The 116,002-nt window shown below is 43.0% G+C and overlaps 1 protein-coding gene and 2 long non-coding RNA genes across 3 annotated transcripts; 1 reads left to right on the top strand and 2 right to left on the bottom strand.

Annotated features, from left to right (window-relative positions):
• Positions 1 to 2,996: 2,996 nt before the first annotated feature.
• LOC117527861 lies at positions 2,997 to 19,952 on the bottom strand. The gene is made up of 3 exons (XR_004565624.1): positions 19,942 to 19,952; positions 19,765 to 19,768; positions 2,997 to 3,155 (listed from the first exon to the last, which is right to left on the bottom strand). It is a non-coding gene; the product is annotated as an uncharacterized LOC117527861 (long non-coding RNA).
• LOC117527859 lies at positions 18,622 to 39,315 on the top strand. Its single transcript, XR_004565623.1, has 3 exons — positions 18,622 to 18,653; positions 26,139 to 26,150; positions 39,200 to 39,315. It is a non-coding gene; the product is annotated as an uncharacterized LOC117527859 (long non-coding RNA).
• On the bottom strand, positions 39,236 to 102,217 carry arhgdig (Rho GDP dissociation inhibitor (GDI) gamma). The gene is made up of 6 exons (XM_034190362.1): positions 101,944 to 102,217; positions 84,689 to 84,862; positions 83,101 to 83,184; positions 44,091 to 44,167; positions 42,342 to 42,405; positions 39,236 to 39,832 (listed from the first exon to the last, which is right to left on the bottom strand). The coding sequence occupies exons 1-6, from the start codon at positions 102,014 to 102,016 to the stop codon at positions 39,633 to 39,635; spliced, it is 672 nt and encodes a 223-aa protein (XP_034046253.1). The 5' UTR covers positions 102,017 to 102,217; the 3' UTR covers positions 39,236 to 39,632.
• Between the last annotated feature and the right edge of the window lie 13,785 nt (positions 102,218 to 116,002).

Below are 116,002 nucleotides of genomic sequence, written 5' to 3'. Positions count from 1 at the left end.
AAGTGCGCGTGTAGGGGGGCGTTGCACCCAAGAGAAAAAAAAGTTTGACAACCCCTATTAGTTCACAGTGTTACTGATTGATGGAGACGCGTGTGGAAATGCAGACTTAGGATCCGCAGGTTAATGTTTCACCAACACATCAGATAAGGTCGAGTCCCAGTCTGGGCAGTTTAGTCTCGGTTTGTCCCGCTGTTAACGAACTGCCATCACTCTTTAATCATTTTTGTTTTATTTATAAGTGTAAACATTCACTCTGATACAAGAAGAGTATCTCTAACCAATCAAGATTTTTTTATTTTTATTTTTCTGATTCATCAGACTACCAACTTGTGATCTTGGAGCTGATAGAGTCACTGTGTAAACAGCTGGTTAAAGTATTATTTTCTAAGTGTACATGTAATAAACATCTGTGTTTAACACTGTAAAAGTGTCTGTGTGCACACTCTTCTGTCTGATATTAACACAGACAGTTATGCTGCGAAGTGCAGCACAATGGATTAGTGGTTAGCACTGTTGCCTCACAGCAAGAAGGTCATGGGATGGATTCCCACCTGTGAACTTTCTGTGTGAAGTTTGTGGGTTCCCTACGGGTGCTCCGGTTAGGTGAATTGGAAACTCTAAATTCCCCATAGGTTTGAATGTGTTTGTTTGTCTGTATGTGGTCCTGTGACAGACTGGCATCCTGTCCAGGGTGAACTCCGCCTCACGCCCTGTGAATTGCTGGGATAGGCTCCAGCACCCCATGACCCCCTTTCACACCACGCTCAAAAACCCATTATTTTCAAAGAGCTGTGTCATAGCACAACATTCTGCTGGGAGTACGCACCGCCCCTTGACATCAAACTCACCACAGTCAAAGTTCAACTCAATCCAACTTTCACTGATGTGCACTGTGACGTAGCGTCACACATCTAATAGAAATGAGGCATCAGCCCAAAACATGGAAGACAACAGAGTGCAGAAATGTGTGTCAGAGGAAGATCAGAACTGTCCATTTATACACAGCAGTTTTCTAAAGAAAATCCTAATTATTTTTACCCGAGGTTAACATATGGCCATCAGGTATTGCAAAGACCTGGCGTCCGTCTGTCTGTGTACAGCACAAGTCCAGTTCTGTTATTGCCACAGTCTTCAAATTCACAGGGAACATTCTTGGGACACAGACTTTGGACAAGTTCAAAGATGACTAACCTTGACATATTTTAAGAGGTTAAAAAGTCACATTATGTTTGAATCTGTTCTGCTTTGTTTTTGAGTGGTGGGGGATGACAGCCAATCAGTGTAGAGCTACACTGTGATGTCAGTGGCTGATCTCTTCAAAACTGCTTTGCTTTATCTTTATATGCATGTCTCTCATATATTATGTAAAAGCTAGCAAGAAATGAACACTTCTAAAACCGACAACACCATTTTTGAAACCCAATAACACCTCTGAACTTATTTAGCGAACGTTAGCAGACTTCAACTTTATTGATCCCAAAAAAGGGCAATTACGTTTACACACCAATTACCTCAGACAAGATACAGAAATTAATCCACAATTATTACTTGTTTACCGTAATAATGGCACACATCAAAGTTAAAGACAACACATATACATTTGACATTGTTAATGTGTACTAAACTTGAAGAAGTCCGTCATCCGAATCGAGGTAAAGTGGGTGAAGGCCGCTGCAACTGGAGTCGCGTCGCCACTAGCTTGGGGGGAACGGGGACCTGCCGCAGCTTAAAAACTGCGCAGCCCCCGGAGGGGGGAGAGGTGGCATGAGCCGTGGCCGGGAAGGGTCCTTGAGGCTAGATAAGCCTGGAGTGTTGTGGTTGAGCCTGGAGTGTTGTGGTTGAACACTTTTAACAGTTCCACTTGAACAACCAAATCCCAATTACGAATTAAGAATATTCAGCATGGTGACATGACAGGCTGATAGCTTGCTGCAAAACTCTGTTTTGTTTGTGTGTAAATATATTCTCTTTGTCAAAAAGTATGTAAAAGCTCGCAAGAAATAAAACCAAAAATGCTGTTTTTGAAACCTAATAACACCTTTGAACTTATTTTGCATACGTTAGCATGGAGACGTCACAGGCTGGTAGCTAGCTGCAAAACTCTGTTTTGTTTGTGTGTAAATATATTCTCTTTGTCATATATATGTAAAAGCTAGCGAGAAATAAACACTTCTAAAAACCAAAAATGCCATTTTTGGAACCTAATAACACCTCTGAACTTATTTTTTGAACGTTAGCATGGTGACGTCACAGGCTGGTAGCTAGCTGCAAAACTCTGTTTCGTTTGTATGTAAATATATCCTCTTTGTCATATATTATGCAAAAGATAGCGAGACATAAACACTTCTAAAACTGAAAACGTTCTTTTTGTAACGTGATAACATATTTTGCAGCATTGGCGTGCACGCTAACTTCTACTAACTCAAAGCTAACTTCCTATGGAGGTAAATTTGCACAGAGAGTGATCTACAAATATTACTTGATTTGCATAACTTCCGCTTTTGTCAAAAGCTCAAACACACAAAAAGCCTCCTGCAGATGCTGTTAAAACGGAAATATTGTTTTTGATTGACTGATTAATAGAGGGGCTTTATTGAACATGTACAAATTGTATGTAAGACAGCAGGATCTTAATAATTAATTAAACAACTGCCAATTATAAAGAACACAAGGCTCATACGGCTGAGGGTATTTTAGCACTGCGTTAATTTTTTGTATTTTTTTTTAACATTCATTTCTTATTACTGTACATTTTGAGGCTCTAAAACGTTTCTTACATTAGAGCACTTGTAATTAAAATAGTTTGAAGAATAGTTTGAAGTAAAAAATAAAGATTCTTTATTATAACCATTGTTGCTTCAGATGAGATGATTGCTTGATTAACATGATAATGAATTACACAAATAAAATAGTATGAAAAGTAATATGTACATTTTAAGTCTGGTAGATTCATTCATTCATATCTGCAACCAGGAAAAAAGACACTGTAAATAAATAGAAATATTTATTATAAACACAACAGAAAATGATGTAACAATGGCTGCAGTGTGTCTGTTATTTAGGATTTCTCAGTGTGACATAAAACTCATTTATGAAATTGTTTTTTAATTTAGTAATTTCAACATTTAATTGCGACCTCATTGACTATGTGTGAGCTGGAACCTCAGGACATTTAACCAGATGAAGGTCTCCTCTGCAGTTTCAACCTCTTGGCGGAGGTTTTGTAGACACTTTCCTCACTTTTTGATGAGCAGAGATGTTCTCTTCTTCCTTTTGAGCTTCAGGTTTTGGTGTTCAGCTCCATCACTGGAAGTTCTGAAGTGCATCTGTATTCACAAGGCTCTCTGCACAGCAAATGTTGAAATGTTCCTGATGTGGGACAAGTGAAGAAATACATTTCTTAAAATATAAAGAAACACGAAACAGTGCTGTGCTATTTTCTTTACGGTCTGATACCTAGATAGTTAAAAAAAAAAATTAAAATAGGACCCTCGTATGCACTCAAATCATTTTGGATCCTCCCTTACCAAAAAGTAGTATATGCAAGTATGTTTCAAGTATACTTCTAGTTTACTTTTTATATACTTATAGGTACTATTTTTTGGTAAGGGCTGTTTTGCCACCATTGGAATATGTAAATTGCAGTCAGATGGTCCTCAGATTGCACATGGATCGCCATCGGATAGGTGTCCCATCACAACGGCGCCCAGAGGGTTTTGAACATGTGCATCACACTTGGGGTCACCGGCCGATTTTGACCAACTGTGTGGACTTCCGCAGATGGCTGTCAAAACGTTTTGGAACTGTCATACAACACTTTTCAGATGTGCGCCGATTTGTCATTCTGATGCCATTCTGCGTGATTCTGGCTGTGTGTGACGGGGGTATAAGAGTTAAGTAGTGCACTAAAGTCACATTTTATTTTCAGATTACTTACACACCTGAGATAAATTTGCAGAAGCTCTGTTGCTCAAACTGGGTGTGTGTATATATTCAAAAGTGAAAAATTTCGGATAGAGTGTGTCTGCTCGATTAAACAGGCTGCTGTTTCTCTCTCTAACCAGGTCTGTGGGTCTCTGGCCGAGCTGGCCACTTCAGCTCTGCCTGACCGCTTTAGCTCCGCCCGGTTTCACTCCAAACAGTTGCTGAAAAAAGCGCCTTCCTGTGTTTATGACTTGCAAACTGAAGGACCTTTCACACCACGCGTGCCACATGATCATTCTGCCACATTCACTGTTTTGCTGTGGACATTTATCTCTAAGAATTTTAGTTCATGTCAGTTTTTTTTTATCAAAAAAGTCCAACACAGTACATGAAAATTAATATATCAGCGAGGCCCCCCAAAAATTGACTAATTTTTGGAGTTGGGAAACTTTTATCAATTGGATGGAATGATGGATGGATGAATGCTTCTTATTTCCGAGTGTGATTAATTATGCTCCAAAACAATCCCAGACATGCCCAGTAGGTGACAGGCAAGCATATGAGCGATGATTTTGCATTGCTCTGCTGCATCAAAGTTAACCAAAGTTAATCAGTTTTTCCTTATTATATGTCTTCTTAATTGGGAGACATACAAAAGGAGAGCATTTACCATTTTTGAGTAATCGTGTTAAACTGATGAAATAGGTTCATTTATTGAATGTCTTATTTGCTTCCTATATTTTGCAGGGTGCATGTCTAGGTGTCTGCCAAAGCCTAGAACTGTTTCCAGAGCCACACCAAACCAACTCACTATGATGCTGCACGTGTGTGTGTGTGTGTGTGTGTGTGTGTGTGTGTGTGTGTGTGTGTGTGTGTGTGTGTGTGTGTGTGTGTGTGTGTGTGTGTGTGTGTGTGTGTGTGTGTGTGCGTGCGTGCGTGTATGTGTACAAGATAACAACAGCTAGATGGATTTCCTTAAAACTTGGTGAAAATATTACTTGGATAGTTATCTAGAGGTGATTAGAGTTTGGAGAAGTTTGGTCAAAGGTAAAGGACAACACTGTTTGAAAAAACAACTTTTTTTTTTTTTGGAAATCTCAACACCCAAGACGTCTAGACAGATTACCTAAAACATGTTTTGAGCAGCAAACATATTTGTGATTGACTGGCCTGAATGACTTCACAATGAAGTTAAACAGAAGTCATATAATGAAGTCACACATAGTCAAAGACACCGTTAAGGAGATATGTATATTTACTTGTATATTTATATCATGGTGTGTAGCAAGTTCAGGGTAAACATCAGCCCTCTGGTGCCTTTCATTATATTTCCATTAATATCATCAGCACCAGGAGTGGGGGTGGTGGCCAAGTGGTTAATGCGCTTGGTTTCAGTTCGGAAGGTTCTGGGTTCAAATCCCACCCCTGCCACATTTCTCCATGTAATGTGGAGTTGCGTCAGGAAGGGCATCCGGCGTAAAACCTGTGCCAAATCAACATGCAGATCCACCTTGGATTTGCTGTGGTGACCCCAAGTGCAAACAAGGGAGCAGCCGAAGGGACTTACTTTATCATCAGCACCAGGAGTAGTTGTAGCGGTAGTAGTGGCTGCAGTAGTGGTGTACTGTTCCCTGCATGGCGGCTGCGTCACTCCCCGATATATCTTGTTTATGTAGCCTGGTAGATCAGTTATGGAGGTGACAACAGGGGAAGTGCATCACTGCCAGGAACATGTGTGTCAGATCAGGAATCGTCCAAAGACAACATTTTGTACCTGTGGCTCAACAAGTTGCTAAACACGCTGCCTAACATCGAGCACGTTCATAAACCAAAAACAACTGATGAGAATGTCTCAAAGACAACTCGTTTTCTGTTCCTGACAAGTCCAGAATCACTGAAGTATACAGGAACTGGTGTTAATGGTTTCTAATAAGAACACTACTCTGTGCAAAGTGTCATAACCACAGCTTTCTGGTTTCTCTTCGTATGTCCAGCTCCACAATGTGAGGAATTTCTTTTGGCTTCTGTCTTGGTCACAGCTGCTACAACAGATCCAGTCTGGATACACATGTTAATGTAGAACAAGTTTACACGGGATGCCTTTTTAAATGCAACTCCACATTACTTGGAGAATAGGCATGAGTGGTCTTAAATCAGGAATCTTCTCCACCACACTGCCTCATCCAGATCCAGAATGTAAGTGTTTCCATTCCCAGCCAATCCCAACCATTTTCACCATTTTTAATGTTCAAACTGATAGACTTTTTTGTTTTTGTGCAAATATTTGCTCATTTTGAAATGGATGCCTGCAACACATTTCAAAAAAGCTGGGATGGGGCAACAAAAGATTGGGAAAGTTGATGAATGCTCACTGAACATCTAATTGAAAACAGGTGAGTGTCATGATTGGGTATAAAAGGAGCATCCCCAAAAGGCTTAGCCATTCACAAGCAAAGATGGGGCGAGGATCACCACTTTGTAAACAACTGTGTGAAAAAATAGCCCAACAGTTCAAGAACAATGTTTTTCAACGTTCAATTGCAAGAAATTCAGGGATTCCATCATCTACAGTCCATAATATAATCGGAAGATTCAGAGAATCTGGGGAACTTTCTACACCCAAGTGGCAAGCCCGAAAACCAATAATGAATGCCCGTGACCTTCGATCCTTCAGGCAGCACTGCATTAAAAACTGACTTCATTGTGTAAAGGATCCTACCACATGGGCTCAGGAACACTTCAGAAAACCAGTGTCAGTTAACACAGTTTGTCGCTACATCTACAAGTGCAAGTTAAAACTCTACCATGCAAAGCTGTCCCTACATCTACAAGTGCAAGCTAAAACTCTACCATGCAAAGCAAAATCCACACATGAACAACATCCAGAAATGCCACCACCTTCTCTGGGCCTGAGCTCATTTGAAATTTACAGACGCAAAGTCGAAAAGTGTGCTGTGGTCTTATGAGTCCACATTTCAAATGGTTTTTGGAAATCATGTACATTGTGTCCTCTGGACAAAAGAAGAAAAACACCATCCAGATTGTTACCAGCTTTGCGCTGGTAACAATCATAACCAAGCATCTGTGATGGTATGGGGGTGTGTTAGTGCTCATGGCATGGACAACTTACATATCTGTGATGGCACCATCAATGCTGAAGGGTACATCCAGGTTTTGGAGCAACAAATGCTGCCATCCAAGCAACGTCTTTTTCAGGGATGTACCTGCTTATTTCAGCAAGACAATGCCAAGCCACATTCTACACGTGTTACAACAACGTGGCTTCATAGTAAAAGAGTGCAGGTACTAGACTGGCCTGCCTGCAGTCCAGACCTGTCGCCCATTGAAAATGTGTGGCGCATTATGAAGCACAAAATATGACAACAGAGACCCCGGACTGTTGAAGAACTGAAGTCATATATTGAGCAAGAATGGGAAAGAATTCCATCTACAAAGCTTCAACAATTAGTGTCCTCAGTTCCGAAACGTTTACTGAGTGTTGTTAGAAGGAAAGGTGATGCAACACAGTGGTAAACATACCACTGTAACAACTTTTTTGAAACGTGTTGCAGGCATCCATTTCAAAATGAACACTCTGAGTCCAGAGAGGACCCAGAGTGCTTGAAAAGGAAGTTCCGTGAAATATCAAATCAAATCAAAAATCAAATCAATTTTATTTATATAGCGCCAAATCACAACAAACAGTCGCCCCAAGGCGCTTTATATTGTAAGGCAAAAGCCATACAATAATTACTTCTATACAACCCTCAACACAATAAAACCGTGGAGAGACACAAATTCCACTCACAAAACCAGAAGCAAGGTGAGACAATAGAATTTTTCATCAGTGACTTGACGATTAAGGCAAAGAATTGTCATTTTGGAGACATGACACATGAACTGGTTTGTGACAGGATAGTGTGTGGGACCAGTAATGACAGTATAAGGAAGGGTCTGCTACGAGACAGTGACTTAACCTTAGCTAAAGCTGTATCAACTTGCCGAATATATGAGATGACTGAGGAAAACACAAAGGCCCTAGCCAAACATCAGACCACTGCCACTACTGTTGATGCAGTACAACCAGGCTCTTATCAGGATTATAACAAGACAATACACAGACCCCAAGCAAGTAAACACACCGCAAGACTATTTTGAGTTGCGGCAAATGTGCAAATCCACCCCACATGGTCAAGCTCATGAATTGAATACACGTGTAATGAGAAACCAATACAGGCAACCGGTGCACCAGTTAGAGATAGAAGAGCCAGAATACAGTGCAGCTGATGACACTTTCTATGCGGACGGCGTGGAGTTAATTGATGTGTGTGTGGACATTGTCAATCCTCGGGCGGAGGAACGAGATGAAGGATTTGTTACATTGCTAGTACACAACAAACCAGTTGAGATGAAAGTAGACACAGGAGCAAAATGCAATGTCATATCAAAAGACACCTTCAAACAACTCTCAAAGGGACAAAGAGTGAAATGCAGCAAAACCACCAACCTAGTGGCCTACAGAGGCAGCAGAATACAGACTGCTGGGTTAGTCATGCTGCCTTGTTGTCTCGATGGACAGCAACACATGCTTTCTTTTTTTTGGTGGAGGGTGTTGTGGTACCGCTGCTGGGATTTTGTGCATGTATGCACCTGGGACTTGTCACATTGAGCCCACACGTTCACCAGATCAGCACAGAAACCAATATTGACTTCACCAAAAACACCTTTGACCAGTATAAAGATGTGTTCAGTAACGAACTTGGAGAACTCCACGTATTCCATGACCCTACATCCAGCTGCACAGCTTGTTGTCTGCCCGGCACACTGCATGCCCTTGGCGATGCAAGCATGAGTCAAAGCACAGCTTGATAGTATGACACACAAAGGCGTCATAACCACGGTGTCAGAGCCTACAGACTGGGTTTCGACCCTCAGCACGGTCATTGAACATGGTTGGCCTGACAAAGAGCACCAGCTTCCCCTCCCTATCCGTCCTTTCTTCCAGTGTAGAGACGAGCTGGCAGCGGAGGGTGGCATTGTTGTTAAGGGTCACAGAGCTGTCATTCCCCACTCCCTGCAGCTAGAATACATCGATATCCTGCACAGAGGTCACCCAGGCTTGGAGTCGACTAAGTGCAGGGCAATGATGACAGTGTTTTGGGCTACAATGAACAAAGTTGGCAACCCTGGACAGACTCTTCACCCAAAGTGATCACATGGATTAATGGGATTATTAACCATCAGATGACAAGGTAAAACCTCTTAAATCATTCTAAAGTCAGTTTTAAGCAGGAAGGAGGCTGTTTTAAGCAGAAATGAGGCCAGAAATGGTGATGCTTTGAAATTAGGGACGTGCAGTGAACGCATCAGCTAGCAGAAATAACAACCTCTTAACACTTCCTATAGCTTCCAATGAGAGTATGGATTCTGGTTGAAGGTATTTTGGACCATTCTTCTATATAAAACATCTCAGGTTTGTTGGTTTCTGAGCATGGACAACACGCTTAACACCACAGATTTTCCATAATATTCAGGTCTGGGGACTGAGATGGCCATTCCAGAATGTTGTACTTGTTCCTTTGCATGAATGCCATTTTGAGCAGTGAGGGTCGTTGTTTTGTTGAAAGATCCAGCCCCGGCGCAACTTCAACTTTGCCACTGATTCTTGAATATTGTTCTCAAGAATCTGCTGATATTGACTGGAATCCATGAGACCCTCAACTTTAACAAGATTCCCAGTACCTGCACTGGCCATACAGCCACACAGCATGATGGTACCACCTCCAAATTTTACTGTAGGTAGCAAGCATTTTTCTTGGAATGCTGTGTTCTTTTTCAGCCATACATACTGCCCCTTGTTATGTCCAAATAACTCAATTTTAGTTTCATCAGTCCACAGCACCTTATTCCAAAATGAAGCTGACTTGTCTAAATGTGCTTTAGCATACTTCAAGTGACTCTGTTTGTGGCGTGTATGCAGAAAAGGCTTCCTCTGTATTACAGCATCATACAGCATCTCTTTGTCCAAAGTGTGCTGTATAGTTGAACAATGCACAGAGACACTGTCTGCAGCAAGATCATGTTGTAGGTTTTTGGAGCAGGTCTGTGGGTTGACTATGACTGTTCTCACCATCCTTTGCTTCAGCTTATCTGAGATATTTCTTGGCCTGCCACTTTGGGCCTTAACTAGTACTGTGACTGTGGTCTTCCATTTCCTCACTATTCTCCTCACAGTGGAAACTGACAGCTGAAATCTCTGAGATAGCTTTTTGTATCCTTCCCCTAAATCAGGATTTGAACAATTTTTCTTTTCAGGTCATTGGAGAGTTGTTTAGAGGCTCCTATGTTGCCACTCATTAGAAGAGATGCAAAGAGGGGAAACATTTACAAATGGCAACCTTAAATACTCTTTCTCATGATTGGATTCACCTGTGTAAGGAGGTCAAGGGTCAATGAGCTTACCAAACCAATTTTATGTTCCAATAATTAGTGCTAAATACAGTGGGGCCAAAAAGTATTTAGTCAGTCCCTGATTGTGCAAGTTCTCCTACTTAGAAAGATGAGAGAGTAATTTTCATCATAGGTACACTTCAACAAAATGAGTGAGAAAAAAGGCTGGATGATGTGGTGAGACTAAACCAGGAAGTACAAGAGATTAGTAAGGAAGAAGTGAGGGCTGCTATGAAGAGGATGAAGAGTGGAAAGGCAGTTGGTCCAGATGACATTCCAATGGAGGCATGGAAATGTCTAGGAGAGATGGGAGAGATGGCAGTAGAGTTTCTAACCAAATTGTTTAATAAAATCTTGGAAAGTCAGAGGATGCCTGAGGAGTGGAGACGAAGTGTGCTGGTTCCTATTTTCAAGAACAAGGGTGATGTGCAGAGCTGCAGTAACTACAGAGGCATAAAGTTGATCAGCCACAGCATGAAGTTATGGGAAAGAGTAGTAGAAGTTAGGCTTAGAAAAGAGGTGAAGAACTGTGAGCAGCAATATGGTTTCATGCTGAGAAAGAGCACTACAGATGCAATGTTTGCTCTGAGAATACTGCTGGAGAAGTACAGAAAAGGCCAGAAATAGTTACATTGTGTGTTTGTGGACTTAGAAAAAGCTTATGACAGTGTGCCAAGAGAAGAGTTGTGGCATTGTATGAGGAAGTCTGGAGTGGCAGAGAAGTACGTTAGGGTAGTGCAGGACATGTATAAGAATAGTGTAACAGCAGTGAGATGCGCAGTCAGAATGACAGACTCATTCAAGGTGGAGGTGGGATTACACCAAGGATCAGCTCTGAGTCCTTTCTTGTTTGCAGTGGTGATGGACAGGTTGACGGATGAGATCAGACAGGAGTCCCCATGGACTATGATGTTTGTAGATGACATTGTGATCTGTAGTGAGAGTAGAGAGCAAGTTGAGTCTAGTCTGGAGAGATGGAGATATGCTTTGGAGAGAAGGGGAATGAAAGTCAGTAGAAGCAAGACTGAGTACATGTGTGTGAGTGGGAGGGCAGTTACAAGGAGTAGAAGTGGTGAAAGTAGATGAGTTTAAATATTTGGGGTCAGCTGTTCAAAGTAATGGAGAGTGTAGTGAAGAGGTGAAGAAGAGAGTGCAGGCAGGGTGGAGTGGGTGGAGAAAGGTGGCAGGAGTGATTTGTGACCGAAGAATATCAGCAAGAGTGATGGGGAAAGTTTACAAGACAGTAGTGAGACCAGCTATATTGTACGGCTTAGAGACGGTGGCACTAACAAAAAGACAGGAGGCAGAGCTGGAGGTGGCAGAGCTGAAGATGTTGAGATTCTCTTTGGGAGTGACAAGAATGGACAAGATGTCGCGGCTCGTCTTTAGTCTTCTCAGGATGTCGTCTTTTAGATAACACAAACTAATTGCAAGTGATATGCTAGAAAATGACACAACACTTTAGAATAATTCATCCTTAAGCAAGATAAAATGCACAGAGTTTTTAAGTTTATTTAAGCCTTCGACACAAAGCTTAGACAAACTGAGTCCTCTAGAGAGACTGAATATGACAACCGCGCTCGTCTATTTATTGGAGACCCGCGGGCATCGCTCCTCCTTCGACTTTTTTATTTATTTCATTCCCAAGACATGGTTTTCTATTGGAAGCGTCCTCTAGTGAACCCTAAGCAGGTGTTAGGCCATTATTTCAATGTGACAAACGCTCCCATTAAAACATGAAGGATTTACAACTGATTTTTTTAAAAGACCTTCAGCCACAGGTGCAGCTGGCCTGAGGCCCCCTCCGCACGTGGCCTCAGCCACACGTGCAGCTGGCCTGAGGCCCCTGCACGCGGCCTGCGGGAAAGCACCTAAAAGGCCTTGGAAAGCCCCTGACAGACTAAATGACTAATAGAGCCCTTTTTTTGGGTTGAACACCTGCTAGTTCAACCAGAGGACATACAGTTCGGATCAGGACACTTGATAGTTCATCACAGTTCAAATATGGACCTAAAAATTCTTCTACAGTCCCTCCTCTGGGACTCGAAAGAGTCCCATTACATCAACTATACTCTTGGGTTGTTTACTGACAAGACATCCTCATTTGTGCATTGCAATAAAAAAGAAAAACACAGCACTCGACTTACTGATAACTCTGGTGCGGATATGAATATCAGTGATACTTCACACGGTAAATATATTGCAGTGCAGGTGAACCTACATACTAAGGCACAAGGTGAGCAATTAGCTGGATTATATCAACACAAGGTGACATTCAAACATTGAGTTTTAGTGTAATTCAAGGCACTTAAAATGGCCACATAAAACAAGTTACAGCAACCTCTTAATCATGGCAAAGTAAAGGCTTTACATTGACATCAGTGCAACCAATCATCTTCTGGCATCTATTGTCTCACTCGACCAGAGGCTCCAACCCATTATACTTGGTTCTACATATTATTTTGTTAAAGAGTCACACATGTATTACTTAAATGCATCAAATAACGCCTACGTTACCACTATTTAGTCGACCAATCAAGAAACTATTCTAAGGTTAGTGCAGCTATGTCTAGTTAAATGATAAACACAATAAATGGTTTCCCTTCATGTCCGTCCTTAAGTCATTTGCCTTAGTCAGTCATATAATGGTTTTCATTATAGGCCATTTCTCAACATTCTCCACTTTGTTTTTCTTCTTTTTCAGCTTGTTTTCTAATGCCCTTTTTGGCTAGACGCCAAATTTAGGCGATGCATGTCTCTTGAGGCATGCTATAATTTAAGAAAAAAGGGGTCCCTATGGTGCATCTTTACTACTAAATCTACAAACACGCCGTGTAAGGGTCCCCTTTTTATAACTTTGCAATGTGATATCTATGTGTATGCATTTAGCTTTATCTGTGTTACGCAGATGATGGTAAGGACAGACATTTACCCAACCTTCGTTACTAACATATATCCTTCTTTGTTTTTATTTACACTCAGATTTCTGAAACCAGTCCGCAATTCAAACTCAAGAACCAAGATCATAGTCCGTGTTCAGTGCCATTACGTCAGTCCGCGCTCCTCAGCATTTACTCAGCATCTGAAGTTTTGGGAGAAGTTGGGGAACATGGGGAGGTTGGCCTTTCAGGGGTAGTGGGGGAAGGATCAGGAATTCTGGCTTTCAGACAGTCGTGCAGTTCTCTGATGGATCTTTCCAGCTCCTTGTGCTGCTTGGCCAGGTTGTACAGGGCCCCCAGAGAATTCTTGCCCACATTCAGGGTGGTGGTGGCCAGCCCTAGCTGTTCCCTTTCCATATGCTCCATCATGCAGGCTAGCATGTCCATACTAGACTGAAGACCACACAGTTGAGTATGGAGGCCCTCCTGAGCACAAGAGATGTTGGCATTGTCACGGTGTATCCTGAACAGGTATGCAGCTGTCTGACTTAGTTGTGGCATGATTTCCTCAAATAGCTCATGGGGAATGTGATTTGTGAGGGGCAGGAGCTGCTCCAAGGTTTTTGGAACAGACTCTTGTGGAAGACGAAGCTCTCGAACCAAGATTTCCATGTCCTGTGGGGTGACCATGACCAGATTAAGGTTGTGCAGTCCAGGGGACAGGAAGTACAAGGGGGAAGGCATTTCGTGTGGGGGGAGTATTGTTGATGTCGCACAGGCAAGTGGGTGGGACACTCTGGGCATTTAGCAGCCTGTACAAAGCTCCCCTCTGTCCTGGTGGGTGAGTTCGGCTAAGGTCTACCCCTGCTGATCCTCCTCCAGAGGTACTGGGCTGATCAGAATATCTCTCCTGCCTTGGGGGTGGAAAGCTGGGGACAGGGCCTAGCAGTGAATTGGGTCTAGGATGCACTCGGGCGGTTGCTGCATATGGCCGACCTTGGCTGCCTCCCCTGGAGGGTATCGTTGCCACTGGCACATGTGACTGTCTCCATGGCATCTACGGAAGGGGTGTGTTCCTGAGTCCAAAGGGTCCTTCAGGTGATGGTGGAGTCCTTGGGCCGACTCTTGCTGCAGGCAGATTCTGTGAAGCCGTCATCGCCTGGTGCTGGAACGATGAAGATCCTTCTGTTGCCAACTGGTTTAGCTGCTGGATGGATGGCGGCTGTGGCGACCAATCATGTCTCGACCATCCCTCCTGTATATCCTCTTCTCCAAACAGTTCTGAGAGTCCAATCAGACTTGATAGAGGCAGATCAGGCATAGGTCCCTGATCAGGGGAGTCTGGTCTCTCAGCCATACTCCTGTGTCCTAGTAATATACATATACGTTCATTATTACAGCTCCATGTCATTCTTTCAGATATTGTCTATCCTATCCCTCATTTTTGTGGGTGCATGTGTGTGAATGTAAATGTGCGTGCATGTCTTCTTCCTCGTCTACAATATCACCAAGCACGGTCCGTCCCAGTCCTCCCTATCTGGGGTGTACGCCACAATATTAGGGAGCTGGGGGCTGTCGGGGAGGATAATTGGTATTTCATCCATTTCCATATATTCTGGTTCTCTGTCTGTTTCGTTTGTGCTTTCTTCTAGGGCTCGGATGGCTAACAGTGGGAGCTGTCCTACTGTGGATGAAATCAATTTATTGACCAGAAATTTTATCTAGGGAATACCACAACATATTACCAGCAGTCTTTCCATGATATCCACCCTCTCCTTAGAGTCCCAAACAGTGAAAACAGTGGGCCAATATTCATTCCATTCCCTACAATGTATCCAGAATCGTCAGTTTCATTTCTCCCTCCTATGGAGTTACTTAACAGTTCCTGTTGCATCTCTTCAAGTGTGATTAAGAGCTCTGTCAAATTTCAGTCTTCCCCTGTACGCATGGGAATAGCTGTGCAACATTCGGTGGCTTTGATCATAATACAAACTCCTTGTTCATCAGCCATCATCATCTCGATAGCTAATCTATTTTGCATTGTCATTAGCGAGGTGGCGTGCAGTTGTTCGGTTAAGGCTCCTACTGCTGCCAATGTCCAGTTCAGGTATCTTTGCTGATTATACCACAAGTAATTAATCCACTGCACCTCCTGGAACCTAGAACGGATTTTTGGAGTAACCCCGAACAGAGCCAATGCCCATCCCCATTTATCCGCATCTTCATCTGCTTTAACTCTGCTACTGTCTATGGCTTCTAACTGTCGGGGTATCCCTTCTGGTATCCCGTTTCTTACTGTGATGTTGTAGTCTGTTTTAAACGTCATTATTCCTCTTTTCTTACGAAGTTTCTGTGGCATGGGTTGTATTGAATTCGGCATTTCAATTACTGTTATTGCTCCTGTGAGCATCACAGGAGCACAAAGGCCCTTCCAATTAGGGGACAGCGATGACAGGAGTTTCCTTCTTTGTCCGCATATCCAAAAGATGTCAGCTAAGGGTACCGTTCCCTTAGCTAAATTTGGAGTAGATACCCATGAAGCATGGGTGAGATTCAGTCCAATTACAGACCCCCCTGTGGCCGGTACTATTTGTTCACACTGTATGCCTGCTGCTGGCAGGGTGTGACAGACGGTAATGTTCCATGCTGTTTTGGCCGGTTTGTATTCTTGCTGCTTTTGCATACACTGTATGTGGTGTTTTGGCTGGGTCGTCCCTACCTGCCAATCGCTTATGTATTGTGCTACTAAGCCTTTAGCTATACAGAATGGGTGTATCATCCCTTTCTCTATTTTAATCATAGGTGGAACGGTTCCTTCTGTACTTAGGGGCACTGGACAAAGTTTACTGTCGGCAGCATATTTTTCATCACCTACTGCCATTTTCATAACACATTGTGTATAGCATTCTGCTTGGTCTGAATTATGTTGGGGGCTCCTATAACAGTTGTTGATATCAGGTAGGGGTTTAGCCTGAGGTATCACACCTTTCCGGTGACAGGCTATGCAAGGCTTTTCACTGATCTGCCTAGCCGAAAATTTCAACCATTGGTAAAATAAATTGGTCTTCAACCCTTGTGTGCGGGCTAGGTCTGTACTGGGATCCCATCTCCCTAAGTGACTGCTTGTTTCTAGGCTTCTAATTGTCCTCTTTTTCCTTGGTTTGATTTTTACCCATTTTGTGGCTTCATGTACTGTAACAGTTACGTCTTGCTTGGTTTCCCTGCATCCTCTTTTATCACAAATTACCTCTATGTTGAGTGTTCCCTCCTCTTCACATTTGATGCTAATGGCTTCGCCTAATATGTAATCCCCCAGCTTTCCCTGTATTCCTATGTTCTTGTAGGCTTTTGATTTAATGTATACCAAATTATATGTTTTTCCTGTGTTTAGAATGCCTTGTTTAGCTGCTATTGCGGCCATGGCCACGGCACAGTCCGTTGTATGTTTTGGATGTCTATTTTCTCCCATACTGACCACCAGTAGTATTGTCAATCCCTTGACTAATTCCTTAATCATTGCTCTGATGACTGTTGAGATGTGCTACTAGATGTGCTACTAAGTGAGCCGTCACTAGATGAGCTGTCACTAGGGATGTGTGGTGTATCTGTGCTTTGTCTGGGTTGTACTTCCTGCGGTTCTTCTGTCGGTAAATCTACTGAGTTGCTGTCCGAGTCTGATGTCTCCTGTGGCCTGTCTATCTGTCGGTCTGTTGTTTCTGAGTCTGCATCTGAGTCTGTCGCTGCTCTATCTGGCAGGGATCCACTACTCTCTGAAGCTGTGCGTCGTCTTTGTTCAATCAGTCTCTGTGAGCGCCTTGGCCAGTGTTCGCCTGGCTGCAGGGAGGCGTGGCCTTCCCTCGGTGCTTCTTCTGGCTGCAGGGAGGCGTGGCCGTCCCTCGGTGCTGCTGTAGGGTCTCTGGCTTCTCCTGCTTCCCCCCTTGGCCCGGCGGCTCTGCCAAGACGAGCTTGCCGAGGCCGCAGGGGCGCTGGGCCACCAACCCTACAGCAGTGGTTTAAATGAAACCAAGTGTCCTTACCGTCTACTTTGACTGCTGTACGTGAGGCAAGAATAACTTTAAAAGGACCTTCTCGGCGGGGCCTGTCCCACTTCTTTTTGAACACCTTGACGTAAACCAGATCACCAGGCTGGATGCTCTGATTTTCGAGTGGAATCTCTGCTTCTCTGTCTTCTGTAGCACCTTTGACCTGCAAAAAGATAGTTTTGTGTATTTGGGTTAACTGTCTCAGATAATTATGCCATTCGTCTTGTAGCTGCTCCAGCGATGGTCCTTCGTAGGGTCCTCTCAGGTATGGAATAGGCATCGGCCGACCTGTAAGAGCTTCAAATGGTGTCAAATGGGTTAGTCGGTTAGTTTGTGAGCACATTGACAATAAAGCAAGCGGCAACGCATCCAGCCAGGTTAGTTTGCCATTGCTGTCTGCTATGATTTTTGCTAGTTTGTTCTTTAAAATGCCATTAGCCCGTTCCACCGCCCCATTTGATTGGGGGTGATAAACACACCCAAACTTCTGTTTGATACCCAATTGTTTGAATGTTTCTTGTGTAACCTTGGCTACAAAAGCCCTACCGTTGTCAGATGAGATAGTATCTGGAATGCCAAATCTTGGAAAGACATCTCGGCACAAGAATTTGGCTACCGTTTTATGGTCTTGATTTGCAGAGGCTACTGCCTCAATCCATCGGCTGAATCTGCATATCACTACCAAAACATATCTCATTCGTTTAACTCGATTTTCAGCTCCCATGTCTATGAAATCCATCATAAGATGTCTGAATGGCCCATCAGGGACCGGAATGTGGGCTAAAGGGGCTGTGAATGATTTCCGGACATTGTACTGTGCACATACCTCACACTCATTCAACAAACGGTCCACTGTTGCTGCCATATGTGGTGACCACCAGACAGCTTTTAGTTTGTTCATAATTTGGACTCGCGAACAATGATCAGGTCCGTGGGCCCAAATGATTGCATGTCGTAATAAATTGGTGGGTAACACAAAATGTCCATGACTACTGCGCCACAGCTTGTCCGCTGGCCCCTGACTGCGTGTCTCAATAGCACCTCGTTTAACCCACATTCGTTTTTCTTCTCCACTGGCCCTACTTTGAGCCACTATCAGTGCGTCAAGTGAAACCAGTGGGGCACAATCTTGGATGGTTAGCAGGGGAAACATATTTTCTCCTTGTGCTCCTTTGCGCGCTGCGTCATCTGCTAGATTGTTACCTTGAGCTATGATGTTATTATTCTTTTGATGACCTGCACATTTAATGATGGCTACCTCAGACGGTAATTGGAGAGCTTGTAACAGTTGGGAAATCGCTTCTCCATGAGTGACAGGGGTGCCATCTGCTCTCAGGAATCCCCTTTGTTTCCAAATGTTTGCATGTACATGACATACGCCATAAGCGTAGGCTGAGTCTGTGTAGATATTAACACGTTGATCTTTAGCTATCTGGCAAGCCATAGTTAAGGCTTTGATTTCTGCCAGTTGGGCTGAACAAGGCTGATCAATTCCTTGGGACTCCAGTAATTCAAAGGTTTCGCCATCCGTGTTTAGTTTAACAATCCCCATACCCGCATGCAATCCCGCGGCATCCCGAAAGCATGAGCCATCCACGAACAGGGTTAGATCTGCATCTATGGCGTGATTATACAAATGTTCTCTGGCTCTCAAAAATTTCTCTGTCTCTGCCACACAGTTATGTGGAGTACCATCTAACGGTGTGGTCAATTTGGTGGCGGGATTCACCGTGTGACAACGTTGTATTGTTATTTCTGGAGCGGACAACACAACTTCATATCCAGTGCGTCTAGCTTGTGTTAAGACAAAACGTTGACTGGTTAGCAGGGCATGTAACTGATGCGACGTGTACAACGTTACTGCATGTCCCATGATTATGGATGATGCTTTTTGAAATGCAAAGGCAGCTGCTGCTAGACCCTGATAGCATGGTGGCAATCCTGTTTCAATGTTGTCAAACTTTGTACTATAATAGGCCAATGGTTGTTTTCCTTCATTTGTTTCCTGCATTAGTACAGCACAAGCATATCCAGTTTTTTCAGTAACATACAAATGGAAAGGTTTCCCATAATCTGGGTTACCTAATGCGGGAGCAGATTGCATGTCTGTTTTTAGGGCCTCAAAAGCTCCCGTTGCCGCATCTGTCCAGACGAGGAGAGCTGCATTGCTTGTTTGCCCCACTGCTCTAATCATGGCATGCAAAGGTGCAGTTTTTATAGCATAATCACAAATCCACGGCCGACTGTACCCTGCCATCCCAAGGAATGAAAGCATCTGTCCCACTGTTTGGGGTTTGGGAGCCTTGATTATAGCCTCCACTTGGCTTGGGGCTATACATCGCGTGGTCCCACACAACTATCTTCCCAAGTATTCTACTTGTTGTTTGCAGAACTGCAATTTGTCCTTACTTACTTTATGACCTCCATCTGCCAATGCATGCAATACAATTAATGAATCTTTTTCACACTGTTCTTGAGTCTCTGATGCAATAAGGAGATCATCCATATATTGCACCAATGTACTGGGTATGTCAAGGTGTTGTAAATCTTCAGCCAGGACTTTGTTAAAGATGGCTGGGGACAGGTTCAGTCCCTGAGGTAGCCGTGTATACGTTAGCTGTTGTCCCAGAAATGTGAATGCAAACAAATGTTGTGAGTCTGGGTGCACGGGCACACTGAAATAGGCTGAACACAGATCGATTACTGTGTACCATTTTGCTCCAGCAGGGATGCTTGATAGTATAGTATGCGGATCAGGTACTATAGGTGCATCCATTTCTATTATTGCATTGATAGGACGCAGATCATGTACCAGCCGATACTCTTTGGTATTGTTTTTAGGGATAGGGTAGATAGGAGTATTGCATGGGCTTGCAGTTTTTATTAAAACTCCAGCTGCCATTAGTCCCTTAATTACTGGTTTTATGCCTTCAATAGCCTGAGGTTTTAATGGATACTGCCTTTGGTGAGGCAGTTTTGCTCCCGGTTTTACTTTTATTTTTACTGGTAAGGCTGTTTTTACTAGTCCTACATCCGTTTTGCTTTTGGACCACACCACTGGTGGTATTTGCTCTAACAATTTCTCTTGTTGGGCCGATAACACCATCTGTCCCTCTGGTCTAGGATTGAGCTCCACTTTTTGAGCTATAGCCTCATCATTTACTTTTAAATTAATTCGTATAAACTGCTGGTCTTTTGACAGATGTACTTGTGGACTTTCCATGTTTTGCCATTCTTCAACTTCTGAGGCTGTCTTTACCATTGGACCTAGGTCATGGGATTCGTACTTTTCTGAGACTAAAAGGGTCACATGAGGCGTGGCATTTGGCACTTGATACCATTGTTGTTCAGCTGAAGTTAGCTTGACAGAAGCTGCGGCCCCTTGGGGGCCTAAATAAATTTCTGTGGTGGTTATGTGAAACAGCCGTTGATTCATCAATACATCTGCTGATCTTTAATTTCTTTTTTCTGTATTTCTACCGCAACTGCTTCACACATCACCGGATCAAATGATCCCTCCAAAGGCCATTGCCTGCCCCCATGTGACCTTTTGTGCCACTTTCTCATACATTGGTTGGCCTTAGTGCGTTTTCCTGGATATTTTCTTAGTACTAAGTCTAGTGGGGTACTTTCCCGACCTTGACCTTGAGAGTTACCCATGTAACCCTGACAAACGCTATGTGAGGTGTTTCTATGGTGTTCTGGTAGTCCCTCAGGGGCTGTCCTGATCCAGACCAATAACTTGCTGGCTGTAACACCTGTTTTGTATTTTAAACCCTTAAAAGGATTAAATTTCCAACTGCTATGCCCGTCTTCTTTTTCTTTAACTAAATATGAAAATTTACCTGTTTCCCACCGAACCTTCCTTGGGACCACAGTCAGAGTCAACCTAGGAAACAGTTCTTCACCTGGATCGGTTGGTAGTGTTACTAAATGATTTAATGGTATGCTAAGTTCTTTATTAGGGTCAGCACAAAGCAGCTCCAGCCACGGGGTTAAACCCTGATGCCACAGACGTCTTATCAGCAGCTCCCAATTAATTAGAGGGAATTGTTCTTTCTTTTGCTTCAGATTGATTACCTTAGTAATCTGCCATAATTTCTGATTGATCTCTTGTTCGTCCTGCCAATGTTCTGCTCCTCCCCTGTCAAAATAGGTCCTTTCCAGCCAAAAATGTGTCCTGATTCCCTGGGTTTCGATGTCTCCGTCAGTCAAGTAATGTTCTGGGAGTATTATTTCATCATCACTTAAGTCTCCCATCAATGACTGTCCCAAGCATTGATCAGTCTGTCAGCTTTTTCACTATAATCTAAGCTTTATCTCTTTTGATTTATAACCAATTTTATTTATTTAATCCTCTTACAACCCTAACACTTCCTAATGTCTTTGCTCCCGACTTTCTATTTTCCTTCTAATTTTTTTAACTTTCTGCTTCTAGTCTTTTTCTGCTATATTTGTTTATTAGTTTTCTCTCTGTGAAATAATATCTACCTTCTCTGTATTTACATAGCACTCTTCTCCTGTCTTTTTCTTCACTGTCTCTGTTTCACACTTTCCTCTCTGCCTGTCATGCACCTCCCAAGTCCTCCTGTTGGGTCTAAATACCTCCCCCTCGTACTCTTTCACATTAATCTTGTATGTCAGCCAGCTTGCAAGCCCTCACAGCTTTGCTTGCACCTCCCCGCTTACTCTCCACTCTCCCACACACAATTTTCAACAGCTTTATACACAAAAATTATTAAAAACAACTTTCTATATATCTCTATCTAGACTTCTGCCACTTTTCACTCCGCTGCTTTAAACAACCTTTTTATTCACTTAACACCAATGTGTTCTGTTTAAGCATGTATCTCTTCTTCACGTTAGACAGCTTCTCCGGCGCTGTCAGCAACTTCATATATTACTTTTTTCAAGCCCTCTTTGAGCGTACAATATTTCATTTACTTCTACGCCTTACCGCGCCTCGCGTGCGTATCCTGTGCTTAATATATTATTTTTCACCAGCTCCTTTCTGAGCATACAATATTTCATTTACTTCTACGCCTTACCGCGCCTCGCGTGCGTATCCTGTGCTTACTATATTATTTTCACAAGCTCCTTTCTGAGCATACAATATTTCATTTATTTCTACGCCTTACCGCGCCTCGCGTGCATATCCTGTGCCTTTCTGCACTTTCTTCTACCTTTTTTTTTTCACTTACTGAGCTCCTCGTGAGCTTAATGTGCCTTTGCACTGAAAATATTCTCTTTTTCTTTTCTTATAAAAAAACTCATATTACTGTGTACTTAATTACTTATTCTTCTCCCACGCCCCACAAGCGTGTATCTGGTGCCTTACTGCACTATTTTCTGCTTCATTAATTCTCATGTATTCTGCACTAACTCTTCATTTATTTTTTTATTTTTTTTATAGTTTTTCTCTTTTCTTAAAAAATGACGTCCTTTATTGAGCTCTTTTACTTACTGTCAGCGGTGCCACTTTGCACTTTCCTCTTTAAATCTCTTTATCATGTACGGTATTTCTACTGCGCCCCCTCAGGCGCTTATCTTGTGCTTTCTCTGCACGTATTCTCTTGTTAAACTCTTTTTCTCACTTATTTCACTTCAGTCTCTGTTAAACTCTTTAAATAACCTTGTATTACCTTGTATCTATTTGTCAGTATACTCCCCTAAATTAACCCCTACAGCGCATGCTATCAGCCGGCACGTTAGTAACGAATTTCAACACCAATTATTCTCCAAGCATTCAGGTTAGTTCTTCACGCACTCTTTTTCCGCACCAGAGTTCATGAACATTCCTGACCTTTCACTCACATAGACATTCTTTTTCCCGGGAACACACACACCTTCTGAGCATTTTATCTACAAGGCCTGATAATTTTCAATCTTATCTTTTTTAGTCTCTTATCAATTTTCTTAGTCCAGGTTCTTTTGGGTAAGAGGCAATTCAAAAATATCACCTGTCAACCTGGGCGGAAATCCCGACTCACTCCTCCAGATCGTGCAGAAATTATAAAAGGTTTCTGCTTACCTTTTAGTCGTGATCACTGTTATTTACGGTCTGGAGGGATGAGCTGGACTGCCCCAGGCTGCCGGAATGCCCCTGGACCCTCCTGAAGCTGGCTCGCCAAGTTCTGTCACGGCTCGTCTTTAGTCTTCTCAGGATGTCGTCTTTTAGATAACACAAACTAATTGCAAGTGATATGCTAGAAAATGACACAACACTTTAGAATAATTCAGCCTTAAGCAAGATAAAATGCACAGAGTTTTTAAGTTTATTTAAGCCTTCGACACAAAGCTTAGACAAACTGAGTCCTCTAGAGAGACTGAATATGACAACCGCGCTCGTCTATTTATTGGAGACCCGCGGGCATCGCTCCTCCTTCGACTTTTTTATTTATTTCATTCCCAAGACATGGTTTTCTATTGGAAGCGTCCTCTAGTGAACCCTAAGCAGGTGTTAGGCCATTATTTCAATGTGACAAACGCTCCCATTAAAACATGAAGGATTTACAACTGATTTTTTTAAAAGACCTTCAGCCACAGGTGCAGCTGGCCTGAGGCCCCCTCCGCACGTGGCCTCAGCCACACGTGCAGCTGGCCTGAGGCCCCTGCACGCGGCCTGCGGGAAAGCACCTAAAAGGCCTTGGAAAGCCCCTGACAGACTAAATGACTAATAGAGCCCTTTTTTTGGGTTGAACACCTGCTAGTTCAACCAGAGGACATACAGTTCGGATCAGGACACTTGATAGTTCATCACAGTTCAAATATGGACCTAAAAATTCTTCTACAAAGATTAGGAATGAACATATCAGAGGGACAGCTCAGGTGGGACAGTTTGGAGACAAAGTCAGAGAGGCGAGATTGAGATGGTTTGGACATGTGCAGAGGAGGGTGTCACGTGCCCGTGGCTCAGAGGACAGTGACAAGGAGGAGACACAAACGAGAGGATTAGAAAAATAGAAGTATTTATTTACAATAGTTTAAGTCAATAAATTAAAAGGTGCAAAGATGTGCAGCTGTGCAAAAAGGCGCTCTGTTACCGGTCGGCGCAGCAAGACATCCTAGAAAGAGAGAGGGAGAGAACAAAATGAATTAGTTGGGCCCACTGAAATAAGAGACAGGGACACCGGGCCCAGGTGCCCCTGATTATGGGCCCGCCCCGCTACAAGACAGCGGGCCGTCACAGAGGGACCCAGGGTATATAGGTAAAAGGATGCTGAAGATGGAGCCACCAGGCAGGAGGAGAAGAGGGAGGCCAAAGAGGAGGTTCATGGATGTGCTGAGGGAGGACATGCAGGTGGTTGGTGTGACAGAGGAAGATACAGAGGACAGGGTGAGATGGAAATGATTGACCTGTTGTGGCGACCCCTAACGGGAACAACCGAAAGACAAAGAAGAAGAAGAAGAAGGTACACTTCAATGATGAGAGACAAAATGAGAAAAAAAAAAAATCCAGGAAATCACATTGTAGGATTTTTAAAGTTTTTTTTTTTTGTGGAAAATAAGTATTTCGTCACACACAAACAAGCAAGATTTCTGGCTCTCACAGACCTGTAACTTCTTCTTTAAGAAGCTCTTCTGTCCTCCACCTGTTGCCTGTAATTATGGTATCTGTTGGAATGTGTCATCTATATAAAAGACACCTATCCACAACCTCAAACGGTCAGACTCCAAACTCAACCATGGCCAAGACCAAAGAGCTGTCGAAGAACACCAGGAAGAAAATTGTAGATGTGCACCAGGCTGGGAAGAGTGAATCTACAATAGTCAAGCAGGTTGTTGTGAATAAATCAACTGTGGGAGCAACTGGAAGAAAATGGAAGACATACAAGACCACTGATAATTGCCCTCGATCTGGGGCTCCACGCAAGATCTCATCCCGTGGGGTCAAAATGATCATGAAAACGGTGAGCAACAATCCCAGAACTACATGGAGGGACCTGATGAATGACCTACAGAGAGCTGGGACCAAAGAAACAAAGGCTGCACACTACGCAGAGAGGGACTCAAATCCTGCAGTGCCAGGCGTGTCCCCCTGCTTAAGCCAATACATGTCCAGGCCCGTCTGAAGTTTGCCATGGAGCATATGGATGATCCAGAAGAGGACTGGGAGAATAACATGTGGTCAGATGAAACCAAAATAGAACATTTTGGTAAAAACTGAATGTTAAAGATTTTGTATATATGTTATCACTGTTAAACGTTTGTACATTTGTCTTCTTTCTCATGAGAACGGTGTTGTGCTGTTTTGCACTTCACCCTGAGAATGTATGTGTTATTCAACCTTGTTTTAGCTTTGTCTTCTTTCTCATGAGAACGGAGATGTGCTGTTTTGCACCTGTCTTAATGCAATCCTGAGAATTCAATTTTGTTTTAGCACTCTGGGGTCAATCTGAGCTGGGAATGAAGGACTGGATGTACTTATTGTTATAACATAACTTTGTTTTCGCAGCCTCTAACGACTGGGAGCAAGAGAACGTTTTGACTATTGTGATGTGGTGTTTAGTGTGAAGGAGTGTGGAAGACAGGACACTTCAGGCAGATGCAGAACAGCTGATACCTGCAACAGACGAACGAGATGTGCTGACCTGAAGTGTTCTTCCTTACAGCTGCACTTGACGTATGCGTTTATGTTATGGGAAGAAACTTGTCTTGCGTCATTACCCCCACCCTTAGGACAAGTTTCTTGTTTATGTGATGAGGGCGTCTCTTAATAAAAAGAGCGGAAAAGCAGGCCAGACTTTAGTGTAGCCTTGGTGTACAGCCTGGCCGCACTCCGCGCGTAATATTTGATTTTCTGTCTCACTGGTGTTTCTTGACTCTGTTTGTCTTGTTAAAGGTTTTAAAAAATGTTTGGAGGAGAAAATACCCAACATTGACTGGGGGCTACGTCCGGGAGCTCAACAACACCGGAGGTGTCCGGCGGAGGTCGTCAAGTCCAGACGTAAATCCTTGGCCAAGGTCTGATCGATCGATTGATCGTGTCTGCAATTGTCGACCACCGTTGGCATCGTCTGGTTGACGAGATTTTCCCGAAGAAGACAGACAGGAAGTCGAGTCAGTGAGTAAAATTTCTTTGTAAACAGTACTGAGTGAGTGGTGATCAGATCACATAAACAGTTAAATTCCGCAAGCGATGATACAGAATCGTCTGTTAATGCAAAGCAGTTAAACTCTGTAAGGAGGGTGCGGACTCCTCTGTTTATATACGCGTACCGGTAGGGGATAAAAGTGATCACATAAAACAGTTAAACTCCGTAAGCGATGATACAGAATCGTCTGTTAATGAAACACAGTTAAACTCTGTAAGGAGGGCGGACTCCTCTACGGTTGCGAGGGACGCAAGTAGTTAAATTCCGGAAGGAGGATACGGACTCCTCTGTTTTAATACGTAAAGGAAATCCCGGGTAGAAATATGTGCACTGTAAAAAGGTAGTTAAATTTGGCAGGGACGGCGGAGTCCCCTAAGGCAGGACATTAGTTAAATTTCACGGGAGGGCGAGCTCCCCTGACATAAGAATACGCGTACGATTATTAGGAGTGTTTCTATGTGTAAATAGTGTTTTGCGCAAGTGTAAATAACTGTGTGAAAGTGTAATACTTTGGACAACGTTAGTGACAACCGTGCGTGTGGAAGCAGAGGCAAGTGATTCCGCTTCCTACGGGGAGGTGAAAGGAATCAACCACACGACGGCAAATTAATTGTCACGTCCAAAGAAAGTGTGAAAACTTCAGATTTAGAACACCCTAGGTGTGCCCCCGTCTGAAGTCCAAATTATAACAAGGGATAATAAAAATGGGGGGTAAGACGTCTAAAATAAGGAAAATTTATCAACTGACGACTGGAAAGTTATGGAGGCCAAAAATCCAAAAGCAACAAAGAAATTGGAGACCTGGATAAATAAACATGACTTTGACGGACGACTGAACCTGATCAGCATACAAAAGCTGAAGACGGAGTTAGAACGGGAACATAAAGGTGATGAGAAAAAGATGCAGAAAGTAGGGGCAGATTTAGTGGCATTTTGGGAGGAGGAAGCAGAGAACAGACAGAAAGGAGCAGAGAAGCGACGATTAGAGAAAGCAAGAAAAAAGAAAGCTGTAGGTAAGGCAGAAGAAGATGTGATAATTCAGCACAGAGAGCCAGAACAGCCTCAACAATCACCGCCGGCTGGATCGTCGGTGGCAAAGAGACCTTTATCTCCTCTACCAGAGGATGACGATGTACCGCCACCACAGTATGATTTGGCAGTAAAACCTAAGGTAAAAAGAGAAAAACCAGAAAAACCACAAACACGCAGTCAAGCAAAAGTGCCTACAGCCCCTCCCATGGTGGAACATAGTGATCAGGGAGGTGCCTATCCTATGATAGAAGTACCAAATCCTCGTGCAGAAACAGCAGGACAGCTACCAACCATGCTCGTTTATCGGACATGGAATGCTGATGATATCAAAGCAGCAGTCGACATGATACCATCGCCACATGTCGATATTGAGGGATTTATGCAGGATATAGAAAACATTAGAACATCTTACCACCTTAATGGACCTGAAGTCCAACAGGTGTGGATGAAAGCATGTGGCCCTAAATGGAGTCAGGTACGCGGAGACTGGAATCCTGCAGATCAACAAGGCGTACCACTGACACATGATGATCTAGTCTTGAAAACAAGAGTGGAAGCTATGATTACACATGCAAAAGGAGTGTTAGGACCAAAGATAAATTATACTGAAATTACCAGGACAACTCAGAAAGAAGGAGAGCCATGGACAGAGTTTAGGTGCAGATTTGAGAATGTGTTTAGGGTCCATAGTGGCATATTGCCAGAAACACCTGTGTATGAACAACAATTGAAAAACGCTCTGATCCAACATTCCAATAAGGATATAAAGCTTGGATACAGAAACATTGGATTGGATTGCCTACAGGCACATTGGAAGACACACATACACACTGCTGTCATGCAGAAGAAGTCTTAAAGCAGAAAAAGACAAGAAACAGCGACAAAGGAGTGTATGTAGCACATGGAGATGACGAAATATATTACCAGCAGGGTAACTTAAGACAGCAGAAGCAGTGCAAACGCCCCAAAAAGCCATGGCAAAATAGACAAGGTGGACAGCCACAACGTCAAGGACCATGGCAACCACAACAGCAGCCCAGACAGGGAGGGCCACCACGTGGTCCCCTGATTTGTTGGAACTGTGGAAGAGAGGGACATATGTATAGAAATTGTCCGAATCCACCTACTGAGGGAGCAGCAGGAGGAATTCCACAACGGAATAATCCTCCTCAGCCACAGTATCCACAATGACTAGAATCCATAATCCATGATTCCACATCATATAGGCAGTCTGATTGCGATATGGATCTGTGTGCCTTGCTGGGAAATCCGGTACCAAAACCAGAAGTGACTTTGTTGGTAAATGGACGACCAGTGACATTCCTTTGTGATACAGGAGCATGTAGAACCACATGTAATGACAACATACCTGTCCATCAATTAAGCAACGAACTCTTTAGGGTTCGCTCTGCAAATGGACAAACATCAGACGTCCCTATCACCAAACCCATAACGTTGACAGATCCATTTGGCCTGACGTGTACTATGTCAGTGTTAAGCATGCCACAATGTCCAGTTAACCTCCTAGGACGAGACGGATTGACTGCATTGGGCTTGTCCATAATTGTGGAACAAGGGAAATTAGTTGTTGAACGCACAGGAGGCGTTAACATAATAAGAGAAGAAAGCGCTGACCCCACATTCCACTATTACTATACATTTGACATCTCAGAAGAAGATGCTGCAGGATGGGGTAAAGATGTCGTCTTGCAAGCGACAGCCCTACTAAAAAATCCTGAACAACAGATGTCACCACCTGACCTGCATGTCACAATGTGGCATAAAGATCCTCCAGGTCCGGATGGTGACTATGAAACTAAATTGAAAAATGTTTCACCTGTGAAACTGACAATGACCGATTTGATTCATGATGGCAACTCAATAGCCGTCATAACAGTAACAGGCGCCACTGAAGATGTATCAAAATTGAAATTCACAGGTATGCCATTACATATGTCACTTTGTAAGCCATATTTGACAGAATGGCAAGAATTGGGACTGACAGTCATAACAGCTTTGTCAGCCTCTGATTGGAGCAGAGTTGGACCACGAACGGAGTTCAGTCCATCAACTAAATTGTATAAAGTGCCAGTTAATGTCTCATTGGTGCTGACAGCTGGAACACACATTGATGTGTCCACTTCACAATCCTGAGTGTTTCAGTTGAGTCCTGAAGAAGATGATCTTCTCTCTTCAGTACCGTCAGGATTGTGGACAACAGGTCCTTCAGACGTAGGACTGATTAAAAATGCACAACCTGTAGTTATAAGGCCAAAAACAGAATACAGACCATGTGTAAGACAGTATCCATTGAAACCTGATGCAATTGAAGGAATCAGGCCAGTAATAGAGGATTTATTAACAGCAGGAGTAATAGTGCCATGTCCAGATTCACCATGTAACACACCCATATTTCCTGTGAAAAAGGCTCCGCCCTCAGTGGGGTGGAGAATGATTCAAGATCTGCAGGCAGTAAATGCTGCTGTGATTAAAAGAGCACCATGTGTCCCAGATCCACACACCTTGTTAAATTCGCTGAGACCAAATTCTAATAGTTTCTCAGTAATTGACATAAGTAATGCATTTTTCTCTGTGCCAGTACACCCAGATAGTCAATTCTGGTTTGCTTTTACCTTTAAAGGACAACGATATACATTCACTAGATTACCGCAGGGTTACGCAGAGAGTCCAACTATTTATTCTCAAGTCATGTCAGCATGTTTAGCCAATTTCGTTCCACCGGCAGATAGCCAACTATTAGTGTATGTTGATGACATTTTGATTGCCTCTGACACACGAGAAAACTGCATAACTGACACAGTAGCATTATTATGTTTCTTATTTGACAATGGCCACAGAGTGAGTAGAAACAAAGTTCAGTTGTGTAGGGATAAGTAAAATATTTAGGACATGAGTTATCAGCCACAGGGCGCACGATCCTGTCTGATAGGAAGGAAGCAATTTTGCACGCTCCAAAACCACAAACCAAAAAGCAGATGATGTCATTTCTTGGATTAACAAATTACTGCAGGGCATGGATTCCTTGCTATGCAGAGTTGACTAGTCCACTTTCTGATTTGATGTACAAAGATGATATTTCAATGTCAACCGTGTTGGAATGGAACAAAGATGCTGAGGAAGCCTTTGTAAAAGTAAAACAAACATTAGTGTCATCCACAGTTTTGGCACTACCAGATTATAGTAAACCATTTACTCAAACAGTTGATTGTAAGAATAAGTTCATGACTAGTGTTTTGGTTCAAGTGTATGGCTCAAAATTGAGGCCAGTTGCCTACTACTCATCTAAATTGGATGCAGTAGCAAGTGCTTTACCACCATGCGTACAGGCTGTTGTTGCGGCCTCTATGGCTGTTCAAAGTAGCAGTAATGTTGTTCTATTCCATCAGTTGACATTGAAAGTTCCACATGCAGTCTCTGCACTTTTGTTGCAGACAAACATGAGCCTTTTGTCCCCAGCAAGACATCTTTCGTGCATGTCCTTGCTATTATCACAGCCACACCTTACGATAGAGCGCTGTACAACATTGAATCCCTCCACATTGATACCTTTACCTGAGGATGGTGAGCCGCACAATTGTCTTGATGTAGCAACAGTTTGTACAAAAGCACGCCCAGACCTCCGGGACACACCCATCCCAAACAGTACAATCGTGTATGTGGATGGTTCTTCCACCAAAAATGCTTATGGACAAACACAATCTGGATATGCTGTCGTCACAAATTCAGAAGTATTAGATTCTGCTTCATTGCCATCGTCATTTTCAGCACAAGCAGCTGAATTAGTTGCTTTAACTGCAGCTTGCTATCTGTTTCAAGGTACGGCCGTATCAATTTATACAGACAGCCAGTACGCTTTCAGCACAGTGCATGTGTTTGCAAAACTGTGGGAAGAGCGTGGAATGGTGACATCATCTGGAAAGCCAGTGACTCATGCCACTCTCCTAACTGCCCTACTGCAAGCTGTGAAGTTGCCTCAACAAATTGCTATATGCAAATGTGCGGCTCACACTAAAGGCTCTGACAGTGTTTCAAAAGGAAATGATTTTGCTGACAGAGTAGCAAAAGAGGCAGCAGCAGCTTCTTCTATTTTTGTTATACAGGAAACAACTCCAGATTTGTATATAGGTCGTACACTGCTTGCTGATATGCAACAGCAGGCAACAGACAGAGAAAAACAAATGTGGATAGCTAAAGGCGCTACGTATGCAAATGACTTGTACGTATGACCACAAAAGAAACCCATATTGCCAAAAAATATGTTTAAATGGGCAGCTATTATGAGCCATGGCGTGACGCATGTCTCATCAGGGGGTATGATATCGCAATTGCAATCTATTTTTTGTCTTTATGGGTTCGATGCATATGCAAAACAGCATTGTAGAGCATGCATGATATGTGCAAAACACAACTCACAAGGCAATTTGAGACCCCAAAGAGGTAAATTTCCAACACCACAATATCCCTTTCAAGTGATTCATATGGATTATATACAGCTGAGTAAACATGAAGGGAAGGAATTTTGTTTAGTCATAATTGATGCCTTCTCAAAATGGGTAGAATTGTTCCCTACAAAACATGCAGATTCACTTACAGTGGCTAAAGCATTATGCAAAGACATCATCCCACGATTTGGAATACCAGAAACAGTCTATTCAGATAACGGAGCGCATTTTGTTAATGCAATAGTGCAATACGTAGGAGAAGCACTACAGGTTAATCTCAAAAATCATTGTGCTTATCATCCACAAAGCGCCGGATTAGTGGAAAGGATGAATGGAACAGTAAAAAACAGACTTAGAAAGACAATGGAGGAAACAGGCAGACCATGGACACATTGTGTAGATTTGGTAAAAATGTATATAAACATAACTAGTACCATGGGGTTGACACCGTATGAAACATTGTTTGGCAGAAAATATCGATTGCCATATTATGGACAAATTTGGGATGTACCTGAGGAAGCCAATTTGGCGGATTACATGAGAAAAATGTTAGAAGGACAACGAGGGAGAGTTCCAAACACTGATGATCCCATTTCTCCACAGGAGGACCCTAAAGTGGTACCTGGAGACTGGGTGTTGATAAGAAGCATCAAGAGAAAACACTGGCATTCACCTAAATGGGAAGGGCCCTATCAAGTACTACTCACAACACCCACAGCTTTGAAAATTGGGGAAAGAAGTACATGGATTCATTTAACTCACTGTAAGAAAGTCATTTCTGCAGACACAGACAAACAGTAAGAACAGTAGGACAAGACTAGTAATAGTGTGTGAGCTTGGTGTTAAGATCCAGGTTAGACACGAAAGCTAGCAGAAGACATTAAGAAGCCACTGTTCTGAACATAGGTGTGCTGTAGTGTGCAGAAATGGCGAAAGAAAAAGATAAAAAGAAAGGGGGTTTCTGGACCCCACGGACAGTCCTTGTTATGCTACTTTTCTTTTTTGAATTGGTATTATTATTAAAAGCCATGAGCACGGGACATGATAATACGGATCACATCCACAGATTGCAGAGACCAAAAAGAAGTAACAAAGACCCCAGTCCGATAATCAATGCCACAGTACATAGCTGTGATGGGAATAATGCATACCGATTTGGTGTACAGGCCTGCATTCCTAGAAATACTTCTGTGATCATCTCTGTACCATATAGTGCTCTTATCCATGGAATGCCGGATGGTGACAGAGGGACTAATTACGGAAATAGTTTCTCATGGTATATGACCAACGATCAACAAGATAGGAGATGGGAAACGTTGGTAGCCGATGAATGGAGTAGATGGACACCAAGATGGGCACAAACCGAGTGGGCTAAGTACCAGAGTCAAAGTCTCAAAATGTATCAAACAGATGATAAGCTGTCTATAGTGGTGAATACCACAGAAAAAGGAACCATATTCCCACCTGATATAGAGGGAGACTGTGGTTGTTCCTCCTTTGGGTATACAAACAAGGAAAAGATCCGTATTTCCATTTCTTCCTCTGTGAAACAGATAGAGTACAGCAACCAATATTGACCGACTTAAGTACGTCAAAGGGGGTGTCCATACAAGCAAAGGGGGTGCCCATACAAGCAAAGGGGGTGTCTGTACAAGGCACAAAAGACATGAAGGCAGATGACTGGTTCCTAGTAACTACAGGAATTAGTGGACAAAATAACAATTGGCTTTTAATGGCAGAACAAGCAGGACTAGCAGCAAAGAAGGACTGTGTTGTGTGTATGGGACCCAGACCTATATTACAGGTAATACCGGCAGCATTACCCAAAGACTGTCTACTGACTGCTATGACACAGACATACATTGCGGCAAACAACAAATGTTCTAAGTGGGACAAGATCTATCCAGTGACCAAATTGACTAAGATTAAACCTTTATTCTCAAGCAAAGTTGGGCATGCTAACCATACATGTGTACACTTGACAGGGACAAGTAAGACTTTGGGTAGCTTAAACCACACCGCCTGGTGTAAGAATGTGGTCCATAGTACTCCCACATTCAAACCTGTCGGGAGGAGTGACGTATGGTGGTGGTGTGGGGATAACAGAATCTTTGACAGACTGCCACGAAATGTGTCAGGTTATTGTGCATTAATATCATTATTGTTACCAGTTGAAGCCATACCCATGACCCCTGAAGACGTTACGACATATGCAGCCTCTCTTATTCCTGAAGATTGGCAGAAAGACGTAGCCAGACATAGAGTGAAAAGAGATTGGAAAGGAGTGGGAAATCCAACATATATTGACGCAATAGGAGTCCCCAGGGGAGTGCCTGACGAGTATAAACTGGTTAATCAAATAGCAGCTGGATTCGAATCTTCCATCTGTTGGTGGTGCTCCATTAATAAAAACGTGGACAGAATAAACTACATCCACTACAATGTACAGAAATTAGGAAATTGGACTGAGGAAGGATTTAAGGCTGTCCATTCACAGTTAGAAGCCACGTCCCTTATGGCCTTCCAGAATCGCATTGCTCTGGATATGTTGTTGGCAGAGAAAGGAGGTGTTTGTGCCATGTTCGGAGAACAATGCTGCACATTCATTCCCAACAACACAGCTGCAGACGGCAGTCTCACTCAAGCCATTGACGGGCTGAGAACGTTGAACAGGAAGATGAAAGAGCACAGTGGAGTAAACACCGAAGGCTGGGATTGGTGGCTGGAAGGGATGGGAAAATGGAGGTCTTTGATTTCTTCACTATTAGTGTCTATAGCAGTATTTGCTGCAATTCTAACATTGTGTGGATGTTGTTGTATTCCATGTCTCCGAGGCCTTGTAAATAGAATGATAACCACAGCAATAAGTCCAGGACCAGGAGGGGGTCCAGCATCATATCCACTTCTGGGGACAGATGACGACAAGGAGGACGATGGCTCTCCTGACCTGTACCCAGACCAATGGAAGTATGATGACCCAGACACCGATGATGGTGACAATGATGACATCACCTCTGGGGTGTAAGCCTATAGAGAAAACATACCATGATGAACCTCTTAGTGAAAATCTCAAAAAGAAGTGCTAAGCTGAGTGATGCCTACTGTATGTTTAACAGGCGATAAACAGGAGGGGAATGTTAAAGATTTTGTATATATGTTATCACTGTTAAACGTTTGTACATTTGTCTTCTTTCTCATGAGAACGGTGTTGTGCTGTTTTGCACTTCACCCTGAGAATGTATGTGTTATTCAACCTTGTTTTAGCTTTGTCTTCTTTCTCATGAGAACGGAGATGTGCTGTTTTGCACCTGTCTTAATGCAATCCTGAGAATTCAATTTTGTTTTAGCACTCTGGGGTCAATCTGAGCTGGGAATGAAGGACTGGATGTACTTATTGTTATAACATAACTTTGTTTTCGCAGCCTCTAACGACTGGGAGCAAGAGAACGTTTTGACTATTGTGATGTGGTGTTTAGTGTGAAGGAGTGTGGAAGACAGGACACTTCAGGCAGATGCAGAACAGCTGATACCTGCAACAGACGAACGAGATGTGCTGACCTGAAGTGTTCTTCCTTACAGCTGCACTTGACGTATGCGTTTATGTTATGGGAAGAAACTTGTCTTGCGTCATTACCCCCACCCTTAGGACAAGTTTCTTGTTTATGTGATGAGGGCGTCTCTTAATAAAAAGAGCGGAAAAGCAGGCCAGACTTTAGTGTAGCCTTGGTGTACAGCCTGGCCGCACTCCGCGCGTAATATTTGATTTTCTGTCTCACTGGTGTTTCTTGACTCTGTTTGTCTTGTTAAAGGTTTTAAAAAATGTTTGGAGGAGAAAATACCCAACACTCAACTCATCATGTTTGGAAGAAGAAGAATGCTGAGTTGCATTCGAAGAACACCATACCTACTGTGAAGTCTGGGGTGGAAAGATCATGCTTTGGGGCTATTTTTCTGAAAAGGGGACAGGATGACTGGTCCATGTTAAGGGAAGAATGAATGGGGCCATGTATCGTGAGATTTTAAGCCAAAACCTCCTTCCATCTGTGAGAGCATTGAAGATGCAACATTGCTGGGTCTTCCAGCATGACAGTGATACCAAACAAACTGCTCAGGCAATGAAGGAGTGACTCCGTAAAAATCATTTCAAGATCCTGGAGTGGCCAAGCCAGTCTCCAGACCTCAACCCCATAGAAAATTTGTTGAGGGAGTTGAAAGTCTGTGTTGCCCAGCGACAGCCCCAAAACATCACTGCTCTAGAGGAGATCCGCATGGAGGAATGGGCCAAAATACCAGCTACAGTGTGTGCAAACTGGGTGAAGACTTACAGGAAATGTTTGACCTCTGTCATTGCCAACAAAGATTATGTTACAAAGTATTGAGCTGAACTTTTGTTATTGACCAAATACTTATTTTCAACCATAATTTACAAATAAATTCTTTAAAAATCCTACAATGTGATTTCCTGGATTTTTTTTTTTTCTCTAATTTTGTCTCTCATAGTTGAAGTGTACCTATGATAAAAATTACAGACGTCTCTCATCTTTCTAAGTAGGAGAACTTGCACAGTCAGGAGCTGACTAAATACTTTTTTACCCCACTGTATATTCAAATCAATAAAATGACAAAGGTTCCCATATTTATGCGCCTGCCTAATTTTGCTTAAATAATTATTGCACACTTTATGTAAATACTAGAAACTTCATTTCTTTTCTCAAATATCAGTGTGTTCGTCTGCTATATGATATATTTAACTGAAATTTCTGATCGAGACAACCAATGATTTATAAAGGAAAATCAAGAAAATTATCAGGGGTGCCCAAACTTTTGCATACAACTGTATATGTAATATATATGGTGTAGGGGAAATGACTGAAATCGCTGAATAAAGGTTAGAAAATGATTTAATTATTGTGTCGATCTGTATTCTGTAAAATAGTGACTGTTGTCATAATAAATATTGCACCAATCATTTATATAAAGGCCATGAGACTTTGATCCATGGAGTCTATTGAAGATCAACATTTTGTGCAGTAGCAACTACAGCCTCCCAGATATTCAAAGAGTTGTATTGGCTTGCCAAGCAGTGGAGTACAAGGATGGAGCATTATGGAGCACTGTCGTGCATAAAAATCATGGCTGTCTTGAATGATGCAGATTTTATCCTGAACCACTGACTGAAGAAAGTATCTTTGAAAAACTAGCAATCGGTTTGGAAATTGCTTTTAAGTCCATCTTCACCCTGCAAAGGTCCAACTAGCTATGCTTAATAAAAGCAGCACACACCAGCACTCCTTCACCTTGCTGGCATTTGACTCAAAGTGTTGAAGTCTATTCGTCATCCAGCCACAGGCCCATCCATCTGGTCCATCAAGAGTCACTCTCATTTCATCTGTCCACAAAATGTATGAAAAATCTGTCTTCAGATATTTCTTGGCTCAATCTTTAAGTTTCAACTTGTCGTGCAGCAGGTAACAGAATATTTACAGAGGAATCGCTCAAATGGTGATACAAGCACCAAATTTGGTACAAATACTCTTTAGACACTACTCTTGAAAAAGCAGATGGGCCACTTGAATTACCAATAAGATATGGAAGTATTACACAGGGGTCAAAATTAAAAGATGCTCCAATCATACTGAAACATACACCACATTATTTGTCTGATCATAGCAATTCCATAAAGGTATAGTTTGGACTATTTATGACTAAATTCTATGGAATTATGAGGTAAAAACAGTAAATTGGTGACAAAGATAAATTTCAGTTTGTACAGGGGTCAAGAGTTAAACTTGCTCCAATTTTCGTAGTAAAAATAGTGATGCAAATTATTGGTTGAGTTAATAGGGTTTTAAAAGGGAACAGATTGCACCATGTGTTGTGCTTAGTTATCATGTTACATGACATGTGACATATGCCACAGAATCCAATGCATGTTGACCTTGGTTGACCTTTACTTTGGAGACCAAACATTCAACACAGTCAAAACTATTCCATTTATTAAAAGGGTCTTTTTAAACACAGTGCTGTTATTGTGAACATAACTATGTATCTATATATATATATATATATAGAGAGAGAGAGAGAGAGAGACGTGTGGTTGTTCTTTCAGTGAAAAGATGATAAAGTCCAACTCTTACTGGATATTTGAACAGCCTTTATTAAAAGATACAGGGTGTGTGATTAAATCTGACACCAACATTTGAAGGTTTAGCACTTTATTGTTACAGGCTGGGTTTTGTTTCCAGTAATTTGTGCCTTAAGACATCCCTGGACTATATGGAAACTACTGATATCTAGATATCAGTTTTTTTTGTTTTTTTTTTATTTTGTTCACATTAAATTTACAATAAAGTTATAAAAAAAAGGAAACGTCATACCATGCAACACCCAACAAGCCAACATTTACAGTTCATCTTACAGCACAACCAGCGTTGCCAGTTACTTAGATAAATGACTTTATTAGTCACTTTAAACAGTTAAATTTTGCAGATACTTTATACAGTTACTTCATTATCAGCTGCGGACAATTTGTAGGCAGCTGCTGAATGTAACTAATAAAGTAATGAGTAATCTACTAGTTATTATTACTAGTTACCTTATTAATTGCATTACTTATTAGTTACAAGTTGTTGGCAGCTGCTAATAAAGTAACTGCATAAACCTGCTAATGAAGTAACTGTATAAAGTAACTTTATAAAGTAACTAAAAAAGTAACTAATAAAGTAACTTTTCAAAGTAACTGGTGACACTGAGCACAACCATTTTGAATGGTATTTCAAAGACAATATCAGAAAGACTTTACACAAGCATATTTTTAAGAGAACTCAATGCATCCCTTCATGTATTGTGTAGTCTTATGAGTTGATTTTTTTTTTTAAGCTATCATTGTAAGATGATGGATTAACAGTTTGATGTAAAGTTGTACTCATAGCAGTCCTTATTTTAACAGAGAGAGAAAACAGTTAACAAAATCACATCCTAAAAGAGCTGTGGGTACAGATCAGTTCCAAGACACCACCAAGGCTATCCCCCAGGACTTGTCACAATTTGATAGACGTGGTAGTGTTGTTATCACAAACATCACAAATGTGAGAATGGGGCTTCTAGCCCCGCCCTCTAGAGCGGAAACACAATGTTTGCACGTCACCTATTCTGACAACTCCATACGAGTTCTGAGCCTAGAGTTACCTTTAGGTCCTCATCACACAACAAGTGCTGAAGCAACTTTTACAAAGAAGTCTCAAGCTAAGCAAAAACTTGTAATGGCTGATCTTGTTTAAATGTGTTCTCGTATCAGTGCTTTATAAGAGTAGTGATTTGGTGTCAATAACTGCATGTATTTTCATTACTATAATCATTTTTTCCCATGTACATATTGATGGATGAAATAATATAAACAAGAGCAGTAACAGACGTCAATGTCGTCATATATTCAAGGGGTTAATGTCAGTAAATTGATGATAAATTAGTATAATTTACACCACTGGATCATTTGGCTCTATTGTGTGTGTGGTTGGGTGCTCAGTTTTCTTGTGTTTTTGGCTATAATCTAAAGTAGTTGTTAAAAGGTTATGTGATATGAGCCCTTTAAATGATCAAAAACTGTTGTCCTTGAATTTGAGGTTTTGTAGAATCTTTCCGACACAACATCCTGTTTGGAAAAAGGCTCAAGAGGGGCAGGAATAAAAGAGGTGAAGAAAACATGTGAGAGAAGAGAAGAGAGAAGAGAAAGAAGAACCACCAGCTTCATTCATTCCAGTCCTTGGTGATATCGATATTCCACTCCCAGCACAAATGGGTATTATAGTCATCATCGATGAAGCGAGACTTGATCTGATATCTGCCCTGTGCCACCATGCCTTTTGGCGCCTCATCAAGTGGGGTTACAAACTCATGTTCCTCTTCTCGCGGGCCATAACTTCCCACCATGTACACCACCTTCTCCACTGCAAAAAGACATGAAATTAACACTGATTTCATAAACCTGAAACTAAATCTGGACAAACTTCATCACAATTCTTGGAGTTTTAGAACAAATTGTCAAATTACAAGTGAAAAAAAAATCAGCAAGTGCTTACACTGTGTAAACTGGGGTTAGTAGAATACAACATTTCCCAACAGATTTCAATTTATTTCAAAATAGAGTGATGTGATCTCTAGATTCATACTGATTGTCCCAAAGAGGCAATACTAAAGCTGATTTAGAGCATTATTATATTATACTAGCCATATTATACTCTATTATTATATGGCTGTGAAGCTATGCATGCTCTGATTGCCTGATTACCGGTTACCATGACAATCAGTCCGCAACGCGTATTTTCTTTACTAACCAGGAAGCAAAAAAAAAAAAAAAACACGATTAGAAAATCCAAGTCAGACAAAAACGTACTCCTTAAATATCTAAACGGCATCTGAAAAAACATATTGAAAGCTTACCAGCTAATGACCGGACCATCTGCTAGCAAGTTCTTCATGGACGTGAAGTGAACAGGTCTGACTAGGAGCCGTCAGCAGCTTTTATATTTGGGTGATACTGTAAGTTTGTGTGTATATATATATAAAATAGCCATATAATAAACAAATTATTACCCTCACTTGGTCGGTCTGTACGGCGATATCAGACCTCCGTGTTTTTCGCACAGACCTCGCTAACTTGCCGGTCCGTACTGGCAACACACCGGCCATTTCCCCGTACAGACATCGCCTGAGAGATATACGATATATAGAAATAGAAAAAAAATATTAATTTATTTCTTTAATTTATTTTTTCCATCTCTCCCCCGTGCGTTAGAGATAGGCATCTGTTTAAGGAAGAGAGTGGCTCATCTTTGTCAACGATCTTTGTCGAAGCTGGCAGGTGAGTAGTTTTGTCTTGTGCCAGTAATGATGATGACTTCAAAATAAAGGTTTTGAAAATTAATCCCAAAAATTTTCAGAATAAAGGATGCACATCATCGTGCCATGCGCAAGGGACATTCGAAAGCTGAGGCCAATCTGGCAAACAGTCAGAGAGATATGTGAGACACACACACACACACAGACATTTCTTGCTTTATAGATAGATGAAATGTCCAAAATGGCAGCCATTAACTATGTCATCCAATAAAATTATTTATTTATTTATGCCCTAACGAAATATAAAATATCCCAAAACCAGTTATACATGTTGTCATTTACAAGATATGCTTGGACAATACAAATATTATACTACCTTCATACAATTATTATGTGGGAAGCATCGACACAATTTCCAGACTCAACTCATTTTTACAAACCAGTCTCACGGATTGTCATGATTTAGCAGCACGAAATATACATTAATCTACTGGTTCGTCATATTGTCACGAAAAGTGCAAAATTTTCATCATGGTAGCACAGATTCTTTCTAATTCACTCCGTGATGGCTGCATGTAATTAAAAGTGCAGCGGGGGGGTATGGTTAGGGTTAGGGCAAGGAGTAGTGTTAGGTTATGGTTAAGGTTAAGGTTGGGGGTAGGAGTAGGGTTAGTAATAGTGAGTTTAAAAAACCCGTCACAAAAATTTGAATAATTTTGTGATGGGAGCATAAAAAAAAAAAAAAAACGTGAGACTGGGCTGCATTTTTATGTCCATCAGCTCTTCAGAAGGTCATACATGCTTTCATTTCTTCCAGGCTGGACTGCTGTAATGCCCCGTACACTGGAGTTAGTGAATCATCTCTTGCCTGTTTGCTGTTGGTCCAAAATGCTGCAGCCAGCGTACTGACTGGGACTCAGAGGAAGCACATTAATCTGGTGTTAGCAGCCTCGTGCTGGCTCCCTGTGCATTGTAGAATCCAATATAAGGTGGTAATGCTTGTTTTTAAAGCCTTAGAAGGCTTTGCCCCCACAAATGTTGCTGATATGCTGCAGTCATACGACATTTTAGTCACTTCTGACAGTCCTGCAGTTCTCGGCTCAAATATAAAGACCGTGCAATTTCTGTCGTTGCAGCAAGACACTGGAAAGATCTCTCATCCCTGACATCGGGGTGAATGTGAGGCATTATTTATAAAGCCCTTTGAGTGTCTGGTGCAGATGGAAAAGCGCTATATAAATGCAGTCCATTTATCATTTATTTAAATGATTTTAGACATATTCCAACCCTGGCAGCTTTTAAATCTAAGCTTAACACACACTTTTCCATTTAGCATTTGGAAACTGATCCTGGAGCTGGGATTGAAGTGTTTTAATGTAATTTATTGTTGTGTCTTACCGAGCTTAGAAACCTTGCCCAGTCAATACTCACAACGGCTCTGAATACTACCTTATCTGGTTAGCATATAGCTGGTGATCCTGTTTGCAAATGAATTGTGAATTCTCCTGAATATGTTTGTAGTAATTTATCAAGAAACATCCAGCTGTTGTCCAGTTAGTGAATTAAAACATTAGAGTGTGAGGTATAATTTTGAGACTGGGACAGCACTGACATTACCTTTGACTCCTCTCCTTGTGGTCACATGCATGTACTTCAAGCCAGCAACGATCTCTTTGTTAACCTGTACACAGTTAAAAACATGTTTAGTAGATGGGGTTGATGACTGAATGAGTTTGATGGCAGGTAGGTACGGTGCATCCAGAAAGTATTTGCAGCACTGCACTTTTTCCACATTCTTTTTATGTTACAGCCTCATTCCAAAATGGATGAAATTCATTGTTTTTCCTCAAAATTCTACACACAATACCCCATAATGACAATGTGAAAAAAGTTGTGGGTTTTTTTGGGGGGGAGGTGTCGATTTTTTTAGAATTCACGTGCATGAGTATTCACAGCCTTTGCCATGAAGCTCAAATTGGCCAGATTGGCCAGACGGAAGCCACTCCTTAGTAAAAGACACATGGCAGCCCACCTAGCGTTTGCCAAAAAGCACATGAAGGACTCTCAGACCATGAGAAACAAAATTCTCTGGTGTGATGAGACAAAGATTGAACTCTATGGTGTGAATGCCAGGTGTCATGTTTGGAGGAAATTTAGGCACCATCCCTACAGTGAAGCATGGTGGTGGCAGCATCATGCTGTGGGTATGTTTTTCAGTGGCAGGAACTGGGAGACTAGTCAGGATTGAGGGAAAGATGAATGCAGCAATGTACAGAGACATCCTGGATGAAAACCTGCTCCAGAGTGCTCTTGACCTCAGACTGGGGCAACAGTTCATCGCAGCAGGACAATCACTAGCAGCACACAGCCAAGATATCAAAGGAGTGGCTTCAGGACAACTCTGTGAATGTTCTTGAGTGGTCCAGCCAGAGCCCAGACCTGAATCTGATTGAACATCTCTAGAGAGATCTGAAAATGGCTGTGCACCGATGCTCCCCATCCAGCCTGATGGAGCTTCAAAGGTGCTACAAAGAGGAATGGGAAAAACTACCCAAAGATAGGCACACCAAGCTTTTGGCATCATATTCAAGAATCAATAAAGTATTGAGCAAAGGGTGTGAATACTTATATACATGTAATTTCTTAGGGTTTTTTTTTAAATAAATTTTCAAAAATTTCAGAACAGTTCTTTTGTATCCTTATGGGATGTTGTGAGTAGAATTTTGAGGTGAAAAATAGGCTGTAACAACAAAATGTGGAAAAAGTGAAACGCTGCAAGTACCTTCCGGTCTGCACTGTACTTTGTTTGTTCACTGCTGGGAATTATTGCTTTATGTGCGGTTTGTTCCAGCCCATTGATTCTGCTCACCTTCTCTCTGAGATGCTGTTGCCACTCAGGACACCACAAGGTTTAGTGCTGGACTCGTGGTTGAAGACTTAATTGCATATTTGAGTGTGATTGCATGTTTTAACCATTGTGGGGCAGTATCTCCAATTCTGGCAGACCAGAGCTGAGAAGCAGCCACCTGCCCACCAGAGGATTATGCAGAAGTTTAAATGTTTCACACATGACCTTGATGTTCATGCATGGTATCAGACGTGCACGGCAGCTATTACCCATGCAAATATTGTTTGCAAACACAGTTTCAATCCTCATGTCAAAGCCCAAGGTTTTAAAAATGTGATTTATAAGCAAGCCAAAAATATAAACATGAAAGCATTTAATTTTGTGAAACAGGAGATGAAGACACTGACTGAGTTCTGCATGTTGGGTCATCTTGTAATTATCTCACCTGGGGTTATTTAATGTGTACACGGCCAAAGTAAAAGTCTGCATCTATACTATAATGTGCATATGCACCTTACCTTGAAGTGTATCTTCATTCTGTACTCTGCACCTTCCTTTATGGAGAAGCTCTTTTCCTTCAGAGCCTCCCGGTCTCCTGCACAAACAAACAAACAAACACATTCATTCTGCATCTCAGCTGATGACTCACTATATGAACTCATTCTGCTCATTTATACGATACAGAGATGGACAACAAAATGCAGACAGTTTCTGCAGAAATTCCGAGTGATTAATTTTTTTCCCATTATGGTGCCATCACTCTGTAATCACATTTTTCCCATTAGAAATCCATCTGAGTCAACACATCATGAACTGTCTTGACTCACAATGCTGCTAAATATCACACAACCTACATCAGTGTATCTCTGTCTGATCCCAGACTCTCACCTCCATTGATCAGTTCCATTATTCTTCTCATGTCTCAGTATGAGCCATTCATAATAAAAAGGTGCTTTTCTCCCCACCGGATCTCCATGAACGATAAAATACCTACAGCATTATTTTAAAGCAAGTAATCTACAAAAAAGTGTTTTTCTTTTCTGAAAAACTGCTTAAAATATCCTGATTGCACATCATCTCCCATGTTTGATCTTTGCTCAGTCTGGTCAATGTTTGACATGATCATTACCTCTGCCAACAAAGTTGGAGGAGGTTGTTTTAAACCCTGTTTGTTTGTCTGTTTGTCTCTTTGTTTGTTTGCTTGTTTGTGAATCGCCTGGAGCCCACAATTTTTCATATATCATTATGAATTTTTTACTGAAGATTCATATCCTGATGAACCGATTCAATTTTCAACATCATAGGACAAAGGGCAAAGTTAGGAAAAATCTTGGAAAACTGGAAAAATCCCTTATCTTTAACATTGAACGAATTTTCAAAAATTCATAACTCTTTCAAAAAAGATCAAATTTCTTTCATTTTTGAGAGTGTAATGTAGGATGGTATCCTTTATCGACTGATAAAGTTTGATCCGGATCTCATCCAGATTAGAGATTTTGTGGCCATTTAAATTTAACATTCAAAACCCCATTTAATGTATATTTTACATTATATCTTAATTAAACGTGCCCCAATCACTCTCATATTTGAACGTGAGGTGCAGACTGGCACTCGTTATCACCTGACAAAGTTTGATTCAGATCTGATCCAGTTGTGGATTTTGTGAACATTTTACTTTAATACTGAAAAGCCCATTTAATGTACCTTTTGCATTATATCTTAAACGAAAGTGCCTCAATCACTCTCATTTGTGACAATGAGGTGCAAACTGGCAGGCTCAATGAATAGACTGTTTTATCTGCATCTGATCCGTATTGTGGATTTAGTGGATATTTGAATCTTTTTAACATTGAAAGCCCTTTTGATCTATATTTTCTATTATATTTTAGCTTATGAAAAGCCACTTCTAACAGGACTTTGACCTTTTTTCCAAAGTAAAAATTTGTAGAATTGGCAGAGGTTTGAACCAGGGGTGCCGAAAAGGGGCAAATAAGGAGAAGGATTCTAGGGGCCCAGAGAGGCCCCTAAGATAATTATAATACTGACAAAATAATATAGCGGGTGGCTCAGTAAAAATCTTTTTCATTTTTTCCATTTGATCCTTGCCAGGTCTGATCATTGTTAGATCTGGAGCAGTACAACTGCTATGTGAACCCTCAGATCAGATCTGGACTCATTAGCATGCACACGCCAAATCTGTGCATGTTTTAGAGCCCCTTCACACATAGTGCGAAGTTTGTTCGATGTCTGGTTGATTACGGCGAAACAGCATGAAACAGTTCGAAATTAGTGCACCCTGAAACATCGTGCCAACGGGCAGGCATGCACGAACCTGGTGTGAGAGTTTGTGCATGTGCCGGTGCCTTTCGAGCAGGAACAGTGAGAGGTGCAGCACATGGTGCCACTTATCTGGAAGAAATAAAAAATAAAACCAGCTGATACGTGTGGACCCACATCGTGCCGCTTATGTGGAATAATTTTTTAATAAAAAGAAAAAAACACACCACCCGCCTGATGCAAACTCACGCCGTCCAAAAACTCTGATTGCCAGTCAGAGACTTTACCACTGAGCTATTCAGCTGTTCTTTGAAAGCTGCGGGAATCTGCCTCATATCAGGAAGGACATGGAAGTATTACAAAAAAAAATTTAAATCATACACCATATAAAAACACCGCATTTATCAAGCGAGCAATACAAATCCGTTCTGTTCTTGTGTAAATGACCCATGGTCACTGACATACAGTCATGAAATGACATGAATGAGAAGCAGTTTACTCATCTCATTCATGTCCACATCTGCTGGTGTGGCTCCAGCTGGCTGTGTGCGCATGTCTTGTGCACGACGCACCGCAGGACACCGCATCATGTGGAACCGAGCTCACGTGGGTGACATGACAGTAAGATCGCCTGCTGCGTCCATCCTGATCTGATGGTCCATTTCAACCTGGGAGCAGCCTGTCCATGTGTGCACCATGCGTGTGCTTGCTTGCTGCAGCATGTCACCATATATGTTTTTATTTATGTCCACTTGATAACAGCACACAGACACACGCGCGTCACAGTGGGCAGTTGTTTGTCCATGTCTGTCCAAACACAGTACGTGGTGTCCAGCTGGACTGTCCAGATCCACAGATTTCTACAGCCACTACAGTGGGAGGACACACCTCCTGTCATCTCAGCACCACACCAAAGCCACACTCGTGTGGGACTTAGACAGATTTCTCTGCGAGTAAGAAAATGATTGTCTGCAGTCTGCTGTCGTGCCAAGAGTGGGACTGGCCACACATTTTCTAAGTGCCATGCAAGCGGTGTTAGATGTTTGTGTGTGTCACCTGGAATTTGGCCGGCACCTGCTGCGAGAGGGTGCGATGGGTTTGCACAACGCACACTTTGTCTTTCAGGCGCTTGTGTGCGCAAGTAGTTATAGCAACAAGTGTACGAGGCGTTGGAGGCAGGGACAACATTAGATGGTTTGCACATGATTCCTGCATCATGCGCACTAAATGTGCACTTCGTCTAAACTTTGTACTATGTGTGAAGAGGCCCTTAAGTTAGCTCTGGACCACAAGTGCTGTGAGGTTCTTGGTCTGAGCCACATCTCAGTTCTGGTGAGGCGTCTGTGAGTCACATCAGATTCAGGTCAAATACTAAGATAAATATGAACAATCCAGACAGATAAATCAAATTCAGATCATTTGAACTAGTAATGTGAACTCTTCCAGCTCCAGTTCCAGCTATTAACCCAGTTCACGGTTTTGACTTCGGCCTCTGTCTGCTCTCAAGTAATCAGTTTGTATTTGTTTAATTTTTGTTGTTGTTGTGCTTTGTTTTTTTTTTTTTCAATATTTTTGTGCCCTCATAAGTACATTTTTATCCAAAGAATTGCTTTGACCCAGCAGAGAGGGGGGCTATGCAAAATGCTGGCCTCCTTTACAGCAACATGTTAGCTTTCAGTGCCTTGCTCAAAGGCGCTTCAAAACAAGCAGGAAAAAGATTTCAATGACCGACCTTTTGGTAGGAGGGACAGGTGTTCCTCTGCATTTAAAACATGCCCCACCCCCCAGAATAAAATACTGACACTGGAACAAAGCTTTAATGTAAAACATCCCGTTATCCTGTGTGTCATAGTGAAAAACAAAACTGAAAAAGTCTGAGATGAAGAAGTTGCTGTGAAGCTGGTCAGTGACAGAGGAGACACAAAGCAAAACAAATGGTAAATGGACTGTTTATATAGCGCTTTTCCATCTGCATCAGACGCTCAAAGCGCTTTACAATAATGCCTCACATTCACCCTGACATCAGCATGCTGCCATACAAGGCACTCACTGCACACCGGGAGCAACTAGGGGACTGAGGACCTTGCCCAAGAGCCCTTAGTGATTTTCCAGTCAGGTTGGAATTTGAACCAAGGATCGTCCGGTCTCAAGCCCAACACTTAACCACTAGACCATCACCTCCCCTAACGTAACCTAATATAATCCAATCAAACTGCAAAGACTACAAAGACTGATTGATCATCGTCAAGATGACGCCGTATGTGGCCTGCCGTCGGCACTCGCTTCTTTTAGTGTCGTTTTTATTGTTCTTGCACTTTGTTGCATGGAATGTGTCACCGCTGCTGGTGTATGATCGCCAGACTCTTATCAGCGTTCGGGCTTCGCTGGAGAATTTCGCTGTTCCTGGCTCGGGCGGACGGCCAGGGACGCGGCTGCCCCCGCCGCCTGTCTTAGCGTCCGTACCAGACTTTCTACGCCGGCCGCTTGGCGTGTTGCCTCGGCGTCTGCGCCGCAGAGGACGCGGGAAGAGAGGAGGAGTCCGTGTTCGGCTCAGAGTGTGCCTGGCTGTTTCCTGCAAACATGCTCCATGACAATTCATAGCCGGATTCTTCACACCATATGACGGCTACGACGTGCGGCGTTCCCTGACTTTTCGCTATCCGTGGCTCCGGCCGCTTGTGCGGGGTGCCGGGTCTCCACTTCCGCGTCGCCGTCCTGTGAGGAGCTGCAGTCGTGGCTGCGTGCAGGAGAACCTGCGCCCGCTCGGTCGTGTCTCCCAGCAGACTGACTTGCGTTCAGTCCGTGTGGCGCTCGTCAACACAAGGTCACTCACAAGTAAGACTTTCATTTTGAATGACTTTTTCTCCAGTCGTGATCTGGACTTTCTCCTGTTAACAGAGACCTGGTTGAAACCAGGTGAAAATAGTACCTTTTCTGAGCTCCTCCCCCCCAGCTGCTAATTTTTCAGCTCCCCGCGAGCATCAGGTCGAGGCGGGGGTGTGGCCACGATTTTTAAAGACAGTTTTAAATGCCGATTTTTATCTTCTAATGCCTACTCCACTTTTGAACTTCAGTTGTTTGTGATGGAGTTCGACTGTCCTGTGTTCTGCGCTGTTGTTTACCGTCCACCAAAATTTAATAAGGATTTTATTCAGGAGTTTTCTGAGTTTCTGGCAGATTTTATCCCAAAATATGACAAATTTTTGGTCTGTGGTGATTTTAATATTCATATCTGTTGTCCTTCTAATCAGCTGGCTGATGATTTTAAAAGCCTCCAGAACTCTTTTGGTCTAACACAAGTGGATGGACCAACACATAATCTTGGACACACCTTGGACCTGGTTATTTCTTTTGGGCTCTCAGTTTCACTTAAGGACATAAACCCCTGGCAAAAATTATGGAATCACCGGCCTCAGAGGATGTTCATTCAGTTGTTTAATTTTGTAGAAAAAAAGCAGTTCACAGACATGACACAAAACTAAAGTCATTTCAAATGGCAACTTTCTGGCTTTAAGAAACACTATAAGAAATCAAGAAAAAAAAGATTGTGGCAGTCAGAAAAAAATATGGAATCACTCAATTCTGAGGAAAAAATTATGGAATCACCCTGTAAATTTTCATCCCCCAAATTAATACCTGCATCAGATCAGATCTGCTCATTGACATTGACCCTATGCCATGACATTGACCCTATGTGTCTTTTTGCAAGGAATGTTTTTGCAGTTTTTGCTCTATGGCAAGATGCATTATCATCTTGAAAAATGATTTCATCATCCCCAAACATCCTTTCAATTGTCCAAAATATCAACATAAACTTGTGCATTTATTGATGATGTAATGACAGCCATCTCCCCAGTGCCTTTACCTGACATGCAGCCCCATATCACCAATGACTGTGGAAATTTACATGTTCTCTTCAGGCAGTCATCTTTATAAATCTCATTGGAAAGGCACCAAACAAAAGTTCCAGCATCATCACCTTGCCCAATGCAGATTCGAGATTCATCACTGAATATGACTTTCATCCAGTCATCCACAGTCCACAATTGCTTTTCCTTAGCCCATTGTAACCTTGTTTTTTTCTGTTTAGGTGTTAATGATGACTTTCGTTTAGCTTTTCTGTATGTAAATCCCATTTCCTTTAGGTGGTTTCTTACAGTTCGGTCACAGACGTTGACTCCAGTTTCCTCCCATTCGTTCCTCATTTGTTTTGTTGTACATTTTTACATTTTTGAGACATATTGCTTTAAGTTTTCTGTCTTGACGCTTTGTCTTCCTTGGTCTACCAGTATGTTTGCCTTTAACAACCTTCCCATGTTGTTTGTATTTGGTCCAGAGTTTAGACACAGCTGACTGTGAACAACCAACATCTTTTGCAACATTGCGTGATGATTTACTCTCTTTTAAGAGTTTGATAATCCTCTCCTTTGTTTCAATTGACATCTCTTGTGTTGGAGCCATGATTCATGTCAGTCCACTTGGTGCAACAGCTCTCCAAGGTGTGTTCACTCCTTTTTAGATGCAGACTAATGAGCAGATCTGATATGATGCAGGTGTTAGTTTTGGGGATGAAAATTTACAGGGTGATTCCATAATTCTTTCCTCAGAATTGAGTGATTCCATATTTTTTTTCCTCTGCTTGGTCTAAAAAAGTAACCGTTACTGACTGCCACAATCTGTTTTTCTTGATTTCTTATAGTGTTTCTTAAAGCCAGAAAGTTGCCATTTGAAATGACTTTAGTTTTGTGTCATGTCTGTGATCTGCTTTTTTTCTACAAAATTAAACAACTGAATGAACATCCTCCGAGGCCGGTGATTCCATAATTTTTGCCAGGGGTTGTATCAGACATTGCTATCTCAGATCACTTTCCTGTTATTTTTGAATTTATTGCTCCTCCATCTGCTAGTAAGCCATTTGTTCCTGTCTCTCGCTGTGGTTTGGTCACCTCCTCGACAGCGGGGGACTTTGCTGCTGCCTTCATGGACTCTTAGTTTTATGCCATGAATGGACTGGTTTCTCCATTACTCCCAGATGACATCCTCTCTTCTTTCCACTCTACATGCACAGTAATTTTGGACTCTGTTGCACCAATGCGCTGCAAATCCAGGAAATCAAAATCCGACCCCTGGTTAAATGCCACGACCCGTGCCCTCAGGCAACGCTGCAGACAGGCGGAGAGAAAATGGAAAAAGGACAAACTACAGGTGTCTCTGGGTATTCTAAGGGACAGTCTAACTGACTATCAGAAGGCTGTGAAGGAGGCAAAAGCACAATATCTGTCTCATATTATTTCTAGCAGCTGTCATCGTCCCAGTGTGTTATTTCAGACTATAAACTCAGTTGTAAATCCACACACCTCTGTTTTGTTGGACGCTACAACCACAACCTGTGAGGAGTTTCTTCAGTTTTTTATTGATTAGGTTTCATCAGTCAGACAGAACGCTGATCAGAGCTGTAATGTTGAGTTGTCTGCTCCTCGTGCACATTCTGCTGTGCTCAAACAGTTTGAGCCCATTTCTTTTGCATCTCTCGCTGATGTTGTAAAACACATAAAATCTACAAGTTGTCCTTTAGATGTTGTTCCAGCTAATGTGCTGAAGGAGGCTTTTAATACTGTTGGGGCGGGTCTCCTAACTTTTATCAATGCTTGTCTTAGATCAGGGTCTGTTCCAGCTGCTTTTAAACATGCTGTGGTTTGACCTCTTCTTAAAAAAACCTCACCTGGACTCATCAGTTTTATCCAATTTTAGACCTGTGTCTCATCTGCCATTTCTATCTAAGGTTTTAGAAAAGGTTGTCTTTTTACAGTTACAATCATTTTTAGAAGACAATCTCATCCTTGAAAAATTCCAATCTGGGTTTAGATCGCGACACAGCACTGAGTCAGCACTTTTAAAAGTTCATAATGACATCACTTTGTCGGTGGATGCAGGGAATCCTGCTGTGCTGGTTCTGTTGGACCTCACAGCAGCCTTTGATACTGTGGATCACACAGTACTTGTTTCCCGGTTGGAACATTTTATTGGCATTCATGGTACTGCACTTAAGTGGTTTAGATCATATTTGGCTGAAAGGAGCTTTTCTGTCATGATTGGGGACCTTTCCTCATCAACTGCTCCTCTGTGCTGTGGAGTGCCACAGGGATTTTGTATGAGATGAACTCAAAGATCTAAAACTTTTTCCACATACACAATATCACCATTTCCCTCAAATATTGTTCACAAACCAGTTGAAATCTGTGATAGTGAGCACTTCTTCTTTGCTGAGATAATCCATCCCACCTCACAGGTGTGCCATATCAAGATGCTGATTAGACACCATGATTAGTGCACAGGTGTGCCTTAGACTGCCCACAATAAAAGGCCACTCTGAAAGGTGCAGTTTTGTTTTATTGGGGGGGATACCAGAGAGTATCTGGTGTGACCACCATTTGCCTCATGCAGTGCAACACATCTCCTTCGCATCATCCGTGAAGAGAACACCTCTCCAACGTGCCAAACGCCAGCGAATGTGAGCATTTGCCCACTCAAGTCGGTTATGACGACGAACTGGAGTCAGATCGAGACCCCGATGAGGACGACGAGCATGCAGATGAGCTTCCCTGAGACGGTTTCTGACAGTTTGCGCAGAAATTCTTTGGTTATGCAAACCGATTGTTTCAGCAGCTGTCCGAGTGGCTGGTCTCAGACGATCTTGGAGGTGAACATGCTGGATGTGGAGGTCCTGGACTGGTGTGGTTACACATGGTCTGCGGTTGTGAGGCTGGTTGGATGTACTGCCAAATTCTCTGAAACGACTTTGGAGACGGCTTATGGTAGAGACATGAACATTCAATACACGAGCAACAGCTCTGGTTGACATTCCTGCTGTCAGCATGCCAATTGCACGCTCCCTCAAATCTTGCGACATCTGTGGCATTGTGCTGTGTGATAAAACTGCACCTTTCAGAGTGGCCTTTTATTGTGGACAGTCTAAGGCACACCTATGCACTAATCATGGTGTCTAATCAGCATCTTGGTATGGCACACCTGTGAGGTGGGATGGATTATCTCAGCAAAGGAGAAGTGCTCACTATCACAGATTTAGACTGGTTTGTGAACAATATTTGAGGGAAATGGTGATATTGTGTATGTGGAAAAAGTTTTAGATCTTTGAGTTCATCTCATACAAAATGGGAGCAAAACCAAAAGTGTTGCGTTTATATTTTTGTTGAGTACATTCTGCCATTGGGGTCAGTTATAACCCAGCACAACCTGTCCTTTCATTATTATGCAGATGATCTGCAAATCTATCTGCCTGTGAGGACTAATGGGAGTGATGCTTTGTCATCATTATTTAATTGTATTCGTGATGTAAAGCAGTGGCTGTCCCAAAACTTACTTTACCTGAATGATGGTAAAACTGAGATCATGGTGTTTGAGCGCACTGGCATACCAAATGTGGTAACACCAAATTTTGGTGCTTTGGCTAACTATGTAAAACCAGCTGTCAAGAATTTGGGAGTGATATTTGACAGCTGTTTCAGGTTCAATCAACAGATAAATTCTGTTGTCAAAGCTAGTTTTTTCCAACTTCGCCTTTTGGCTAAAATAAAGCACTTTCTCAGTAGACGTGATCTTGAGACAGCCATTCATGCTTTCATCAACTCCAGACTTGATTATTGTAATGCACTTTATTCGGGCATTAATCAGTCGTCTCTTGCACGTCTCCAGTTGGTGCAGAATGCTGCTGCTCGTCTTTTGACAAACACTTTTAGACGTGAGCATATTACGCCCATCCTGTACTCACTCCACTGGCTTCCAGTTCGTTTTAGAATTGATTTTAAAATTTTAATGTTTGTTTTTAAAGCTATTTATGGCCTTGCACCTCCCTACTTTAAAATTTTAACTTTGCGCACCTACAGTAGGACATTAAGGGCGTCTGGCCAGCTTTACTTAGATGTTCCAAGGTCAAGATATAAACGCTGGGGTGATCATGCTTTCGCGGTAGCTGGCCCGAGACTGTGGAATGAGCTACCTCTTGAGTTACGTACTATTCCTGACCTAGCACTTTTTAAATCTAAGTTAAAGACTTATTTATTTAAACTGGCTTTTAACACTTAGTGGGGAGGTGACATGTTCTGTTATTTTTATGTTTTTTTTTTATGTGTTGTTTTAAAATTTTATTTTATATGTGTTTTATTTTTGTAAATTTGTGTTTTTAATGTTAAGCACTTTGGACACCAGTCGGTGCTGTAAAGCGCTTTATAAATAAATGTTGATTGATTGATTGATTGATTGAATCAAACAAACATGAAACATATAACAAAATAATTTAGAAGTCATGAATAAAATATGAGATACATAAAACAAAAATTGAAAACATAACTAAAATTTTTAACCATCATAGACTGTAGGCAGTCAAGAACAGAGAACAGAATTATTAAAAACCTCAACTCTGACCAAAGGTCAGGCCCTTTAGTAATTTTCCAGTGATGCTGGGATCTGAACCAAGGATCCACTGGTCTCAAGCCCAACGCTTAACCACTAGACCATCACCTCCTGTAAACAAAACACCTATTATTCCTCTTATCGTTAGCTTTCCTTGCAGCGATCAGTGCGATCAAACCAATGAGACCTGTGACATTCATGGGGGCTTGGCATTGCTGTGATGGACTCAGGATGCACAATGCATGATGGGAAAAAGACAATCTTCGCTAAGTCCCAGAAATCGCTATTTAATTGCAGTTAATGCAACAAAAGCTGAGATACTCGTGGGAGATCATGGTGCTATGATGGGTTTGAGATGCACAATGCATGATGGGAAAAAAGACAGTGGTGCAGTGGTCTTAAGCATTCAGAACCTGAGGAAACTGTTTTGGTGTAAGGAAACCTCCATTTTCACCAGTAAGTAGAAATCACTTGTGGGAGCTGGGTGCAGCTTTGTGGTGTTATTTTTGGTCATAGCATTAATGTTGCATCTGCACTGAGGATGATCCTATATGAGTGTATCATGACGGGCTTAAGACACGCAATGCATGATGGGAAAAGGACATTAGTGGAGTGGTGACCATAAAATCGAAGCATGTGTGCAGTCAAGCCGCTGACCAAAGGTGTGATAAAATATGGGAAAGACCTTTTGCATAAACAAAGGCGCACTGGTGATGCAGAATTAGAAGAGCTCATGTGTTTAAAATAAAATCTGTGTATTAAAAATGATAAGAGGGCATCTGTATTGAGCTTCTCAGTTTGCTTTAGAATACAAGAAAAAGGCTATATATAAGTTTCGGCGGGGAGATTGCTAAGCAAGCCCCCCAGCCCCCCACCTTTACCTGCAGAAAAATGCATGTAGCAACACATTTGTCTGCGGGGGAAAAAAAAAAACCAGATGTTTATCTTTAATGAGGGGCCAAAGGACAAACGTAGAGCAATCAGTGGACGGCGTACAGAATAGAACGGGTCATTATAATTTGGTGATGTGGCTGTTGTAGTTTAGATAATCCTGAATCAAACACAAAGAGCAAAAGCACAACCTCTTTAACAGATATAATACTGGCTGCATTGTGTTGTTGTGGGGTTGAATGAGTTTGCATCGACCGGGGGTACGAAAAAGCATCCTCGCCGTAACAGCACAGCAATCAGAAATGCAACCACGGCCTAATCACTTTAGGTTTCAATTTAAAGGCAGCCATCAGCGCTGAGTGCTTTCTAATGGACAGAAACAGGAGGAAGAGATGGAGTGATAGAGGAGTGAACAGTGAGACAGGGAGAAGGCTGGGAAAAAAGCACACTCACTCATCACACATGGTTGCAGGTTTGATTCCCACAGGTGTTACCCACATACAAAAATATAAGTGAGGCACATCTGAGCCTCAGTGAAAATGACATCATGCTGCTGCCACATATAAACAACGTCTCTGTTGCAGGAGTGTTACGATACACAAGTTAAGTTCTGCGATTCGATCCATATCGTGATACATAATCATATCCCTGTTTATACTAATTACACTCACTGGACACTTTATTAGGTACAATTTGCTACTATCGGGTTAGACCGCCTTTTGTCTTCAGAACTGCCTTAATTCTTTGTGGCATAGATTCAACAAGGTGTTGGAAACAGTCCTCAGAGATGTTGGTGCATATTTACATGATAGCATCACGCAGTCGCCCATTCAACCAGTCTGTACTGTACCAGATGCTCCCAAAGCAGCGTATCTACATCTGGAGTTGGTCCCCAGGCACCAGACTGTGGCTCCTCACTGCTCCTCGTGATTGGATTGTGTCTAACTGTAATTAGGATGGGTTAAATGCAGAGGACAGATTTCACTGTATGTATGCATATGTAGAATGACAATAAAGGCTCTATTCTGTGTTACGTTCTGATGTGAGACCAGTTTTGAAATGAACCCAATTGATGCAGGCAGTAACCACACAGGAAATAAAGGAAAAACAAAGGTGATTTAATCACCACTGTTGCGTTCCAGTACAACAAACAGACAAAGTCCAAATAGACAATACATAAGTATTTTTTTTTTTTTTTTTTTTTTACTTTTTTACTGTGCTCCAACGCCTAAGGAAGACCTCTAACGGTCGAAACATCGCGACGGAGCACTTTTATCTGCTAACTTTCATCAGCGTTGGCAAGCTAACTAGCTTGCTAACGCTTTCGTTTTTTTATTTATTTTTTTATTTTTTTTTTTTTTTTTCTCTTTTCGCGCTGTTGTCGTGCGTTGCCTGTGCTGCTTCATGGCCTGTTTGGTGCCTTGATTGGGGCACTCCTTCTGCTGAATCACCTTTAAATTATTTACACATTATTCACTTTGTGTGTTTTTAGGAATCCGCTAGGTTGCGTAGCTACTAGCTCTTAGCCGATTTAGCATGGCGGCTTCTCCTGTCTCTCCCGCACTTTTTTGCTCTGGGTGTGAAATGTTTAGTTATTCCTCGGCCTCCTTTAGCAGTAACGGTACTTGTAATAAGTGTAGCTTATTCGTAGCTTTGGAGGCCAGGCTGGGCGAATTGGAGACTCGGCTCCGCACCGTGGAAAATTCTACAGCTAGCCTGGCCCCTGTAGTCGGTGCGGACCAAGGTAGCTTAGCCGCCGCTAGTTCCCCCCTGGCAGATCCCGGGCAGCCGGGAAAGCAGGCTGACTGGGTGACTGTGAGGAGGAAGCGTAGCCCTAAACAGAAGCCCTGTGTACACCGTCAACCCATTCACATCTCTAACCGTTTTTCCCCACTCGACGATACACCCGCCGAGGATCAAACTCTGGTTATTGGCGACTCTGTTTTGAGAAATGTGAAGTTAGCGACACCAGCAACCATTGTCAATTGTCTTCCGGGGGCCAGAGCAGGCGACATCGAAGGACATTTGAAATTGCTGGCTAAGGCTAAGCGTAAATTTGGTAAGATTGTAATTCACGTCGGCAGTAATGACACTCGGTTACGCCAATCGGAGGTTACTAAAAGTAACATTAAATCGGTGTGTAACTTTGCAAAAACAATGTCGGACTCTGTTGTTTTCTCTGGGCCCCTCCCCAATCGGACCGGGAGTGACATGTTTAGCCGCATGTTCTCCTTGAATTGCTGGCTGTCTGAGTGGTGTCCAAAAAATGAGGTGGGCTTCATTGATAATTGGCAAAGCTTCTGGGGAAAACCTGGTCTTGTTAGGAGAGACGGCATCCATCCCACTTTAGATGGAGCAGTTCTCATTTCTAGAAATCTGGCCAATTTTCTTGGATCCTCCAAACTGTGACTGTCCAGCGTTGGGACCAGGAGGCAGAGCTGTGGTCTTATACACCTCTCTGCAGCTTCTCTCCCCCTGCCATCCCCTCATTACCCCATCCCCGTAGAGATGGTGCCTGCTCCCAGACCACCAATAACCAGCAAAAATCTATTTAAGCATAAAAATTCAAAAAGAAAAAATAATATAGCACCTTCAATTGCACCACAGACTAAAACAGTTAAATGTGGTCTATTAAACATTAGGTCTCTCTCTTCTAAGTCCCTGTTGGTAAATGATATAATAATTGATCAACGTATTGATTTATTCTGCCTAACAGAAACCTGGTTACAGCAGGATGAATATGTTAGTTTAAATGAGTCAACACCCCCGAGTCACACTAACTGTCAGAATGCTCGTAGCACGGGCCGTGGCGGAGGATTAGCAGCAATCTTCCATTCCAGCTTATTAATTAATCAAAAACCTAGACAGAGCTTTAATTCATTTGAAAGCTTGTCTCTTAGTCTTGTCCATCCAAATTGGAAGTCCCAAAAACCAGTTTTATTTGTTATTATCTATCGTCCACCTGGTCGTTACTGTGAGTTTCTCTGTGAATTTTCAGACCTTTTGTCTGACTTAGTGCTTAGCTCAGATAAGATAATTATAGTGGGCGATTTTAATATCCACACAGATGCTGAGAATGACAGCCTCAACACTGCATTTAATCTATTATTAGACTCTATCGGCTTTGCTCAAAAAGTAAATGAGTCCACCCACCACTTTAATCATATCTTAGATCTTGTTCTGACTTATGGTATGGAAATAGAAGATTTAACAGTATTCCCTGAAAACTCCCTTCTGTCTGATCATTTTTTAATAACATTTACATTTACCCTGATGGACTACCCTGCAGTGGGGAATAAGTTTCATTACACTAGAAGTCTTTCAGAAAGCGCTGTAACTAGGTTTAAGGATATGATTCCTTCTTTATGTTCTCTAATGTCATATACCAACACAGAGCAGAGTAGCTACCTAAACTCTGTAAGGGAGTTAGAGTATCTCGTCAATAGTTTTACATCCTCTTTGAAGACAACTTTGGATGCTGTAGCTCCTCTGAAAAAGAGAGCTTTAAATCAGAAGTGTCTGACTCCGTGGTATAACTCACAAACTCGTAGCTTAAAGCAGATAACCCGTAAGTTGGAGAGGAAATGGCGTCTCACTAACTTAGAAGATCTTCACTTAGCCTGGAAAAAGAGTTTGTTGCTCTATAAAAAAGCCCTCCGTAAAGCTAGGACATCTTTCTACTCATCACTAATTGAAGAAAATAAGAATAACCTCAGGTTTCTTTTCAGCACTGTAGCTAGGCTGACAAAGAGTCAGAGCTCTATTGAGCTGAGTATTCCATTAACTTTAACTAGTAATGACTTCATGACTTTCTTTGCTAACAAAATTTTGACTATTAGAGAAAAAATTATTCATAACCATCCCAAAGATGTATCGTTATCTTTGGCTGCTTTCAGTGATGCCGGTATTTGGTTAGACTCTTTCTCTCCGGTTGTTCTGTCTGAGTTATTTTCATTGGTTGCTTCGTCCAAACCATCGGCATGTTTATTGGACCCCATTCCTGCCAGGCTGCTCAAGGAAGTCCTACCATTATTTAATGCTTCAATCTTAAATATGATCAATCTATCTTTGTTAGTTGGTTATGTACCACAGGCCTTTAAGGTGGCAGTAATTAAACCATTACTTAAAAAGCCATCACTTGACCCAGCTATCTTAGCTAATTATAGGCCAATTTCCAACCTTCCTTTTCTCTCAAAGATTCTTGAGAGGGTAGTTGTAAAACAGTTAACTGATCACCTGCAGAGGAATGGTCTATTTGAAGAGTTTCAGTCAGGTTTTAGAATTCATCATAGTACAGAAACAGCATTAGTGAAGGTTACAAATGATCTTCTTATGGCTTCGGACAGTGGACTTATCTCTGTGCTTGTTCTGTTGGACCTCAGTGCTGCTTTTGATACTGTTGACCATAAAATTTTATTACAGAGATTAGAGCATGTCATAGGTATTAAAGGCACTGCGCTGCGGTGGTTTGAATCATATTTGTCTAATAGATTACAGTTTGTTTATGTAAATGGGGAATCTTCTTCACAGACTAAAGTTAATTATGGAGTTCCACAAGGTTCTGTGCTAGGACCAATTTTATTCACTTTATACATTCTTCCCTTAGGCAGTATTATTAGACGGTATTGCTTAAATTTTCATTGTTACGCAGATGATACCCAGCTTTATCTATCCATGAAGCCAGAGGATACACACCAATTAGCTAAACTGCAGGATTGTCTTACAAACATAAAGACATGGATGACCTCTAATTTCCTGCTTTTAAACTCAGATAAAACTGAAGTTATTGTACTTGGCCCCACAAATCTTAGAAGCATGGTGTCTAACCAGATCGTTACTCTGGATGGCATTTCCCTGATCTCTAGTAATACTGTGAGAAATCTTGGAGTCATTTTTGATCAGGATATGTCATTCAAAGCGCATATTAAACAAATATGTAGGACTGCCTTTTTGCATTTACGCAATATCTCTAAAATCAGAAAGGTCTTGTCTCAGAGTGATGCTGAAAAACTAATTCATGCATTTATTTCCTCTAGGCTGGACTATTGTAATTCATTATTATCAGGTTGTCCTAAAAGTTCCCTAAAAAGCCTTCAGTTGGTTCAGAATGCTGCAGCTAGAGTACTGACGGGGACTAGCAGGAGAGAGCATATCTCACCCGTGTTGGCCTCTCTTCATTGGCTTCCTGTTAATTCTAGAATAGAATTTAAAATTCTTCTTCTTACTTATAAGGTTTTGAATAATCAGGTCCCATCTTATCTTAGGGACCTCGTAGTACCATATTACCCCATTAGAGCGCTTCGCTCTCAGACTGCGGGCTTACTTGTAGTTCCTAGGGTTTGTAAGAGTAGAATGGGAGGCAGAGCCTTCAGCTTTCAGGCTCCTCTCCTGTGGAACCAGCTCCCAATTCAGATCAGGGAGACAGATACCCTCTCTACTTTTAAGATTAGGCTTAAAACTTTCCTTTTCGCTAAGGCTTATAGTTAGGGCTGGATCGGGTGACCCTGGACCATCCCTTGGTTATGCTGCTTTAGACGTAGATTGTGGGGGGGTTCCCATGATGCACTGTTTCTTTCTCTTTTTGCTCCGTATGCATCACTCTGCATTTAATCATTAGTGATCGATCTCTGCCCCCCTTCACGGCATGTCTTTTTCCTGTTTTTTTCCCTCAGCCCCAACCAGTCTCAGCAGAAGACTGCCCCTCCCTGAGCCTGGTTCTGCTGGAGGTTTCTTCCTGTTAAAAGGGAGTTTTTCCTTCCCACTGTTGCCAAGTGCTTGCTCATAGGGGGTCGTTTTGACCGTTGGGGTTTTTCATAATTATTGTATGGCCTTGCCTTACAATATGGAGCGCCTTGGGGCAACTGTTTGTTGTGATTTGGCGCTATAGAAGAAAAAAGTTGATTGATTGATTGATAAGTTAGTGTAGAAAACAAACCAAAACTGCAGGCAGTGGATGGTGGAAAACAACCAGGGAAATATTAAAGGCAAACCATACGAGGACGTCATGAGCAGCTAACAAACCGGGGATGTCAAAGTAATCTGACAGCTTAAAGCAGAACAGTGCAGTACATAAATAGTGACACAAACAAACTGATGAATGACAGGTGGTGTGATTAGGAAATGTGGAGCAGCTGTGTAGGGGAGACCGGGTGACAAAGACATGCCTACAAACACACACAGAAACTGACAAAGACAACGTGACACAAACCCCAAGGAACCCTGGGAGTGAGCAGAAAACAAACCATACCAACATACTAAAGGGAAAACAAAATAACAAAATACAAAACCAAGGAAGAAAAGACAGAAAACCTAAGTGGAACTCAAGAATGCAAAAAAGTGTAAAACATGGATATGACTAAACTAACAGTTATGGACATGGGACTGAACACGATGGCATACATAAGACATGGACAGGGGACAGGCCACAACAGTCTGCCCAATCTCCTCTGACATTAACAAGGCATTTTCATCCACACAACTGCCAGTCAGTGGATATCTTCTCTTTTCTGGATCATTCTCTGTAAACCCTAGAGATAGTTGTGTGTGAAAATTCCAGTAGATCAGCACTTTCGGAAATACTCAGACCAGCCCATCTGGCACTAACAACCATGCCACGTTCAAAGTCACTTAAATCCCCTTTCTTCCCCATTCTTGGTGCTTGGTTTGAACTTCAGCAAGTCATCTTCACCAAGTCTAGATGCCTAAATGCACTGAGTTGCTGCCATGTGATTGGTTGATTAGCTGTTTGTGTTAACAAGCAATTGAACAGGTGTACCTAATAAAGAGGCTGATGAGTGTATGTACAAAGTAATCTTTAGTGAATGTTATAACTTTAAAGAAAGACATTCTGAAGTACTCTTATGAAGTGTAATGCTTGATGTTATCAGTTTCCTATTTGTAGATTTTATGAATTATTTTTGAATCTAATGCAAGAGGTCATTACTTCTTTGATACAGGCTTCACTATACAATTATCACGATTCACTATGCATCATTACACCCATACTCTGTGGTTGTGATGAAGAATTATTTTATGCAGCGTTTTCTGCAGGTATTTTATTTAAATAAACTTAGCAGCAGACATACTGAAGCAACTCAGAGATGAAAACAATGTGCACATCAATATAATATAAAATAATCACTGAATCAGAAATTAATTATTGCATGACTTTATTAGGGGTGGAACTATACATCTCATATTGTGGGGCCTCTATCAAATCTTATCATTGTCTGAAATAAGTATCATGATACCATAAAAGGTCAACTAATGCATGGAAGAAATATGGCCTATGACAGAAGAATCATAAATAATTGAAAAAAATATATATACAAATAGGAAACAGAAAATATCAGGGATTACAATTTATATTTCTGGATAAGTTATTTTTTTCATTTCATCATTCACCACAAATTACTTTATATATAATTAGTGTCAACAGTGATGTCACAACGCAACAGGTATATCGCGATAGGTATCGAATTGCAACAGGTGTATCATGATACATATCTAATCGCAACAGGTGTATTGTGAGATGTATCAAATCACTATTGGTGTATTATGATATACAGTTGTGCTCAAATGTTTACATACCCTGGCAGAATTTTTGATATTTTTGGCCATTTTTCAGAGAATATGAATGACAACACAAAAACTTTTTTTCCCACTCATGGTTAATGGTTATGTGAAGTCATTTATTGTCAAACAACTGTGTTTACACTTTTTAAACCATAATGACAACAGGAACTACTCAAATGCCCTGATCAAAAGTTTACATACCACAGTTCTTAATACCGTGTATTGCCCCCTTTAACATCAATGACAGCTTAGAGTCTTTTGTAGCTGTTGTGGATGAGGCTCTTTATTTTCTCTGATGTTAAAGCTGTACATTTTTCTTGGCAAAAAGCCTCAAGTTCCTGAAAATTCTTGAGCTGCCTTTCATGAACTGCATGTTTGAGATCTCCCCAGAGTGGCTCAATGATACTGAGGTCAGGAGACTACGATGGCCACTCTAGACCCTTCACTTTATTCTGCTGTAGCCAATGACAGGTCAACTTGACCTTGTGTTTTGGATTGTTGCCATGTTGGAACATCCAAGCACATCCCATGTGCAGCTTCTGGGCTGATGAGTACAAATCTTCCTCTCATATACTCAACAAAAATATAAACGCAACACTTTTGGTTTTGCTCCCATTTTGTATGAGATGAACTCAAAGATCTAAAACTTTCTCCACATACACAATATCACCATTTCCCTCAAATATTGTTCACAAACCAGTCTAAATCTGTGATAGTGAGCACTTCTCCTTTGCTGAGATAATCCATCCCACCTCACAGGTGTGCCATACCAAGATGCTGATTAGACACCATGATTAGTGCACAGGTGTGCCTTAGACTGCCCACAATAAAAGGCCACTCTGAAAGGTGCAGTTTTGTTTTATTGGGGGGGATACCAGTCAGTATCTGGTGTGACCACCATTTACCTCATGCAGTGCAACACATCTCCTTCGCATAGAGTTGATCAGGTTGTCAATTGTGGCCTGTGGAATGTTGGTCCACTCCTCTTCAATGGCTGTGCGAAGTTGCTGGATATTGGTAGGAACTGGTACACGCTGTCGTATACGCCGGTCCAGAGCATCCCAAACATGCTCAATGGGTGACATGTCCGGTGAGTATGCCAGCCATGCAAGAACTGGGACATTTTCAGCTTCCAAGAATTGTGTACAGATCCTTGCAACATGGGGCCGTGCATTATCCTGCTGCAACATGAGGTGATGTTCTTGGATGTATAGCACAACAATGGGCCTCAGGATCTCGTCACGGTATCTCTGTGCATTCAAAATGCCATCAATAAAATGCACCTGTGTTCTTCGTCCATAACAGATGCCTGCCCATACCATAACCCCACCGCCACCATGGGCCACTCGATCCACAACATTGACATCAGAAAACCGCTCACCCACACGACACCACACACGCTGTCTGCCATCTGCCCTGGACAGTGTGAACCGGGATTCATCCGAGAAGAGAACACCTCTCCAATGTGCCAAATGCCAGCGAATTTGAGCATTTGCCCACTCAAGTCGGTTACGACGACGAACTGGAGTCAGGTCGAGACCCCGATGAGGACGACGAGCATGCAGATGAGCTTCCCTGAAACGGTTTCTGACAGTTTATGCAGAAATTCTTTGGTTATGCAAACCGATTGTTTCAGCAGCTGTCCGAGTGGCTGGTCTCAGATGATCTTGGAGGTGAACATGCTGGATGTGGAGGTCCTGGGCTGGTGTGGTTACACGTGGTCTGCGGTTGTGAGGCTGGTTGGATGTACTGCCAAATTCTCTGAAACGCCTTTGGAGACGGCTTATGGTAGAGAAATGAACATTCAATACACGAGCAACAGCTCTGGTTGACATTCCTGCTGTCAGCATGCCAATTGCACGCTCCCTCAAATCTTGTGACATCTGTGGCATTGTGCTGTGTGATAAAACTGCACCTTTCAGAGTGGCCTTTTATTGTGGGCAGTCTAAGGCACACCTGTGCACTAATCATGGTGTCTAATCAGCATCTTCATATGGCACACCTGTGAGGTGGGATGGATTATCTCAGCCAAGGAGAAGTGCTCACTATCACAGATTTAGACTGGTTTGTGAACAATATTTGAGGGAAATGGTGATATTGTGTATGTGGAAAAAGTTTTAGATGTTTGAGTTCATCTCATACAAAATGGGAGCAAAACCGAAAGTGTTGCGTTTATATTTTTGTTGAGTGTATTTTATGATAACATGCTGCATTCATCCTGCCATCAATTTTGAGTTTCCTGTGCCTTTGTAGCTCACACATCTCCAAAACATCAGCGATCTACCTCCATTCTTCACAGTAGGAAGGGTGTACCATTCATCACAGGCCTTGTTGACTCCTCTCCAAATGTAACATTGATGGTTGTGTTCAAATTTGGTCTCATCATTCCAAATGACTTTGTTCTCTGTGTTGTTTGGCGTATTGATACTGGATACTTTGTGGCATTTGCGTGGTAATGGCTTTCTTCTGGTGACTCGACCATGCAGCCCATTTTTTTCAAGTGCCTCCTTACTATGCATCTTGAAACAGCTATGCAACTTTTTTTTTTTAGAGAGTCCTGTATTTCAACTGAAGTTATTTGTGGATTTTTGTTTGAATCCTGAACAATTTTCCTGGCAGTTGTTGCTGAAAGTTTTGTTGGTCTACCTGACTGTGGTTTGGTTCCAACAGAATCCCTCATTTTCCACTTCTTAATTACAGTTTGAGCACTGCTGATTGGCATTCTCAGTCCCTTGGATATCTTTTTATATCCCTTTCCAGTTTCATACAGATCAATGACCTTTTCTATAACAATTCTTTTGCTTTCCCATGACTCAGAAACCAGAAACGTCAGTGCAGCACTGGATGAAAGATGCAAGGATCTGTCAGCAGCCCAGAAACTCACTGAGTTTGCACACACACAAACACACACACACATACACACACACACACACAGTGAGAGAGAGATATTACAAGAAAACAGATCACAGGTGAGGATGGTTACCTTTAGTAGCCACTCAAACTCATTTGTGTCAACTTGTGTGCATGTTATCAGGCCAAAGTCATCAGAGTGTGTAAACTTTTGATCAGGGTAATTTGGTCAGTTTCTGTTGTCATTATGATTTAAAAAGAGTAAACAGTTGTTTGACAATAAACAGCTTCCACAATCACTAACTATGAAGGAAAAATGGCAAGAAAAAAAATAAATCAAAAATTCTGCCAGGGTATGTAAACATTTGACCACACCTGTATATTGAATCACAATGTTTGTAATGTGACACACATATTGAATCATGATAGGTGTTTTGTAATATGTATTGTATTGTGAGGGGTGTGTATCATTCATGAGCCTACACTATAAGTTATATATTGTTTAATTTAATCATGTTTAATTTAATCATCCTAAAATTCCCATAATTCTGTGTTTGTTCATGTACATATTGCTGTACTATAAGTAAATGTTATCCACCATGGAAGTCCAAACTGACTTCTCTTCCCTCTATAAGACACGCCCACTGAACTAGTCCCATCGGAGCGGCCAGAGCTGATTTCATCACAAATAAAAATCACAAATAACTCACCTGTTTGTGTCCATTTCTGTTGGTTTCTCATTCATTAAATGTGTTACTTGTAATTTAACCTAATTTGGGTGGGAGCTTAACTTTCTTCAAAAAAGGGGGTTGCTTGGCCGTGGGCCCTCCAACCGGCATATATAGTATACATCAGGAGGTGATGGCAGTAGCGAACTACATCCCAATTGTGTCCCTAATGGCCCCTTCACACATAGTGCGAAGTTTGGATGGCGTTTGGATGAAAGCTGCGAAATAGTTTGAAATTAGCACGCAAAACATTGCACCGATGGGCAGGCATGCACGAACCCAGTGCAAGAGTTCAGGCACGCGGCGTGTCCATTGAGCAGCAACAGTGCCAGGTGCACCACATGGCGCCGCTTATGTGGAAGAAATAAAAAAAATTAAAATCAGCCAGTACCTGTGGGACCACATCGCGCTGCTTATGTGGAATAATTAAAGAAAAAAAAATACACCACCCGGGATGCGACGTCATGTTTTTCAAAACCTCTGATCCCCAGACAGAGACTTTACCACTGAGCTACAGAGCTGTTCTTTGAAAGCTGCAGGAAGCTGCCCCATATCAGGAAGGACATGGAAGTATTAAAAAAAAAAATTAAAATCACACACCATATAAAAACACCGCATTTATCAAGCGAGCAATACAAATATGATCTGTCTGTTCCTCTGGTGATGACCCATGGTCACAGACATACAGTCATGAAATGACATGAATGAGAAGCAGTGTGCTCTGATCATGACACATCTACTGGTCAGGTGTGTCCAGTTGGCCTCGCGCGTGTTCTGCCTGACACGCATGTCTTGTGGACGGTGCGCCACAGCATAGACACCGCATCGTGTGGAACAGAGGTCAATTGGGTGATGTGACGGTCAGATTGCCCGCTGCGTGTTCTGATCTGATGGTCCAATTCAACCTGGGGGGCTGTCAGTGTCTGCTCCATGCATGCGCTCGCTTGCTGCATCTTGTCGTTACCACGGCAATATATGTTTTTATTTATGTCCACGTTAATACAGACACACACGCCTCAAAGTGGACAGTTGTTAGTCCATGACTGTCCGAACACAGTAGGTGTTGTGTAGCTGGAATGTCCAGAATGACAGATCACCACAGCTGCTTCTGTTGGAAGCCACGCCTCTCGTGAGTGAAGCGCACACACCCACGTATCAGTGTGTGTGTTTGCAAAGTCACACTCGTGGGGAACTTAGACAAATTTCACAGCAGTACGACAGTGATTGTCTGCAGTCTGTTGTCGTGCCAAGAGTGCAACTGGCCACACATTTTCTAAGGCATTTTTTTTCTAAGGCATTCATTTTTTCAGGCGCTTGTGTTCGAAAATAGTTGTAGCAACAGGGGACGATATTACACAGTTTGCACAATGTCTCTGTGTAGGCTCTCAGTTGTCCAGGTGGTTTCCACAGTACAGAAGCTTGAATCTTCGACTGGACTGGGTTGCTTGACGTGAGGACGTTTCGCTTCAAATCGCAGACGCTTCCTCAGCTAAAATTCTTGCTCTGGTGGTCTGACTTCTGTCTTGACTCTTGTAGAGAAGAATAATCAGAAGTCACAAAAGCTGGAGTTTTAAACCTAACCAGACCCCTCCTACAGAGAGGCAGAGTGCTATAGGCTAGTGACTAAACAATAGCTCTAATTAACACCTATTGTGCTCTAGTTAGCACCCTCCTAATGACGGGGCAGCTGTCCCTCCTAATGATGGGATGGACCCTCTCCTGATGGCTCCCTTGACGACTCTGCTGATGACGTGAATGACTCATTACCATGAACAAAAGACTGAAACTGCTTTGACCCGAGTACCCCATTGTAAACAGGGGATAAAGCGTGTCTCAGACCCCCTCCCTGGTTACACAGAAACATTGCGACCAACTGTGGGCATGAGGCCCTGGCACTGGTACGTAAGCTGGAAAAGACTGCTAAAAAGATAGCTAACTTTAGAAACCACTTAAGATTTAACCTGAGATGCAAACAAAACAATGTTATTCCCAAATGCATGAAGCAAAAGGCACTAGAAGCAGGTCACACAGCAGAAAAGATCCAGCACAGTTACCTTAGGAGGATTTTGGGTCTTAGAATTAGAAGGCTTCATTTTAAAATATTAGACCTTCAAAATAATCTTGATAGTCTGCTCAAAATTTTAGAAATTTTAGTGGAGGAAGAGGCCCATAATAAGATCACAAAGTTCATAGTTAAAATTCAAATGGCTGAGCATTTAAAAAGTAAGGAGCGACAAATCAGGAAGTTTCACAACCTTTTAGTGCAGAAAAGGCGTACTTTCAGTGGGAGTATTTTTAAAGATATACCCAGACAAATTAGTGACAACAGGGAAAATTGGGTAAAGAATCGCTCCAACAGGGTTCTTACACAGACAGAAAAGGATGTGCTCGCTAAAGGACTAAATTTCTCAGTGACCCCTAAACATATACCAACAGTAGATTACATCATTGCAGTAGAGTCAGCCATTAAACATAGCAGTTTGTCAGAGTCAGAAGCTGGGGACCTCCGACTAAGAGTCACAGCAGTGCTGAACAGTGCTAAGCCTCCTCCGTCCAACATCACAGGAGAAGAACGGAAAGCTTTGTCAGCACTGCAAAAGGACCAAACATCCTTATCCTGCCAGCGGATAAAGGCAGATGCACGGTGGTCCTGAACACATCGGACTACGAGGCCAAGATCAACAACTTGCTCAGTGACTCCAATACATACAAACATCTGAAGAGAGACCCCACAAGCGGCTATAAGAAGAAAATCATTAGCTACCTTCAAAACCTGGAGAAAGAGGGACTCATCGACAGGCGGCAGACATACTACAGACTGTATCCTGGGGACGCCACTCCATGCATCTATGGACTGTCCAAAATCCACAAACAGGACATGCCACTCAGGCCTATTGTATGTAGCACAGATTCCATCACGTACAATTTGGCCAAGCACCTCAAGTGGATTTTGGCTCCTCTAGTGGGTAACTCAGACCACCATGTGGAGAACACACAAGATTTTGTGAACAAGCTCAAGGACCTGCAGCTGGAGGCAGATGAAACAATCGTGTCATTTGATGTGACTTCATTGTTCACCTGCAGCCCCACCACTGAGGCCGACTCAGCTGTGAGGCAGAGACTGCTGGAGGATGTGTCTCTACTTGAAAGGACCAAACTCACACCAGACCACATCTGCCAACTCTTGGAGATCTGTCTTAACACCACGTATCTCCGGTTTAGGGGGAATTACTACAGGCAGATTCATGGTTGTGAGATGGGGTCTCCGGTATCCCCCATTGTGGCCAATCTGTACATGGAGCGAGTGGAGAAGACAGCCTTGACGTCTTTCACTGGCATCTCTCCCAGTCACTGGTTCAGATATGTTGATGACACATGGGTTAAAATCAAGCAACAGGAAGTTGAGGACTTTACAGAACACATCAACTCGGTGGACACCAATATCAAGTTCACACGTGAGGATGCCAGAAACAACCATTTAGCCTTCTTGGACTGTGATGTTACGATTGGAGAGAACAGGCAGCTCCAGACAGGGGTTTACAGAAAACAAACTCACACTGACCAATATCTGCTCAAACCACCCCCTTGAACACAAGCTCGGGGTGATCAGGACGCTTCAACACAGAGCCTTACAGGTGCCCACAACTGCAGAGGGAAGGGCTAAAGAACAACAACTTGTCCGGAAAGCCCTCACAGTATGTGGGTACCCACGATGGTCCCTGGACAAAGTGCAGAAGTCCCAGAGAACAAAGAGACCAGATAGACAGGAGACGGAGACAAGAAGAAGAGGAGTGTCTCTCCCTTATTTAGCAGGAGTAGGGGAAAAACTACAGAGGATCTTCAGACAGCACAAAATCCCAGTTTACTTTAAACCGGTTAACACCTTGAGACAGAAATTAGTTCACCCTAAGGACAGGACCCCTGGTTACAAACAGAGCAATGTAGTGTATTCTATCAGATGTCAGGAAAACTGTAACGAACACTACATAGGTTAGACTAAGCAAACTTTACAAAAAAGGCTATACCAGCACCGCAGAGAGGGCACCAGTGGACCTCAGTCTGCAGTTCATCTCCACCTTAAAGACACTAACCACACATTTGAGGACAAGGAAGTTAAAATATTAGCCAGAGAGAAGAAATGGTTTGAGAGAGGGGTCAAAGAGGCATTCTTTGTGAAACGTTTGAAACCCAGCCTTAACCGGGGAGGGGGTCTGAGACACGCTTTATCCCCTGTTTACAATGGGGTACTCAGGTCAAAGCAGTTTCAGTCTTTTGTTCATGAATGAGTCATTCACGTCATCAGCAGAGTCGTCAAGGGAGCCATCGGGAGAGGGTCCGTCCCATCATTAGGAGGGACAGCTTCCCTGTCATTAGGAGGGTGCTAACTAGAGCACAATAGGTGCTAATTAGAGCTATTGTTTAGTCACTAGCCTATAGCTGTCTGCCTCTCTGTAGGAGGGGTCTGGTTAGGTTTAAAACTCCAGCTTTTGTGACTTCTGATTATTCTTCTCTACAAGAGTCAAGACAGAAGTCAGACCACCAGAGCAAGAATTTTAGCTGAGGAAGCTTCTGCGATTTGAAGAGAAACATCCTCGCATCAAGCAACCCAGTCCAGTCTAAGATTCAAGCTTCTCTACTATATACAGCTTGCACACGATTTCTGCATCATGCGCACTTCGTTCAAACTTCGCACTATGTATGAAGGGACCCTAACACTCACTTGCTCACTTCTAGTATGTACTAAAGCAGGGGTGGCCAAGTTCGGTCCTCGAGAGCCACATTCCTGACACTCTTAGTTGTCTCCCTGCTCCAACACACCTGAATCCAATGAAAGGCTCATTAAAAGTCTGCTAACGAGTCTTTCATTGGATTCAGGTGTGTTGGAGCAGGGAGACAACTAAGAGTGTCAGGAATGTGGCTCTCGAGGACTGAACTTGGCCACCCCTGTACTAAAGTAACAGTTGTGTAGTATGTGCTAAATGACGTTGAAGTGGATACTGAATATGCGGCTGGGCTGCAGTATCGGTCTGTACACCTGCTCCCCGTTCCCTCAGAAAGAAGGCCTGACAACCAGCAGCTGCTTTTCTTTTAAAGTGACACACACAGATATCGATATTGATATGCAAATACTTCACCTCAGACTCTGCGGAGATGGAGTGGTTGTGGTGTTTAGAGGCGAATGTAGCACTCTACCCAACTCGCCACTTTACGCCACAAACACGTCACACAATGCCACACAGTAGCCTGCAGGCACCAGAGCGTAGTGGGTGTTATGGTCATGTCCCAAACGCTCCCACACTAACATGCCATGCACACGCTTTCTGTGTGCCACGCTGGAAAGCACCAGGTTGTTTAGATACAACAAATCCATGAACAAAAAAAACCCCACAGGGACAGAGCTGATAAAACACTGACCAGGAAGCAGTGGACGATGCTCAGGTTGCACGAGATGTTAAACACCACTGAATGGCACACGCACACGCAACAGTCACATGGCATGCTCATGTCAGCAGTCGCTGGTATTGGCAGTGAGGGACAGTGAGTATAGCACACCAGTGAGTGTGCATACACACACACACACCTTTTGAGTCAGAGAAGCTTAAGACCTGGTCACGTAAATTGTAAACGGGCGGCAATTCTACTGCACTTTTCCATCTCATCCAGACACAGCAGTCACTATGCCGCCATGCACGACACTCAGCCACTAGATATTCTATTTTCCTTTGTCACTGCATTGTTTCTGTCTGTTCCTCACTTCATCCTCCTCTCTCCTTTCTGCTACACCTGCTGATTCTTTTCGTCGTCTCCATCTTATGAGCAAGACAAGAGAGTAGACACGAGCCTCGTGGGAGCGTCTGACAGTAAAATAGGTCAACGTGTGGAGCTGTCGACCTCCGCTCACATACACACAATGTGTCTGCTCCACCAGGTGAAACTCACACTTACTACAAACTGTGGGAAAATGAATGGAAATTCTGCTCTTTGATACATGGCCGTATTAGTAGAACATACTTGTGCAATGATGATGCAGCACATTTGAACTTATCTTATTCCTTACATTTAAAAACACACACACACATGGCACAGTGGCTCAGTGGTTAGCACTGTTGCCTCACAGAGTGAAGGTCGTGGGATTGTTTCCCACCTGGTCCTTGTGTGGAGTTTGCATGTTTTTGCTGTGGTTACATGGGTTCCCTCTGGGTTCTCCGGCTTCCTCCTGTTTCCAAAGACATGCAGGTTAGATGAACTGACCGTAGGTGTGTGTGTCTGTCTATATGTGGCCCTGCAATAGACTGGTGGCCTGTCTAGGATTTACCCTCCTCTCCCCCAATAACTGCTGGGATACGTTCCAGCGTATTGAAACTGAATGGGGGAAGAAAACAGCTTGTCAAATGATATGCCAGATATTTGACTTGTTGCAACAAAAATATCAATCCAACACTTTTTTTGGCTCCTATTTACCATCAGTTGTAGTAAAATCCTAAGATTTATTTCTCTCAAATTTTGTTCACAAATTTGTCAAAATTCACCTCTGCCAAGATAATCAATCCACCTGCAGGTGTCCAGATCTTGATGTCCAGATCGGGTTTTTTGCCCTCCATCTTGAGCCAAGTCATTTAATACTGAGTAACTGATGATGCCAAATCCAAATCCAATACATGTATTTTTTTTGAGCAATTGCATTTGCACAGAGCAGAATGCAAACATTGTACTGTATATGTTTGTCATTTTAACAGCTCTGCCATGTATTAAAAACACCTTCACTGCAAGCTGTTTTTAAATGTTTGTCTCTATGTACCGTATTTTCCGGACTATAAGTCGCACTTTTTTACATGTTTTGGCCTGGGGTGCGACCTATACTCCGGTGCGACTTATAAATGAAAAATATACCGGTAGGATCTCAATTAATTTACTGTAACAAAACAATTTTACGTGACAGAGTCGATCTATGTTTTAAAATGGCCACCGGAAAAGGAAATGCAATGCATCATGGGCACTGTAGTATGACGGCCATCCTATAGTTCACGCTGGTCGCGATAACCAATCAGAGAACAGAACTTTGGATGCGTATTCCTCACCTCACCCACAGCGTGTGAAGCTGACGAACTCGGTGCTTGCTGTTATTCCGGCTTGGCGAACAGAACAGCTTCAACCCTTGGATATCAATGTGAGCAGAGTGTTTAAGTTGACGCTGAGAGCTGCGTGGGAGCACCGGGTGAGCGACGGCGGAGGATTAGCGTGTGCACTTGGACGAGCTGGCGTTGATGATTGTGAAAAGCGTTTGAAGCAGACGAACATGGTGTTTATTCCAGGACGGCTAACAAGACAGCTTCAACCCTTGGATATCAGTGTGAGCAGAGTTGACGCTGAGAGCTGCATGGGAGCACTGAGCGACGGCGGAGGATTAGCGTCTCCACTTGGAAGGAGCTGGATCGACACCGCTGGGCGGTCATGAGCTGCGCAGGTAGGCGCTGCATGGTTCGGCTCGCAATGTGGTCCGCAAAATACAAACATATCCGTAGGTAAAATGCAGCTCACGAGAGGGCACTCGAGGCTTGTGTAACTGTTCCTGCGACTTCTGACTACCATAGAAAAATAAAAATTTTAACGTTACTGATAACATAACAAGACAACGGAGAAGGCCCGAAAAAATGCCACCAAAAAGAAAATCATACTCTGCAGATTACAAGTTGCGACTGGTGAAATATGCATCCGAAAACGGTAGCCGTCACAATATTATCATCTGAACTTTTCATGTTAACATACCTGTATGTCCATGGGACTTATAGTCCAGTGGACCTTATTTATGGTTTATTTTTCTTTATAATGGATAAAGTGGCTGGTGCGACTTATACTCCGGTGCGACTTATTTATGGTTTGTTTTTCTTTATAATGGATAAAGTGGCTGGTGCGACTTATACTCCGGTGCGACTTATAGTCCGGAAAATACGGTAATTATTTAAAAATGAAGTAAACATATGTTTAATGGTTCATTAGTTCCACTTAATGCGGAGTTGTAGTAGTAAAACTGGGACGTTTAGATTAATAGTGATTCGAACAGTGTTTTAGTTTTCAAAAATAAATTTATTCTCATTATTGTTACTCTTTTTGTATATTCATTTTGTGAATTGTTCTGTAATTTATGTCTGTAGCATGGCCCAAGCAGAGGGTCACCCCTTTGAGTCTGGTCTGCTTGAGGTTTCTTCCTCAGCGGGTGTTTTTCCTTACCACTGTTGCTCTGGGGGTTAGTAAAGTTAGACCTTACTTGTGTGAAGGGCCTAGAGGCAACTCTGTTGTGAAAAATTGTATGTAAAAAATATTTTAAATGTCCTCTACACTATAAAAATTTTGACCAGTGTTTACTCAAAAAATTAAGTTATACAATTTTGATTAAAAAGTATTGAATATATTAACTAAACCTAACCATAAAAATTATTTGGATTAAGTAAATAAAATAAATTATATCAACTCATATTCTAGCACAAAAGTAAGTAAAGCCCTTCAGCTGCTCCCCTGTTTGCACTGAGGATCAGCACGGCAGATCCAAGGTGGACCTGCATGTTAATTCTAGCACAATTTTTATGCCGGATGCCATTCCTGACACAACTCCATGGAGAAATGGGCAAGGGTGGGATTAAACTGAGAACCTTCCACACATTTAGTTTTTCTTCATAGGTGTTCCTGGAACTGTACCAGGCAGCATAAGTTATCTGACATTTTAACAGCCAAACATCAAAACCAGAGATATTCCAGGCCAGGAGAAGTTAACGTTCCGCATCCCTGGGACCAGTTTATTGCCTATATGTCTCCAAAATGCTCTTCAAAGCATTCTTGGGTCAAACGTTATCTGCAAGACAAACTTGGTTCATCACCAGAGCTTCCCTTGACTTTAACAGTGGGAAGGACACAACCACGTTGTGCTGCAAAGAACATATTTTATCCAAATACAAAAGTTATGTTTTCTTGTGTGTATAATTAATCAAAGGACTATTTGCATATCCCCAATCTAACCTGTGACACTTTCCTTCAGAAGGCTCTTTTATAACTTGGTGTATGTTAAATGTGATTCTTGAATTATTAATACTTTTCCATGGTGAAGTGTTTTGCTTTTAATCAATGGTTTGTTTTTAGAAGGTATTTAGAAAACTCTAATGACATTGTGGTAGTTAAAACAACCTACGAAAAAAGTGTATTGCGAACACATTATTATCGTGTTAACTCATTAATTAATTAATGCCGACAATTATTTTATTGCACGTTAATACAGTTTTTATTTTATTATTGTAAGAGTCTGTTGCTCGCAGGCTTTTATTTCGCAAAAGTGTGACTGCTGCAGTGCTCACAGGAACTGGTGTGATGAGTCCCTGACACATAAACCAACCAACATGGAGAAGGGTACCGAACTTTTACATGGCCATTTTCATTTTAAAGTGCTTCCAGACAGTGTAGTCGACAGAAGCAGAGTTATTTGTAGCCACTGCAAAGCTGCATTTTCTTATCAGCAGAGTACTTTGAGTCTTAAATATCACCTAAATGCAGCACACACAGCTGATGCCAGCAGATCTTTCAACGAAACAAACAGCGGCACGAGGTTTTGGCAGACTACGTTAGATGTAGCGGGTGTGGGAGAACAATAGATAAACAAAGGCAAGAGAGGCTTGCAAATGCTCTAGTGAAATGGATTGCTACAGACTGCAGGCCGATTAGTGTTGTGGAGGATGTAGGTCTGAGGGACATTCTGAGAATTGCAACAAATGACGGTACGTATGAATTGGACACGTATGGACATGATAAAAAGCATCCACAGATCATGTGTAAAGTGTACTGGGTGGATGACAGAAAGCACGTATGACATCGTGTAGCCATATGGTGTGCTGATGTCCCTGTTGTGAACAAAGTGGCCCATGGTATGATATAAGGTTATGGTATGGGCAGGGCATAACCTCCAAACAGCAAACACGGGTGTATTTTACTGATGACACATTGAATGCACAGAGACACTGTGATAAGATCCTGAGGCCCGTTATTGTGCCGTTCATCGGCCGCTATCATGCACCAGTTCTTGCACGGCCTGCACTGTAGTATTTTCTCTCAGAATAACCTGCACATTTTAGAGTTGGCTTTCATGCCCACCAATCCACGGCTCATCTGTGCAATGATCATGTTCTTTAATCAATATCTTCATACCTGCCATGTGGATGTAGCATCTCTGCAAAGATGAAGTGCTCACTAACATGGATTTTAACAAATTGTAGAACAAAATTTGAGAGAAATAAGACTTTTTATGTGCATAGAAGAACTCGTGTGTCTTTTTACATCAACTCGTGAAATATGGGAGCAAAAAATGAAAGTGTTGCATTTCTGTTTTTGTTGAGTTTTTTTTTTTTAAAGAACAGTTTTCTAAAACACACACATTTGACAGCTTTTCTAAAGTGCGCTCAGAGTACAGTCTATTTTTTTTCCTGCACACGGCAACATATCATTGCTTAGAGCAGTGTGCTGGTTACAGCTTATAGAGTGTATAATGAGGTCTGTAATGCATTCAGCCTCCGGTGAGAAGTCCACTTCACCTCCAGTCTGGTGCCGGCTCGGCTGTCTGGCTGTAACGTGATCCGGCACTAAGGCCCATTATTGCACTGCTGCTGCTGACAGCAGCCACTTTTCGATTCCACTGAATGCAGCATCGTCTGTTTTTCTGTGCAACACACATTCAGAACTCATTAATTCACATTTTAACCTATTCTTTATGATAATTATGATTACATCTCAGTCTCACTGGAATAAGTTAAACACATGGTTTTAAGCTGCTGGTTTTCTCTCAGTTAATATTCATTACAGTTGGCGGCTCCAGGGTGTTTTCTTTTTTAATTTGTGCTGGGGGTATGATTATTTCACACTGGAACAGCAGCAAATGGGCATTTTAAATTGAATATGTACCAGCTACACAAGTGCTCTTAATTCACTCATACAGTGCACAACAGATGGAATTTGTTTCAAAATCATCAAACGTACTTGGAGAGCACAGTGATGCCACACAAATATTTCAAAGGATCTGTTATGTGGAGAAGCTGTTACATGGACTGTTACACAGTCAAGTTCACCAACAATCAAATATTTGATCTCCACTTCCATATAATTAGCTATTTCCATATAATGTAGCCGCATGGGGCTGGAAAATTGACCCTGATTTCTGACTTTGATCAATGGCCAATCCTAACCAAAATCAAATCACTTCTTTCTGTCAAAAGGTCAACTATTACTACCACGTTTGAGCAAAATTGGATTAGTCATTCCAAAGACTAGTGCAGTGCCCGTAGGAAGTTTGGATTCCTATAGAAAATTGGGAGCTAAAAAATTAAATTTCAAAAAGACCATCACCAGATCAGTACCACAAATACCACCACCAAACCAAGTGAATTCTAAATAAAATGTTGTGAAATGCCATCACCAGAATGTAGCACTTTCAAAAGCCACCAGTTGTTATATAAATACTAAAAATCATAACCAATGGTTATACCTGTACAGTATTTAGCACAGTGCTTTAATTTTCCCTCAAAATATTTTATTTTACAAACAATATCTCATCATTTTTGAATGGTTTATCTATTAAAGAGTAAAAACTAAAGGAAATAAATTGTAAGGCCTGAAAGAAGTTTCTGTAGGAAGTATTTTAGCCATGAGGTCAAGTGAGAGGGGAAAGTGTTGGCTTTTTAAATACTTGAAAGACACTAGACTCGAGAGGATTTAGTACTGCAATAATGGACTGATGCAGCAGGTGGCAGCAGTGCAGCAGTAAGGATGCCGGCTGCCATTAAACATCACAGAAGAAGAAAGGATGCGCTTGATTTTATCCACAGGGTCATGTTGTGAGAGCAGCATGTTTCATGTCAAAATAAAGCCATAAAATATATGCATATATTTTTTTTTTTAAGTTAGCGATGTTATATGATGAAATAAACGGAACATGGAAACAAATCTGTATACAAAAGGAGACTTTGTGTCACGCAGACCAGCAGGTGTCGCTGTGCAGATGTAGTTAGTAAACCTCACTCCCAACAGCTCAAAAGGATTCTGTGGTCACAAGCCCAGTCATAACAACACAACGCAGGGTGCCGCCGCTACAATGGTGCCGTGACCCGGATGGGGTTGAGTTTAGGGGGTGTGCAGAAGTAGTTAGTAAACCTCACTCCCAACAGCTCAAAAGGATTCTCTGGTCACAAGGCCAGAGCCCTGGATTTTAGCCTTCTGGTTAGAGAGTCCGACTCCCATGCCGGAGATCATGAGTTTGCGTCACGGGGAGAGCGAATGGGCAGAGTCATAACTACACAATGCAGAGTGCAGCCGCTACATTTGCAGGACAGAGATGCCACGGAGGGTGCCATCTTGGAAGTACTAATGTTACAATGTCAAAATAAAGGTTTTGAAAATTAATGTCCAAAATTTTCATAATAAAGGATGCACATCATCGTGACACACATGCACAAGCCATATCTGAAAGCTGAGGTCAATCTGACAAACAGAGAGATATGTGATCCACACTCCCACACACAGACATTTCTAGCTTTATAGATAGATATCTTGCTATCATACATAAAGGAATACAGACATACTGACACAAAAACAGAGGTCATCCCAACAGCATGTGCCTCTGGCAGCATGACCCTTCAGACAGGACACAAATGTATATTTTAAAAAACTCAGCAAAGCCTAGAGGCAGAAGAAAATCGACACAACCAGAAAAAAACAGGCTCTGCTGTCCTTTAGGTGGCGCCATTCTCCCTCAGTTTTTGTACATGTTGGACAGTCATCTTCCATTTTTCAAGTTGTCCAGGTTCTGGATCTATTAACTATGCTGGCACATCAAAGCACATAGAATAAGGAAAACACAAAACCATCTTGCATGATGTGAGTGGTGTAAACTTCCTCAGTTGATCCCACTGCTGAGCATTAAAATATATCAAGGGTGCTATGAAACCTGGGAATGCTACAGAACAAGATTAGTGACAGAATGTGGCTTTGAACAGCAAATACCAGCAAGATTTCTATGGTTGAAACATTGGCTACTGTAACTCAGGTGTATAATGACTCACATGTCGATGAATACTGCCAAAGTGTACTGTGGAAGACACTGAATAATAAAGTGTTCTTGGTCCAATAACCAAATAAAATCAATAGGGGTTAATGTCAGAGATCCTGCTGTTTAAAATAAATAAATAACTAAAAAGTACTAAAAAAAACATAAAATCAGACTGTAATCCTAGCATGGAAAACAAGCTGTTGGCCAGTGTTGACCAACATCTTCCAGTCATGCACCAGTCGTAGTTATTAACTGCCTTAATCCCCTCACGGACAAAAGAAATAGTCTGTGGAGGGTTTACTGTTCCTGCGAGAGAGTTGGCAGTAGCCTGCCTTCTTTCCAAGGTGGACACCAGGTTCTTTAGGACTTGACTGTTATGCCATTCATAGCATCCTTGGGAGATTTTACACCTTGTGAGAATGTATTTGAAGGAAGCTGGTGTATGGCAGAGGGCACATTGTGGCTCTTCACACACTCACTGATGCAAGTTGGCAGATGATGGAAGGACATCATAAAATAGGTCTAAAAGTGAAGCTCAGTACACTGGCTTTCATGGCCCATACATCCCTCAAAATGATCTTCCTTCCTTCCACACCATGCCATCGTGTCCATTGACCCCGTTTCCTAAGGGAAACCACTTTGGCCCATTTTCTAGCCTGCTCCTAATGGCACACTTCCGCCACAACCATTCTCCTCCTTTGAAGTACTAAGGCCTTACTCAACACTGGGTGGTGAGCTGTAAGCCCAAAACCTCCTCTTTCTTGCTGTAGATATCCCACAATGTCGGCATGTTTAAGTACTGCTACTCCCTCCTCCACTACTCTGGTTGGTCTCCAATTTTGTCCATTTGCTAAGGTTAGTGTGTTATAACTCACCATCAAATCTCAGGATTCATTCAGTGACTTCTGGAGTCCCACTATGGCACACTTGAATTCCTCCATGAGACTGGTGTGGGCCAGTTTGAGGACACCATCTCTGTGGAGGCTTGTGGTGGACAGGCAAGGTGGAAGTCCAAGCCATTTCTTGATGTAGCCTGTGAATCCTCTTTCAGGATTCTCCACTGTTGAAACATGAACCTCATAGACTGAAAGGGGCTACAGTACATGATGCAAGAGCCCAAACTGGCAGCATCAGGTTTTTAATCTTCCAGGCAGCCTCTGTGTTGTCAGTTGCTTGTAGGCCAGTCCTGATCTCCTTCTGCAGCTGTTGTATTTGATCTTTGCATCTAACCTGTTTGATCTTGCATCATGCTACCTTCCAAGGATTTCAATTTCTTGGTACAGAGGCCAGTGGTGATGAGGTTCATGATGTCGTCTATGTTGGTTCTGAGTGGAGGAAGCTGCAGGGCAGAGTCAACCTGCTGTCCACTCACCACTCATTCAGATATAAACACAAGTGCACAAAAAAATGGAAACCCCCCCCCCCCCCCCCAATCCCACCCACTGTCTTCTTTCTGCCATGGCCACACCCACTACTCTTATTCTACACATCCAATGTGAGATGCCTTGCTCTGAGGCAGGAATCACCAACCCTGGTCCTGGAACTCACCACCTGCCCTGAATGTTTTCTATGTGTATCTGCTGCTTCCACAGCTGATCAGTCAAATCTGGTGTTTCTTTGCTTTTGATTGGCTGAACACACCTGCCTTAGTTAATTAGCATTGGGAAGAGAAGGCATAGTTTGAAAAAAATGCAGGGCAGGTGATCTTCAGAAGCGATCCTGGATCTCCTGGATTCCCTGACTGATAGGCAGCTTAATGTGGTCACACTGTCAGCTCAACAATAAAGTCTTCCATTGTTCTGCAGGTCTCATGCATTATTGTTCAGGTGTAAAACACAGTCAGTAGGTCTTGCATTCACCCCCCTCCCAAAAAAAACCTAGGTCCATCTTGAATTTCATTTCACTTCCTGTGGAGATGCCCACAAGATGACAGCAACAATGTAGGACGAATCAGAACAACAAGAAACTTTATTTACTTGATGACCACTGCACCATGTAATATCCAGGCATCAGAATTCCCCTTCCATCTGGGAATATCAGATTTCATGCAGCGACTGCCTTTACAAAGATTGTCACAGGAAACCTATGTCGTATTTTCCACTGCTGGTTAGAATGGGGTATTTTCATTGGTGGATCTAGTTACATATCAGCCAATCAACATAACTGTAACAGTCTATCACAACATCACCTAAGTGCAGCCATTTGTATGATGGCCAATCAAGACCACAACATTTCCAAAGTAAAGGCACCTTTACACGAATTTAATCCTAGCACTGCCGCACAATTCGTCATCTCGATGCAACCCGCTTTGTCCCACTGGATGAAGTGCTTTGTGCTGCTGGACGCCACATTATGTAAAATAATTATTTTGTAGCAGATGACGCATTTGCTCTTGGAACTTGGCTGATGAAACCATGTCTTACCGCTCCGGGAATCACAGAGGAATTATCTACAGCTGCAGCTTCTCTCGTGTGCTTCATAAGGTGGAGAACACATTTGGAATCTTCTCAAAGGTAATTATTTCTAATATTTAAATTGTAATGGATTGGTAAAATAGTTGCATTTTCATTCCTTCTTATGAGTTAGATAATGTATGTGTAAAATTATGTTTATTGTGGATGTAACATCTCGTCATAATCATTCAGATGTGCTGCACTGCGGCAATGAGACGCAATAACATGCAGTGACACAACGTGTTTTCGAATAGATTGTGCAATGTTCACGTCTAGTTCACAAAATTAATGCCTGCCAGAGATTTTGAACTTTTCAGAATTTTCTTTGTGCACGTGCACACAGCCGCGCACAGCTTATGTACAGTTTACAATGAGTTTACTCTCTGGCGCATCAGATTGCGTGCCAGTGCGGGGATCAAATTCGTGCAAGTGTCAAGGCACCTTAAGACACTAGCAAATGCAGAAAACAAAAATACCATCAACAACAAAAAAAAACCCCACTCATTCATTCATTAACAGGTAACAATTAAAAATGCCTTGCAAATTTAAAAAGTAATAATAATAATAAAATACTTGCAAACACAGAGAACACAAGCACATATAACCTGCAGCACATGCAATAACACAAAAGGAGGTTTATGTCTAGAGGGCATTTTTTGCTAATGAAATACAAAAATGTGACAATATACGTAGCTAGCTTAGGAGTAAAATCATCAAAAAAAGTAAATCAGTAAACTTTCTCAACTTTGGTGACCACAGTGCACTAAACAGCCACTCAGTTTAAGTCCTCAGGCAGAAACCTCTTGTGTTGTTAGCATTTCATTGGGTTGTGGAGCTTTGCAGTGCATCTGAGGTTTTGGATGCATTGAGTGAATTTACAGAAAACACATTAGCAAATTTAATTGTCACATGCTGCAGGTTATATTGGTATTTTCTATGTTTTCAGGCGTTTCTTAAATGTTCAAGATTTTTTTTGATTCAACTGCCTCTTGTTGAATTGATGCAGATCCGTTTTTGTCATTTGTTTGATTGTTTTGTTGTTGTTGTAGTTTTATTTATTTAGTAAGCATTTTCTGCACTTGTTTGTGTTGTGGCCTTGATTGTCCACGGCACATTTGAGATGGTGTCATCATGGTGCCTCTATAAACGTTGGTAAATTATGCCAAACTCACTATCATATCTGTGACTGACCAAGGTTTAGACAGAACTCTTAATGAAAATTGATGAATTGAAGAAGTGAGTATACCTGTCAGGTCCATGGTGATTGGTTGAGGAGCGTCATTGCAAAGGAGGGTCAGTCTGGTCACCTGGACGTTGGGCCCAAAGGAATCTGCGGGGAAACAATTAGTACAACAGAGTTTTGACTCATTCATTCATTTGTGTATTCAGTCATACATTTGCCTTTTTCTTAAATTATTTAATCAACTCTTTATGCACTGGTTCAGTAATTTGGATATTAATGCCAAAGAAAGGTAGTGCCGCATATCTAAACTCAACCTTTGTGTATTATTTTACAGCATTAAATGTAAGTGAATAGCTTTTCCCAATCAGGACCCAAAGTTCTGCATATTTACTATTTGTTCATGATCTACTCAGAGCAGATCAGCTCAGTCAGATGTGTTCAGCTAATCGATACACAGGAACACATGTGATTTGGCTCATTTTGTGCAATTAGAGCAGGAAAAATTGGAAAATGCAGACTACCTGGGGTTCCGAGCCTGATTCAGGAAGGAAGGAAGGATGGAAGGAGGAGCTCACATCCACAAACTATGGAGCACCTTCTCAGATGTGCCTCACTGGAGCACCAATGCCCAGCTCAGGGCTCAACTGAACTAAATGATGTGCTGAAGAATGTGTGGAATCTTCATCGTGGTGCTGCTACAAAGACCTAGAGAAACTGTGAGGAGCTGTGATATGTGATATTTTGTTGAGAGATATGTGATTCAGATCTAATGATGCTGTGATCTTTGCAGAATCAATTGATTCCATGATTGCAGCACTTGAGAAGCTAAGTGTGGAGGTGGACTGCAACGGATTTTGGAAAACTGTCTTGGAAGTTACCAGCTTCCATTCCTGGTTGGATTGAAGAAGAAACAAGTTCTCCAGGTTTTCAGCTTTACTCATTAATTTCATGATCCACATATCAGCCACAGACTGCTTCTTCCCAAGTGCAGGACCAACAGACTGAAAAACTCCGTTGTCCCTCAGGCCATCAGACTGTACAACTCCTCACTCAAGGGCAGGAGGAGTAACAGGAAGACAAGGGACGGGAAGGAGAGGAACAGTAGTAGCCAGTAAACCAGTAGCGAGTAGTATCTCCTGGTATTTATATTTGTGTATTTATATTTATATTTATATTTGCAAATTGTTTTTTTTTTTACTTTCACTTTTGATGCTCTGTGTGCTTCTTACCCTGTGTGCTGCTCTACAATGCTACTGGAGCCTCAATTTCCCTGAGGGAGTCTTCCAAAGGGATTAATAAAGTTCTATCTAATCTAATCTCATCTAATCTAATCTAATCAGTGCAATCGGTGGCAGCAATGCACCAATGTTGATTTGCCAATAGCATCAGGTGGAGCCGCAGGAGCACCTTCTGAAATAGCTGATGGCAGCATGGACAAATAATAAGACATGACTGTATTTTGGCTTCCTATGTCTGACTTTGTTTTACAGCCTCGTTCTGATGGTACAAATCTGATGTGGTATCAAATTACAGCGATGATAGAGTCTGGAATCTGCTGGAATAGAGATGCTGAGACAAGCAGGCGTGTGTGTGTGTGTGTGTGTGTTCTTCTATTGAACTAGTCAATATTATTGAAGCTCCATGCACACACCTGTCACCAGAGGCCACGCCCCCAATAGGGTTTGCTTGTATTTAACCAGACTTTCATCATTGTTGTCCATGTCCTGAATCTCCTGCAAAGACTTCTGGGACGGTGGTTTGTAGTTGAGATGTCTCTCATCATCTTCCTCATCAAAAGACATCGTCTCCTTGTCAGACATCAAACCTTTAAAGAAAGAAAAGAAGCAGAAGCAGCAAAAAGATGAGATACTTTAAAAAAAAAAAAAAAAGTGTTACAACTTCTCACCCAGCATCCTCAGCTATCGACATTGAAATTGAAAGAAATCATAAGCATGAGCTCATAGTTACTCATTTTAGCTTTAAAAATATTGGGGATGTTGGAAGGGAAATAATACTGAGCTATACTGTCTAAGACAACACAACAATGTGACACTGTAGGTGTAAAAAATGAAGAAGTCAATTTCACAATTTATGTCGTTTTTCTTGTCTGCACTGACACAATCACAGTGTAATTTCCACTCAGAAAAAGCTAATCTTCCACCAGTGTTCGTGAGTGATGTGTTAGAGAGCTTTATTTGCCACATCTCTTTTTCATCAATAATTTTACCTGTAAAGTTAATCTGTCACAGTACGTATCATCATTAGCCTGTATGTGTCTTTATTTTGTCTGATTAGAAAAACATTTAATTAAATATCTTATTCTAATGGATTGCCAGTGGAGTTTTACTGAAACTTTTGCAAGCAGTGATCTAATAATGGTTTGATGCTTTTTCCTTTGTCAAACAGACAGAAAGACAAACTTTATCTTTCTGGAGATGCCACAGGGAGTGAGTGGACAATTGAATTAGTGAGTAAAAGTGCCTTGACACTTGCGTGCATTTTGGCTCTGCACTCCCGCACACTTCGTCGTGACAATGCCACCCGCTGTGTTCCCAGCTGGATGCCATGCTTTGTGCCACTGGATGCTGCATATATAAAAATATTATTTCGTAGTGGATTAGTTATTTTCTCTCAGAGTTTGGCTGTTGAAAACACGTCTAATCACTTCTGGAAGCACAGAGGACCATTTCAGCAACAGCCTCTCTCTCTCTCTCTCTCTCTCCTCCCCCCCCCCCCCCCCCCCCCCTCACTTCATGAGGTGGAGAACGTATTCGGAATCATCTAAGAGGTAATTATTTGTAATATTTATATTGTAATGGCTTGGTAAAACAGTTGCATGTGCATGCCTGCATGTGAGTTTCTCCACTGTGAGATCAATAAAGTCTTATCTTATTTGATCTTATCTTATGCCTTCTTATGAGTAGCTGTAAAATTATGTTTCTGATAGATTTAACGTCTCGTTATAATCGATCAGATGAGCTGCGCTGCACCAACGCAATCACTCGCACTCACACGCAGTGTTTTTTAATTTTTTGCGCAATGTTAACGTGAAGTTCTCATAATTATTGCATTACAGAGATTTAGAACATTTGAAATTTTTCTTTCCGCACTTGCATGAAACAGTGCGCAGTTTACAATGGTATACGAGTTTGCAACAACTTTACTCTCCTGCACGGCAGATTGCGTGCAAGTGCGTAATGCAAATCCATACAAGTGTCAAGACACCTTGAGTGGGGATTCGGGGTGGTTGTGGTTAGGGTGGGGGGAAAAAATAAGATTAGGTTATGGTTAAGGTTAGGGTCGGGGGTAGGAGTAGGGTTAGGAATAGTGAGTTTAAAAAAACTACATCTTGAAAATTTGACTAATTTCGTCATAGGAGCACGAAAAAAAAACGTGAGACTGGGCTGCTGGTTCTGTTTGTGCTGTTTGTAATGAGACATCTCAGTGAGCGTCAGCTCAGAGATAATTGGACAACATGAGAACACTTGTTTGACACATTTATAAAGTAACTCAAATTCATAGATGTATATATCAAAACACACTAATGAGGAACATGATGCCCCAGTGCCAAAGTGCCAAGTTTGTCGCACCCTATAGTACATCAATTTAACAAGTAAGTTTTCTCCAGGTTTTATCTTTGGTGCACTTTTTTTACCTCCGCTAAGGAGGTTATGTTTTCAGTCGCGTCCGTTTGTTTGTTTGTTGGTTAGTTGGTTTGTTAGCAGGATTACTCAAAAAATCCTCAACGGATTTCAATGAAATTTTTACCAGGGGTGTATCTTGGCCTAACTTAGAAGTAATTAAATTTTGGTAATGATCCGGAACACGATCCGGATCCAGTAATTTTTGTAAGGATTCCTTATCATTGCAGGATAGGGCCAATTTCAACATTTTTGCATCTAACTTCATGAAGACGGGTCACAAAGGCTGAAAAAAAAATTAAATTATGACACAACAATAATTTAGCATTTGTTTCTCCGCATTGAATAAACTTGTTATTAGAAAAAAAAAAAAACTTGTTCATGCAGTTTCTCTTTATAAGTACATTTGCTGAAGATCTAAGGCTTTAACCCTCTGGGGCCGGCGCCGTTGTATACGACGGCCGAGACAAAGCTTTACTAAATTATAAATAACTTTTTAATGATATGAGATAGAAACTTAGATTTTTTTTTTTTTTTTTTTGCTGAAAAGTTAACTCTGCACACTTTCGGGCCACCGTCCACCATCTTTGTACTCCTCATAGAAGCTGTGTGATGACGTGAGCAATGTGAGTGTCCAATCGGAATTGGTTCACCGTCACATGGTTTTCCAAAATCCAATCGTAGGGCAGATTCACCTCACGTGACACATCAAACATTGTTTTTAGGAGAAAGGTGTTACTAGTTTATTATAGTTTGCTGTGTGTTTTGAATAAATGTGTGTGGAAAATTTTCCGCTTTACTTTTCCTTTCTTATTTCTGATTGTAAACCTTTATTACACTTATAAAACACAACTATAGCATATATATTTTGAAAGTACAGGTTGTCCTGAAAAAAAAGAGACACAAAACTTGATTGTGGGATGCAGGGAGAGCTGTTAACAGCAATAATAAAACATTTATGCCAGGTGAGTGAACTGTCCAAAAAATGCCCTCGGACCCCAAAGGGTTAACCACTGAATCTGAAACATGATGGTAGATGCATGAAACGACATGGAATAAGTCTCTTTGCCAAAGGGTATTCCATGTAACGTCAGTGACTCTATGGCCTTGGCGGAGGTTTGCGCTCTCCAAGTGCTTCTAGTTTTTTTTTTTTAAATACCTACGAATAAATTTCCAGCAGTCAGAATAAATTTTTTGCATACAGTTTGTAAATGTAATAACAGTGGCGGATTGAGAGGGGAGGTTGAGGGGACTGACCCACCTCTCTCGGCCCTGAAAGATCATACAAAAACAAAGGTTGATTGTTGAATGCTGCTACATGCAGAAGTGGAAGATTTTCAGTGATTAAAATAAAGACTGTTTATTAAAAATAGCAATGATGAAGGTATTTAGTGCAAAAGCAAAATAATTTTCTTCATGTGACGCCATGTTTATTTGATATTGTGTTGATATTGTGTTCATCACTGTGGGAATGCACTGTGAAATGTCCTTGTTTAATCCAGAGACTGTTCATACAGTTTGCACAAAAGACTGATAGCCACATGACTCAGAGTGACACAGAGTCTATTCTGATTCCCTGTTCCGATCACGCCTAACTGCAGCCTTGAGACAAAAACATCTTGTTTAGATGAAGTCATTTTCAGATAGTTACCAGTATCAGTTTGGGGAGATGAGCTCATGAGAACTTGCACCGTCCTGACATGTGTACATAAGGGTGCACTCTAAGTGCTGATTCACACACACACGCTCAGACACTTGCTGTATGCTGGTCATTGGTGTGTCCAAAGCACTTTGTATAATAAACCTGTCAATTTTGATAAACAGTCAACCTCCTGACTCTTCCTTCAATGACAGCCAGAGACCGTTTGGTCCAAAGTTTGAAATTCTGCCTCCACATTAGCTTCCCACATTGCCTTAGAATGTAGGAAAAAGGCTATATATATTTTTTAAATTTTCTAGGGGCATGCCCCAGAACCCCCAAGTAGATGTGTGCCTTTGGCACACCCCAAATCAAGTCACACACACACTTCACCTGAAGCTAGAGCTGGCCCTGAATGAAGCCACAGTTCTCATGCACAGGACTCGGTATTAACAGTTTGGTTCTGCTAAAAATTCCAGTGGTCCAAGTAAACTTAGCATTGTAGTTGACTGACGGTAAAAGCAATTTCTGCTTGATGTGTTGCACCCATTTACCTCCAAGGTTTAAGTGGGCTGCTAAAAACAGTTATTACAAAGGCTGGAACTGAAGTGCCACCATTCAAAGGAAATGCAAAACAAGAATCTAGCATGAGTGAAAGTCCAATGTAGTCTCACAGCAGTTCATGATGGCATCACATAAAGTGGTCTAATCGATTAGATCTTGATACCATCACGAAAATCTACTACATTTCATGAGGGTAGTATCACGCTCTAATAGAACACAACCTGGTGTGAGACTGGGCTGTTTTGCAGACCCGCCGTAGGGCATTAGGGTTAGGGTTCGAGTTAGGGTTTTGTGCCCCATCACAAAAATCTGCTACATTTCATAATGGTATCACTATCTAATACCATGAGATTGGACTGTAAAGTCAGATGAGGATTTGAACTTATTTCAGATTTTCTGAATGCGTTTCACCTGGCCCCCATGTTTCTTCAGTCAGAAGGCCCAATGTAAAAAATGGGGGCAAAAAAAAAGCAACAAATCCAGTTTTACCCTAGAATGGACAGACTAGTAAGCATGGCATTGCTATGTTGCTCAGGGCGGACCAGTTTTTTTTTTTTTGGGGGGGGGGGGGGCATTCAGTCTGTGACACCAGCTTGCATTCAGACCTGTTTTTCAAATCCAACTCATCCTACACACGTTTAAACCCAGTACAAGCCAAATTCAAGCTGCGCGCGCACGTGTGTGTGTGTGTGTGTGTGTGTGTGTGTGTGTGTGTGTGTGTGTGTGTGTGTGTGTGTGTGTGTGTGTGTGTGTGTGTGTGTGTGTGTGTGTGTGTGTGTGTGTGTGTGTGTGTGTGTGTGTGAGTGAGAGAGAGAGAGATTTAGGGAAAAATGAATACAGCGACATCCTGGATGAAAAACTGCTCCAGAGCGCTCTTGACCTCAGACTGGGACGACGGTTCATCTTTCAGCAGGACAATGACCCAAAAGACACAGCCAAGATATCAAAGGAGTGACTTCAGGACAACTCTGTGAATGTCCTTGAGTGTCCCAGTCAGAGACCAGACCTGACATCAATTTAACATCTCTACATAGATCTGAAAATGGCTGTGCACCAACCCTCCCCATGGAAGCTGATGGAGCTTGAGAGGTGCCGCAAGGAAGAATGGACAAAACTGCAGAAAAATAGGTGCACCAAGCTTGTGGCATCATAATCGAGAAGACTTGAGGCTGTAATTGCTGCCAAAGGTGCATCAACAAAGTATTGAGCAAAGGGTGTGAAAACTTATGTTCACATTATTTCTTAGTTTTTTATTTTTAATAAATTTGCAACTTTTTTCATGTTGTCATTATGGGGTGTTGTGAGTAGAATTTTAAGGGGAAGAAAGTAATTTACTCCATTTCGGAATAAGGCTGTAACATAACAAAATGTGGAAAAAGTGAAGTGCTGTGAATACTTTCTGGATACACTGTACATAGCGCCAAATCATAGTAACACTGCCTCAAGGCACTTCACACGAGTAAGGTCTAAAGGCCTCCTTTGCGCACTTGCAAACACTGTGCCATGCAAGAGAGCAAACTCATCATTAATGGATGTAGACTGAACATGAGAGGGGCGCTGGCACGTGCAACTGCACGAAGAGAATTGTGATGTTCAAAAAATATTTCACACATAAATGTCATGCAACAAACGTGAAGTGGTAGTAAACGTTGCACAATCTACTCGCCAACACTACACGCAGCTCGTCAAGTCAAGTAAAGAAGGAGTGAACAGTGTGAGTGGTTGCGTCAGCGCAAAGCATCAGAGCGCAGGTCGTCTGAACGATTGTAACAAGATATTAAATCGATCATGAACATACTTTAACAGCTGCACACAAGAAGAAAAGAACACATAACTGTTTTAGCAAGCCATTACAATATAAACATGACAAATAATTACCTTTTAAGATGGCTCCAAATGCTTTCTCCATCTTGTTCAGCGCGCACGTGAGAAACACAGCAGATGGAGTGCTCCTCTGTGATTCCGTTAGCAATTAGAGGCATTTTCAACAGCTAACTCAGACAGAAAATGATTAATCCGCTACAAAATAATTATTTTATATATGCAGTGTCCAGCGCACAATGCGTGGCAGCCAGTGGAACAAAGCACAATGTCCAGCTGGGAACACAGTGGATGGGATCATTACGACGATGTGCATGCAAGTGCGCGGATCAAAGTCGTACATGTGTCAGGGCACCTTAAGCAGATCAGAATCAGAATCGCCTTTATTGTCATTGTAATTTACATTGCAAGGAGATTTGAGTGCAACTCCAAAAAGGTGCTTTTCCGAGGTGCGAATAATTGTTAGCCAAATAAAAGATAATGAAATTTAACAAATAAATTATTTAAATATATGTACAACTAAATAAAATGTGGGCCAAAGTAAAATGTAAAACAAGAATTACACTCAACAAAAATATAAACGCAACACTTTTGGTTTTGCTCCCATTTTGTATAAGATGAACTCAAAGATCTAAAACTTTTTCCACATACACAATATCACCATTTCCCTCAAATATTGTTCACAAACCAGTCTAAATCTGTGATAGTGAGCACTTCTCCTTTGCTGAGATAATCCATCCCACCTCACAGGTGTGCCATACCAAGATGCTGATTAGACACCATGATTAGTGCACAGGTGTGCCTTAGACTGCCCACAATAAAAGGCCACTCTGAAAGGTGCAGTTTTGTTTTATTGGGGGGGATACCAGTCAGTATCTGGTGTGACCACCATTTGCCTCATACAGTGCAACACATCTCCTTCGCATAGAGTTGATCAGGTTGTCAGTTGTGGCCTGTGGAATGTTGGTCCACTCCTCTTCAATGGCTGTGCGAAGTTGCTGGATATTGGCAGGAACTGGTACACGCTGTCGTATACGCCGGTCCAGAGCATCCCAAACATGCTCAATGGGTGACATGTCCGGTGAGTATGCCAGCCATGCAAGAACTGGGACATTTTCAGCTTCCAAGAATTGTGTACAGATCCTTGCAACATGGGGCCGTGCATTATCCTGCTGCAACATGAGGTGATGTTCTTGGATGTTGGCACAACAATAGGCCTCAGGATCTCGTCACGGTATCTCTGTGCATTCTAAATGCCATCAATAAAATGCACCTGTGTTCTTCGTCCATAACAGACGCCTGCCCATACCATAACCCTACCGCCACCATGGGCCACTCGATGCACAACATTGACATCAGAAAACCGCTCACCCACACATCGCCACACACACTGTCTGCCATCTGCCCTGAACAGTGTGAACCGGGATTCATCTGTGAAGAGAACACCTCTCCAACGTGCCAAATGCCAGCGAATGTGAGCATTTGCCCACTCAAGTCGGTTACAACGACGAACTGGAGTCAGGTCGAGACCCTGATGAGGACGACGAGCATGCAGATGAGCTTCCCTGAGACGGTTTCTGACAGTTTGTGCAGAAATTCTTTGGTTATGCAAACCGATTGTTTCAGCAGCTGTCCGAGTGGCTGGTCTCAGACGATCTTGGAGGTGAATATGCTGGATGTGGAGGTCCTGGGCTGGTGTGGTTACACGTGGTCTGCGGTTGTGAGGCTGGTTGGATGTACTGCCAAATTCTCTGAAACGCCTTTGGAGACGGCTTATGGTAGAGAAATGAACATTCAATACACGAGCAACAGCTCTGGTTGACATTCCTGCTGTCAGCATGCCAATTGCACGCTCCCTCAAATCTTGCGACATCTGTGGCATTGTGCTGTGTGATAAAACTGCACCTTTCAGAGTGGCCTTTTATTGTGGGCAGTCTAAGGCACACCTGTGCACTAATCATGGTGTCTAATCAGCATCTTGGTATGGCACACCTGTGAGGTGGGATGGATTATCTCAGCAAAGGAGAAGTGCTCACTATCACAGATTTAAACTGGTTTGTGAACAATATTTGAGGGAAATGGTGATATTGTGTATGTGGAAAAAGTTTTAGATCTTTGAGTTCATCTCATACAAAATGGGAGCAAAACCAAAAGTGTTGCGTTTATATTTTGTTGAGTGTATGTACAACTGTGGGAAAATGTTGCACATGGGTACAGATATTGCACAAGAAACTTGAAAAGTGCAGATTAAAGTGGTTTGTTATTGTTCAGTGCAGTGATCGCTCTGGGGAGAAAGCTGTCCCTGAGTCTGTTTGTCCTAATTTTGATTGACCTATACCGTCGGCCGGAGGGTAGTAGGTCAAACAGGTGGTTGCTGGGGTGGGATGTGTCTTTGCTGATGCTGGCAGCTCTGCTGAGGTACCGAGTGCTGGCAATGTCCTCCAGGCTGGGCAGAGAACAGCCAGTGATCCCCTGGGCCGTTTTGATCACCCTCTGCAGCGCTCTCCTGTCTGCTGCTGAGCACCCCCCGTACCACACTGTGATGCAGTACGTCAGGATGCTCTCGATGGTGGCTCTGTAGAACAACACCAGCAGCTTCTCCTCCAGATTGTTTCTCCTGAGCACCCTCAGGAAGTGGAGTCGCTGCTGGGCTTTCTTCACCACCACTGTGGTGTTGGCAGTCCAGGGGAGGCTGTCAGAGAGCTGAACTCCCAGGAACCTGATGGAGCTGACCCTTTCCACACAGGCCCCATGGATGTAGAGTGGGGCTGGGTCAGCCCTGCCCTTCCTGAAGTCCAGGATTATTTCTTTTGTTTTTGTGGTGTTCGGCGCAGGTTGTTAGCTGAACACCACGCTGTCAGTCGGTGGACCTCATCTCTGTAATCAGACTCATCCCCTCCTGAGATGAGCCCAACCACAGTGGCATCATCCGCAAACTTTATGATTGTGTTTGAGAGATGAGTCGGAGAGTAGTTGTGAGTGTAAAGGGTGAACAGGAGGGGGCTCAGTACACAGCCTTGAGGGGAACCGGTGCTGAATGTGATGGTGGAGGAAAGGTGGGGGCCAAGTTTCACGGACTGTGGGCAGTTTCTGAGGAAGTCCTTGATCCACGGGCAGATGGGGGTGGAGATGCCCAGATGTGTCAGTTTCTGGAACAGGATCTCCAAGATGATGTGGTTGAAGGCTGAGCTGAAGTCCAGGAAGAGCATCCTCACATAGCTCCCCTGGTGCTCCAGGTGGCTCAGCGCGGTGTGGAGCGCTGTGGTGATAGCGTCCTCTGTGGAGCGGTTTGCCCTGTACGCAAACTGGTGGGGGTCCAGAGTGGGAGGCAGACAGGCCCTGATGTGCTGAGAGACCAGTCTTTCAAAGCACTTCATGACCACAGGCGTAAGTGCAACAGGCCTGGATTGCCAACCCCAGTCTGGACGGGATCATGAAGACAGTCTTGAGACAGTGCAAAGACTGTGGCCATAGGAATAATGCAACAGTGGTGGAAGTATATTCTGCTTTTAGTTCCACATTCAAGGACACTGAAATGTGACGGTACATTTGTATATGACTTCTGAGTCATGTCTAATAGTAACAGTGGGTCTATCACCTCTGATTCATGAGTTACAAGCCTTACAACATTTTCCCCTTATATATATTTGTACTGAGCAAAAATTTGACCTTGAACTTTGGCCTTTACCTTTGACCTCTGAACCAGAAAACTTTGTGGACTGATCCTTGGGTGGGACTGCACTCATGTCCAAAATATGGTTGAAATTCCTCAATTAGTTTTTGAGATATTTTGTTCATGGTCACAGAGACACAAACACACAGGTGAAAACAATAAACCGACAACTGTCAACAGGCAAACCAACGTGTTCACGGTGCTCGGTGTTTAAAATGCACTATTGTTTGATCCATGTCCAGGTCATGAAAATAAATTTGACTGGTTTTCTGTACATCACACAGAATAAAATAATCAAACACACTTTGCGTTGTCATTTTCACATGTGCCAGTGGACAAATATAAACTTACTGGACAAAGAAAATTTTCTGTGAACTTATTCGGTGTACAAGTGAAGCATTGAACACCGATTTGATCCCATCTTCTTTCAATTTCTGCTACATCTGCACAGAAGGCAATGTTTCTTGTCAGAAATAGGTTTGGGGAGGTGATGGTCTAGTGGTTAAAGCGTTGGGCTTGAGACCAGAGGATCCTCGGTTTAATCCCCTAGTTGCTCCTGGTGTGTAGTGGGTGCCTTGCATGCCAGCAGCCTATCATTGGGGTGAATGTGAGCCATTATTGTAAAGCGCTTTGAGCATCTGATGCAGATGGAAAAATGCAGATAAATGCAGTCCATTTAAATAGGTTATGAACGTGATAGTGTTGTTTATTCCGGTGAAAAATTACAGGATTGTGCGGCCATTAGACGACATCTGCACTCTTTGAGTGCCTATTTAGTTGATTGCTCTGTCATGTTTAATCAGAGCCATTAAGGAGCTTTGCATTAGAGAGAATGCAGTCAGTTTAACGGTCCAGTGTCACAGCTGCAATCCAGATAACTTCTCACTGTGATGGGAAAGAACTTCCTGAGCTCAAAGTGTGGGTTTGGTGTTTGTTTTTTACATAGTCCTCTGAGGGGCCGCTGTCACTGCCATAATGCTATAACAAGACTTCTGAGACGCTGAAACGCCTACAGCAGAAGATAAAAGTGCAGCGCTGCAAAGCCAACAGCAGCTTTAACGACAACAGTAACAACCGTCAGCATCACAGCAGGTCACATGAGCAGCTTCCATCTGAAAAACTGCAGTGAGTGGGTGATGTTTTGGGCCCTGCCCGAACAATCTACAGCGCATAAAGGAAAGCTCACAATCACAAGTGCACAAGGTGTGTGTGTGTGTTCAGCTCTGTTTTACTATTTACACTGTGTGAAGTCAGAGCACAAAGGCACCAAGGTGCAAAGCGGGTATATTATGGTGTGTTGTGGGCATAACATGAACTGCACCAATCAAGAGTGTTAATCCCTTTAAAGGATGTGTGCACTTGAAATTGATGCAATGCTATTTAGATGGTGGAGTCAAGTGAGAGATTTTCGCAGTGTGCCAATGATCTTTTGATGATTTACAGGATCTGCTACCAAAGCTTCCCGAGTCACTCCTGCAACACCTCATCCTCCTCCTCCACCTCCGTTCCCCCAAACATCTCCATGCAATCACACCTGATTGCATGGTGGTGGTAAGGGTATGGAAATCTGTGGCATATGTATCTTTCTTGGTGAGGAAAGGCTTACTGAGCTTGACAATATTGTGAACTTTATGGAATAAATGGTCCGTGGACCATTCCATCGGTGTCTTGGGGACCTCACATGCAAATCAAATTTGCTACAAACCAAAATTTAGGTTGTTTTTCCCTATTACCTTTGTTTTGTGGTGAATTTTTGTTTTCAGTTCTGCTTCATTGTTGTTTGAGGAATGAATAGGAGAAAAATTAGCGCCAATGTGCATTCCAGAGTGTATGCACATCGCAAACCCCCTATGTAAGGCGAATCTGAATATTCACAGTTTAAATATCATAAATGCATTGAGCTTGTCTTTAGACAAGGTTTTTGATGGTCTGTGGTGCTCCTATGACTGCAGCATCGATCGCCAACTCTCTAATTGTGGTCTATTTGCTGGGACTCGTCACCATTTGGATGTTTTATGAGCCATTAATCGTTGCAACCACTGGACTCTGTATGTGTGTGGTTATTCAGCTGCAACATTTCTCTCTTTGCATGCTTGATAATTCTTTGTTGTGCTTTGTTTTATTTGCTATTTTGTGTGGTCAAAGCAGATGGTCCCCCCTTTGAGTCTGGTCTGCTTTAGCGTTCTTCCTGTAATTAAAAAAAAATGGCTGAGGGAGTTTTTCCTTACCACTGTTGCCAACGTGCTTGCTCAGGGGCTGAGTAAGGTTACACCTTACTCGTGTGAAGGGCCTTGGGGCACCTGATGTTATGATTAGGCGTTGATGAATAAATAAATTTCTTACTGCTGCCTCACAATAGCAGTGCACAAACACTGCACCTGACCACAACTCATTTGAAGACCAACATACATCACACTGAAGTATATCCCATCTCTCATACATTACACTGACAAAGTGAGGAACCTTGGGGTAATTTTTGATCCTACATTGTCCTTTGACCTCCATATTAGAGATATTACTAGGACTGCTTTCTTCCACCTGCGAAATATAGCGAACATTCATCCCATTCTGTCTATGGGTGATGCTAAGACCCTGATCCATGCATTTGTCTCTTCTAGATTGGACGACTGCAATGTTCTATTTTCTGGTTTACCGCAGTCCAGCATGAGGGCTCTCCAATTGGTTCAAAATGCTGCAGCCAGACTTTTGACATGAAGCACAAAATTCGAACACATTACACCCATTTTGGCATCCCTTCACTGGCTTCCTAAACCAGTGAGATCAGATTTTAAGGTTCTGCTACTAGTCTGTATAATTGTTCACGGACTGGCACCTCCCTACCTAGCTGACCTAATTAAACCTTACGTACCGGCCCGGGCTTTGTGTTCTCGGGGTGCAGGACTACTTTGTGTCCTGCACCCTGGGTGCTTGGTGTGAAAATGACAACTGTAGCAGCTGGAAATGAACAATAACCCTTACTCTGTTTCATCCGGGGTGTAAGATAAGGTCCAATGGTACCAGTCATCAGAGTGCTCTTGTGCTATAGGTTGAAGTTCTCCACATCCGTCCTTCACCAGTCTCTCCATTTAGGTTCAGGTGTGGCCATCTTTATGGGGTCTGGCCAGATATCTTGGTCACCTTTTACTCCTTTTGCCAGAGCCCAGGTTTGAGATTGGAATGGTGGGTGGAAGTATTTTGAAAGCATGATGGATCCATTGCCATCTTTTCCTTTTCTACCATTAGCTGTTGTGTCATCTGTCAAAGGGTGTTGTTGCTCATCATGTCCGAATTGGATGTGAGAAATACTTCTGAGAGAGGTGCTGGTGAAGACAAATCTTTCTGTACGGGTTGTTCCTTGTTTTGTCCATGTCTTGAAGAGCTGATTTGACACTGAACTTAAAGATGTTCATGCCAAGTTTCTTGAACTTCCAGGTAAGGATGCTAAAGCTTTTCCAGTTCTGGCCTTGATGTTGGTGTCTGTTCCTCACTGCTTCTCAATGTCAAGTAACACCAAGGTCTCAAAAAGCTTCTGTTACCTTCAGTGTAGTTCCTTCAACTGTTATTTGGTCTTTAAGGAATAAAAGTCCAACTTTCCTGAGTACTCAAACCAACACAACACAACACAACCAGATGGCTGTTTCATGAAATATGCAAAAATAAATAAAGTGAGGATGCAGTTTGGACTTTTATCTCACAGTATACATTTGAGAACCGAGTTTAAAACCACTAAGGTGTCACCTCCAGCAGCATGTGGAAGCCTGTGCTCCTCAAGATGATTCAAAAACCGGCCTGACTTGGCAAAAAAAAAAGTCACTCCGGAATGACCAGTAACTCAAAATCAACCATGACTCAGCGATGAGTCTCTACAGAGTGATTTGTGCTTCAAACACAGGCAGTCCTGAGCTGTTCCAACGTGTTCCAGTGCCCATCATGACATTGGGGGGTGGGGGGGGGCTGTATTTAACATCAGACAAGACTTTCCTGTCACCTGCCTTGAATCAGAGATGGCTGTGGAATTTTACCAAAATTTTGTATCTCAGTTTTTAGCTAAATGCTTAGTTTTTACCTTATTTTGTTAAAATTAAAATTGTTGTCTTTTCTCTCTCTCAACACTGCCAGTGTTAGTTTTACACTGGTGATTTTACTGTGTAGACAGACAGACAGATAGATAGATAGATCACCAGTGTTAAATTAACACTGGCAGTGTTAGTTTTACACTGGTGATTTTACTGTGTAGATAGATAGATAGATAGATAGATAGATAGTAAAATCACCAGTGTTAAATTTACACTGGTGATTTTACTGTCTGTCTGTCTGTCTACACAGTAAAATCACCAGTGTTAAATTTACACTGGTGATTTTACTGTGTAGATAGATAGATAGATAGTAAAATCACCAGTGTTAAATTTACACTGGTGATTTTACTGTGTAGATAGATAGATAGATAGTAAAATCACCAGTGTTAAATTCACACTGGTGATTTTACTGTGTAGACAGACAGACAGACAGACAGTAAAATCACCAGTGTTAAATTTACACTGGCAGTGTTAGTTTTACACTGGTGATTTTACTGTGTAGATATATAGATAGACAGATAGACAGATAGATGGATAGATAGTAAAATCACCAGTGTTAAATTTACACTGGTGATTTTACTGTATAGATAGATAGATAGATCGATAGATAGTAAAATCACCAGTGTTAAATTAACACTGGCAGTGTTAGTTTTACACTGGTGATTTTACTGTATAGATAGATAGATAGATAGATAGATAGTAAAATCACCAGTGTTAAATTAACACTGGCAGTGTTAGTTTTACACTGGTGATTTTACTGTATAGACAGATAGACAGATAGATGGATAGATAGTAAAATCACCAGTGTTAAATTTACACTGGTGATTTTACTGTATAGATAGATAGATAGATAGATAGATAGATAGATAGATAGATAGATAGATAGATAGTAAAATCACCAGTGTTAAATTAACACTGGCAGTGTTAGTTTTACACTGGTGATTTTACTGTGTAGATATATAGATAGACAGACAGATAGATGGATAGATAGTAAAATCACCAGTGTTAAATTAACACTGGCAGTGTTAGTTTTACACTGGTGATTTTACTGTGTAGATATATAGATAGACAGACAGATAGATGGATAGATAGTAAAATCACCAGTGTTAAATTTACACTGGTGATTTTACTGTATAGATAGATAGACAGACAGACAGACAGATAGATAGCCTGTACATTGATCCCTCAATATAAACTCCATGAAAACATCACAAAAGTTGCCCTCTTTTTTCCTCAGGGCTTCTTCCACTTCTTCTCCTTCGAATGGCTTCTTAATCTTTTGCACAAGCTCGGTTTTAAACACACGCTGGCTGCTGTCTGTGCCAGAATTTGATGACTGACAGCTCATGAAGAGAGCTGTTGGCCTCACCCACTCAGTCGCTTCAGCTCTCTCTCTCTCTCTCTCTCTCTCTCTCTCTCTCTCTCTCTCTCTCTCTCTCTCTCTCTCTCTCTCTCTCTCTCTCTCTCTCTCTCTCAATATGTCAATATTTGCCTCCATTTTCACACTTCCATGGTGTTTTCCTGCTTCTACATTCAGTTTATAATTCCTGACTATTACTGTTTCACCCTCTCATACTTTGTTTTTGTTACTGCATTATACTGGGATGAAGCAATAATGGAGACATTTGCCACCCTTTACACGACCACTCTGTCATCCTTCAGTCACACATTATTCCCGATGTCCTAGATGTCCCATTCACACTGCACTCTGGATTACACCCAATCCTCCATTAGAATCAGAATCCGAAAACAAATTTATTGGCAAGTAAGTTCTCACATACAAGGAATTTAATCTGGTCCATCTTCAAATCTTACTGATGTTGTTGTTGTCCATTCGGCTGATCCCATATTTGGCACAGGTTTTACACCGGATGCCCTTCCTGATGCAACTCCAGTTTTACCTGGAGAAACACACACAGCTGCTGGTGTTCCAAAGAGGTCTCCCATCCAAGTACTAACCAGATCCTGCACTGCTTAGCTTCTGAGATCTGACGGGATCAGGCTGACACCTATCCTACTGAATCCTACTGATCCTACGCAATTATTCATGGTTTTCAAAACTTTTTCCTGCTAGCCAGCGTCTGAATCCTGATCATCATTAAACCTTAAACATTCTGTCTTCTTGTTCCCACTGACATCCATCATCTGCCTTCCAAAGTAGCCTTCCAGCATCTTCTCTACTTTTTCACTTTTGATGCTGCACAACACAATGTCATCTGCAAAGAACTGCACTGGGGGCGTGGTCTTTATTCCCAAAAGTAAGCACCTCCATAATCAGGTCAACAAAGATTTGACAGGAGAAAGTCTGCCATCACAGCCCTACAATTCATGCTTTTGCAAATGCAGCAGCTTTTTTTTCTTGAAGAGGACTCTCTCCATTTTTTCAATGTCTCTGCTCCTCTTTGTATAAATGACTTCATTCACTCTGGTTGCACCTCACATGCACACCTGTGTGACGGGGAAACCCCACAGCTGGTCCACCATCTGTAACTACTCAGCACTGCTGCAGCATACCATACACGCACACACACACACATACGCCAGTGCACATATGCACACACACGTGCATGTGTGCACGTATGCACACACAAATATAAAAGTACAAAATAACATTTAGTTTGAGAAAATACATTTACAGCATGTAAATTCTGTGCCATCACGTGCGCATGCACGCACACACACACACACCTATGCGCGTATGCACACGCGTACATACATGTGCACATATGCACACAGAAATATACAATTGCAAAATAACATTTCATGTCACAAGACAATTACACCATTTAAATTCTGTGCCATCACACAGGCACACACACATGCACACACAAACATCTGCACACACATACTTGCTGACATTTCTCACATATTTACAAAATAATTACAAAACCTATTACACATGCACAGATGATAAAACACACACACACAGGACATACTGTAGGATGTGATCAATAGGTATTGATCGAACACCTTTGGTTTGTCTTGGCAGCACTTCATGTCAGACATAAAAATGTCCACACCCAACAGGGAAAAAAAATCATGTCACTTTTAGACACAAGCACACACATTACACACAAGAGTCGAACGGTTCCCAAATAAATCAGTTAACTGATCAACAGCAAATTAACTGTTTTAATAATAAAGTACAGTCATTCATTAAGATAAAATGTTGAACTTTGATTCCAGTTTATGAACATTTGCTGCTTTTCACTGTTAATTGAATTTACACAGATTTTGGGATTTTTGTTAAGAAATTTGCATCAAGCAATTCACCATTTTCTATTGTTTGATGATTCCAAAAGAAATGAATATTTAAATTAATGTGTGGCTGCAGCCATATTGCAGACACACCTATCCACATGATTTTTTTATTTTTTTTTTGTAGATGCTGCACAATAAGCCGAACTAAAAAGAACAATAATGATTGTCACACAGCAGAATAAGTTTGAGTGCTGAAGTTGGCATAATAGAGCCTGCACGATCCTCACCCACCTCTGTAGCATACTGTCAACCAGAGCAGCTCCAGCACCTGACCCCCAAACTCACACACATCCAGTCCCAGCATGGTGCCTCAGTGTGGGGCTGCACTCTGTGCCACAGCTGGCTGCACAGGAACCACGAGACCAGCGACAGGAACCTCCACAGGTAGCAAGATAGGGGGGAAAAATCAGCAGAGATTAAAGAGTATCCACAGGAGTGAAAACAGGGGTCAGGCCAGCATCTCCTCTCCCGAGGAAATCACACAGGAGGCAGAGGGGAGGCAAAAGAGGAGAGAGAGGAAGGGAGGATTGGATGAGAGGCTCAGGAGCAGAAGTGTGGGAGAGAGAGAGAGATGGGGTATCCTTCAGTGTGGGTGTGGATGAGGATGGAGCATGTGGAAGAGAGGGAGGCTGAGATAGCAGTGTTGCCAGGTCTGCTTTTTATAAGGTTTTCTTTTTAATCTGATGTTCTAAATGCAGCATCTAATTTTGTGATGCCCTCCCCCCCCCCCCCCCCCCCCCACACACACACCCCTACATCCAAATATGAATATCCTCACCTACAGTTAATAAGCACAAACATCCTGTATGGACATTTGTTCATATTTAGGCTGCACACAATTATTATTGAGACTCAGCCCTATAAAATTGCCATGAATTTGTGCTTCTTTTTTCTTTTCTTTTTTTTTTTGTATTTGCATGTTGCCAAAAAATAATAATAATAGTAGTTGCTTCAATTTCATTAATTCCTACAATCGCCTCAAGCCCTGGATGCAGTGAAATGTTTACAGTGGGGAAAATAAGTATTTGACCCCCTGTCAGTTTTGTAGGTTTTCCTACCTACAGAGAATGGAGAGGTCTGTAATTTTTATCGTAGGTACACTTCAACTGTGAGTGACAGAATCTAAAAAAAAAAAAATCCAGAAAATCACATTGTATGATTTTTAAATAATTAATTTGCATTTTATTGCATGAAATAATTATTTGAGCCCCTAGAAAAACAGAGCTTCTTTGTAGGTGGGAAAACCTGCAAAACTGACAGGGGATCAAATACTTATTTTCCCCATTGTAGAGGTGTTAAACTTGCAGACCAACGGCCGGAAGCGGCTCCTGGGCTGCAATGTTATGAGCTACTGTATGTTCATCATTTAGTATTAATATCAGCCTGTGTGGTGTGGCAGTTTTGTTTTGTTTTTCCTTTAACATTGTGCGTTTTGCATTGTGCATCAAAGCAATCACGGTATTCTTGGAAACTGCAGTTTTTAGTATTTATTTCAGATCACGTTGGCCATCACAAACTGCTGTGACTCCTGTTTATTGAACCAAGCCAATGAGTGGCCATGAAAACAATATAAATACAAACTGTGTCCCGTCACTGATGGAGACTAAAATCTGAATCATGGAACAGATTTTTGTAAATCTCAAATGCATTAATGATCCTACACGCCGTCAGGCGTACAGGGTATCGTAATCATGTCTGTGCACAAAATAAATCTGAAACACCTGAGCAGAATCCTGGTAGGAATATTCTCAGGTTCTCAAACATTTAGAGAAGATCAGTCAAAGATCAAGGTTATTAAAAACAGTCTTAAAAACACATTTTCTGGTAAATCTCAGCATCCGGTAGGTCTAGACTCTAGCCCCATTGATGACCTACTAAGATGACTTGAAACTCTCCATCATTAAATCATTTGTAACCAAGTGGTAAGAGTAGTTATATGTTCCAACATATGAGAAAGCAGTTATTATTTACTCACACAGTGCAGGATTTTAAAATAGGGAGGAAAAAATGATTGAAATAATTCAATGTTTATAGTAGTAACAAGCTTTTATGTTATTAGTATTGGTAAAACAATGGGGGAATGAATTATTCATGAATAAATCATTTTTTTTAGAAGAGCCGAATTTGCTTGTTTTTTTCTAGATAATATCTGGCAACATAGGAAGAGGAGACACCAGAGGAAAAAGCCGGTTCCCTGCACTACTCCTCCTCTTTTATTTAACGTCACGCTCAGGTTTTGTAGTGTCAAAAATAAATAAATAAGTAAATAAAAACGAAACGACACAGTTGATGCAGAGAGAGATTAAAAGATGAGATGCTGACAGCTGTGTTATGACAGAGTAGCAGGCATGCTAACGGCTAACAGGCGGGTTGCTATTGAGTGAAGCCCTCCTTCCTTCCTTCCTTCCTTTCGTCCTTCCCTGCTTCCTTCCTTCCTTGTCTGTCATCAGCAGAGACTGCAATGAGCTCATCTTTACCCCTCCCTCCTCTCTCTCTCTCTCTCCCTCCTCTTCCTCCTCTCTCTCCCTGCACCTCATTCTTTTTCCACATCCTCTCGAATCGTTCCTTCTTTAATTTTCATTACTTTGAAGTATGAATTCTCTCGGGGTGTTCTCTCTCTCCGCCTCTGTCATTTTAAGCGATTCATCATTCCAGCGCTGGTTGTTCCTTCCTGCTGTTTTGTCTTGATCCTGTTTTTTTTTTTTTTGTGACCACACCCTGTCAGCAATATGCTTCTAGCTCTCTCGCTCTAGTTTCCAGTCATCAAATCAGTGACCCCGCTTTATTCAGTTCTGCAGCAAGTGAGAGGGAGCCGTGTATTATAAGCAGCTCCACGCATCTCGCTTCTGCCTCAGAAACTATTCAACCGAAGGACTTGGAAATCTTAGGATCTTACTGCGACTTTCTGAGATCAGCCTGATCCAAAGTCTCGAATGTTTGTATTATCAAACCATTGTTGTCTGTGTTCTGCGTAGTTCCGTCTAAAGCTGCACTTAGATTTACAAGTTTTGGGCCATTTCCCACCAAGCTACAACTTGGCGCACCGTGGTTGATTTAGCCTCGCCTGGCCGCTGCAACACGGCCAGTCTGGAAGTGTTCTTCCTGGAGCTTAGTAGACTTCAGTAGAGGTGGGCGGATCGATCCTAATATCGATACTAACGCTGGTATTGATATTGAACGATCCTCGTGTGAAAATATCGATACTCAAGCTTTTTTTCTCTCCCGCACGCACTGACTGCTGCGCACACAGATTTTTTTAAACAAAAATGTTGATTATGATAATAAAGTATTTTGTTGTCACGTACAATGTTTGGTGAAATTCTATCCTAGGTCTTTTGGATCCTTTGGATCTATGAAGCTTAAATATGAAAAGGTATCAGTATCGGTATCGATATCGGCGATACTGGGCCTGTATTTACTTGGTATCGGATCAATACTAAAATTCCCGGTATTGCCCACCTCTAGACTTCAGATCACCTTGGCCACGCTCAGTTCTGGATGACTTGGGGTGGGCTTGGCAAAAGGTGATGTAACTCTGGTGGTACTTTGCGTACACTCCATCCTCAGCTTTTGCCATCTTGGCCTAACACTTTCTGAGTTTGGTGTAAAGATTGGACCCTGCCGTGAGGTGGCAGAGTGGACCTGGAGTCGAGTGGACACATTCAGAACCAACCTTTCCCAATTTGTGATGATCTATGCTCAGCATTATGCCAGAATTCCCCCTGAATGCACACAATCCTGACCAAGACACAGCCCAGGAAACTGTGCTAAAATTTGCCCATTAGGAACTGAACTAAGTCAAACTCACAACCTCCTCGGTCTAACTAGCACTCAACCTGGGCCAGCCCTACACAACCTGGTGAACTTCCTCTGTACACTCTATGTACTTGGATAATATTTCTTTACTCAGTTTGAAAACTGGACACCAGTGAAAGCCAGTGTCAGAAGCACAAAAACGTTTGATTGGGTCCACATTAGCATGCTGTCCAGAACATTAGCATTAGCAAACTAACTAGCATTAGCTGAAGTGGAATTTGCTCGGTAGTGATCTCTGGCAGTTGCCAGTAGAGTTTCCAGAATCAATAACAAACTCACTCACTCATCTTCAACCACTTACTCCAACTAAGGGTCACGGGGAGGCAGGAGCCTGTCCTAGCAGTCATAGGGCGTGAGGCGGGGTACACCGTGGACAGGACGCCAGTCTGTCGCAGGGCCACATATATACAAACAAGCACTTTAACACCCACAAGCACACCTACGGACAATTTAAAGTTTCCAATCCACCTAACCTGCATGTTTTTTGAATGTGGAAGGAAGTGGGAGCACCCGGAGAGAACCCACACAAACATGTAAACCCCACACAGAAAGGCCATAGGTGGGAATCGATCCCATGACCTTCTTGCTGTGACGCAACAGTACTAGCCACCAAGCCACCATGCTGCCCAATGCATTGTGGGAGGCAAGATGTTGTGAAAGTGTAGGAACACGGACCCACAACAGGGGGCGCAATGAACGGACAATGGAGGAAGTAAAAAACAAGATTTACTACTGAAACAAGCACGAGTAGTATAACAAACACAATGTTTAGGGTCGAATCCGCTGGTGTCGTGTGGGCAGGCTCGAAGATAGGAGACGTCCGTCTCAGTCGAACCGGAACCACCCAGATCTCCACCGCCACCGAACCCTGGAAATACTGGAACCGCCAAGTCCCGAATTCCCAGGTGGCCACTGCCTCCGCTCGTTGGATCCGGTACTGCTGGCAGGAGAGAGCAACAACACACAGGAGTGGATGAACGCACCCAGTACAGAGAGGGGAGAAGCCGCCTCCACCTCTTGGCAAAGTTCAGCAGGAAGGTGAGTACTTATCCAAAGAAGGAGGTTCTTAGTAGTCACCAGTCCTGAAAGGTTTAACAAGTTTATCAATCACAGAATATGCTGCAGAGAATGTTACCTTGGTCTTAGGCGATATCTCGGCACTGAGGTGGAGACGCCGTCCTCCTGATATACCTCGGTGCTGAGTAGAAACAGCTGTGTTTGGTGATGGGTGACAGCTGTCACCCAGATTACTCCCATGATGCGGTAGCGCCCTCTGGTGCCTGGAGCCCGCACTCCAGGCAGGGCGCCCTCTGGTGGTGGTGGGCCAGCAGTACCTCCTCTTCAGCGGCCCACACAACAGGACCCCCCCCTCAACGGGCGCCTCCTGGCGCACGACCGGGCTTGTCCGGATGGCGTCGGTAGAAGTCGGCCAGGAGGGCCGGGTCCAGGATGAAGCCCTTCTTCACCCAGGAGCGCTCCTCGGGGCCGTACCCCTCCCAGTCCACCAGATACTGAAAACCCCGGCCCATCCGACGGACGTCAAGGAGCCGGCGGACAGTCCAAGCCGGTGCTCCGTCGATGATCCGGGCAGGAGGCGGTGCCGGACCCGGGGTGCAGAGGGGTGAGGTGTGAAGAGGCTTGATCCGGGAAACATGGAAAACTGGATGGATCCGCAGTGAGGCCGGAAGCTGGAGCCTCACTGCGGCGGGGTTGATGACCTTGAGGATTTTATACGGTCCGATGTATCGTTCTTGCAGTTTAGGTGAGTCAACCTGTAGGGGAATGTCCTTGGTGGATAACCAGACCTCCTGCCCAGGACGATACTTGGGGGCCGGGGCCCGTCGCCGGTCTGCATGTCTCTTCGCCCTCGTCCGGGCCTGCAACAAGGCAGAGCGGGCGGTCCGCCACACCCGACGGCACTTCCGTAGGTGGGCCTGGACCGAGGGCACACCGACCTCTCCCTCAACCACCGGAAACAAGGGGGGCTGATACCCCAAGCACACCTCAAACGGGGAGAGGCCGGTGGCTGATGACACTTGGCTGTTGTGGGCGTACTCGATCCAGGCCAGGTGGGTACTCCAGGCCGCCGGGTGCGCAGCTGTCACACAGCGAAGTGTCTGCTCCAGTTCTTGATTCGCCCGCTCTGCCTGCCCGTTGGTCTGGGGGTGGTACCCAGACGAGAGGCTGACCGTGGCCCCCAGTTCCCGGCAGAAGCACCTCCAGACATGCGAGGTGAACTGGGGACCGCGATCGGATACGATGTCTGATGGTATGCCATGCAGACGGACGACGTGGTGGACCAGGAGGTCCGCTGTCTCCTGGGCCGTAGGGAGCTTCGGGAGGGCCACGAAGTGGGCCGCCTTGGAGAAACGGTCCACTATCGTGAAGATGACAGTGTTTCCCTGGGACGGCGGGAGACCCGTGACGAAATCCAGGCCGATGTGGGACCAGGGGCGATGAGGCACAGGCAATGGCTGCAGTTGCCCTGAGCATGTGGAAGAGAGGGAGGCTGAGATAGCAGTGTTGCCAGGTCTGCTTTTTATAAGGTTTTCTTTTTAATCTGATGTTCTAAATGCAGCATCTAATTTTGTGATGCCCTCCCCCCCCCCCCCCCCCCCACACACACACACCCCTACATCCAAATATGAATATCCTCACCTACAGTTAATAAGCACAAACATCCTGTATGGACATTTGTTCATATTTAGGCTGCACACAATTATTATTGAGACTCAGCCCTATAAAATTGCCATGAATTTGTGCTTCTTTTTTCTTTTCTTTTTTTTTTTTGTATTTGCATGTTGCCAAAAAATAATAATAATAGTAGTTGCTTCAATTTCATTAATTCCTACAATCGCCTCAAGCCCTGGATGCAGTGAAATGTTTACAGTGGGGAAAATAAGTATTTGACCCCCTGTCAGTTTTGTAGGTTTTCCTACCTACAGAGAATGGAGAGGTCTGTAATTTTTATCGTAGGTACACTTCAACTGTGAGTGACAGAATCTAAAAAAAAAAAAATCCAGAAAATCACATTGTATGATTTTTAAATAATTAATTTGCATTTTATTGCATGAAATAATTATTTGAGCCCCTAGAAAAACAGAGCTTCTTTGTAGGTGGGAAAACCTGCAAAACTGACAGGGGATCAAATACTTATTTTCCCCATTGTAGAGGTGTTAAACTTGCAGACCAACGGCCGGAAGCGGCTCCTGGGCTGCAATGTTATGAGCTACTGTATGTTCATCATTTAGTATTAATATCAGCCTGTGTGGTGTGGCAGTTTTGTTTTGTTTTTCCTTTAACATTGTGCGTTTTGCATTGTGCATCAAAGCAATCACGGTATTCTTGGAAACTGCAGTTTTTAGTATTTATTTCAGATCACGTTGGCCATCACAAACTGCTGTGACTCCTGTTTATTGAACCAAGCCAATGAGTGGCCATGAAAACAATATAAATACAAACTGTGTCCCGTCACTGATGGAGACTAAAATCTGAATCATGGAACAGATTTTTGTAAATCTCAAATGCATTAATGATCCTACACGCCGTCAGGCGTACAGGGTATCGTAATCATGTCTGTGCACAAAATAAATCTGAAACACCTGAGCAGAATCCTGGTAGGAATATTCTCAGGTTCTCAAACATTTAGAGAAGATCAGTCAAAGATCAAGGTTATTAAAAACAGTCTTAAAAACACATTTTCTGGTAAATCTCAGCATCCGGTAGGTCTAGACTCTAGCCCCATTGATGACCTACTAAGATGACTTGAAACTCTCCATCATTAAATCATTTGTAACCAAGTGGTAAGAGTAGTTATATGTTCCAACATATGAGAAAGCAGTTATTATTTACTCACACAGTGCAGGATTTTAAAATAGGGAGGAAAAAAATGATTGAAATAATTCAATGTTTATAGTAGTAACAAGCTTTTATGTTATTAGTATTGGTAAAACAATGGGGGAATGAATTATTCATGAATAAATCATTTTTTTTAGAAGAGCCGAATTTGCTTGTTTTTTTCTAGATAATATCTGGCAACATAGGAAGAGGAGACACCAGAGGAAAAAGCCGGTTCCCTGCACTACTCCTCCTCTTTTATTTAACGTCACGCTCAGGTTTTGTAGTGTCAAAAATAAATAAATAAGTAAATAAAAACGAAACGACACAGTTGATGCAGAGAGAGATTAAAAGATGAGATGCTGACAGCTGTGTTATGACAGAGTAGCAGGCATGCTAACGGCTAACAGGCGGGTTGCTATTGAGTGAAGCCCTCCTTCCTTCCTTCCTTCCTTTCGTCCTTCCCTGCTTCCTTCCTTCCTTGTCTGTCATCAGCAGAGACTGCAATGAGCTCATCTTTACCCCTCCCTCCTCTCTCTCTCTCTCTCCCTCCTCTTCCTCCTCTCTCTCCCTGCACCTCATTCTTTTTCCACATCCTCTCGAATCGTTCCTTCTTTAATTTTCATTACTTTGAAGTATGAATTCTCTCGGGGTGTTCTCTCTCTCCGCCTCTGTCATTTTAAGCGATTCATCATTCCAGCGCTGGTTGTTCCTTCCTGCTGTTTTGTCTTGATCCTGTTTTTTTTTTTTTGTGACCACACCCTGTCAGCAATATGCTTCTAGCTCTCTCGCTCTAGTTTCCAGTCATCAAATCAGTGACCCCGCTTTATTCAGTTCTGCAGCAAGTGAGAGGGAGCCGTGTATTATAAGCAGCTCCACGCATCTCGCTTCTGCCTCAGAAACTATTCAACCGAAGGACTTGGAAATCTTAGGATCTTACTGCGACTTTCTGAGATCAGCCTGATCCAAAGTCTCGAATGTTTGTATTATCAAACCATTGTTGTCTGTGTTCTGCGTAGTTCCGTCTAAAGCTGCACTTAGATTTACAAGTTTTGGGCCATTTCCCACCAAGCTACAACTTGGCGCACCGTGGTTGATTTAGCCTCGCCTGGCCGCTGCAACACGGCCAGTCTGGAAGTGTTCTTCCTGGAGCTTAGTAGACTTCAGTAGAGGTGGGCGGATCGATCCTAATATCGATACTAACGCTGGTATTGATATTGAACGATCCTCGTGTGAAAATATCGATACTCAAGCTTTTTTTCTCTCCCGCACGCACTGACTGCTGCGCACACAGATTTTTTTAAACAAAAATGTTGATTATGATAATAAAGTATTTTGTTGTCACGTACAATGTTTGGTGAAATTCTATCCTAGGTCTTTTGGATCCTTTGGATCTATGAAGCTTAAATATGAAAAGGTATCAGTATCGGTATCGATATCGGCGATACTGGGCCTGTATTTACTTGGTATCGGATCAATACTAAAATTCCCGGTATTGCCCACCTCTAGACTTCAGATCACCTTGGCCACGCTCAGTTCTGGATGACTTGGGGTGGGCTTGGCAAAAGGTGATGTAACTCTGGTGGTACTTTGCGTACACTCCATCCTCAGCTTTTGCCATCTTGGCCTAACACTTTCTGAGTTTGGTGTAAAGATTGGACCCTGCCGTGAGGTGGCAGAGTGGACCTGGAGTCGAGTGGACACATTCAGAACCAACCTTTCCCAATTTGTGATGATCTATGCTCAGCATTATGCCAGAATTCCCCCTGAATGCACACAATCCTGACCAAGACACAGCCCAGGAAACTGTGCTAAAATTTGCCCATTAGGAACTGAACTAAGTCAAACTCACAACCTCCTCGGTCTAACTAGCACTCAACCTGGGCCAGCCCTACACAACCTGGTGAACTTCCTCTGTACACTCTATGTACTTGGATAATATTTCTTTACTCAGTTTGAAAACTGGACACCAGTGAAAGCCAGTGTCAGAAGCACAAAAACGTTTGATTGGGTCCACATTAGCATGCTGTCCAGAACATTAGCATTAGCAAACTAACTAGCATTAGCTGAAGTGGAATTTGCTCGGTAGTGATCTCTGGCAGTTGCCAGTAGAGTTTCCAGAATCAATAACAAACTCACTCACTCATCTTCAACCACTTACTCCAACTAAGGGTCACGGGGAGGCAGGAGCCTGTCCTAGCAGTCATAGGGCGTGAGGCGGGGTACACCGTGGACAGGACGCCAGTCTGTCGCAGGGCCACATATATACAAACAAGCACTTTAACACCCACAAGCACACCTACGGACAATTTAAAGTTTCCAATCCACCTAACCTGCATGTTTTTTGAATGTGGAAGGAAGTGGGAGCACCCGGAGAGAACCCACACAAACATGTAAACCCCACACAGAAAGGCCATAGGTGGGAATCGATCCCATGACCTTCTTGCTGTGACGCAACAGTACTAGCCACCAAGCCACCATGCTGCCCAATGCATTGTGGGAGGCAAGATGTTGTGAAAGTGTAGGAACACGGACCCACAACAGGGGGCGCAATGAACGGACAATGGAGGAAGTAAAAAACAAGATTTACTACTGAAACAAGCACGAGTAGTATAACAAACACAATGTTTAGGGTCGAATCCGCTGGTGTCGTGTGGGCAGGCTCGAAGATAGGAGACGTCCGTCTCAGTCGAACCGGAACCACCCAGATCTCCACCGCCACCGAACCCTGGAAATACTGGAACCGCCAAGTCCCGAATTCCCAGGTGGCCACTGCCTCCGCTCGTTGGATCCGGTACTGCTGGCAGGAGAGAGCAACAACACACAGGAGTGGATGAACGCACCCAGTACAGAGAGGGGAGAAGCCGCCTCCACCTCTTGGCAAAGTTCAGCAGGAAGGTGAGTACTTATCCAAAGAAGGAGGTTCTTAGTAGTCACCAGTCCTGAAAGGTTTAACAAGTTTATCAATCACAGAATATGCTGCAGAGAATGTTACCTTGGTCTTAGGCGATATCTCGGCACTGAGGTGGAGACGCCGTCCTCCTGATATACCTCGGTGCTGAGTAGAAACAGCTGTGTTTGGTGATGGGTGACAGCTGTCACCCAGATTACTCCCATGATGCGGTAGCGCCCTCTGGTGCCTGGAGCCCGCACTCCAGGCAGGGCGCCCTCTGGTGGTGGTGGGCCAGCAGTACCTCCTCTTCAGCGGCCCACACAACAGGACCCCCCCCCTCAACGGGCGCCTCCTGGCGCACGACCGGGCTTGTCCGGATGGCGTCGGTAGAAGTCGGCCAGGAGGGCCGGGTCCAGGATGAAGCCCTTCTTCACCCAGGAGCGCTCCTCGGGGCCGTACCCCTCCCAGTCCACCAGATACTGAAAACCCCGGCCCATCCGACGGACGTCAAGGAGCCGGCGGACAGTCCAAGCCGGTGCTCCGTCGATGATCCGGGCAGGAGGCGGTGCCGGACCCGGGGTGCAGAGGGGTGAGGTGTGAAGAGGCTTGATCCGGGAAACATGGAAAACTGGATGGATCCGCAGTGAGGCCGGAAGCTGGAGCCTCACTGCGGCGGGGTTGATGACCTTGAGGATTTTATACGGTCCGATGTATCGTTCTTGCAGTTTAGGTGAGTCAACCTGTAGGGGAATGTCCTTGGTGGATAACCAGACCTCCTGCCCAGGACGATACTTGGGGGCCGGGGCCCGTCGCCGGTCTGCATGTCTCTTCGCCCTCGTCCGGGCCTGCAACAAGGCAGAGCGGGCGGTCCGCCACACCCGACGGCACTTCCGTAGGTGGGCCTGGACCGAGGGCACACCGACCTCTCCCTCAACCACCGGAAACAAGGGGGGCTGATACCCCAAGCACACCTCAAACGGGGAGAGGCCGGTGGCTGATGACACTTGGCTGTTGTGGGCGTACTCGATCCAGGCCAGGTGGGTACTCCAGGCCGCCGGGTGCGCAGCTGTCACACAGCGAAGTGTCTGCTCCAGTTCTTGATTCGCCCGCTCTGCCTGCCCGTTGGTCTGGGGGTGGTACCCAGACGAGAGGCTGACCGTGGCCCCCAGTTCCCGGCAGAAGCACCTCCAGACATGCGAGGTGAACTGGGGACCGCGATCGGATACGATGTCTGATGGTATGCCATGCAGACGGACGACGTGGTGGACCAGGAGGTCCGCTGTCTCCTGGGCCGTAGGGAGCTTCGGGAGGGCCACGAAGTGGGCCGCCTTGGAGAAACGGTCCACTATCGTGAAGATGACAGTGTTTCCCTGGGACGGCGGGAGACCCGTGACGAAATCCAGGCCGATGTGGGACCAGGGGCGATGAGGCACAGGCAATGGCTGCAGTTGCCCTGAGGTCTTTCTATGATCGGCCTTGCCCCTGGCGCAGGTGGTACAGGCCTGGACGTAGTCCCGGACATCGGTCTCCAGGGATGCCCACCAGAAGCGTTGCCGGACGACTGCCACGGTCCTTCGCACCCCTGGGTGACAGGAGAGCTTAGAACCGTGACAGAAGTCCAGGACTGCGGCCACGATAGCGGACTCCGGGATGATGGGATCCGGGGGATCCGACGGTTCCGTTTTGACCTCATCTTCGTGCACCCGGGACAATGCATCCGATCTCTGATTCTTGGTCCCGGGGCGGTAGGTAATCCGGAAGTCAAAACGGCCAAAGAACAGTGACCAGCGGGCTTGCCTGGGGTTCAGACGCTTGGCGGTTCTGATGTACTCCAGGTTCCGATGGTCAGTGAAAACCGTGAATGGCACGGCTGTTCCCTCCAACAGATGTCTCCACTCTTCGAGGGCCTCTTTCACAGCAAGGAGTTCCCGATTGCCGACGTCATAATTCCGTTCAGCGGGGGTCAACCTGCGAGAAAAATAGGCACACGGGTGAAGGACCTTATCGGTCTTCCCGCTCTGGGAGAGCACCGCTCCTATCCCTGAGTCCGAGGCATCCACTTCAACCACTAACTGGCGGCTAGGATCGGGCTGCACCAGAACTGGTGCAGACGAGAAGCGCCGTTTCAACTCCTTGAACGCGGCCTCGCACCGGTCCGACCAGGTGAAGGGAACTTTTGGAGAGGTCAGGGCTGTCAGGGGGTTAACTACCTGACTGTAGCCCTTAATGAACCTCCTATAGAAATTAGCAAAACCGAGGAACTGTTGCAGCTTCCTACGGCTTGTTGGTTGGGGCCAATCTCTCACCGCCGCAACCTTGGCCGGATCAGGGGCGACGGAGTCGGAGGAGATGATAAACCCCAGGAAGGACAAAGAAGTGCGGTGGAACTCACACTTCTCGCCCTTCACAAACAGACGGTTCTCCAACAACCGCTGCAGAACCTGACGGACATGCCGGACATGAGTCTCAGGATCCGGGGAAAAGATGAGTATATCGTCCAGATATACGAAGACGAACCGGTGCAGGAAGTCCCGCAAGACATCGTTTACCAACGCTTGAAAAGTCGCGGGAGCATTAGTGAGACCGAACGGCATGACCAGGTACTCAAAATGACCTAAGGGGGTGTTAAATGCCGTCTTCCATTCGTCTCCCTTCCGAACCCGAACCAAATGATACGCATTTCTAAGATCCAGCTTGGTGAAGATTCTGGCTCCATGCAAGGGAGTGAACACTGAATCCAACAAGGGCAACGGGTATCGGTTGCGAACCGTGATCTCGTTCAACCCCCTGTAATCAATGCATGGACGAAGCCCGCCATCTTTTTTACCCACAAAAAAGAAACCTGCGCCCATCGGTGAGGTGGAATTCCGGATCAATCCGGCGGCTAATGAGTCCCGGATGTAGGTCTCCATTGATTCGCGTTCCGGCTGTGAGAGGTTGTACAGCCTACTGGACGGGAACTCGCTGCCTGGAACCAAATCAATGGCACAATCGTACGGGCGGTGGGGAGGAAGCGTGAGAGCCAGATCCTTGCTGAACACGTCAGCGAGGTCATGGTACTCCGCTGGCACCGCCTTCAGATTGGGCGGGACTCGGACCTCCTCCTTAGCTTGGGAGCCGGGAGGAACCGAGGAACCGAGACACTCCCGATGGCAGGTTTCGCTCCACTGAACCACTACCCCGGACGGCCAATCAATCCGGGGATTGTGCTTAAGCATCCATGGAAACCCTAAAACCACACGGGAGGTGGCCTGAGTTACGAAGAACTCGATCACCTCCCGGTGGTTACCTGACACCACCAGAGTTACTGGAGGTGTCTTGTGCGTGATTGGTGGGAGTAGGGAGCCATCTAGTGCCCGAACCTGCACAGGCGAGGTAAGAGCCACCAGAGGGAGCCCTATCTCCCTGGCCCATCTACTGTCCAGCAGATTCCCCTCAGAGCCCGTGTCCACCAGTGCTGGGGCCTTCAGGGTTGAGTCCTCAAACAGGATCGTGACTGGGAGTCGTGTAGCAATGTGGGTGTGTCCCACGTGAATGTTTTGGCCCACCCCTGGCCCAGTCTCTAGGGGCGGGCGTTGGAGTTTAACCGCTCGGGGCAGTCGTTTGCTATATGCTCACTCGAGCCACAAACATAACAAGCTCCGTGGGCCCGCCTCCTTTGTGCTCCAGGTGCCCTAAATGTTGCCCTGCTCGTGTCCATAGCTTCGTCAGCAGGGGGAGCCATAGGCGCACGGAGCGCAGGAA

Source organism: Thalassophryne amazonica, chromosome 16 (assembly GCF_902500255.1).
Source record: "Thalassophryne amazonica chromosome 16, fThaAma1.1, whole genome shotgun sequence".
In the NCBI taxonomy this organism is placed as follows: Eukaryota; Metazoa; Chordata; class Actinopteri; order Batrachoidiformes; family Batrachoididae; genus Thalassophryne; species Thalassophryne amazonica.
Note: the sequence above shows the minus strand (reverse complement) of the source record. Positions and strands in the feature narration are given on the sequence as shown.

What these genes read in the sequence shown, in the direction of transcription:
- arhgdig (XM_034190362.1), bottom strand. Translation starts at nt 102,016, where the DNA reads ATGCTGGGACTGGATGTGTGTGAGTTTGGGGGTCAGGTGCTGGAGCTG. An exon ending in GGCGTGGCCTCTGGTGACAG is followed by an intron (nt 83,185 to 84,688) that starts GTGTGTGCATGG and finishes GTTTCCCCGCAG; the next exon opens with ATTCCTTTGGGCCCAACGTC. An exon ending in GAATGAAGATACACTTCAAG is followed by an intron (nt 42,406 to 44,090) that starts GTAAGGTGCATA and finishes AACTGTGTACAG; the next exon opens with GTTAACAAAGAGATCGTTGC.